The sequence below is a fragment of the Aptenodytes patagonicus genome, chromosome 12 (genome assembly GCF_965638725.1).
Source record: "Aptenodytes patagonicus chromosome 12, bAptPat1.pri.cur, whole genome shotgun sequence".
Lineage (NCBI taxonomy): Eukaryota > Metazoa > Chordata > Aves > Sphenisciformes > Spheniscidae > Aptenodytes > Aptenodytes patagonicus.
In genome coordinates this window covers 7,131,238-7,263,744 of record NC_134960.1, presented here as the reverse complement: position 1 = coordinate 7,263,744, position 132,507 = coordinate 7,131,238, and the positions used below count along the sequence as shown (strand labels likewise).

The window sequence follows — 132,507 nt, the reverse complement described above, 5'->3', positions numbered from 1 at the left end:
GGGGGCTCCTCCGTTGCAGGGGCTGGGCACGAGAGACAACACGCTGATCCGCATCATGGTGTCCCGCAGCGAGATCGACATGCTGGACATCCGGGAGGTGTTCAGGACCAAGTATGAGAAATCTCTCTACAACACGATAAAGGTAAGTGCTGGGGGTCCCCAGTCACCCTCCACGCAGCTGCTAGTGCTGCCTCCCTCGTGATGCCAGCTCCCGTGGGAGGGCTGAGGCCCCTCCCCAGCCACCCTGTGCCGGGTGTCCATCTCTGAGGACAAGTCTCAGGTAGAGCCCTCTCCACGAGCCCATCCCATGGCACTACCTTGACCCTCCCTGCCGCATGGTTCTCCATCTCTGTCTGTCTTTCCAGGAGGACACCTCCGGAGAGTACAAGAAGGCTCTGCTGAAGCTGTGCGGAGGGGACGATGAGTAAGACCACCTGTCAGCCCGTTTGTCCCTCTTCATCCTCTTGGTGCTGGGTACAAACCTCTGGGTCAGAGCCTGGTACAGCACCTGGACCGGCAGCACCCGCAGTGACAGCAGTTCAGTACAGGGGGCCCTGCGGCCCCTCTGCATGGCCAACCGCGATGCCATGGTCCCTTCTTGGCTCGTGGCAGCCCCGCAGGGCAGAGACAAACACCTGGAGGGAGGATGCTCTGGTGGGGGCGGTTGGGATTTACCACCCGCATCCCCCCATTCCCACCCAGCCCCACAGCAAGCACCCGGCTCCTGCCCACCTGCCCCCGTGCCCGGCACCCGGCGGGTACAAAATACCCCTCATGGAGGGGCAGGATGGGGCGTGGGGCTGGGCGGGGGGCGGCTGCTGGTAGGGCACGGGGCCCCCACGGCTCACTGTCCCCTGTCCTTGCCCTCCCATTGCAGTGCTGCAGGTGAGTTCTTCCCCGAGGCGGCGCAGGTGGCCTATCGGATGTGGGAGCTTAGCGCGGTGGCCAAAGTAGAGGTCAGCACCCCCCAGCCCCTCTGTACCCCAACTCTGCTCCCCGCCAGCTTGGGACCCCCGGCTGCTCCTTCTCTGCTGTGGGGCACGGCCAGCCCCGCACCTCCGCTCTGCCTCTCGCTCTGCGGCTTCTCTCAACGCCATTTTCCAGTTTTGGGGCACAATGTTGGCGGGATGTAAACCCAGCAGGGCTGGCCGCCCCCCGCGGGCTCCACTAACCCCCTCCTCTCTCTGAGGCCTCCCTCCCTCGCGGTGGCAGGCCCTGCATGTCTGTGCAATGCATCACGTGCAGCCCTGGCTCCGGTGCCCACCAGAGACCTCCTGCTCCCCGGGGCAGCCCACCCCGACGCCAGGGCTGGCTGGGGCACGGCCGTGCCATGGGGTGCTGGCACCCTGCATGCAGCTGGAAGCACCCACAAAAGGGTGCTTTGGGATGTGCAGAAAAGACACCCTGAGCCCTAGGTGCATAAGGAGGATGGAGATGTGCTGGGAGCTGTAAGGACACAGGAGGATAGAATTACGGGGCAGGAGCGGGCACCCTTTCAGCGACTCCTCTTCTGGCTCTCAGCTGATGTGGCCAGCCCTGGCCAAGGTGTCCCAGCGCTAGGGGAGGCGGGTATAACACCGAGCAGGACACCAAGACTCCAGGGACTGTCTGTTGCTGTCTTCTCCCTGCTCTCTGCTGGCCTGGCTACGGTTTGCCCCTCGATGGAAGGGGCGACAGTGGCGGGGACATCCTCACTGAGCCCCAGGTGCTTGCACTAACACACAACCTGCTTTGGCCTCGGCTTGCCGGGTTGCACCTTCCCTCCCTCTTTCCATCCCTCTCTCTCTGTCCATCCCTCCATCCCACGCAGCTCGGGGATGAACCCAAACCCCTCTGTGCATCCACAGCTGCGAGGAACCGTGCAGCCCACAGGAGGCTTCAACAACGACGGGGATGCGCAGGTGCTGAGGAAGGCGATGAAGGGCCTGGGTAAGCGAGGGCCACGTGCCCAGCCCCTTCCTGCTGCTCAACAGCTCCTGGGGTGGAAAACCCACCCTGGCCCACGCAGGGCTGCGTGAAAGCCCCGGGGGGAATGGAGAGATGGTTTTGGAGCTGTGGGAGCTCTCCCTTCCCCACCTCCCCAGTTTGCGGGGGTGGGGGTGGCGATGTGCCCGCGGTCAGGGGTGACACGGTGTGGCTCTGCTGGCCCCCGCGGCTCTCCCCAGCATCACTGCTGTCATTGCAGGCACGGACGAAGGGGCCATCATCGAGGTGGTGACGCAGAGGAGCAACGCCCAGAGGCAGCAGATCCTAAAGGCTTACAAGGCTCACTATGGCAGGGTACTGCCGGGCCCCCCTCCCACCCTGCTTCTTCCTTCTGCCCGCATCCTGCCCCCTCCCACAGAGGGATCTGCCCCTCGCTGAAAGAAATCCTGCCCAGGGAGCGGTGGGCAGCCAGGGCACCCCGATTTGCCCCAGCATGACTCCCCCGAGGAAGACTGAGTTGTCAAAGCAGCCTCCTGCTCTGGGTGCACCACCAGCCCGAGGGGAGGGCGTCCCTTCCCCTTCGCTTGCCCCGTCCTCGGTCCCGCACAGAGGACTCCAGAGCCAGGATCTCCCCAGAGTCACCCCCCAAAATGTGACCTTAAACCGCCCCAAGGGTCTTCCCAGATGTCTCCCACCGCCACACTCTCCTCCCCTGTTTTCTCCCCGTTGTTGCCTCAGCCGGTCCGTCCCTGCGGAAGGAGCTGGGGACTGAACCCTGAACCGCTTTTACAGGACCTGATGGCAGACCTGAAATCCGAGCTGTCGGGCAGCTTGGCCAAGCTGATCCTCGGGCTCATGCTGACGCCGGCGCAGTACGATGCCAAGCAGCTGAGGAAGGCCGTGGAGGTAACTGCCATGCTGGTGGTATCGGCTTCGGCACATGAGGACGAGGCGGTTTTCGCTGTGGTTGTACCAGCACTGCCAGCGGCCCGGGGCTGTGAGTGCACCCCAGCTTCACACGCCCCCAGGCTCTCATCTCCTATAAGGAAGGAAAGCAGAGCGGAAAGCACCAGGACAAAGACCTGGTTTGCACTCAAGACCTGTTGGGAGCCCAGTTTGGCCTCTGTGCAGCCCAGCACGCTCTAGCCAGCTCATACACAAAGTCTCCCAGGGAGGCCTCCCACTGCTTTACAGAGCATCCCCACTTTGCAGTGGGAGCAGTGCCCTGCCAGGCACAGGCAGCCACAGGAGAGCCAGGGTAGGGGCAAAACAGTGGCGTGCACCACTCTCCACCAGTCACACCAGTTGGGACCCCACTAGCAGCACACTTGGACATTTCCGTGCTGGTTCCTACCAGCCCTTGGGGCCATTCGCTGGACATGGACTTTTGGCAAGTGGCAGCCCTGGGGTTAGAGCAGCCCCTCCTTACCTGGCACTGGCGGGGCGATGCCACCGTGTCCCTGTCCAGTGCTGGCACCCGCAGCACCCTGCCATGCCACTCTCTTCCAGGGGGCTGGCACAGACGAGAGCATCCTCATCGAAATCATGGCCACGCGGAACAACCAGGAGATCGCAGCTATCAATGAGGCGTATCAGGAAGGTACGGCATGGGAGGGACACGGGGAGCACCTGGGTCCTGGGCATGGACTGTGTTTAACACTGTACGAGGCCCTTTTCAGAGCCTGGGGTACAACTGTTGTCTCTGGGTTGGGTCCATGGTTTGGTGCTGTGAATATCTATTAGTCCTTCCAGGCAAGAGCAGCTCTTCTCCAGGTCCAACACCTTATTAAAGAACAGTGGAAACATGGGATGAGGCTGGCGGGAGTCCTCAAATCATCCTGTGATTTCTCACACCTCCAGACCATACACTTCTCTTTCCCTTCCATCCATGCCCCCTTCTCCCTAGGGAACGAGGGCTGCAAGCTCCAGGTTAAATCCCCAGCCTCTTCTCCCCCAGAGAGCCCATGGTTTTAAACAGATGGCTCTGTGGCTGGTCACCCCCAGCAGAGCGGTGGTCCTGGCCTCTCTCCATGTCACGGTGACTTGCCCCAGCTCTGCCACCAATGTCTCCTCCCCTGAGAGCTCTTTCACAATGATCCCTTTCCCTCGGGAGCATCTGGAGCAAGAGGCTGTGCCCGTGCCCAGGGCATTAGAGCTGCTGGGGTGATCCCCTCTTCCCCGGGCCTGAAAATAGCAGATGGAGGCATCTGCCTCAGCCATGCAAAGGCTGGAGGATAGCCACCACCATCCGCAGGCCCCATGGGGATCATGGGCGCAACAGGCACTGGTGGGTGGGAAACAGAGCTGCAGGCAGGGTGCAGGGCTCAGCTGTCCCCCTTCTCCCCAGCCTACCACACGCGCCTGGAAGACGACCTGAGCTCCGACACATCGGGGCATTTGAAGAGGATTCTTGTCTCCCTGGCTCTGGTGAGGGTGGCTCTCTTGCTGGGGATTGTCCCCTCCCTGCCATGGGCAGTGGTGGGGGTATGTGAGGACGGTGGCTATGGAGAAAACAGAGCATCACCGCCTGGCTGGGCAGTGCTGCTGGACCCTGTCTGCCACCCCCTTACTTGGGGCTCTCCTGGGAGATGTCCTCTCCCCAGCTCCATGATTTTTGTATTGAACCACAGGGCAACCGCGACGAAGGACCAGAGAACCTCACACAGGCGCATGAAGATGCCAAGGTAAGAACCGTACTGGCAGTGCTGTTACAGGCTCTGCATAAAAAAAATGAGGATATTTCATCCCCTGGTCTGGAAATGGCATCCTCAGGGAAGCAAATGCTGCTGGGGCAGGGTCTCTGTAAGCTGCAGGGGGAGATGCCAGGTGAAGTGACACCCCTGGAGGTAAAGCTCCCAGGCCTGATTTCTGATGCCCTGGGCTCTGCTGCTCCATGCACGGAGAAGCTGCAAACCATGAGAGCAGCTCCAAGGCCCAGCGCTGGGGAGCTCCCAACTGGGGGCTGCAGCATTTCTTGTGCAGAGCTGCAGCTTTGGGGTCCAGAAACACGCTGATGCTGAAATCCAGCACTTGAGCTTCAAAGGCAGCTTTGGGCTGGTTTGCAGGAGCCACCCGCTTCTTTGTGTTGTACATGAGGCAGCCCTGAAGCCTAAGCTGCTTTTCACCCTGCCAGCGCGCCGGTGTGCCAGCCTCAGCCCCCAAACCATTGCCTCATCTTTACTGGGCTGTGGTGAGCCAGGACTGGAGGGGGAAGGCTGAGCAGCCAGAAACGGTGCAGGGGGGTGCTGGGGCCCCATTGCCTGGCTCAGCTCCCAGTCCCAGGAGAACTGTGACCCTCGGGCTGTGCACCTTGGCCGCCTGCTCCTTCGGGCCAAGTGTTTTCTGAAAGGGGCTGGGAAGCTCGGTGCAGGTCCAAACCCGAGCTGTCGCTTGACTGTCCTGCCCCAGCACCGCTTGCTCCAGCGCATGCCGGCAGCGCACAGACGCGCAGCTCTCCCAGCAGGGCCGCTGCCGGCAGAGGGAGCGGATGCTGCGCTGCCAGCACCCCGCCGCATGCACTGCCGCTCGCCTCCACCTGCTGCAGAGAAAGAGAGAGACAGGGATGACAAACACAGGGACGAGCCAGCCGGGCAGCAGCTGGCCTGGCGCGCCACGCTGTATTTTGTCAGCAAAGCTGCCCTTCCCCTCCTCCCACTGCCTGCGCCTGGCAGAGGCGGGCAGGCTGGTGTGAGCCAGCCTGGGGCCAGGCAAGGATGCTCTCCGAGGAGCAACAGGCTGGTACCCAAGCCCAAGGGGTGGGGGGCTCCCTTTGCTTGGCCAAAGACCACCCCCCCCCGTCCCAGCTAGCGGTTTAGGGGCCAAACTGGAGGAGGGCACAGGTCCTGAGATCAGGCCCACTCACAGGGAAGCAGGGGAGCTGGAGACAGGTCATTTTGGGGGGATTTTGCTAGACTTCCCTCGCTTTGTCAGGGAAGGATAAAGGTTGAGCAGCACCTTCTGATGACCCTTGTTGTCTTCCTATCTCTCTCTTTCTCTCCACCAGGTTGTTGCTGAGACCCTGGTGAGTGCCTGCCCTTTCACTCCTCAGCCTTCTGCATGTTTGAGGGGATGCTGCGGTTCTTGGGTGCAGGGCTGGGGCTGGGGCTAGCAGCCCCACGTGCCGGGCTCCTCTGACCACACGGGCTGTGCTTGCTTGCTTGGGGCTCCAGGGTCCTTGCACCAGGATGGGTGGCAAGGGGACAGATGAGACCTGCATGAGGGCACTTCCCTGCAGCGCTGGGCAGGAGAGAGAGAAAGCCACCTTCCTGCCCTTGGGAGGGCTGGGGACCAATCCTGCCCGCTGCCTGCATGCAGGACCCATGTTCCTGGCAGTGTGGGACTCAGGGCTGGCTTCTCTGCTTCACCGAAAGTGGGAATTGGGGTAGGGGCAACTTTCTATTGCAATAGCCTAATGGGTACAATGAGTACAGCCTCCCTGCTGAGCCTCACAGCAGGGGTTGCAGCCATTTCACCCGTGGGCAGCACTGCTGCGGCCCAGGGTGGAGGGTGGCTCCTGTGTCTGGCAGCTCTGAATTCCCTGTTCAATATTGGTCACCCCCAAAACACACTCCCCAAAAGACAAGAAAAAGTCTTAATCATGAGCATTGCACAGCTTCTTTCACAAAAACTGGAAAACATCTTTTCTCAGAGGCAGTGTGTGAGTGTGCAGATGTGCACCTTCACATCCATGCATAGAAAATGCCTTTTTTGGCCAAAAAAAGCTATTTTCCTGCTCACAAGAGGCTACCCTCTTTGCAAGAGGGTATTCAGGACTGGCTGTCCCAGGAAGAGCTGTTTGACATCTTTGCCCCTCTCCGCTATGCTAGTCCCCCTGTCCCCCTCTTCACTCTCGGTTGCTCTCCCAGAAACTTGCTGACGTCTCCAGCAACGACTCCAGTGACTCCCTGGAGACCCGCTTCCTCAGCATCCTCTGCACCCGCAGCTACCCCCACCTCCGCAGAGGTAGGACCACGTTTCTCCATCGCTGCTGGACCCCCAGCTGTGACACAAGTGCTTTGATTTGGGCTGGATGGGACTCCTGGGCAGCAGGAGGTTGGGGTGGCCCTGTCTCCCCAGTGGTGGGAAGAGATGGCATTTGGGATGGCTGGTTGAGGTCACCCAAGCCTGCTCTGGTCCCATCTGGTCCAGAAGTCTCCATGGTTGAGGCTCGGGTCTCCTGAGCACCCGGGGCTGGGATGGAGCGGCTCGGTGGTGACCCTCTCCTCTCCCCCATCCCCAGTGTTTCAGGAGTTCATCAAAATGACCAACCACGACGTGGAGCACGCCATCAGGAAGCGGATGTCGGGAGACGTGAGGGACGCCTTCTTGGCCATCGGTCAGTGCCTGGCGGGTGCTCCCTCGGGGCAGGGCTCCCCAGAGGTCAGGCGGCCCCTTCGCCTGCCTCTGCCAAGGCAACGTGAGGGCACATTCCTGCTGCCTTTGGGCCATGGAGACTCCCAGCGTGGCGTGGGGTCGGGGTATTTATAGGGCGTCCTATGGGGTCAAGCCTGCACCCTTGTGCCAAGGAGGGTTTGCAGCTGACCCAATGGGTGGCACAGCTCCTTGCTGCGACGTGTCCCCTGGGTGCCGTGAGCCAGGAGCCCACTTTCTCTCCCCTCTGTGTGTTGCAGTCCGGAGCGTGAAGAACAAGCCGGCCTTCTTCGCTGACAAGCTCTACAAGTCCATGAAGGTGCAGACGGGCTGTCCTGGGGCTGGGCTGCAGGAGGGGGCTATGGTGGGCAGACACCCTTTGGGACTCTCTGATTTAATCCCACAGCAGCGATGGGGTTTGGCCCCCGGCCATCCCCAACAGAGCAGGGCAGGGCTGAGCTCAAATACTGCATCAGCTTTCTGGGGTTAGCAGGGGACATGGCAGGCTTGTGTCTTGCCATCGGCAAGCCCAGCACATGTCCAAGGGGAGATCCACAGCTTGGACTGCGCTGAAGATGCTGGGAGGGTCCCTGAGCCCCAGTCCCTCCAGGGTTATTTGTTCAAGCTCCCCTTTGCAGGGTGCCGGCACGGATGAGAGGACCCTCACCCGGATCATGATTTCCCGGAGCGAGATCGACCTGTTGAACATCCGGGGCGAGTTCATAGACCTGTTTGACAAATCGCTGCACTACATGATTGAGGTGAGGCGACACGGGTGTCCCTCTCCGGTTTGTCACCTTGTCTGGCTGAGCCCCAGCCGTGAGCCCTGCAGGGACTCAAGCCGTGAGCGGTGCCATGAGCGGCACAGGGGCTGAGCATCGCCTGGGGAGGGGGAACCTGCTCCAGCCAGCCCCAGTGTTGGCAGGTCTGGCTGTAGAGGGGATGTGCCGACATCTTCCACTGCTGCACGGATGCCTGCGGGGTGGCCAGGGCATGGAGCTATGCCTTCCCCATGCCCAGCACCTTGAACTGGGCTTCCCCGGGGCAGGCATCATTAGGCGGTTCTCTGACACGGGTCTCCCTCTTGCAGAAGGACACCTCCGGCGACTACCGCAAGGCTCTGCTGGCCCTGTGCGGGGGAGAGGACTAGGCAGCCACGGGAGCCCCTTCTTCGTGTCTGAGCCAGCACGCGCGCACCCACCGCCTTGATGTCACTGCAGCTTCGGGGGCTTCGGGGGACACTCAGTTCCCTGCAGAGGACGACTCACTTTGCTCTGGAAAGCGGCACCACATTGCAAGCGAGGGAGTCTCGGGGAGGGGAGCAGAGGGGTCTGTGTAAGGGGATTATTGTCTGGCTTGGTGCAACATAATTCATACCCAAACATGCCACTAACCCAGGAATTTACCCAGATGGAAAAGACAATTTTAAATCTCATAAATAAAACCTTACTGTTGCTGACCCTGGGGCAAGAGCAGTCGATTTATTGGGGCAGGTTTGGGTGGGACTGAGCCCGTGCTGAGGAGTCTCAGTGTCTCCTTGCTCCTGCAGGCAAACGCGGGTAGGAGCTTTGCCCCAGCCCCAGGGAGGGCCTTGGAGACCCCAAAAACCCTCTGAGCAGCACCACAGGGTCCCCCACTGCTGAGAAAGGGGCTGGAAATGCATCTGGGGCTGGCAGCAGCGCAGGGATTTCACTGAGAGCTTCACTTCATGCCTCTGAAAACCCCCGGCAGGGTTCATGCCGTTGTGCGGATGATGCTTTTATAAAACAGAGATACAAATCGGACTTGATGGCATCCACCCGTCCTCGCACGCGGTTTCCTGTGCTTTCAAGCTGCTGAAGAAGCAGTTGAAAGGCACATGCCATAGAGGCTACACCCCCAAACAGTTTATGTTTGCACTTCCCCCCAGTGCCCAGGAGAAAAGAACTGGAATTTCCAAAAGTGGGAAATTCCAGCACTTTCAATTGTTTCCAAGTCAGAACAAAAAGTCTTGAATACCCAAGTCTTCCTCAGAACAGCTGGGTGAGGAAAGCTTCACCTTCAAAATATCAAAGCAGCATTAGGAATAATAACACAATATTATTATAACACTTCAAAACCAGCTGAGGTCGAGAAGCAGCAACATGTAGAGACAAACCAGGGAAGCTGAAACGACTCAGCTGGTTGTTATTCCACCGAAAATTCCCTTGATGCCTTCCTGTAAAACATCCCCTTGTAACAAAATCACCTTTCTCAGGGGAAAACGGCCTGGCTGAAGCTTTTTCATTCTCTCCCATAGAGATTTGGGCTCCTCAGTCTTGCCCCTGTGTGTAATGAGGAATGGGCACCCTAGTCCCGGTGGCACCTGGGTGGGCTGAGCCTGTGCCATGCCCACAGCAGCTCACGGGTCACCTGCTTGGCTGGGAACCGGCTGCGAAGGCTTGAGCAGATGCAGAAGATGTTTTGAAGGGAGGATATAACCCTGATCTTCATCTGCCCGTCTCTTCCTGCGGCTCAGCACTGCAGCTCTCAGCTTCACAGCGGAGGCGTGAGGCTGCCGGAGAGCCGGGCACGGCACAGCAACTGTGGGGAGCAGAGCCAGCCACGTCCCCGCAGCTGGGAACGGTGCTCTCGGGGACCCGGCTGCAATGTCCAAGGGAAGTTTTGGGGCTTGGGAGACAGACCGGCACCCCTGGGAGAGCCAGATTTGGGGCAGTGGAGCTCTGCTCCTCCAGAGCAGGGGGGGAAATCTGCTCGGCGTTAGCACAGGGCCGCAACATGTGAGCTATCATCCTGCGTCCTTCTGGTTGCCAAAACACAGGCTCCTGGGGTGCGTTCCAGGGGTTGTATTCCCTGGGCACAGGCATAAACGCTCCAGTGAAATTTCTGGCTGTACCACGATTGCTATAAGCCTGTGACCGGTGACTCCGTCACCCACAGCCCAGCTGCCTCGGAGCAGCACAGGACCGCGAGTGAGACCAGGCAGCCCCTCAGGGCTGGTCCCCAGCCTGGCTCGGGGCGATGGCGAGGCATCAGGAAGCCCGGCTGACTGCAGCGCACTGGTCCCAAGGCCAGGAATTTCCCTGGCACCCACTGCTGGCTGCCCTTACAATGAGGGCAAGATACCAGAGTTACACAGTGTTTGGGGGCACAGGGAGGGAGAGCGAGATGGGATTTCTTCCTCAGAGCAATTCCCTCTCCTGGAAAGTCCTGCTGCCAAAAAGCCTGCGTCTTGCCCCAGGTCCGTAGTAACCCGTCTCCAGCAGCGGTTGCTACAGCTGGAGCAGAAAACAGCCAGTGGCATTTTAATCGCTGCAAATACTTAAGCACACTCAATATCCTATTTAAGCATAGGATATTTCAGCATCCCGCCCCCATGCTGCTGGGGTTGGCAGCACACCTGGGGCTGCTCACCATGGGCTGCCCTACAAGGGAGAATCGCATACTGGACTGAGCTCAGCCGAGCTGCCCATCCCAAGGGCAATGCCAGGAGGGTGACGGCATCCTGGGAAGCACAAGCATGGCCTCTGGGACTCACTCTGCACCTGGGGCATTTTCTCCCCATTTCTCACCCCGATGTTTTCTTGCAGAGGTTGGTGAATTTGCAGCCAGCTCCTGTTTGGAGACCTGCTCCCGTTTGGTGTCATGCATCACAGTAAATGCACCTCCCACTGCCAACCGAATTAAACTCCTGCTGCCTTCCCGTGCTGGAGAGCCTGAGGACTCCGCACCAGGCCCAGAGAAATGAGACACTCTGGCTAAAAGCAGCCCTGAGGAAGGAGGAGGCACTGGACAGGAGTGTTACTTTAGAAGGACTCCAAGTGAACCAATTTGTGTTAACTGACAATAAATTAAATAAAAATTCCCCAAGTGAGGACTGTTTTGCCCATGAAACCCTCTATATGTGGGCAGGTCATAGACCCTTCAGACAAAGCAGCTTCACCCCTGTAGCGTCCCGCTCTCTAGAGAAAATGCACTTCATAGCACCGCTCTCCAGGAACACCTCCGCTCCATCCGCTGGCTCCAGCCAGCCCAATCCAAGGGCAATCCGTGGCAGATCTCATGCCTCGCCCCTGTGATCAACAAGAAGGCAAGCGGTTCAAGGAAGGCAAGGAAAGGAAAGGGGAGGACAAAACGATGGGCACAAAAAAGGGGAAGAATTAGAAAGGCTGTGAGCAGGGCAAGGGCTGGAGGCAGGTCCACGCTGGCCACCCATGCTTCAGCCTTCAGGGCTGCCACAGAGAAGCTGCTGCCAGGGTCTGGGATTTACACACTAGCACCCGGCCCATGGCTGTTCTGCACATTGACCAGCAATGCTGGGGGCAAGGACTCGCTTCCAGGCAAAGCCAACGCCAGATTTCACAGGTTGCGACATCCAAAAAACCCCGCGAGCCCATGTTTGGTGTGCAGAGGGTCCGACCTCTCCCTCTGAGTCAGCTCCGGGGGCCGCTGCAGATCCTCTTTACTACCAGACCCTGGGAGTAGCTGCGTCTGGTGCAGAGACACACGGGACATCGGTCTCGGTCCTTGGCCCAACGCTGCAATATCAGCGAGCCACTTCCATCCCACCCACAGTCCTCCCCTTCCCCCGGAGGAGGGAAACCCAGCCTTGAGTCTTGGCAGCCAGCAGAGGTTTCTTCTTCTGATCTTCCTCTTCCCAAGCCAAAGGAGGAAGAAGCAGCCTTGCCCCTCACATCCATGTGCTGCTCACTGGGCAGCCTGTTCCCCAGTGAGCTGAGGCTGGGGAAATGGCTCAAGGGCTGCTCTCCCACTGGAGTCAGCTTTCCAGGACACAATGACTGCTGAGGAGCCCTTTTCTCAGGCATTGCAACTGGATGAGACGTGGCCTGGCGAGAGAGGAAGAGGGGAAAATCCCGTTGTTGATCTTACAGATTTGGACTCTGAATAATTCAAAGCTTAAGGCACACAAGGAAATCCTTTGAGCACTCCCAGACCCAGTTCCCACAACTCTTGGCATATCCGCTGTGGGGCTGCACCAGGTCCCACCATAACCCATCCCCTGCTGACTGTGGAGGAGGGAGGGGGAAGATGGCGAGGCTGTGGAGGAAGGCAGGAGGTGGTGATCTCCTCCTGCGAAGCAGGTGACACTGAGCCTTGCCTCACACGCCAGAGGCAGAGGGAGAAGGGACCTCTCGTTCAGCAAGAGGGTAAACCCAGCAAAGCAAAAGCAGCCCGGCATCCCTGGAAAGCCATGGTGCGACTCCAACCCCCTGTGAAGGCAGGGCACTTCGGGAGGTCTGGGGGGAACAAGACCACTCCCCAGCGCCTCCCTTCTCCATCCCTCTGCTGACCCCTCGCCTACCCCAATCCCTTCCACACTCCCTCCTTCCCTCTCCCAGCAGCCCACTCTCCCAGCCTCCCTCCCCTGCCTCTCCCTCGCCCTCCATCCCAGAGCCCTCCCATCCTGCCAGGTTAATTTGAGTTCCTGATTTGCATAGGCAGCAGATCACAATGTTCTGGAAATCCCCTCCTGCGGCCGGAGCTTCCTCCCCGCTCTCACAGCGTCACTGTCGGCCTTCTGCTTCCCTTCCCTTGTCGGAGCACCGGGACGCATCCGATCAGTGCGGCACAAGCAGCAGCCCCCAGCGAAACCCGCTGCTGATGCCAAGAGGCACCCGTCGGCAGCACCCCGCAGCCCCCTGCAGAGCTAAGCCCACGAGCGGCCCCGGGGTGCTGTGCCAAACCAGCTGCACCCACCGCCTGCTCTGCAGCTGCCCCTCTGCTCCCGCCTTGCTCTGGGGCCAGCTCCCCGGCACTGCGCCCCATCACCCCATTAGGATTGAAATGTGCTCTGTTCACCCAGCAGCACTGAGGGCAGGTGGATTTACTGGGCGCCTGGGGCTGCTGAGCCATTTCCACTCAGGATTCGCACCACCAGACACGCACAAAGCCCGCCCTGCTCACCCCTGAGTGGGGTCAACATGGAGGAAGCTAGTCCTGAAGCAAAACAAGCAGGAGCAAAGGACAGGAGAGCTCCGCCACCCCCACCCGCAGTCTGTGCTCCTTCTCACCCCATTTCCTGCAGCAGTGCCGCAAACGTGGAAGCAATATCAGGGTGCCTTCACACAAACAAGCCTCCACTGAAGGTGCTGAACCCAACCCTCTGTGCCAAAAAAACCCTAGTATGTAAAAGTGTCAGCTATGAACACATCTTCACAGCCACGCAGGCATGCTCATGAATCACAGCTGCCGTCAGGTGAGTTTTCTCTCCTGGGAGCACGGCAGGACCGAAGGAATGAGGAAAGACCAACGGGACCAAAAGTCTTTGGTTTTCATAGCGAAATTCGTCCTGGCGCTTGCGCCAGCCCGAGCTGGCAACCTCAGGTAGAAACACAAAGAGCAGCTGGCTAGAGAGGTGAAGAGGCATTGGGTGAGAGCACGCCATCGACCGACCACCTCCATGGGTACCTAGGCTGCAGGCAGGCCCCAGACCCCATGGCTCCTCACCCCTCCTGCCAAGCACCCACGCTCCTACCACCCGAACCAGCCTGACTAAAGCAAGGCGCTTTAGTGTGCAGTTCACACCCAGCAAGTGTAGACTAACACCCTGCCAGGTACAACTTTGTGCCTGCTGGCGAGGAGCTGGGGAGCTGGAATCAGCCTCTGTAAAATAGAAACACTTAAATGTTTGGTGTTTATTCCAGCACCAGCTGGCTCCAGCCTTGGTTCTGACCATCAGTTGTCTTGGTGGATGGTTTCTAGGGACTACCTGCAACCCTGGCACACCATCACCTGTCCAGCTCCACCAGCAGAGCCAGCTCTTCCCTGCTTCCCTGGGAACACGCATCCTGTTCCGACTCCAGAGATGGACGAGAACGGGATGGAAACACGCGTGGGACAATGACAATGCCTCTCGCAAGACACAGCAGTTTCCCTGGGGAGAAGCATGACATGTTTGCAAACCCCGTGAAGTCGCTCAGAAACCAGGCAAGGAGAATGATGTAACCAGGCTCTCCGGTTGTCCAAAAGTGAATCACAGCCTCCACGACAGCCCCCCCCCCCCCCCCCTCCTTTTGCTGACTAATACCTGACATGGCCCCTGGAAGGAACAGCACAGGAGAGCCCTTTAAGTGGTGCCTGGCTCTCTATCAAAACCACACAGAGGCTGTCTGGGACCTCCATCATGGGGAATTCCCCTTCTCCATGCCTAAAAGTAAGCTCAGCTGGGCCGGCCTTCCTGCATTTGGGGATCGCAGCTGGAGAGCGCCTGGCCCAAAGGGCTCTCACCCCCCCGGGACCCGGCCGGGTGAGTAGAGCAATGCTTTTTTTCGGTGCGAGCGTGCCCAAGACAGAGCAAGGGGAAGGCGGGCAGCTTTTCAGCTGTCAGCCCGGAGCGCTGCGAAGCTGAACCATGCCACCCCCCTCCTCTCCTCACAGAAATAGAGCAGGTTTTGGCTATTTTTTGCAGGCTGAGACATTATCTTATAAACAAGATGCTTTCTGGTTCTGTGGGACTGCATTTAGCTTCAAAGCCAGGTTTTCCAAGGGTTTACAGAATAGCACTGGGCCTCTGGGGTGAAACAAGCCCTTTGGGGAACAAAAGGGAAGATGTTGCCTGTGTGTGGGGTCCTGCTGTCTCGTCCCCAGTTGAGACCTCGGACACGAGCACAGCCAAAAGAGCATGTCGGGATCCCAGCACCTGCTGAGCTGTCTCATAACCCAGCCAGGCTGCCAGGGCGATGTCCTGGTTGGAGTGAAGGGCAGTCAGGGAAAGGAGTTTGTTTTTTTTAATTTTTACAACCCAAAAAACCATCAAATCGCCAAGAAGCAGTGGAACTGCCTGAACTGAGTAGGAAGCCAGGACTGGGACAGCTGGAAACAGCACGATTGCCAGTGAAGGACACCTTCGCAAGCCCAGTAGCAGTCACCTACAGAAAGGAGAAAATGTCAGGAGTGCAGAGAGCAAGCAGCATGTCTGTTTACAGCAGGCTTTCTTTGCTTCTGGTTTGTTAGTTTATATATATATATAAAAAAACCCCACCTTCCTTGTAGCAAAACCAACAGGAGAATCAGGTAGCTATGGAACAAGTCCCAAAGAGCTATGTGAAACCAGAAGGCATTCCCTGTGGTTCCTGCTCCTCTGGCTGATTTCTGTTAACAAATGCACAATAATCAAAGTAGCAGCATAGAGGAGAAGGATCCCCGATAATAAACACTCCAGCTGGGGGGTGTAACTTCCTTGTGTAACGTTAACTCAGAGACACAGGCTCAGTGGGGAATTCTCCCTGCCTCAGCCGCCAAGGAGGAAAGATCTGGTAAGCCTCAGCGGGCCAGTGGGAGTACACAAGCCTCCTTCCCAGGGCACCCGGGGCTGAGGGGTGAGCCTGGGACTGCCGCAGCCCACCTGCCAAAGCGGCCGAGGACCCGGCATCTCTTCAGCACAGCCTCCCCTCAGCTATTCCTCCACACCCCAACCCGGCTGCACCCCACAAGCGGCACCGGGGGTGCAAGGGGCTTCCTCCGCCCCCCCCGGCAGGAAGGCGCCGCGGCCGGGCCCTGCCCTCCCCTCGGCCCCGCCATTTTGTCTCTCGATAAACCAGGGGAGCCTCTGCTGGCCTCGGGTCTGCCGCTCCCCAACGAGCGGAACCCCCCCTAAGGCGAAGGCAGGCTCTTTCCACCCCCAGGGCCCCACTATGCCGGGGAGGTCCGCGGGACCCCGCGCAGCCCCAGGGAACCCAGAAGGGACAGCAGCACAAACAGCAGCCGCCCTACCATAACAGGCCGCTCATCGCTTCTCCCCGCCCTCCTTATTTATACCCTCCGCGCCGCGCCGATTGGCTGCGGCGCCTGTCCGTCAGGCTGGGAATTTCCCGAGGGCGGAACCGCTGCCCCCCCCCGCCCCGCTTCCTCCCGTACTGGCGGCGGAGCGGAGCGGTACCGGGAGCGGCACCAGTACCAGTACCAGTACCAGTACCTGCCCCGCCCCGCCCTGCCCCGCCTCGGGGGCGCACTGGCAGGTGAGCTCGGAGCGGTACGGGGGCCCGCCGCCCTTGGGGAGAAGGGTCCTGCCTCGGGCACCGGGGATGGCGCCTGGGCACCGGGTCGCGCCGCCCCAGCGAGGGGTCCCGGCGGTTGGGAGGGGCTGGCGGGGCTCGGGGCTGCGCGTTGGCCGTATCTGGCCGGTTCCCGGGCTGTTGGTTTCCGCGGGCGGCCGAGGTGAAGCCCTGGAGGGGGCCGGGGCCGCGCCGTCCCCCGGGGACCTGCTCTGAGGCCGGCCCGGATGCTGCGGGCTTGTCGCGATAGTCGTGCCGTGCCTCAGTCTCCCCTCTCTCGGGGCAGGACAGGGGCTGCCGGCTCCCCTCGCCGCTCCCGAAAGGGCAGGGTGGTTGCAGGGGAGCCTGGGCTCCCCGGCGGTGGCAGTGCCCGGGGGAGGAGAGGAGAGGAGAGGGGCTCAGACGGGTGCTTTTGGGGGGAGTCCCTCCTGCCCACCGGCCCGGGCGGGCTCTGGGTGCTGCTCCCTTGGGCCGGGCAGCCCCGCACCCGCTGCCGTACCCCGGGCTCGCTCCTCCCCTTGCTCTGCCTTACACAACCCCGGCGTTTCCCCAGGCCCACGCATCTGTCTTCTGACTACTTCTGGGCTTGCGGTCCCCCTCGGGCAGGGTCGGTGCGTGGATCCCACCCCGGGGGCTGCGGGCGGCCGCACTCCAAGGAGCCTCCAGTCGATGGAGGAGTCCGCATCAGATGCGGATCCAGAGGCTGGAATAGCCAGAGTGGGGATGGCAGCCTCCCCTCCTCCTTAGGGGAGGTGGTGCACAGCTTGCCTCCCCATCTCCCCTCCCTCAATTCCAGGCTAAGGCTCCCACTGAGGGCAGAGAAGAGAAAGATGCTGCCTGTCACCCCTGCTTTTGGGTGAAAATAGCTCCGGATGGGACTCGGTGGGGACCTGCAGCCTCTTGGAGATCTGGCTGGCCCGTTCCTCAGTGCCCTTGGGCACAGGTTGCTCCCTGTATCAGGGAGGCAAATGCAACCTTTCCCCTTTAGCTCGTTGTTTCCATCTGCTTGGGTGAGTAAGAGCTGTTCCGCTGCCACAAGCTCTTTTGGAGTGCAAATTTCATTGAGAGCGCTGACAGAGGCAGCCGAAGTGTGCTGGAGCCGGGAGACCGGACTTTGAGCGCTGGGGCGAGTTCTGGAGGCAGGAAGGTTCCAGCCAGGCACGTCCTTGAGAGCTGTCTCTGTGGCGAGGCAAAGTAAGCAATAAGAAAAGAGGAGAGGCTTTTTGCAGCCTTTGGCATCGTTCCTGGCTCTGCAAGAAATCCCACGATGCCCTTTCAGCCTGACCTATGCCAAACAGACCAATTTAGCACAGGGCTGTGGGTCATTGCTTGCCAGCAGCTGGTACAAAACACTCGTGGGTGGAGGAAGCTGAACCTGTGGCAACTCCTGTGGCATTGCAGATTTTGTTTTAAAGCAACAATGCTTACACTTTGGGTGACAGAGGTAGCTTTGCTGGTGTAGCTTTGCAGTGCTACTGTCTTCTGCTGCTTGGTTGTTGCCCAGCCAAAGCGCACCAGGTTGGACAGGAGTAGCCCAGGTTGTGCTGGAGCTGCAACCAAAGGGGTGGCTGTGCCTTGCTCTGCTCTTGAGTGCTGTGACAAGCAGCCATGATGCTACTGAGCTCTGCGGGGGGAAGAAACAGAGCAGGCAGCATGAAGCAAGATGTCTTTGCAGCAGAAAACAGAGTCTCGCGTAAAACACCACCGTGCTGCCCAGGGGAGCACCACCACCAAGTCTGGCTGCCTGTTCTGCCCATGCCAGAGCTTGGACCCGTGGTGAGGAGCTCTGCAGCTGCGTGTGATTACCCATGTTTGTAAACCTGGCTCTGAATGGGGAAATGCTTTATTTTCCTTGTAAGCAACCTCATCGGAAGCAGGTTGTTTTGTGAAGCCTCTGCGGGAGGTGGGTTTCTCAGGCAAGGGTAGGATTTCTGGCTAGAGCACATCTGTAACATCTGCTGTGTTTCGGATGGGGCTCTTGCCTTTCCCACCCTCTCTCTGCAGCTGCCCAGGCTGGGAAGAAAAATGCTTCAAGTGGAGGTTCAGACTTTTCCCTTTGAGACCCGAGTCTTGCAATGCCTGCTTTCCTCTTCTTTTGTTACTCCCGGCCCAGAGAGTCCAGTTTTCTGGATTGCAGTGCCCAGGAACTCTCCTTATTATTGCTTCCTCCTAAAGCCAGCTCTGCTTTTGCTTCCCTGCAAATGAGACTAGCCCAGCAGCCCAGGAATGGTTGTCCCTGGAGCTGGGGAGCTGCTAGAGCTGTGGAGAGGAAAAGACACCAGGCTGGGGACTGTGGCATTTTGTCGAATTCCACTAAAATGATTAAACAAAAAAATCCCTCCATAGTGTCTATCTTGAGTGGCTTTTGCTTTTCCTCTGAGGAGGAGGGATGCCGGGGGCCCGGCAGCCCCAGTCATGGGAAACCGATGCTGGCAGCCTGCAGGAATTTGCTTTCGCCTTGTGGGATCCTGGTGGGGAGGAGACTTCCTGGGAATGTTGCACGCCAGGGTAAGGAAAACCCCATTCTCCTAAGGGCTGGGCCGAGCCCCCACCATTGAATCATGGGATGGGAATTGATGGGCTGGCAAGCCCATGGCTTTGGCAGGCTGGTCTCCACCCTGGGGCTCGCTGCCGAAAGCAAACTGCCAGCGGTGCCAGCCCATTCGCTGCGCGGGATTCGCGTCCTCCACCTTTGTGTCTTCAGCTGTTAATTAATTTTAAAGCAGGAACTGTTTCCTTCTGCATGGCCAGTGCAGCGATGGCTGCAGTGCTGGTGGCCATGGCAGTGATGCATGTCTTCCTGGGTGACAGCGGGGAACAGTCTGGCCACGGCTACACGGTGCCAGCTCGCTCCCAAGCTGCAGCGCAGCTATTTAAATAGCACCCTGCTTTCGTCTTCCCCTGGGAGTCTCCCCTGCCCTCTCACTCTCTCATTCTCTCCTTTTGCTGAGTTGTCATAAAAATTTACTACCTAAAGGTCTCGGTGCCTCGCTTGCAACCAGCAACGCCCACGGGTGACCGCGGTGTCTGGCAGCCTCTGCTGGCGGCTGGGCACAGAGATGGTGAGCTATACCCAGGCAGCCACGGTCCGTGGCCGGCCCTCAACCCCCGGGGCTGTGAAACACCATTAGATTATCTTAGAAACTGTTGATTGGCAAAAAGAGAGGTGTTTTCTGGTGGTTTGGTGGTTTCTTCTGGAGCTTGTGTTAGTCTTGTTTTCTTTGCGTTTCTAACCATTGTTAGGTGCTCATCTATAGTCCTTTCTCTCCTCCCCTGGTGTTTTTATTGAAACATGAGGTTTTCCACTGCAAATCTCACCTTTCAGAACTCTAAGGGGAAAAAACAAACCAGGACTGGGAACAGTGACCTGGTCCAGGGTCCTGTCCTCAGGGTGACAGCTCAGTCCCAGTGGCTCCTTGCAGAAATGGGGCTGTTCCTCCACCTTGGGCAACCCTGCCCTGACCCTGGCGATGGGCTCAGATGTTGCGGAAGCCCTTCCCTCTTGCTGGGTCTTGTTTGCTGGTGAATTCATGGCTGGTCTGTGCTTCTGTCAGCTGGGGATAGTTCAGTTCCTCTCCCTGGCTGCTGTTTGAAAACAGCTCCAGCGACCCCTCTGCTGCCATCTGCCTGGTGGGGTGCAGACCTTGGGTAGAAAAATCCTTGATAAAACCATGAGAACTGGGAACAGCAGAGGCTTTCAGTGGCTCCATCCATCTGGAAGAATATGGGGTTGCTGTGGGTGAGCTCTGCTGGTGGGCAAGGTGGTCAGCGCAGCTTGGGTTTGGGTGTTTGGTGCCGTGTTGCTTTGCGGGCAGAGATGCACAGGGGTAGGGGACCTCCTGCACATGTGCCACAGGGCGAGGTGAAAAACCGACCAGTTTGGGGTCTGGAGTGCAAAGAAAATGGGGGCTGGTATTTCAGGCTGCTGCAAAGCTGCACGGGGGAAGGATGCCATGTGAGAGGCCAGCTTGTCCCCACCTTCCCCGACCCAGACCTGGGTTTGTCCTGGCAGAGGACACGGACGCCCCGTGAGATGCTCGCTGTAAGATCACTTTGCTAACCAGCTCCTCCCAGAGCCCCAGGTTTGGATCTGGAGCAGCGCATGGTGACCAGATGCTGGTGAGAAAGCCTCAGCTCCCCAGCCTGCCTGTGGCATTGTCCCTGTCCTCTACCGGGCTGGCCAGGCAGGTAGCGTGGCCATAGGCGATGGCATTTCCCTGCGATGGAGGTGCCACTGGGTCCCCAGGCCACATGCATGCCACCCTGCCATGCTGGGCTCCGTCCTGCCCACCAGCAGGTCTGCCTGGGGAGTTTTCCTCGTCCCGCGGCGGGGAGCCAGCGGTGATTTTGTACCGGCTGTGGCGATGCTGCCCGGTGCTGGGACCCGCGGCACAGAAACTGCCCTGGTTCTTCTGCAGCTTCCTTTCAGCTGCTATGGGCTCCAGAAATAGCTGCCGCCCAGCCCGCCCTGCAGCTGGGCAGCTCCCGGTGGTCACCACCTCCAGCTGCTTGGGACGGGGCTGCCGGCTCCTTCTTGGGGTTGTGGGCGATGGGGGGCTTGGCAGTACCCGCAAAGCAGGAGGAAGGTGAGACCTACGACAGATGCATCTCCCAAAAGCAGACTGCTGCTGAGGCCGTGCATAATTACCTGCCGCCAAGGCAGGCGTTAATTGCCGCTCCAGTTGCGGGTGCTGCCAGGTGGCAATTGTCATCTGGAAAGTCCCTGCTGCTCCCTGGCAGGCAGGTCACCTAAACCGGTGATCAGCCCGGATCACTCGTGGCATGAGCATTAGTCTGAGGTCGAGACGGTTTCGGGTACAGGCTTCCCCCCTTCCTCTTTCAAAATGGTCCCCCCTTGGCTCCCTCCTGCTCACGAGCGCCCAGCTGCCTTGGCTGGGTGGAAGAGCGCTTGGGCGTGCCCACGGGTGCCTCCCGTGGTGCCCCCCGGCAGCTGGCACTGCAGAGAGCGCCCCAGCTCAGGCTGGCATCACCCCCAGGGCTGTCTCAGCTGCCATGCTGCCCAGCTTTGTAGCGAGCTGGTGGGGCGGGGGGTGGTATTTTTCATAAGTTGGGCCATAATTCACAGCAGCTGCTTTATCACCCCCAGGAGATGGGTGAGAGCTGGGGCTGGGATGCTGCCCGGCCATCCCCAGGCCAGACCTCAGCAGGAGGGAGGCCATGGGCCACCCACGAATGCAAGGAATTAAAAAAGCAAATAGCACGCTGCGAGCGGGTGTTTCTTCTCCTCGTACTTTGCTCCCAGCCTGGCGCATGCCTGGCTGTTCCCCGTGTCCCGATTCGGGAAGCCATGCCGTTGGCAGCCAGTTTCTCTGGCTGAGCCGGAGGGCAGAGCAGGTCTCTGCCTGGCTGCTGGGGCTTGTCTACCCCGCCCTGGTGCTGCCCGTACAGTCCATTGGCTGTGGGTTAAGGCTTTTGCAGCTGCAGACACTGCCCCTCCCCAAACAGCCCCCCGCAACCCTTTCTGCCCCCCAAAAATATCTTGCGGTGAGCGGGGTGCTTCGGTGACGGTGCCCGGGTCCGCGCTGGTGTGGGTGGATGCTCCTGGACTGGGGTCTCCATCCCCACTGGGATGCAGGGGCAAGCGGCTGCAACCTCCTTGGGGATTCCCGCGCCCTGCAGGGGTGAGAACTGGCCTCGGGTGGGGGTGCTGGTGATGCCTCCTCGCGTGACACTTCTCATGGCCGTGAGTCACCCCGGCATGTTCACCCCAAGCAGGGCTGGAGGGGGAAGTGCCTTCACCTGGGACACTTCTCCAGCTGGCAAGCAGCGAGGCAGCCCTGCCTCTGTTGGTGTGGCACCCTGGACCCCTGCACGGTTGGGACCAGGGGACCGCGGCGCCATCCGGGGCCAGAGGAACGTGACGCTGTGCTCCGTTGCCTTGCAGGGATGCCCATCTGGGAGGTAGGCAACTGAATGGCGGGCATGGAAGGGAGAGGACCCTACCGCATCTATGACCCCGGCGGGGGGACAGAGGAGAATGGATCCACAGCCTTTGAGCGGCTGGTGGAGGAGAATACTCGGCTGAAGGAGAAGATGCAGGGGATCAAGTCTATCGGTAACTGCTGCGTGGCTGGAGGATGAGGTTTGCCTTTGGGGCAGCTCAGCCTGTGCCCACCGAGCCTGGGTGTTTCTTGCTCTATTTAGGAAGGGTGCTATAAGAAGCTGGGGGTCTTGGCACTGGGGCAGTAGTAAAGCTCTCCCTGTCCTGGGGGTTGAGCAGGATGTCTGGGCTTTTTCACACAGGGGTGCAGAGGGAGCAAGGCTTTTGCTGAACTCCTGGGGTGCTTTACAGTGGGATAAATGGCTGAAAAAAGGCAAGTGATGGAGCAAGGTCAGCTTCCTGGAGTCCTGCAGTGGCAGGTCGCAGGTGCCAGGATCTGTTCTGCCTTTGATGAAAGCCCTCACCTCCCACAAACCCTGTTGGGTCAGGGGCTTTTCCCGGGTGCTGCTCAAAGACCCTGGCTTTTGATGCTCCCCACGGTGGCAGGGATGTGCTGGCATTGAAATGCCCCAGCTGAGTCGCGCCACCCCCTTTGTCCTCCTTGGCTGCCTTCCCCCACCCACCCCTGGTTTTGTTTTCGGTCTCGTGACCCAGCTTCCACTTTCGAGTCCCGCTTCTGCAGCCGAATTTCCACCTGCCTCGTGATTCCTGTCGTATCACCGTGCCCCTACCTGGGACCGGGACCTACTGATGTGGGAGCAGCTGCCCGGGGTGGGGAGAGGATTGCATTGCTGGTGCCAGACCTCAAAGCGAGCAGGCTGGACCCCTAGGTCCACCACCTAAGCTGAAATTTGGCTCTTCTGGGAAGCGAAGGAGACCTCTGAGAGATGCGGTGCTGCCCTGCTGCCTCCCGTAACCAGTCCCCTGTGTGTCAGCATGGGGGACTGTGCAGCCAGTGTGCCACTGGTATAGCTTTGCCGTTGGATTTGGCCAAGAAAAGTTCTTTCTGGATGAAGAAGGACCACGCTGGGCACTTCTCCACCCAAGCAGGGGACTTGGTGTTGGTGGATGGGGCTGCCACAGGGCAGGCACTTGGGGAAGGAGGGTGAGCATCCTTCTGTTGCCCACAACAGGAGAGCTGCTGGAGGAGTCTCAGGTGGAGGCATCCAAGCTGCGGCAGAAGGCGGAGGACCTTGTGAAGGACAACAAAATGCTGATGGCATCATCTTCCTTGGAGGACCTGGTGGAAACCGGAGGTAGGAGACACGAGGCTCGCTGGGGAGGGATAACCTGATGGCTCAGGATCCTGAGCTCGGGAAGGGAGAGGGTGTGAAGGAGTCTTTCGTGAAGGTTTCTTGCAGCCCTGTCATCTCTGGAGTGTATCAAACCACTGCCGTCCTCCCTTCTCCTGGAGGGAGGTTTCTGTCCCGTCCCCATAGCTGGGGTTGAAACCACCCATCGGTGCCCAACCTCACAGGGTGTCTGCTCTCTGCATCCCCGTGCCAGGTGGGGAGAGGCCCTGTTCTCCAAAAGGCTCATTGCTATGTCCTCTCCCCTTTCCACAGCCGTCGGCCCTGATCCCAGCTCCACACAGGCTGCCCCAGGTAGCACCCAGCCAGACACGGAAGCACGGAAATCTCCTCCAAGTGTGAGTCCGGTGAATGCGAGAGCTGATGCTGGCATGGCTGGAGGGAGAGACTCTCCATCTAGTTAAAGCAAAAGGAGGCAGCCTTTAGCCTCTAGAAACGGGGATAAATCTGAAAGGGAGGGGTCAGCTTCCTTGCTGTGCTCCTCCCGGCAGTCCCCGCCTCTGTGCAGTGGGCATCCTGGGTTGCCATTCTCTGGGGAGACCTGACCTGGCTGCCTCCCCTTGCAGGGATCCTCCTCGGAGTTCGAGATTGTCACTGTTGAAGCACAGGGGTTTCCCCAGGAGAGCGGGAGAGCGGTGAGTGGCCCTGGTGCCTGCAGGATTTGGTGGAGAGTCGAGCCCGTTGGTGCGGCGGTGGTACCGGAGGCATGGGAGGGTGTGGAGACAGGCAGCAGTGTGCCCTAGTGGCGTAGCTGCCGGCAGGCACAGGCAGGGCTGGGGGACCCGTGTCAAGGCAGCCCTTGGGCAAACCACAGAGGAGGGATAAACTGCACCTGGGCGTTCCCAGGGGAGCAGAGCCAGCCCCACGTACAGCCCCCAGGACAGTGCTCGTGCTGCAGTGCCCAGCCTCCGCCGCCAATGAAGGTGAGGGGACCTGGCCGGTCTGCAGGCAGGAGGGAACCACACAGCCCCATGGCTGGTCCTCCCTGTGTCTCTCTGGGGCCGGAGGGCTCGGGAGTGATGGCACGTGTGCCCCAGCATGTACTGCTCCTCTCGCCTGGCCAGGGCAGGGAGAGGGGACAATGTGCAGGCTGCCCTCCAAGGGCAAGGGCTCCCGAGTACAAGTGGCCTGGCCAGGCTGTCTGGGCAACGGGGCCAGCAAAGCAGCCCCAGCCAGACTGGGACAACAGTGTCTCCAGATGCCACGTGACAGACAGGAAGGGCTGTGATGACCCGAGGAGCTGTCAGCGATGCTCTGACACTCACCTCCTGATGCCCACACTGAGTGGGAGGACCAGGTCTCCAAGCCCTGTCATTGCTGACAGGGTCTGCCCCAGCCGAGGCACCTCCGTGTGCTCTGTTTGCTGCCACCCGAATGTCCCCGTGGCTGGCGCTGCCCTGTCCTGTCCTGGTCTGGCTTTTTGTGTGTGCTGGAAGGGAGGGAAGGAGGGATGGGGAGCCCAAGGGGAACGAACATCAGCTTCTACCGCATGGTGCCAGTATGGGGACATGCGCTTGTTGCACATCCCTGTTTGCATTGGCTAGAGAGGCTCCAGGAGGGCTTGAGTCTCATCGGACCCTCCTGGGGTGCAGCCATGGGGTGACGGAGAATGGGGTGGCATCTGCTTGGCGATCGGCTGCCAGCGCCTGAGCCAAGTGCTAGTCCCGTGCTCGTACCCAGGCTCTCCCAGGTGCTCCAGCTTGGCTCAGGTCCTCATTGCCTCCCCTTGCCAGCCAGCGCTGGTGGGAGGAGCTGGCCGTGCCCAGCACACACCCTCCCATGGCAGTTTTGGGGCTGTAAACCCTGGGGCCAGGGAGCCAGGGACACACTGGGCTCCTGGCCCCATGCGGTGCTGCCCAGGGCATTCCCATGAGTGGCAGGCTGAGTCAGTGGGGCTGGGAGCGGAGCAGGCGAAGGTGTGCCAGCACATCCCCACCTCCTCCCCATCAGTGCCGTGTGCGCTGGGCTGGGCTCTGTTGTGCCGGCAGTGTCTCCTAGGCAATGGAGGAGTTAACCAGCCACACCAGGGGAGGACGAGCCTGTTGGGGACACCCCTCCTGCGTGGGTGGGGGTACGCCCTGACACTGGTGGGTGCGCCCTGACCTGGGCTCTCCTGGCCACCGTTTAAATCCCATGCATCACCCTCTTGGCTGCCGCCTGCCAAAGAGCCCGGGTTCCCGGCGCCTGGCATGCCACTGCAGCAGGGGAGCCGCAGAGGGAGGACAGGAGGAAGGAGAAGATGGGGACTGGGGTAAGACCACCCCTCACATGGCAAACCTCAGCACCCGGCACAGACCGGGGTGTATGTGGAAAGGACAGTCTCAGGAGCTGGGATTTCTAGTCTTGGTGCTGATGGGGAGTGTCGGAGTTTCCCGTTGTTCAGTGTCGACAACGGAGCGGGAGTTGCGATTCCGGAGTAATGACAGATCCCAATATGAGTATGGTCATCCGCCTTTATTCATGCATATAACAGGGTTTATATAGTTATCTACTATAGGCACGCGCTTCATAACAACCTATGGTTGGTTAATTACAGCTGTACACGCGCTCAATTATAAGCTATGATTGGGTTAAAGTTACTGTCCACGCGCTTATTGCTTCTACTCGATTGGCGGTTGGCAGCAGGACATGTTAGCCGCTTACTTCACCTCCTTATAGATACAGTTTCGTTACAGTTGTTTGCCCGGCCCATTGTTCTTTGTTCTGTCCGGGGAAGTCCCGGTGGTCATCCTGCTGTGTCAGCATGTCTTAGTTACTTTTTGATACATGGGTTGCTCAGCGATACCAGATCGTGGCCTTGCTGAATCAGCCATTCCTCCACAGGGGAGAGCTCAGGGGAAGAAGGGACCAGGGGTAGAGATGCCTCCATTGCTGTCGGCAAGCCGGGAGCGTGGTCGGCACAGACTGCTGAGGGGCACGGGGAATCAATCAGCTGGGAGAGCTGCTGCCGTAATGTCCCTCTCCACCCGGGGACTTGGTATCCCATGTCCAGTGGCTGGGAATCAAACCTTTACAAAGCTGACACAATTTTTCAGTGTACCGAGCGAGGGCTATTGCAGAGTGTCTCGGTGCTGGCCCAGCTTCCCGCCACAGCCCTGGATGGGAGACAAGGCTGACCTGCCCCAAGAGGGAACTTTGCAATGCTCCTTGGACCGATCTGACTGTGCTTCATCCCCTCCCCATCCCCAGGACTTGGAGCAGCTGCCGAACGAGGATGCCAACCTGCTGCCCCAGCTGCAGCAGCTGGAGAGCACACTGAGCGGCTGTGCCAAGGAGGCCAGCAAGGACCAGGTCTTCGTGCGCATGGGCTACATGGCCTCTGAGCTCAAGCGCCTGGCCTCTAAGGTGCACAAGAACGAGCAGAGAACTTCGTTCCTGCAGGTGAGTGAGGGCTGACCGGGCTCTTCATGGGCATTTCCCCCCCTTTTTTTTTCCTTTTTTTTTTTTTTTCCCACCAAGCCCCTCCTGTCCACCCCGAGGTAGACACCCACCTGCATGCCAGGGCTTGGTGGGAGGTGGGTGGCCAGGCAGGCTCCTGGGGCTGGCCAGCGGTCCTCACGCTGCCGGCGTTCGTCCCCCAGACGCTGTGTGAGACGCTGCACAGTGAGAACAAGGAGCTGCGAACCAAGCTGGAACGGGACCTGGAGCAGAGAAACCAGGCGCTGGAGAAGCTCAGGTGAGGGTGGGTGGGTAGAGAGGGGGACAGAGCTGCCCTGGGTACTTCTTCACGCTGACCCGGCCCTCCCTGGCTGCAGGTGCGAGAACCAGGAGCTCCGGAGGATGGTGACACTGAGCAGCCAGGACAGTGGGAAGAGGGAAGCTGCCGAGCAGCAGCAGGTGAGGGAGCAGCATCACCCTCGGAGAGGGTTGGGAAGGAGGCGGGGAACCCGCTGACACATCAGCAAATGTGGCCTCATTTTAATCGGGTCCCCAGTATGACCAACAGGACTTCTCAGGGTCTTGAGGGGATGGGGGAGGCCATGGGAGGGGAACCGGCTCGTGTTTAGCCAGCCTCAGGCACAGCCTCTGCAAAAGCCCTGAGGGGTCCCCCCCGTGCGCGTCCAGCAGAGCGGGGCCGTGGTGGAGAAGGCGCCAGGCAGAGGAGAGCTGGAGGCCAAGGAGAAGAAGGTGAAGATCCTGGAGCACCAGCGCAGGGAGGTGAGGATGGGGCTGGGAAGGAGGCACTGCCAGGAGCAGGGTGGGAGCAGACAGTGGGGGCGCGTGGCTGAGATGGCACAGGGAGACTGGGGCAAGGCTGCAGAGCCGCAGGGAAGCACTGCTGGAGCTGGGATCTCTATCCAGCTGGTCCCCAAGGTGCTTTCACGATGGGAGGCTGCTGGGGACTGCCATGGCTGGCTTGGGGCAGGGGTTGGGCTCCTGTTCAACTCTCCCTCTCTCCCTGCAGCTGCTGGAGGTGAATAAGCAATGGGATCAGCACTTCCGAGCCACAAAGCAGAAGTATGAGCAGAAGGTAAGGTTGGGTGCTCAGGGGGCACGTCTCTGCTCGCTGCCAGCTGGGAGACTTGGAGGAGACTGGCTGTGGGGGAAGGTTTTCAGGCTGCCTGTGCCACCTCCTTCCCTCCCACTGTGGGTCCCTCCAGGCAGGCCAATGTCCCCACTCCCTCCCGGCAGGTCACGGACTTGCACCAGGAGCTGGCTGAAGCCCGCAGGGCACTGACCGAGCTGGAGTCAGAGCGGGAGCAAAAGCAACGGGATTTCGACCGCAAGCTGCTCCTGGCCAAGTCCCGGATTGAAACAGAGGAGGTGAGTCTCTCGGGAAGGGCAGCAGGGAGCTGCTGGCCCCATCGCCCTGCCCGGGCTGATCTCCATCCCCTGGGTCCCGCAGGCAGAGAAGGAGAGGCTGGCCATGGAGCTGAGAGACCTGCAGCAGAGGATGCGGTTCCTGCAGGAACAGCTGGCTCCGGTCACCAGGCAGCGGGAGTACCAGGAGAAGGAGATCCAGAGGCTGAACAAGGTGGGGGCCAGGGCACAACCCCTCCTCCTGCCTAGCTCCTTGTCCAGGCGGGAGCTTGTGTCAGACGATGCCCACTACATCTCCTTAGGCTCCCAGGAAAGGGGGATGGGGGGGTCTGTAGTCCCTCTTGCTCTTGCCCAGTTATATCTGCTTCCCACGCTGGGCGTGTGCCCATGGCCTTCTGGAGATGTCATGGGCACAGCACCTTGCTCTGACCCCCCCCCCCCTGCTGCTCCTCTTCCTCTCCAGGCGCTAGAGGAGGCCCTGAACGTCCAGGCCTCCCCGCCACCCATCTTTGCCAGCACCATGGAGCCAGCAGGGAAGGTGCCACAGCAGGAGCTACTGACCCAGAATGAGCTCCTCAAGCAGCAGGTAGGGCAGGACACAGCTGCTGGAGGCAGGGAGGGAGCTATGTGCCCTGGACCTCCCTGGCAAAGAGCCTGCTGCGGCTGGGAGCAGCCCAGCAGTCCTAGCGGGTATCTGTGCCACGGTGGTGGGGACTGAACTCAGCATGCTCCACGCCTTCAGCTGGAGGGACCACAGCCATGGGCCACCATGCCAACCCACATGCCTGGGGCTTGGCATAGCTGGTGTGGTCAGGGATGGCAACGCAGTGACAGGAGGTGCTTGGGGGAGCTGTCCACCCTTGGCCAGGTACACCCACACCCCTCCCTCCTGCCAGGTGAAAATTTTCGAGGAGGACTTCCAGCGGGAGCGGAGTGACAGGGAGAGGATGAATGAGGAGAAGGAAGAGCTGAAGCAGCAGCTGGAGAAGCTGCAGAAGCAGCTGGTCCTCTCCAACAACCAGGTGAGCAGCACTGGGTGTCACCAGCAGGACCCTGGGAGCCCCATGTCCCCTCCGTGTGTGACAGAGGTGTGCTCATCCCCAGCATCACAGCCCCCATACCCATCATGGAGCAGGGGCTGAGCGGAGACAGAAGGGCTGGAGCGGTGGTTTTGCTGCTGCTTGTCCCTGCCAGAGCATCTCCTTTCACTCGTCTCTTCCTCTTGCCCCTCTCCTGGGGGATCAGCGCAGGCATTCCCACAGGGCATGGCAGCATCCACTGCCCCATAGACACAGGGGGGGTAGCAGGGTGGGCTCTGCACTAACCCCCCCTTGCTCCCAGCTGCGAGCCTCCAAGGACGACTGCCAGCGGGAGAAGGAAGAGAAGGAGAAGCTGAAGAAGCTGCTGAAACAGCACAAACAGGTGGGGGCGGGGAAAAAACCCTTCCCAGGTGGAGGGGCTGGGGGCTGTGGGCCTGGCCCTCGTCTCCTGTTGGAGGGGGCAGCTCTGAGCTGGGCAATGGGTGGTGGCGGTGGGCTGCCCTCAGGGCTCTCCCCAGCATCTCCCCCGGCTCCTTGCAGGCTTCGGGAGAGAGGCTGCACCCTGAGCCACTGCCAGGGCCACTGGGCCCTGCCTGCCCCATGTACCAGTACCAGTACAGTTCCCCCGTGGCTCACCCCATGTACCACGGCTTCGACGAGTGGCAGCAGAGCCGATACCCACCAGCAATGCCAGGCGAGCACACGCCAGGACAAAACTTTCACCATTTTCCCCCGGTGAGTGTCTACCCCTGCCGGCACGAGGGGAAGCAGAGGGTCCCATGCGAGTGGGTCTGGGGCTTGCTGCCAAGCAAGCGGCTCTTCCAGGGTCACCGAGCAGGGAGCTGAGCGCATGTCCTGTTGGCACGTGAACACTCAGCCCTCATCCTCCTCCTCCTCACACCCTGGCAATTGAATATGGAGAGCCAGCCTTGTGATTCATATCTCTGATAATTCACTGTTTCTGTTCCATCTCCTCCTGCAGCCCGAGTACCCCTGGCGCCCGCCCTGCGCCATGGCTCGCAGCCAGAACGCTCAGGCAGTGGCCGGGGTGAAACCGGTCCCCAAGGACTTGGGTAAGGCTTGGACCCTCGGCGAGGAGAGTGCCACTGTCTTTTACCCCGAGACCCTGGGCAGTTGGCTGACCACTTGGGGGAGGGATGGGGGAACAGCTTGCCCAGGCAGTGGCCATTTCCCTTCAGCCCCCACCTCTGATCAGCCGAGGGGATGATTTTGCTGTGGGATTGGTCCCTGCTGCATCCCCTCCACCATCCCCCCAGCATCTGAAGGCAGGCGTGAGCCTGAGCCCCAGCAGCCTGCAGCGTTATGGCAATTGGTGCTCGGGGGATAATGACCATCCCGTGGCTGGCATCCCTTCCGTGGGGCTTGTCTGGGTACAAAGAGCTGCGCTTACACCGTGCCACCCCTCTCTTGTGTCTCAGAACAGGCAGGTCCCCGATTGCCCTAACGCCAAGGACCGGCTGCGCTGCAATACTGGCAGAAGAGGAGTAGGGTGTGTGTGTGTGCCCGTGTGTATATATCTAGGAGCTTCCTCTGGCTGCCATCCCCATGCGTGGACATGCAGTGGACGTGGCCGCACCCGTGGCCTGGAGTGGCTCAGCAGTGCATCCCCTCGAGGAAAGTGTGAAGGAGGGACCGAAGGTGCCGTCATGGTGGTGGCCAACGCAGGGTCAGTCCCCTACGGCCATCCCCTTCCCCACGAGGCGTCAGGCCTGGCATCGCTGTAGACCCGAGCCAGGACTTCAGGGAAGAGGAGCTGGTGTTTCCCAGGAGCGTGCCAGGAGCTGCCCCGGTCCAGGGGCTTCGGTTCAGCCCCTGGAGGAGCAGGTGACAGCAGGGACTCTCCTGGTGGTGGGAGATCCCGTGCTCGCAGGCAGGTGCCTGCTGCAGCCACGGCCCGGGCTGAGGGTGGTTGGTGTCTTTGTATTTATTTAAGGACTGAAGCATAGCTGAGTCTCTCTGGTTTTATCCTGAAAGCTGCTTTCCCTAGGGGAGCCTCTGCGCAGGACTGGGAGCGATGCCAGGGCTGCTGGTCCCTATGTGCTCGGTGTAGCCACGGGGCCAGAGCAAGGACAAGGGGAACCCAACCCCTGCATGGGTCTGTTGCCCCAAGTGCATGCCCCCCACCTCCCTTCGGGTGCTGGGCTCAGCCCCTTGCCCTCCCCTCTCCTGCCCCCTACCTCTGCCAGGGCAGGGAACCCCCTGCTCCCCCCTCTGCCTTTCCGTGCAGCAATGGCCTTGGGGCCAGCCTCAAATTGCACAGATCAAATCTTGCTCCTGGAAATCAAGTCTGGAGGGGAAAAAAAAAAAAGAACAACCAACCCTATTTCTGTAAGCATGGTTGTCACGTGCATCACAGCAGGAGCCACGGTGCCCCAGCATGCTCCTCACAGGGGGCTGGTCCCCCCTCCCAGCCACTTTTGCCCCCCTGTGCTCTGCACCCCATCCTCTCCCCAAGTGCTGGCCTGTGATGATAAATCCATGTTTGCAGTTGACCTGAAAAAAAATTGAGTTTCTCCAGCTGGGAGCCATCCCTCCCTGCTGGTACCTCCAAGCTGGCCACTGTGCCCCCAACTCTTTCCCCCCGCCCCTGGCCAAGAAGCGGGGCTGTGTGTTTGCAGAGCCTTTATTTGGCGTTCCTGTGGCAGGGGCGAGGGGCTGGCCATCCCCAGCCAGGAGAGGAGCACGTCTCTGCGCTGGGACCACGGGCAGCTTGAATGCACTGAAGAGCTGTTCCGTGCCCACCAGGATCAGGCCAAGCCCGCCCCACGCCGGGGGCTTTCGGGCTAAGCCTTCATGGAGACGTGGTCTTCCACTCTGGGGGCAGCTGGCCCCTGCACCCCCCGCTGTCCAGCAAGGCGGGATGGCAGAGCTGGGGGGGGGCAAGCTGGGGGCCAGAAGGAGATGTCACTGCCAGGGGTGGAGGTGGGACACGGGGTTATTGGGAAATATCCCCCGCCCATCGCTGAGGTCTCTGCCACTGGGTTGCCCAGCCCAGCATCCCAGTCACAGGGTGGCAGAGACGGGAGCGATGGAGGGGGCAGCGTGCTGGCTCAGCATTTGGTTCCTGCTGCTGGGGAGCATCCTGGGAGGGGACGGACGAGGAGCAGCCCTGCAACAGCAAGGGGGGTGCCAGCGGCAGGGGGGAAGCCACCCTCTAGGCTGGCATCCCCCACCTCTACTGGCCCTGCTGCTGCTGCCTCATGTAGGCGATGATGTCGTTCTTCACGACAGCGATGTTGGCGCGGTGGTACCAGCGCATGACAGGCACGCCGTCGGGGCCCACCAGGAACTTCTCAAAGTTCCACTTGATGTCGTGGTTCCGCAGGGGCTCCCAGAAGAGGTTCTTGGGGTTCCCGAACTCTTCCGCCACCGGGGGACAGGCATTCTGCAATGGGGGCCAGTGCATCACTGCCTTGCCCCCCAAAACAACCAAGCTGGATGCTGCCTCCCCACCCCCCACCACCATGGCACCCACCTTCAGGAAGGTGTAGACCTTCTGCTCCTTGGCCCCATTCACGTCCCCTTTCTGGAAGAGCTGGAAGTTGGGGGTGAAGCCGCCCCCCGGCCGGACATACCTGCAAGGGGAGGGTGGGCAGAGTGTCATGCAACAGGCAGCTCTTGGTGCTGCACAGGGGTAATGGGGGAACCCCAAGCCCTGTGCTTTTGGTGGCCACAGCCCCAGGCTGGGAGGGGGTCACAGCCAGCAGGAGCTGCAGCCTGTGCACCCACCGCCTGGCTGGGGACCGCAGCCTAGCCGGGGGGTGGGGGGGGGCGGGCAGGTGCCCCGCAGCCCCTGCCGCAGTACTCACTTCAGCGCAGGGAGGATCTCCGAGTTCTGGCCGGGTTCCTGCTTCCCGAATTGGTTGGAGGGGAAGCCCAGGACAACGAGCCCATAGGGCCCCAGCTCATTTTGTAGTGCATTCAGTTCTGCGTGCAAGCAGAGTCAGGGGTGGGTTAGGAGGGGACCAGGCTTACCCCCACACCTGCACCAACCCCCTTGGAGCATCCCCGGCCATGCCGGGTCCTGGGGAGCAGGCGTTACCCCTTCCCCCAGCTCCCTGGGGCAGGATGGACCATGGGGACCTGCCAAGGGCTGCACGCTTGGGTTGACGCCGCCTGCTCCTCGGCTGCCTGCCCTGTCCCCCGGGGTGCCCGTGCCCTGCGGGACCCTTACCAAGGTACTGCAGGGTGAGGCCTCAGTACGTGGCCACGTTGACGAAGAGTACCATCTTCCCCGCGTACTTCCTAAAGGGGATGTACTCGTCCCCGTCGATGGTCAGGGCCCCATAGTCGTAGATGGTGCCCTGCACCGAGCCGTAGCATTTCACCTGTGGGGCGAGGAGCATCCAGTGGGACCAGGCTGGGGGCTGCCGGCCACCCCGCTTGCCCACCCAGCGGCCACCCACACCCACCAGAGCAGCGGGTTCAGCCCTGGCACTGGCTGAGACGGCAGCTGCCAGTGTTGTGTCTCCTGCCCCAAATGGCGCTGGCGGCAGCCAGGCTCCGACACGCCAAGGTCAGGGTGGCGGGACAGGCTGGCGTGTGCATGCACATGCACACATGTGTGCACAGATGTGCACGCCTGGCCAGCGGGGCTGGCTGCAGCTGGAGGCCAGGGTCAAGCAGGAAGGCAAGGGGCTGGAAAACAGCCTGAGTTGGCGTGGAGAGCCCGGCCCCAGCCTCCCCGGGGCTGCGGGTGGGCAGGACCCCACCACCCCTGCACGCACCCTTCTGGGGAAGGGGCAGCCAGAGCACCCTGGAGCAGCACTGGCTGCTGTGCCGTGGCCAAGCCAGGCCCAGGCAAAGGAGGGATCAGGGCTGGATCAGACCCGTGCAGGGAAGTGCCGGGGTGGAGCAGCCTCTGCCTGCGGTGCTGCAGGGGTTAACCCAGGGGAGTCCATCTCCTGTTCCCATCAGGTGACCCAGGCTCACCCAAGTGCCACCGAGGGGGCTATTTTGGGAGCTGGCAGGAGATAAAGTCCCAGGGGCTCTGCCCGGGGAGCTCAGCCTCCATGGGGCCGGCCGGATCCTGGCGGCAGGGCTCTGCTTCGCCCGCCCGGGGTGGGGAGGCTGGCCGGGGGTGATGGTCACCCCTGCTCTCTGCCCGCCGGGGCGCGGGGGCACAGCGGTCCCCGCACCCTCCAAACATGGGTGCGCCCTCCTGGACACAGTGCATGGAACAAAAGCCCTGTGCTCTGCCCCTATGGGGGGGTCACTGGGCGGGACGACGAGGCTCTGTCCCCAACCCCAGGACAACGATTACCCCTTCGCAATACCGGCTCAGAAAAATCCCCCCATGATCCAAGCATCGGGACAGGGAGGGGAGAGGGTCACCGTGCCCCACTCCTGCCCCTGGGAGCTCTGCAGCAAGCCTTGGGGACAGGCGGGTCCCCAGGGTGCCACATTCCCCCCCCCCTTCCCCCCAGCCCCCGTGGGGAGTCGTCGCCGCCGCCGCCCCCCCCCCCCTTACCTTCTCCCTCTCCTGGCTCTGCCCCGGCTGGACGAGCCCAGCCAAGAAAAGGGGCAAAATCCAGGCGCTGCGGGACCAGCCCCCCATGGCCGGGGCGGGCGTGGAGTGCGGGCACCCTCCTCACACCCCCGGGGGAGAGCGGTGGGGACACACACCCACACCCCTCTCCCTGTCGCCTTCTGCCACCTCCGCGCCCGACAGCCGAGAAATAGCTGCTGGGCTGAGCGGGGGGAGCCAATCGCCGGGAGGAAGGACGGGCCGAGGGCTGCGTTAACCGTGTGGGCCCTGGGCCGGACACGGCGCCGGCCGGGGGGGGGGGGGATGCGGGGAGGAGGGGGGTGGCAGTGCCGTGCCGGCACCTCGGGGGGGGCAGGGGCGTGGGACACCCGCGAACACACGGGGCAGCCGCATGTGCCGGGGGTTGATGCAACGCGTTCTGTGAGCCGAGGACCCGGGGATTAAAACCCGCACGGCGGAAGAGGTGCCAGGCGGTGTCCCCAACCTGCGCAGGGCACCCAGCCGAGGTGACATCCACCCCCCGAGCGGGGTGCTGGGACCCGAGGAGCAGGGACCAAACCGCCCCAGAAGCATCCCCGGGGAGGCTGGGCTGGGGTCCCGGTGCCCTCCCCCTCCCGTGGCTGTGCTGCTCAGGGGTGGGGAAGGGTTAATCAAGCTGCTTTCCTTTGCAGCCCAGCAAATTAGGGTGCTCCTAGAAGCAACCCGGGAGTAGGGTCCCTCCCGGGGCGGGGGAGGGGGGGAAGGCTGTGCCGGGGCTGGGGGGCCGTAGCCCCATGGTGACCCCGTTGTGGCCAAGGGCAAGGCACTGCTGTCCCTTAGCCCTTGGTGTCCCCAGGGGCAGGAGTTTCCAGGGCACTGTTTCCATACCCGGGGAATGCAAACATTTACCCTGGGCTGGCTCCAAGGAAAATATCCGTGGTGAGGTGTAAATTCCCTGAAATCCCACAAAAAAGTTATCTGATGGGTGAATTAACTGGCCGGAGGGGAGCTGCGGGGTGAGTGGTTTGGGGTGGGGGCTGGCCTGGGACAGAGGGCAGGACAGGGTGGCAGCGGGTGGGCCCTGGGGAGACCATGGGTGCCAGCACGAGGTTTGGCTTTACTAGAAAGCAGGGCCTGCTCTGCCAGGGCACTGTCACCGAGCCGGCTGCCGGAGATGCCGCCAGGGAAGGGGAGCGGGGCCGTGGGCTTGGGGGAGGCTGGGAACAATCTCCCATCCCATGTCTTTCGCCAGCAGGAACGCCGTGTCCTGGGAAAGGCTGACATTGTCAGGCTCTGAGTGCAGCCTCAGCTGGCGCAGGAGGGCTGGGGGTCGGGTACGTCCCCCAGGAACCCGGCGAACCCATGGAGCAGGGGAGCTGCGGGTACCTCCATCACGGGCAGTGTTCCCCAAAGCTTTAAACCTGCACTGCTACTGGAGAAGTGGCTTAGCCCTGCCCTGGCATGGATCCCCAAGTGGTGTGGGGTGCTCCCCAAGGTCCAGGCAAACCCCCAAGATGCTCAGCCACTGCCTGGGGACTGCCTAGAGTCCAACACCATGCGCCAATGACCGGGCTGGCCGCAGGGGTGCTCCGGTCACCCCTCACAGATGTGGCTGTGGGCAGCACGAGGCGGCTCCTTGCCAAAACCCGGGAGCCTGTGGGAGCCAAAACCAGGGGCTTGACCCTCTCCACCCACTTCCCAGGCTCTGGGGAGATTTGGGGCCACGGGGCCATGGGGCTGCAGCTCCTGGCTGACACGCTCCTGGCACCTTGCTGCATCCTGCAGCCGACAGGGACTGGTCCGTGCCAGGCACGGTGCCATGCTCCCCAGCACAGTGCCGTGCTCCCCAGCCAGCTCACGCTGCTGACCCCCGCCAGGGCTTGAGCCATCTCCCGGGACAGAGCTGGGGAGCTGCTCGGGGCTGTGCTCCCTGCCTCGCTAGTTCCCACCATGGGAACAGCCACCTACTTCTAATTATAGCCCCCAATTGCCTGCGTTTGTTTGCTTTCCTGTGGTTAACGGGGACTTGGGGGCCAGGAGGAGCGGTGAGGCACGCACGGTGGTGGCACAGCGTGGTTGTGTCCCTTCTATGTGTCCCTGATTCCCGCCACACGCAGGGAAAGGCTGAGCCACTCCTGAACTGTGTTTTCCTAAAACCAAAATAAAAATAAGGGACCCGTTTCCTCACATCCCCTCTCCTTGGGTCCTGGTGCTGAATTGGCCTTGGTGGAGGTAGGGAACGGGGGAGGATTTAATGAGCCACAGTTGATAGACCCCATCTCTGCCACTGAGCTTCCGTGGGATCCTGGGCATGTCACCCAGTGTCCCCACCATGCCGTGCCATGCCAGAGGCAGCATGGGAGAGCCGAGGGTGCTGGGGGCTCCAGCAAGACAGTCCAAGGGCAGCATGCCGCTCCACCCTGCCCGGATGGGGGTCCCCCACCCCAAATGGCAGACGCGCTGGGCGGGCTGACCCTCGCACGAACCTCCCTCCTCGGTTGTTTTTCCACCAGAGCTGGGCTGGAGCCAGCCCCCGCCTGCTGCAGATGTTTGGCAGGAGTCCGGGGGCAGGAGGCCAGGCGCTTCCAGTCCCCTGGCCGCCATGCTGCCGCTGCCACCAGCCTCCCCAGCTGTCCCCGAGCCACAGGCCGGGGGCTGCAGAGACCTTGCACCAGGCTGCAGGGCCATGGTGAGCACAGGGAACGTGAAACCAGCAGTGGAGACCACGTACTGCTGCTGGCTAGGCTTGTCCCAGAGCCGAGCGAGGAGCTGCTTCACTGCAGAGTGACGGGGACAGTGCCAGCAGCATGCCGGGGATGGCAGCGAGGGGCTCGGGCAGTGGCAGGCAGGATCGTCCCAGCTGGCAGCAGCGCTGCTTTCCCTCTGGCAGCCTGGCATGGCATCAATCCTGGGGCAACCTCTGAACTTTTGTTCTAGGTGTGCAACAGGAGGCGAAAGCAAAACAAGTTCTGCCGGGCGAGAGGCCCCAGCTCCCCCAGCGCCAGGCTTCCCCCACGCTGCCGCCTCTGCAGCTCGCCCAGCTCTCGCCGCCGTACCCTAGCCTGTGTGCTCCCGCAGGCGCTGCCCTGGTTCGATGGCAGCCTCCCCGCTGGGCATGGTGCCCAGCACCCTTTAGAGTGGGGATCTCCCCTCCCCAAGTGCCCCCGCACTCCCCGGGGTATGGCTGCGGGTGCTGCCCCCTCCCCATTCCTCTCCCAGGCAAAGATTTGCCCCCTGCAGAAATGCCCCTGGCCCATTGCCCCCCACCCAAAGGGGACAGGGGCACACAGTGACTCGCTGCTGCTGAGCAGGGGAGGGGAGACGGGTGGCCACTGAGTGCTGCTGCTCTCCCCTCCAGCATGAGGAAACCCCCCCCCCCCCCCCCCCCCCGAGCGCTCCAACCCTGCAGGGATTTGCTCCTCCCTGAGGCTGGGGAAGGACGAGCCCACCAGCCGTGATGTTTGCGATGAGCTCCTGGAGACCCCACTGCAGCCTGGAGTGCAGAGGGCGGTTTGGGACCCTGTAAACTCCCCTTTGGGGCGACGGGGCTTGTGTTTGGGTCCTGTATCAGCAGTTCCTCCAGGCGATGCTTCCCCCGCAGTGCCCAAGATGTTCAGGGTCGGCTCCTGCTGCACAATTGCCGCTGGGGCTCCCCACAACCTTCCTGACAGGCCACAGGGTCCACGATGCTCCGGCCGGCCGGGATAAGGCAGCCGAGCCTGGTGCTTGCATCCCCGGCACGGCTCTCATCGCTGCCCAGAGGCGAGGCAAGAGCCAGCATCCTGCATCACCTCCTTCCCACCGGGGCTGCCAGCATCCGCCTCCCCCAGCAGCAGCCCCCCGGGCCGGCAGCCGGCTCCCGCCGGTGCTGGCAGGGAAGCACCCCGGCGGATGCTGAATCACCTCGGCTTCCGCATCGCGCCTGCCTGTCGCAGCGTCACCGCTGCAGGACCCGCTCCCCATCGGGCAGGAAAAGGCACTTCTCCTCGGCGAAACGCCACGCTAACACTGCCTCTGAGCTCCAGCACTGTTCAGGCACCGAAGCCAGGGCCGCAGGGGGATTTGCTCATCTTGCTCAGTCCTGGAGGAGGAATTTCCAACTCGACAGTGCACGTCAGTCTAAATCCATCCCCCCCCATTTTCATGCTTTAAAAATGTCCCAGCTTCTCCCTGCTCTCCCCCCACTGCCGTTTTGCTCCGTGCAGTTTGTTGTTGTCACGAGCAAACCTGTTTCCAAGGGTTTGCAATGCCTTTCCTAGAAATGTTTGCCACGGGCTTGAAACTTCCCAGAAAACTCCTGCCATGAAAGGAAACCACTCGCGCCCCCCGGCTCCTCATGACGAGGGGCACAGGGAAGTGGGAACAGCCACCGGGCATGGCTGCAGGGACGGGGGGGGCGGTTTGCATGCTTTTCCTCCAGTGTTTTGCTCCAAACCAGGCTTCCTTCTCAAACCACTCCAATATTTGTGGCTTCTTCCTATTCCTCTTATAGCAAAGCTGCTCAGCTCCAGTTCCTGGTGACACATACCGCTGGCTGTCCCCACACCCGATGGTGTCCCCAGGGAAGGGTGGAGCGCAGGGGGGGGAGGCAGAGCCAGGGCTGCTCCCACCCAGCACAGCTGTAATCTCCTCCAGCTGCTGCCGCCATGCGGTACCAGCGGGGGAGGGAGAGAGGGGGAACAACAGGAAAATAACACTGGTTATTTGCCTCAAATTCTGCAGCTCAAGAGGTGGGAGAGAGGTGACAGCTTGAAACACAAATTTGTTTCTGGGCCGGGCAAGGAATATGCGTCTGCTCCCTTCCCTGCACAACCGCAGCCCGCAGCTCTAGCGTAGGTGTTTCCACTCCCCGGGGGCTACGTCCCCGTGCTGGGCTCCCTCCCCAGGGAGGAGGCGTTTGCCCAAGGTCCTGCTTCCCTGGGACTCGCCTGCCCCACCGGCCCCAATGCCAAAAGCAAACCCGATGCCAGCTGTCGCGGATCAAGCCGCATGGGGATGGGACGCAGGGTGTCCAACACCGCAGGGCTGATTGCTCTTTCCAGCAGAGAAAATGGGATTCAAACAATTCCCACCAGCATCACTGTAGCATTTCCCCACATGCCAGCCTGATTCACTTCATTATTCATGACCTTTCTTGCCGTGAGTCACTGGGACGCCGTTTCAGCCCCAGGACTCCTGCCACACGCCAGAGCCCGACATGAGGCTGGCGAGGAGGCGGGGGGGGGGGGGAGCAGTGCCGGTTGCCCAAGCGGGAGAAAAGCAGCCATTGCCGCTGTCAGAAAGCCCCTGGGGATCCTTCCTTGCTGTCTGACGGTCGCTGCCGCTATCGCAGCCAGATTTGGGTTTTCAACCCCAGAGCGAGGTGCCGGGCTGGCAGCGTCCCTCCCGTGGAGCTGCAGCCACCGGGCTCACAAGGCTGGGCAAGAATGCCGGGGACCTTGAGCCAAGGTGGTACAGGAGGTCAGTGCGGGGAGGGTTTCTGGAGAAGCCGCAAAGTATCTCAGATCCTACACACGGGCACCCAGACGCCATCCGTAGTGTGGACAGAGCCGCACGACACGCTCATGTGTAGAATAAAGTCAATTTATTTCGTAGCAAGGGGCAATGTAAGAGCTTACATGGTCCCTTGCCACTGCCTGGGCACGAACCGCTCTGCTCTTCCCGCTTTGCCTGCCCAGGCGAGGGGCACACAGACCCCCACAACGGGGCCGGCGTGCCAGGTGAGCAGTGAGGGCCCTCGCCATTGGCAGGAGCACCAAGCGCAGCCGGTGTGCGGGCAGGCAGGCTGGCAGGAGCTGCCTGCGCTCCTCTGCCCCGCGAAACTCAGAGGAACTGGCTGTCCCATAGGGTTTTCCAATTTCAGCAGATATCTGATAGAGGAGAAGCCAGTGCAGCTGCACATCTGCTGTGCAGCCAGGACAGGCTCTGTCACCGATGCTTTTAGCCAAGTCTCCGAATGCACAACCAGAAGCCACATCCAGCCTGCTTTGACCCTTCTTTCCCAACCACCCCGACAGCTGGGACTCCAAAGAAGAAATAACTTTGCTGGGCATTTCCACTCCTTGCCGCTTGCCTGGGAGGAGACGGGGTCGCCAGCGAAGGCGAGACCAGCCTGCCTGCCTCACGGGAGCGAGTCGTTTCTAGCTGGACACGTCCGCAAAGTCAGACATCTTCCTGCTGGTACCCAGGCCACCATCTCCCCGACGGTCCCCGTGAACTCAGTGGGTAAATAGGAGGCAGTGGGTTCACCCGGCAAGAGCCACGTACAGGGACAGGCGTCCGGGTGCTGACCCACCCAGGCTCCTGCCCGTCTCTCCCCACCTCTCAGGGTGCCCCATCAGGCTCTGCGGGGTCCCCGGCACAGGGTCCCACGGCTGTGGCCCCCTGCCCGGCAAGCTGGCCGTCCCTTGTCGCCTCTGCCTCACACAATGCCATTGCGCGTGGGGTGAGTCCGTACCCGGTAGATGATGACGGCAGTGGCTGGGCAGAGCACCAGGGCCGTCATGACGAGGATGGTGGCCAGGATGATCAAGACGATGACCCAGATGTCCAGGATGTGCTTGGGGAGGTCGGCGGGACCTGCGGGGTCAGGGAGGTCCATCCTGCAAGGGAGAGGCAGAGGGGTGATGGGGCAGCCCCCTCCAACCCTCCCATAGCCAGAACCCCCCCCATCTCTCTGAGCACCCCGCTGCTCTATCCAGGGAGACCGCTGCGGCCACGTCCAGCCTTGGCCTCGGGCTCCTTCGAGAGCAAAGGGCTTCGGTAAAGGCTCCTTCGAGAAGCCCCAGGATTTATAGCGTGCTTTGATGCAGCTGGATAAAAGCCCAGGGAAAAACTTCCCTGTTAATTGCTACCGTTGTTGAAGGAGCTGATAAAGCAAAGCTACAACCAGGCATCCCGCTGGTCACTCACGAGTGGTCATCGGGTCTGGAAACGGTGGGATGAGGGCAGCTGAAGCCCCCCTCGCTTCGGGGGAGCCCCGCACCTCCCGCCCCCCCGGTGCCTCCTGCTGAGTCACGGAGTTAATGGTTTAATTAGCAGCAGGGCTCGGGGCCGGGGAGCGACCACCCCTCCGCGGGTCCCGCAGCTGCCCTCCGCCGGGCCGGTGGTCCAGCGGCCGGTCAGCCGAGTGTCACGACCGAGAGCCCCGGGCTGAGCCCCCCCGTCCCGCCCGCAGCCGCCCCAGGCTCCGGCAGCCCGGGGCGAGGGGGGGGGACGGCCCCCCGCCGCGGGGGAGAGGAGGCGGCGGCGGCAACCTACCTGCCCGCCCTGCCTGCCTGCCCTGCCAGCCTGCCTGCCTGCCCGCCCTGCCTGCCTCCCTACCTGCGGCGCTGCCCGACTCCGACTCCGGCTCCGGCGAGAAGCGGCGGCAGCGGCAAGATCCCCGCCGGGGGAGGGAGCCTCCGCCTGGCCCCGCCCGGCCCGCGGGGGGCGGCAGAGGAGGGGGGACGGGAGGGAGGGGAGGACGAGGGAGAGAGGGGAGGGGAGGGGAGGGGAGGGGAGGGCAGGCAGGACCTTTTTTCTGCACCAGGATAAAGCAAGAGCGCAATCCAGCTCTCCCCCCCCCCCCCCCCCCCCCAGGACGGCGTCCCACCGGGGGAGACCATCTGGAGCCAAACCCGAAGGTCTCAGGTGCCAGGGAGGCGCCGTGGGGACATTTCACAGCATAGCAGCTTAATAAAGGGCTGTTCCCCTGCCCCGTTCCCCTCCTGCCTCGCCAACAGCAGGGCTCACATGCACCCACTTGCCCCCGGGGCAAGAGGGAAAAGCAAAACCACAGAGACCCTCCATAAAACCCCAGCAGCGAGGCGCCAGCCAGCACTCCCCCGGGGTTCGGGGCAGAGAGCACCTCCAGGGAGGCAGCAGACCTCGGCCCACCGGCCAGGAATGGCGTTTCCACTGCCCAGTGGAATATTCCACTCCATTGGCCATGCTGAAGGGCAAAGCCAGCAGCAGCTATTCCCAGCCGGCCCCGGGAGACAAGGTGGGATGCTCTCCTTTTCCTGCTGGGACACAAGCCACAGTGGGACCCACACACTGCACCCTTCACCCCCACCTTTCCCGGGGAAACCTGCCGGATTCCCAGTGGCGGAAACCACTACCGTCTGCTCTCAGACACCCCTGGCCTCCAGGCACCTCCCGGGCACGCAGCTCCCCGCTCTCCCAGGAGCGGTGCATGGGCAGCCTCCTCCCTGCCTTCCCAACAGCGCGTCCCCCTCCAGCTGCTGCTGTCGGATAAAAAGCACGTGGGTTTTTTTATCACGAGCGGCGGCCGATCCTCGCGGGCAGGGGTTTCGTCTGGAGCCACACAGGCAGAGGCCAGGGGCTGACACCAGGCGCTGCACGGGGAGAGGCGTATCAGGGAACGACGCTGCAGGCCAGGCCGCGAGGGCCGCTTGGGCGGCGTGCCTGGGAGCAAACCAGAGGCGGTTCGCTGATGCAAACTCTGCCCTCCGGACATAGAATCATAGAATCATTGAGGTTGGAAAAGACCTCTAAGATCATCGAGTCCAACCGTCGACCCAACACCACCATGTCCACTAAACCATGTCCCTAAGCGCCTCATCTACACGTCTTTTAAATACCTCCAGGGATGGGGACTCAACCACTTCCCTGGGCAGCCTGTTCCAATGTTTCACCACTCTTTCAGTAAAGAAATTTTTCCTCACGTCCAATCTAAACCTCCCCTGGCACAACTTGAGGCCATTTCCTCTCGTCCTATCGCTTGTTACTTGGGAGAAGAGACCGACCCCCACCTTGCTACAACCTCCTGTCAGGTAGTTGTAGAGAGCGATGAGGTCTCCCCTCAGCCTCCTTTTCTGCAGGCTGAACAACCCCAGTTCCCTCAGCCGCTCCTCATCAGACTTGTTCTCCAGACCCCTCACCAGCCTCGTTGCCCTTCTCTGGACACGCTCCAGCACCTCAACGTCCTTCTTGTAGTGAGGGGCTCAAAACTGAACACAGTATTCGAGGTGCGGCCTCACCAGTGCCGAGTACAGGGGCACGATCACTTCCCTGCTCCTGCTGGCCACACTATTGCTGATACAGGCCAGGATGCCATTGGCCTTCTTGGCCGCCTGGGCACACTGCCGGCTCATGTTCAGCCGGCTGTCGACCAACACCCCCAGGTCCTTTTCCACCAGGCAGCTTTCCAGCCACTCTTCCCCAAGCCTGTAGCGCTGCATGGGGTTGTTGTGGCCGAAGTGCAGGACCCGGCACTTGGCCTTGTTGAACCTCATACAATTGGTCTGGGCCCACCGATCCAGCCTGTCCAGGTCCCTCTGCAGAGCCTTCCTACCCTCGAGCAGATCAACGCTCCCGCCCAACTTGGTGTCGTCTGCAAACTCACTGAGGGTGCACTCGATCCCCTCATGCGGCGCAGCATCCAGAGACCTCGTGCTTTTCCGCAGATCCCACGACAGGGGGATGTTTGTTTTTGTCGGGATCCCCTCCCGGCGACCGTGAGACTTAACAGTGAAACCCCCTTTGGGGTACGAAGGAGTCTGGCACCTTCTGGGTTCAGAGGGGAACGTGGGCAGCGAAGCAAGCGTGAACGAAGGCTCCGGGGAAGGAGATAAGGAAGAGCACAGGAGAACGCGTTACGGCACCTCCGGGACATGCGAAGCGGCCGGGCCGCCCTCAGCCCCCCGGTGGCTCCCCCCGCCCAGCCCAGAGGAACGGCGGAGCAGACGGGTGCCCCGTGACCGAGCGTACGGCCTCGCACGGGGACACGGGGCTGAGCCGGGGCCCCGCCGCGGGCTGAGCCGGGGCACGGCTGCTCTTCCTCCCCGCCGCGGGCCAACGCGCGGTCCTGCCGCGGCCCGGGGGGGGGGGGGGCCCGCAGAGCGGGCGAGGCACGGGCACCGGCACCGCTCGAGCGCCGACACGCTCCGGGCGGCGCCGAGAGCCCAGCCGCACGCACCGGCCGCAGCCCTCCCCTGCGCTGCCCGGGGCCCGCAGGCGACAGCCGGCCGCCGCACGACGGCGGGGGGGGACGGGACGGGACGGGGGAGGGACGCGCCGCCGCCGCCGGCCCATCCCGCAGGGCTCACGTGGGCGGGGCGGCGCGGTGACGTCTGGCGGTGACGTAGGGCGGCGGCGGCGCGGCGGCGCGGCGGCGGCCGCCCCCCTCCCAAGATGGCGTCGCTGCTGCAGTCGGAGCGGGTGCTGTACCTGGTGCGCGGCGAGAAGGAGATGCGGGCGCCGCTGTCGCAGCTGTACTTCTGCCGGTACTGCAGCGAGCTCCGCTCCCTGGAGTGCGTCTCGCACGAGGTAACGGCGGCCCGGCCGCGCCGCGCCCGCAGCCCGGGTGGGACGGAGCGGGACGTTGCCCTCTCAGCGCGCACCGATTGGGCGGCCGTCGTGCCGCTCACTCGCCGCCTGCTATGCCATTGGTTGGTGGCGCGGCTAAGGGGTGGGCACAGCGGTGCCTTCATGGAGCGGGGTGATTGGCAGCGGATGAAGGAAGGGGCGGCGCCTTGCGCTGGACTGGCTCTGCGCGCCTGTCCGTTGGCGGAGTTCGGGCTGTGATTGGCTGAGGCGCGCGTAGCAGGGGTGGGGGCTGCCGCGAGAGGCGGCTTCCCCTCGTAGGGGACGCGCCCCCCCCCCCCCCCCCCCCCCCCCCCCCCCCCCATAGGGCCCGGCCGGCTGGGAGCGGCCCCTCCACGGGGCCCGGCCGGGGCAGCAGGGACCCCCCCCACCCCTCCATGGGGCCCGGGGGGGGGACACACGACAAGGACCCCCTCCCACGCACGCATCCCCCACAGGGCCCGGCCGGGGAGGGGCAGGGACACCCACCGCCCCACACCCTTCCGTGGGGCCCGGCCTGGGGCGAAGGCCGAGCAGGGAGCCGGGAGCTCCCGCACCGTTCCCGGGCGTGGGCTGGTGCCGTCTCACAGGGGGAGCGCTGCTCTCGGACGGCCCCCGGGGCTCGCCGAGGTTTGCTGGATGTGGCGGCGTTGGCAGCTGCCGAAGTAACAAACCCCACGCCCTCCGCGTGCTGAGGGCCCAGAGCATCGTGCTCGTTTTGAGAATGAAGTCGGGGTTGAGAGTATTTGGTGTGAATTTATTTCCACCTGGACGAGCTTTTTCCCCACGTTATACAGTGGGATTTCTGCTGTGGAGGGTTTGTTCTTTGTCCAGGAATGGCTGGAGCCTTAAGCTGTCGGTTGTCATCAGGCTGGGGCCGTAGTCTGCTGGTGCGTGGGGGCCTGCCAGGAGCACAGCTTTTGTGCAGAGCGGAACACAGGCGAGCCTTGGCCCTGGGGCTGCTCATGTGACTTCTCAGGTCGTCATAAAAAAAATTGGTAAAATTGACTTTGCGGAAGTCTGGGTGAATTAAGAAACTACGGTAGATTTGAAAAGCCTTAAAAGAATGACTGTGCAGCCCAAATCTCAGAAGAGGTATCTCTCCGCAAATGTCAGAGCCTCTGAAGAGTAGAAAATAGATTTGTCGCCAGGCTGCATCTGTCATGAATTCTCCATAGCGTGACGAGCGCAGTCATTGTGCATTTCCATGTTTAACGATAGGTTTGTTTTCCCCTTCAGGAAGGGGACCCCCTTCTTGCTGCTGTTGTTTTAATTAGCAAAATTAGTTCGTGACAGCAGGCAGATACAAAACGTTTTCTGAAATGCATGGATTTCAGACCAGTGTAAGTACAAGGGCAGAATAAGTGTGGATATAAATGGAAAAGGGCATACTAAAACCCGCTGTTAAAGCTGAAAAATTAAATTCTGGTAACTGCAAAATGCCCAGTTGTCCTTTTCCCATTTACTAGGCGGAGTAGTTTAATCTATCCTGACCTAAGAAACCTTCTGACTTACATTATTAAAGATCAAAATTTGGCTGAGATGGGCTAAGACTTCAGATACCGAAAAATGTCTCGAGTCTTCACTGACTTCACCTGCCCGCTGCCAGACCCCGAGCCTTGTTAAATCGCGCGGCAGAGTTTCAGGCTGCTGCCAGCATGCTGTCTAGACAAACGTGTGCCAGGAAGTGTGATGTGACCGTCTTGTTCATCAGGTGGACTCTCACTACTGCCCCAGCTGCCTGGAAAACATGCCTTCAGCCGAAGCCAAGCTGAAAAAGAATAGGTAAGGTCGTTTTGGCTTTTTTCATCAAGACTCACTGTTTTAAACGGCTCCTTCCTTAATCAACACCTGATCACGTGTATCTGAAACTCTCTTCAAAAATTACATCGCTTCTTGTTACCTTTTAGTCTGTTTTGGGGAATAAGTGTCTTTCCATGATGTATCATGTGCTCTTCATGTTCTAGTTTTTTAGTTTTAGTTTAGTTTTTCTCTCATAGCACAAAGGGGGTTTTAGTATCTCCCAGTGTTTCTCACTGTCGCCATTCTTATGTTGACTCTGAACCCCTCCTGTTTCCGTTGATGGCTCTGTTGCCCTTCTTCCCTAATGTTTTTGCATAAGGTGAAAAGGTCTGTTGGTTTAAGCTTGGTTTGCTTGTTGAGAGCATTTTCCTCGGCCTGGGATCCTTGTCAGAGCAACTGTCTTACAGGCCTTCCTCTTTACAGGTGTGCTAACTGCTTTGACTGCCCCTGCTGCATGCACACCCTTTCCACCCGGGCCACGAGCATTCCTGCTCCGCTCCCTGACGACCCGGCCAAGACTACCATGAAGAAAGCGTATTACTTGGCCTGTGGATTTTGCCGCTGGACTTCCCGGGATGTTGGCATGGCAGACAAGTCTGTCGGTAAGTGGCAGTCAAAGACAGAAAACTGAGTAACAGCAGGAGCCCAGTATGTGTTTTGAAGGTGACCGATAATCAAATTAGTTTCTGGCCGTACAATATACGTAATATCTGTCTAGGTTTTTAGTCATAGTTGGAAATTCACAGGAAAATGGTTTGTTGCTGAAGTCTCATCTGAAGAGCTGAGCTGAGTTAGTGCAACATGTGACCCGCTTTCATGCTCGTGTTACCTGACTAGCGAGAAAGCTGTCAAATGAGGGGCTTTTTTAGTTGGTGTGCTCTCCCCACAGTTGAGATCTTATTTGTGTGCCTTCAGAGACTTTGAAGCCGCTCAGTCTGACAGCATAAACATCTAATTTATTTTCTGTCACTTTTGTTCACTTAGGCTTATTCCAGAGTTGCTAGTTAGTGTTTGTACTTGGTTTTTCTCTTCACGACAGCACTGGAACAAAGCTTTCATCTATTTTTTGGTGCATAAGACATGCAGAAAATACTCTCGGGCTCCAGAAATGGGGCTGAGTAGACCAAGCAGATCCTCTTTGACTTCCAGTGTTGATGTGACTGAAGACTGGGAGCTGAAGATGCAGGGACATGGGCAGCCAGTAATAAGAGAATGTTCTTGTAAACTCATGTACCTGCTGCTAAAGTGACTCCTAGGTGCTGTCCTGAGTATCTCTCAAAGAGCAGTTGTGTAAAAACACAGTATAAAAGCTGGTGAAGCACCTTCAGCCCAAACCTCCCTCTGAAAAGCTTTCAGAGGTGTATATTTGTGCAGGCGTGAACTCGAAGAATTGCAATGGTAAGTGTAGCGAAAATAGGGAATGTCATATTTCACGAGTAAGACCGAGATAGTTGGGTGTTAGATGTGATTTCTGTGTGGAGTCTGGAAATCTTCTCCTGAGGACTTTGTTTTTTCTCTTTCTCGTGCAGCTAGTGGTGGCTGGCAGGAGCCGGAGAATCCTCACACTCAGAGGGTGAGTGAGGGGGAAGGCCATGCTTAGGCTGAGACGCATCAGCTAGAAAGAGCTGTTAGAGACACCAGGCCCTCTCAATCACTTTTTATGCATCTACATGATCCCTCAGATACCAGTTCCAGTTCCTAACCTCCACCTTGACTGAATTCGGTGGAAGGAAGGCCTCTTAGAGGCTCTCCTGTGGAAATCGCAGTATAAAAAGAAGAAACTCAGTTGAAAACATCATATCTAATAGTGCTGTTAAAATGACACCAAAGAATATGCTGCGTATGTATGTGAAAAAAGCTGTTTTCTGATCAAGAGTGTGTCTAGGATCTGGAAAACAGAGCTGCACCTTTACTACCCTTCCCTGTCACCAGTTAGGGCTCTACACTAAATGTGATCAGCCTCGGAGGCGGGGGAAAGATGCTGTTTGCTCCACTAATCCAAATTGCTCGGTTTTGGCCACAGGACATTACTCTGTCCAGTCATGGAAAATGCGTGAACAAAGTCTCAGTTGCCTAACTGCAAAGTGAGAATTGGACACTGCTCTCCGATGAACGACATTCCCAAAGGAGGGTCAGTTTGTCACCCGCAGTGGGGGTTAAGACATGTTAAGACACACAGGCTTCTTTAATGTGTATCCTTCAAAATACAGCTAGTACAAGGAACGGAGTGAAACAAGTAGCAGGAACCCCAGCTTGTTCACAAGCAAATAGCAGCTGATCTGGCGTTTGTTCCCCTTTCACGGGTATCTGTTCCTTTTCATCCCTCCAGATTAACAAACTGGTTGAGTACTACCAGCAGTTGGCTCAGAAAGAGAAGATCGAGCGGGACCGGAAGAAGCTGGTGCGGCGCCGAAACTACATGCCTCTGGCCTTTTCGGTGAGCTGGGAGTACACTGCTCTCAGAGCAGGAAAAGTGATACGCAACCACCTCAGCTTGGAAAATTAGATAGTTGGTAGCGAGATAGGGCTACTCAGCTTTTTTTTTATTGAGAACAACGTGAAGAAAATGTGCTAGGGCACGTGGGTTTCTTTGGGGACAAGTAGTTTTACACCCATTATTGTGTATTACATTGCCTCTCTCTCTAACAGTCCTCTCTGATAATGCCAGAAGGGTTTATACTTGCCACGCAAAGGAATATGTTATCCAGCAGTGAAATGCAGTGCAACCGCAGTCACGATACCGGTGGTAGCTCTTTCTCAGGACAGTTGCATGCCACAGCTCAGTAACAGTTAGATCAGGATAGTCTGGCACTTTTCTGCATGAAGTCTCAACTGAAATTAACCTTAAGACTTGGTTGTGGCTTGAATGACTTGTTTATCGTAACTGGCAGGTAAATGCTTACTTTGTTTAGCTGGGTGACTCTGCGTAAGCTTGCTACTTCTCAATTAACTGTGCTTGCTCTGTGCCCTTGCTTGTGTCTTATGGCTGCATTTTTTGTCTCCGTTGCTACCTGCTGCTATTTTGGGGGCTCTCCACAGCAACACACTATACACGTAGTGGTAAGTCTTTTCACGGTTTCTGCTGGTGTTAAAGCTCTCATGGTACCAACTGAAGGGCAGTAACAGATCCTACTCTTCACCTTGCCTCAGGGCCTCCGACTTGGATGTGCCTAGAACAAACGCACCTGAAGGCTAACTAGTTAGAGGGTAACATTTGTTACAAAAAAAAGTTTGTTTGTTAGCTTACAAACAGGGCAGTGTCTTTGGGTAAGTAATGCACGCTCGGAAAGCAGTCCTTCACAAAGCTTGGCTGAGACGCAGCTCTCTGTCTGCCTGAGGCAAATGGCACTGGCATTAATCTTCTGATCCTTGAAAAATCACCAGGGTAGGCCGATGCTCAGGTTTCTCGTTTGGTGAGAATTCAGGTTTTCAGTCCTGCCCAGAAGGAAGATTTCTGCCTCCAAGCACCCTGTGTTCAGTTCAGCGGTAGAAAGCTGAGGAGTAGCTCAGCTGTTCCTTCCAACTGGTGGTGCCTGGCAAGAGAGACCTGTAGGTAGCAAGGCTTGTTGTAGGTTGAACCTTCCAGCTGCTTCTAGCAGCGCTACAGAGCACTTCAGATGGATGCATACCCATGTTGACCCAGTTTTTTGGCAGTTGAGCTCTCATTCTCCACTACTTGACATGCAGTTGCTCTGAAGAGAAGATCAAGGGGAAAATGTGTCAGTAGCGCAGGCTGGTGATTTAAGGAAAGAGCAAAAGCTTTATAAGCAGTAGCTGCACCTGTCTCTCCCTGTCTGCAGTCTAGTGGTAATTGTTTTCTCCTTACCAACAGTTTGAGCAGAAAAAAAAAATCTTGGGAAGCATTGAATACCTTTCCCTTTTTGCTTTTCTTTGCTTGTCTCCCTATGCTTGTCATGCAGCTCAAAGGATGAGTTTGCAGTAGGTCTTTTTGTCCTGGCAGGAAGCAGACCTGAAGCTGACGGTTCCTTTTTTCCTTGCAGGACAAATATGGCTTGGGAACCCGGCTTCAACGCCAGAGGCCCGGAGCACCGATCAGTGCCCTCGCTGGACTCTCGTGAGTCTCAGGGTTGGGGTTAACCTTTGTGGGAAGGATAGGAGGTGTAGGCAACCTCCTACAGAACAGTAAAGCAACTTCAGAAAGATGATGAACGTATTAGCAGATAGCAGTGAAAGGAGCTTTCTTCTTCAGAGCGTTAGAGAGATGTCAAATCCTCGGGCATCTCTGTGCAGCAGCTCCAGATGTTTTGCTTTCTCCTAATAGAAAGAAGTGACTGCTCACGTCCTTGTGCAGTTACTATTGTCTTGCAATTCCAGCTCTCGCTGCCTTCTGTCTTATAATGCAGTTACTGCTGCTGCTGTCTGTCGGAGCACGTGTGCCGTATTTTATGACCAAGTTGTCCCTCGCTTTGCTTCAGGCTGAAAGAAGGAGAGGACCAGAAGGAGATCAAAATTGAGCCAGCTGATGCAGTGGAAGAAGTGGAACCTCTTCCTGAGGATTACTACACAAGACCAATCAATCTGACAGAAGGTAGCACCCTAATATTCTGTCACTTTTTGCCCTTACATTTTATAACATGGGCAGTGCCTGGAAACCCGTCCGTAGGGTTCCTAATGGCCCGAGGTTTTAGTAATTTTTATGCTGGGATTGAAATGGCGGGAAATTTGTGACTTTTTAAATGGTAACTTTGAATGGAGCCTCAGCTTCATGTTGTACGTGGAAAGCTCAGAGCCAAACACTTCAAGCCTCTTAACGGTTGTTTCATTTTCTTGCTGACCTTAATTTCTCTGCATGTGAAGTGTCAACTTTCGGATGGAGAAAAGAGCTGACGTCCTTTTTCAAATAATAGCAGGAAATAAGGAAGTAGCTGAGCTGCTGGGGAGTTGGAACCTTAACTGACCTGTTAAGTAACAATTGCGCATTACTTTGACATCAGCTTGGAGCAGCTTGTGTACACTTGCCAGTTATTTAGCTGGCTCACGATTTAATCAGCAAATACTGTAAATTGGTCGACGAAACTTGGGAGCGAATGGGATAAACCAGCAGATACAGGAAGCGATGTGGACTTCATGCTGAGGCGGCTCTGCGTAGGACAGATGTTCTCGGTAGTCCTGCAGGCCTACGGAGGCCGCCAATAATAATTAATTCATGAAAGGTTTATGGAAAGGGGTAGATCATCTTGATCTCCTTTTCTCATGAGACTGTCAGCATTGTGAGAGTATGATGCTGGTAAAGAAGATGACTTTCGTGGTTCCCCGCAGTGCGGGAAAGGCTGCCAGGTGGCTCACTGCCTGTTAGACACTGGGAACAGTGAGGAGCCTGTTTTTTGGGAGAAACCCATGGGAAGTTTGGCTGCTGGAGTTCCTTGCCTTGGGAACTATGTAGTCACTAATTCTATGTGTGAGTCTGAGTTATGCAAACTCCTTGCTGAGAAGCTGTGTATTGTACTCCTGCAGCACCCAGCTGTGAGGATAACAAAGCTATGGAAACTGATTTGCCCGTGGTGGGGGAAAGAACTTATTTTCTAGATGATTACAAAATTCTGTTTCCACCCCAGCTGAGCTTTGAATAGAGATCGCGGTCCCTTGTTTCTCCTGGGCTGGACTGATGCTGCTCTAGTGTTACCGTGTCCAGTCAGGGCAGCCCTTTCTACAGCTCTTACCTTCCATTCATTCATTGCTAGAAACAGTGATACTTGCCAGTGGCTTCTGAATTATTGGGTGCAGGTGAAATTAAGTTTCTTGGAGACTGTAGCACATCCGCACGCAGTGCGCGGCATGCTTGCTCTTAGGCCAGCTCATGTGTACAATCTAGCTCGAGATTCGGTGCCTGAGTGAGACATTAATTTGGTCTTGCTTTCTGTTGTGCACCCAGTGACGACTCTGCGTCAGCGTCTGCTGCAGCCTGACTTCCAGCCGATCTGTGCTTCCCAGCTCTACCCACGTCATAAGCACCTCCTGATCAAACGTTCGCTGCGCTGTCGGGTAGGTAATTAAATACAAAAAGGCGCTTTTTCTAGGCTCACAGAACTTGCATTGTGGGAAATGGGCTGTGTATTTCTTCTTAAAAGAAGCTGCTCAAATGCTTCTGGTTGTTGAAAGTTCTCAACCAAATTACTGGTAACAGCACTAGGAGACGAGGGAGGCTGTTGCATCTCTGACGTGATGAAGATTGTGAAAGGGAGACAACGTTGTCAAAGATGCATAAAGATACAAAGGTGGGTTTGCGTAAGGGCCTGTGTGCTCTGCCTAGCCAAGGAATCATAGAAGGCTGCCAGTACAGTCGGAATTAAAAAAATTCTGCTATTGCTAAAGACAAAAATCACGTCAGCAAACATTAGTGAGAGGCAGTGCAGCATACTGAAGATGCCCTTAGAGTGAAGGCAGAAAGAGGACACTTCTGAGAAAAAGAAATCTTCTTCTCTGAGAGAAGAAAAGCAGAGAGCTGGGAAGTGAAGATTGGCAAGAATTAAATCCAAGTTCTGCTGTTGGCTTACTACATGGTCTTTAAAAGGCTGCTTGCTTTCTCAGTGAAACGGGGATATTTATCTAGTTCCCAGAGTAACAGAGCAATATTCTTGTAAATATTTAAGATGCAGAATGCTTTGCAAATGCAGAATATTTTCTCAGAAATAAGTAATGTCAGGCTGAGCCTGTATGAGTAGCTTATGAGGAGATCGGTCTCGAGTTCCAGCTGTTTAGTTTTTTAATGGATTCTGAAGCGTAAGTCAAAGGGCTTGTGGGTATTTGTGCCTTCTTCCTGCTGCAGTCAGGGAGTGTCCAAGTGTTTTTAAGCCTGGTTCCAAATCTCGTGTTTCTGAGATCGCACTGATAGTGCTGGATACGCCATTTTTGGAATATCAATAACTTGACACAGCTATGGCTACACGCATCCCAGGGTAGTTTTTATGTGTGCTGTGCTAGAGGCCGGTAATGTCATGGCTAGTGGCACTGTGCTTGCAGCTCTGATTCTTTGGTGTGTGACTGGACACTGTCTTTCGGTGCTGACTAAAATATCTTTGTGTCTAGAAATGTGAACATAACCTGAGCAAACCAGAATTCAATCCAACATCTATCAAATTCAAGATCCAGCTGGTTGCTGTGTAAGTAAGATACGGGGATTGGGGAGAACAATGCCTATCAATACTTAGTTAATGCCTTCTATTTTCGTTTCTTTTGTACTCTTGATTTGACCTATTGTATGGTTGTGTCATCTCTTAGATTGGTGTAATCACCTTTTTAAATATATTTAGCTTATCTGTAATAGGTTTGCTTCCCGATCTACTAAAAAGTTTGCTGAAGATTTTAGCAGTTTGAAAAAGGCACTGCATGCTGTGCCAGCCCCACACGGTAGCAGGAGTTCATAGGATTAGGCTTATATAGCAGAAGGGCGCTTCATTTTTCTTTTTAATGTAAGCTAAGCTCTAATAGCATTGAATGAGTTAGATGGATGTCTGTGAATACAACCCTCTGCTTCAAGAGGTAGGTTATAAACAGCAAGACAGTCCATCATGGTCATTTGCTTTGTTCTTGTTGTAGTAACTATATCCCTGAAGTGAGAATCATGTCTATTCCCAACCTGCGCTACATGAAGGTCAGTAGTTTTTTCCAGAAACGTCTTAGGGTGAGACACAGCCGGGAGGTGTGGATGTGGGATCTTTTTGGAAGATGACGTGATGCAATGATTGTTCCCTGAGGGCTTCGCTCGCTCCGTTTGGAGAGGGTGCAGGGTTTAAGGGAGTGGTCAGAATAATGCTGCATGTACTTGTCACTCTGCAGGAGTAGATTAACCGTGCAGTGTGACGTCTGGCATCACAAGCACACGCCGATATCTGAAGAATAAAAGGTGTGGAGTTGAGATCTTGGCTAGATTCCAAGGCCATGTATTTCCTACATTAAGAAAGAGTGCTGCATGGCATTGACACCTTTCTTATGGGCTGGGGGTGTTTGTTAGCCATCTCTCGGTGGGATGGATATGTGATGCAATTTTTGAAGGTGCTGATCGGTCACAGAAGATGGAGGTGCTAACAGTAACGGTGAATTTTAAAGTAACTGCTTCTTGAACTGTGATTCCTGAATATCCCCAGGAGAGCCAAGTCCTTCTGACTCTGACCAATCCAGTGGAGAACATCACACATGTCACGCTGCTGGAGTGCGAGGAGGGAGACCCTGACAACATCAACAGCACTGCCAAGGTATTGTACCCTCCTGCTGTGCGAGCCCAAGCCTCTTCCAAGGCTTTCCACTCCCATTTATCCTTCCACAGGTCACACTTTTCATACGTCTTTCAGTCTCTGCTGACTGTGTTGCATTTTCCTCCTTGGAGCTTAAATGACTGTCACTAACGTAAACACCAGATCATAAAGTATTTTGAAATTGTGTCTGTTCATTGAGATCCAGAACCCAAGGGAGAAATACATGATTTCACTGGTAGCGTGGTAACTGGGTGGTACCGGAGCGGAGGAAGGCCGAGGATGAATCACTTTTCTGTTACACCGTAGTAAAGCAGCCCTCGGAAGGGGAGGGCTCTCTCCTGCTCGCAGTGTAGGTGCTGATCAGTCCTGAAAGGCTTCTTCTCTTCGTGTTCTGTTTCAGGTGGCAGTTCCTCCCAAGGAGCTTATTCTGGCTGGAAAAGATGCTGCTGCGGAATATGATGAGCTGGCAGAGCCTCAAGACTTCCAGGATGACCCTGAGTGAGTGTTGTCTGTCCTGTAGGGATCCTGTCCCTTAAAGACTTGGCACTTCAACCAAGTAACTCGCTCTCCTCTCTGTCTTCAGCACGTTTTGGGTTTTTTTTCAGGTTTTCTTGGGGGGGGGGGGGGGTGGCTTTTGGGGGGGAGTCCGAGATCAGCAATGCAAATCTTTCTGCTTGTGGTTTGGACCGTTCAGGAGGCGTTTGTTCCCTTTGAGGCAAGGTGTGCTGCTACAGCAGTGGAGTTATAGGTGGCGGTACTAATTCTCTCCGGGAATGCTCTCTGTAATCCTTTCCTTTGCAAGCAGGGGGTTCACGGTAGCGGTGAGAACTACACGGTAGGGTGTGCGACAGAGTTGCCTCCAGCCTTCAGAATGGAATACGTTCTGCAGCCTCTTGCAGGGCAACTTGAGCTGTATGCTGCGGCCTTTCCCTGTTGCACGGCTGGGTATGCACCTCCCATGGCCAGAGCAGGCACGTTCTGTTTGACGGATGTGCCAGCAGCTGTCAGCATAAAGCAGGGTACCCACGTTCTGATCGTGAGGGGCTGTGGGCCCCCTGCAAAAAGAGCAGCGGGGAGAAAGCTACAAACCAGGGCGGCTGTTCTAGCAGGGCACATTCAGCCCACGGGCCGTAAACGGAGCATCTCTCTTGCGTGGTGTCAGAATAAATCTCTCAGAACAATTGTTTGAGAACTTGGCTGACCCAGCGCTCTTTTGTTTTCTGCCTTGCAGCGTTATTGCCTTCAGAAAAGCCAATAAGGTAGGAGTTTTCATCAAGGTCACCCCACAGAAAGAAGAGGGCGAAGTGACCGTGAGTTTCAAGATGAAGCATGAGTTTAAAAACCTCGCTGCTCCAATCCGGCCCAGCGAGGAAGGCGATCATACCTCTGAGGTCATCTGGCTCACCCATCACGTGGAGCTCAGCCTCGGTCCAGTGCTCCCATAAACGCTCCCAACGCTTGCGCCCCGACGGCTGGCCGCAGGACGGACCGTCACAGTGAAGAAAGCACCTGGTGAAACGTTCTGCGAGAGCTCCTGTGTGATGTGTGGGTGTGTGCCACGGGCCCCAGCCGGGCCGCGAGGAGGTGGCTGAGGGTGCCGTGGTTTGGGATGGTTTGTTCTCTCTCCTCTTGTCGTAGTGCCCACTAACTACCGCTCTGCTTCCCCACGCCGCCACAGGCTAGTTCAACTTGCAGCATGTGTTTCAGCACAGAAAGATCTCGCTTCCTCCAGGTTTGCACTACACCTGGCTGAATTTGGTTTTATCAACCGAAAGGAACCCATATTGTTTTTTCTTCATGTCAGCCCGCAAACTTGATGTTACTCAACGGTGAACAAATCCTTTTTCACACAGAGCTATGCCCTTCCTGAACAAACGTTTTAGGAGGTGGCCATGTCTGCTGCGTTATTGGCAAGTTACTGGCAGCAGCACGGTGCTTTCTTTTCTTGGTTTTCTGCTTCCTCGTAGGATACCTCAGCCGTGGGGGACTGGGACATACAGCCTTACCACTCTGGCATGTGTAGCTTGCTTAGCCAAGGTGGTAGATCTGTTTTCACAAAGGAAATGATCGGTTTTCAAACTCAAAATGTAGTGTACTGTAGTGTTTGTGGATTTGACGGGCAGCCGAGCCCGCTGTCAGCCCGCTGCGTTGCAGGTGGATGTGGTAGCGTGATGCGCTGCGAGCTGGGAATTCAGGTTCTGGTACAGGTCTTGACTGAGGCAGGGGTGCTCCAGAGAGGCTGCCTGGCCGTCTTCGGATCAATTAACGTGTGTTGATAGGGGTAGCGAGCAGAGTATGAAACGGGGAGAGCTAAGATTAGGTCTGGTGTACATAGAACTACAGAGGCTGTTTGAGTCCATACTCTGTCTTTTTCCAGTGTGGGTGGGTGGGTGGGAGGGCGGTATAAAGGTGGAAAGGCAGTTATACGTTAACTAGCATACACTGTACCATAAGGTAGTTTACCCGGGGTGTAATTTGGCTGTAGTCCAAGCTAAAGCCAGTAATTAAGAGCAGCGTATCCAGGACACTGAGTTACCGGTAACTGCAGTAGCCTCGTGCAGGTGGGCGAGATCGCTCTTGAGTTCCGTTGCGTTCCCCGTTCAGACACGGACCTTCGTTCCACAGACGTTCCTGATGGGCTTCGCTGCGCTGGGAAGGGCTTGAATACCAGCCAGCTATGGCCGCGTCGCTGGAGACGCTTGTGCCATGGTTCTGCCGGCCTGGAGCTGCAGATCCTCTGCGCGGGAGGGTGGGATGAGGCTGCCTGCCCTCCGAGGGAGGTGGTGGTGCAGCACCCGAAAACGCCTCCCTCGGCACGAGGAGCCTGTCTTGGTGTGCCCGGGGGGACGCGCGTCTTACGGCCTCGGTCCTGCCGCGGGTCTCAAAGCGGCGAGGCATCACGTTTACAGCTCCGCGTAGGTTACACGCAGGTGTACGGCATGAGTTTAAGACTTGTAGTTGGTAGTCGTCTCTAGCGCTAGGGCCTGCTGCAGCTTTACCTGTCCAGATAACAAAGCACTTAACCTTTGGCCGTGACTTCTCTTCAGTAGCCGAAATAGCTGCTACGCTTGCAACACTAACGTGGAAAAGAGCCTTCCAGGGACGAGCTGGCGGCTGACCGAGGCCTCGAGCTGCTGCCCGGGGTCCCGCTGGGGCTGGTGGCCGCCATCCCCCCCCCTCCCCGGCACCGGGCTGGCGTTCGCACGACCTGCTCGCCAACGCTCGGTTTCTCACTGAAAACGGAAAGGTGCATTGATTTATGATATTCTGAGCCCTCTAATTAGCTCGGTGAGTTTTTTCCCTCCCCGTAGGTGCTTGTAGGCGATAGGAAAGGTGTCGGCGTGTCCCCGCGTCAGTCCCTGCTCCCCGGAGCACTGGCCCCTCCGTCTCGCCCCTTCCCGACAGGCGACTGTTGCCTCACTGCTTGACGTCGTGTAGTGACTTTCAATAAAGCAAACGTGGCTCTCGGATTCTTTGCGCTGGTTCTTACGCTGCGGTTCGTTAGATGATGATGATGATGATAATAATAAAAAAGCCGAGCACCCCCCCCCTCCCGCTCCCAGTGGTCTCGTCCCCGCGGCCCCCGCCCCATCCCCTTGTTCCCGGTGGTTCCGCCCGCCCCTTTAGCTGAGCTCTATGGTTCGCCGTGCCTAGAGCGCCCCCCGTCCCCGCGACGCGCTGCTGACCTCACCGCCCCGCCTCGCTCTTCCCCTCCCCGGCACGCCGCTAGCGGAAGTGGCGTCACTTCCGGCTCCCGCCGCCTGCCGGGATCGAGGCGGAGCGGCGCGGGGGCTTCCGGCGGCTGAGGGGAGCGGAGCGGAGCGGAGCGGAGCGGGGGCCCCGCCGCCATGTCGACATCGCTGGGCTCCAACACCTACAACCGGCAGAACTGGGAGGACGCGGTGAGCCCGGGGGGCGACGGGGGAGAGGCGGGCCGGGCCTCGGCCGGCGGGGCCCTCCGCCGCCGTGAGGGGGGCGGGTGGGGGGCGCGCGGTGAGGCGGCCCTCGGGGCTGGGCGGCGGGCGGGTAGGGCGGGCGAGCGCGGGGACCCGCCCGGGGGACCTGCGGGTCCGGGAAGGGGCCGCCGCGGTTACCCAGGCCCTCCCTGCAGGCCGGAAAAGGGAGCGTGCGGCGCTGGGCCGTCCCCCCGCTCCCCGTCCCCCGCGCCGGGGTTTGGGGCGTCTGGTCGCTGGGGAGGTCTCACGGCAGCTGGGGGAGGGGGGGGGGGCTGAGCTGGGCCCCTCGTGTGCCCGTGGCCGCCTTCTGCAGAGCCGAGGCCTTTCCCGGGTGGGCACGCTGGGAACAATAGATGCTGAGGGATGCTGGTGGGGGGGTGGGGTGGGGTGTCGTCTGCAGCCGTCAGGTCGCTGGATAGCTACGGTCTCAAGAATGTGCTTTTGTTTGCTTGTTCTAAGTTTCACTTCACGCTGGAATAGCTAGCAGGTCGCGGTTCTTTCATGATTCGGGCCTCGGGTCGTGGCTTGCAGCTCCCCCAGTGAGTCTCTTTGAACGCGTCTTTTTGCATCTTCCGAAGGGTCTGGTTAGTTTAACTCGGTAGCGTTAGTTCAGAGTGCGATTTGAATGCTGTTGCGACGGGAGGGTTTGTTGCAAATTCCTGATTTCCTTTCTTCTTGCTCGATTCAGGACTTCCCTATTCTGTGCCAGACATGTCTTGGAGAAAACCCGTACATCCGAATGGTATGTGCCTGTTTGACCGTGCAGTCCTTTCCTCTGTGTTGGCCCTAGGACTGCTGGGTTTCGGGGGCTAAAATAAGCCTGGCTACAGGAGGAGATGCTGAGGTGCACGCGCACTCCTAACTAGTTGGTTCTGCACAACAGGATTTGGTTCCGGCCGTCGTTGGTATGTGATGTCATGGCATTAGGTATGCGATTTAAGAATAAATCAGTCAAAAAGGAGAGCGAGATAATACAGTCCAATGTCTGGAGTGCAGGAAATACTAGAAAACAAAGCTTGGTACCGGTAAATCGTGGGACATGGAGAACGGTGAAACAACTGCTGAAATATTAAATAGCTTAGCACGATTTCTAAAATGTGCGGGATGTGCGCCCGAGAACATAAGTTAAAGCTGTCTCATGCAGGCTGCCTGACGGTGGTTTAAATCCTTGTTTGTTTACCTTGGTTTCCTCTGTGCAGGATGAGTCAGTCCGTTTATGCTGCTTTTCTCTGTGCTCAGTCCGGTTGCGCGTGACCCACATTTAGGTTATCGTTCCTTCACGTTTCCATTCCACCACGTTTGCTGAGAGAGGTTGTGATATTTTTGTGAAGCGTAACCACGCTGCCGGTGTAGGTGATATTTCAAAACCTGCTTATTCTCATGTACTTATCTCATGTAACGGTATCATCTTTGCTTAAAAATAGCTATTAATGTTCCATTCCATTCCCCCCTTTCATCAGTACATGAGGTGGGGCTTATAATACTGTGTTTTAATGACTGTTTCTAAAACAAAAATGGATTGAGAGGTTTTTGGGGTTTTTTTTTTTTGTCCTGCCAAGGTGTAAGCCCAAAACATAGGGGTGGGTGAGTCTAAATGCAGCTCAATTAGGAAAAAAACACTGTGCTATAACATCAATTATATGTTTTATGTTGAATTAATGACATTTCATATTTTCTTTTATTGTTTTTTAATCTATTTCAGACCAAAGAAAAATATGGAAAAGAATGCAAGGTATGTTTCTTTCCTTTTGAAGAACAAACATTAAATTGGCGCACATCTAGGAATATTAAATTTTAATGTTAAAAAAATCCTGTCGGCTTCAGAAAATTGCTTATCTGGGTTAACAACTTAAAATGTTTATGTAACTGCATACGTTTTTAGGTCAGTCTACTGAGCGCTTTGTTAGATAAAGTCAGTCTTAAAGTAGTAGAATCATTGAAGACTGTTCAGACAGACAGGATTTGCTCATGTTTTTCAGAATTAGGTTTTACTAATATTGTTGTACTACATTTGAAGGTATCTCATAATTTTAAACGATTTCATATTTTCTCTTGCAAGTTTGTTTTTACTCGTAAGTGGTGCATAAATAACCGGAGTTCAGGTTTTGCTATGAATATGTTCTTCGTGGCTCGGTGGTGATTTGTGTTAGCTGTCTAAGAAATAAGCCATGTTTATTTCTGAGAGAGCAAGAAATATTTAGTGTTGTCTTCACTGAGGGAAATCAAAGAGGTTTTTTGCCCCTTTTATCAATTGTCATCTGAGGTAGGGTGAAGGTATGTGTTGAAATCTTGCTTCCCTTCCTCAAACTGTACATGCAGCAGAAGCAGATGGGTCATTCCGCGGGGTAAGACAGAGAGCAGTAGTCGTCTTCTGGACCAAAAGTCTTATAACCTCTCACTGGGCTTGCTGCTGTGCTGGTGACTGATTTACAAAGAATTGGCGATTTCTCTCTCTCATAGCTCTATACTGACATCTCCTGGAATGAAGGAGAATTTCTGTTTCCTTTGAGCAGATCTGCTTTCAGCATGCGGGTTATTGTAATAAATCAAAAAAACCGACAAGAAAAAAACCTTCCTGAAACTTTCTCCTGTCAAAGTAAGGCACCAAACAGAAACAAACGCTTCCCGAGGTCTGAATCTTAGCACTAAGGTGAAGAAGTTGTATTTATGCTTTGAAGAGAGTAGATGTGTTTGGACTTTAAGTTTCCGTGCAAGAACCAGAACGGTAACTTCATTGCTGTGTGACAGGGATACAAGCGTCGCCTTTCTGTCTTTCAGATTTGTGCCAGGCCTTTCACAGTATTCCGCTGGTGCCCTGGTGTTCGTATGCGTTTCAAGAAAACAGAAGTATGCCAGACATGCAGCAAGCTGAAGAACGTCTGTCAAACCTGTCTGCTTGACCTGGAATATGGTGTGTACCAAAAAATGTAAACTAAGAGAAGAGGCTGGTCTGCTTGCCTCTGAAACGAAAGTTGGTGAAATGTCTTTAAATGTGCGCGCGTAATTGGCACGGTTGTCTCTGGACAGTCTTTGAGAAGAACAAGTCTTGATGATCACACCTCTTCTGCGGTTCAGGGGCAGCGTGGTGTACCTGAGCAGTAGATGAGTTATTTCTGGCTAATGCAGGTTGCAATAACTATTTCTGTTCTTTCAGCTTGTGCTTCATACGGATTTGTTGGGTGGGGTTTTTTTTTTTTTGTTTTGTTTCATTGTAGGTTTGCCTATTCAAGTCCGGGATGCAGGACTCTCCCTTAAGGATGAAATGCCGAAGTCTGACGTCAATAAAGAGTACTACACCCAGAACATGGAACGAGAGGTAAGAGAGTGTCGTTACGATCGTGCTGTCCGTGTGTGGATGTGCATAGGGGAGGAAAGGGGAGGAATGACCTAGCTTATCTTAAAATCGTTTGCTTGCTCTGATTCTGTGCGTTAGTTTTCAATGGTGATATATACATAATTCTTTGTGTTTTAACTACTGTTTAGATATCCAATTCTGATGGCACTAGACCAGTTGGTGCACTAGGAAAAGCTACTTCTACCAGTGACATGCTGCTGAAGCTGGCTCGGACCACTCCTTACTACAAACGTAATCGTCCTCACATCTGTTCCTTCTGGGTAAAAGGAGAATGCAAGAGAGGAGAAGAGTGTCCCTACAGGTACAAATATAGCTTAAACAGTTAATCCGTTCACCACGGTCAGATACAGCTCCCCTTGGGGTTCGAAGAACAGGAAATGCTGCAGTGGACAGGAGACGCAACGCTGTGATTGGGGTCAGCGTGAAACTTGCGTTCTGCTGGCATGCAGCGCCAGTGAATTAACCTTTGTTGTGGCAAGTTCGTCTGCGAGGAATTAGCTGCGTGGTCTGGTAGTGTTTTGCCGAAGCAGTGACTGCAGCTCTTCTCTTGCCTAGTTCATTTTTTCCCTTTGTGGCGTCAGTCCCCTCAATCGGAGATCTTTGTATTTGAACAAGAGGCCGTTTGAAATCCAGCTCTTGTATTTTGTAGTGTTGAATGCTGAGCTGTCAGAAGTGCCGTTCATTCAGAACTCGAGGCAGTCCTGGCTGCAATTTAAGTTCTCAGGGCTTTTTGTTCCATTTTGGCATGTTTATGTGAACAGGGATAAGCATATAAGTGACCAGAGGCCTTTAGAAGGGAAGGTAGCAGTTTTAGTCATTTTAATCTGATGCAGCGCTGACTGGTGTTATGAAATGCTTTGTTTTCTGAACCTTAGACATGAGAAGCCTACAGATCCAGACGATCCTCTGGCTGATCAGAACATCAAGGATCGTTACTATGGAATTAATGATCCTGTGGCCGATAAACTTCTGAAACGAGCATCAACCATGCCTCGTCTAGACCCCCCTGATGACAAGACTATTACTACACTGTATGTTGGAGGGCTTGGAGATACTATCACTGAATCAGATCTCAGGTGTGTTGGTGAATTTGTATTGCCCTTGCCTTTTTACTTGATGCTTTGATTACTGCTGATCTTGAAGTGAGGAAATCTCTCTTGCAAGGGAAAAAATAAATCTGGTTTTCGGTTTTCCTTAATGGGGAACTGGTTGGTGGGCAAGTGCAGAGGAGCGCCAGCTTGTTGGAGAGCAGTGCCAGCTTGTTGGAGAACAGATAAACAGGCACATTTCAAACGCTTTGATTAAAATTTCTCTCTTTAAAGATGAGTCATCCTTCTGAGCTGTTGGGGATACTGTGTTACACTTTTCACAAGGAAGTCCGTAGCCTCTCTCTAGCTAGCTGCTGAGAAAAGCTGCTGTAGAGTTTTTATTGCTCCATACTTGCACAGCGGCGCAAGAGACTTTGATTTCTAATGGTTAGTCTGAACTGGTGATGGCAAAAAGAAAGGATCTGAGCATATCTGTTTCAGCACGTGAGATCCTACGTACCCTGCGGCTAGGAGGAGTGGGGTTTCATAATAATTTTTTTCCCCCCCAGAAATCACTTCTACCAGTTTGGGGAGATTCGGACGATAACTGTAGTGCAGAGGCAACAGTGTGCTTTCATCCAGTTTGCCACCCGGCAAGCTGCGGAAGTGGCTGCTGAGAAATCCTTCAACAAGCTCATTGTCAACGGTCGCAGGCTCAATGTCAAATGGGGAAGGTGAGTGTGGGAGGAGGGAGCCTTGTGGATACCGCCACAAGATTCTTCACTCAGTTAATCCTGCTCATCGAGACCGCATCGGACATTAAGTTGGAGTAGATACCGATTTGGTAAATACTTGGGGTCCTCTTACAGTTTGGGTTTCTTTCAGCAGTGGGATCTGGGTTGGAGATTACACAACTTGCACAAATTGTGTAAGGGATTTCCTGGTTGAGGGTTACAGATGAGTTTCTGTAGTTTTGCTTCTAATCCATCTCCTGTAAGCATTGTTTGTGCACTTTGTACTAGCTGTCTCTGATCTGCGAATTTTTCATCTTTGGCCTGAAGCAATGGATCTGGATTAGATAATGTGAAACTACTGCGGTGTGAATATCTGCTTATCCTGCTTTTTCTCATCCTTGTTCTCAAACTTTTGTCTGGTTTTTAGGTCCCAGGCAGCAAGAGGAAAAGAAAAGGACAAGGAAGGTACTACAGAGTCCGGGATAAAGCTGGAGCCAGTTCCAGGACTTCCTGGAGGTAAGGGAGTTGTTTTCACCTCTGAAACACTTAATGCTGACCTGCTTCCATGAGAGAGGCTGGTGTTAAACCTCTGAGAGCAGTAACGGAGGTCAGGGCGGTAGAGGCACTGGTGAGCCCAGAGCAGGCAGTTACAGTAGGTTTGCAGCGGACCCGACTAGGATGGGAGGGGAGCTTTGCCTAGAAGTGAATTCTTGGTGAAAAGAGAGTTCTTTATGTGATGAGTGAAAAGTTAAAGCTGAATTAAAGTTACTTAGGTCCGAGGTACTGGCAACACACGCTTTTCAAGGCTTGGTTAATGTTTTCCTAATCCACTGAGTGTTGTATGATGGAAAAAGCAAAGCTGGTTTCGGGTGAAGAAAAATGGTGACTGTTCCGGAGTTTCAGTGCGGTCCTGCCTCTCGCTCCAGTTCAGATGTGCAATAGTAGCAGCAGTTTGCCCTGGTGGAAGAACTGATTGCGCCTCCTCTCTGAAGGCAGATGCCTCTGCATATCTTGACTGAGAGATTTTTCCATAACCACCGTGTACTTTTTCTGCAGCTCTCCCCCCTCCTCCAGCTGCAGAAGAGGAGGCTTCTGCAAATTACTTCAACCTACCTCCAAGTGGCCCTCCAGCCGTGGTTAACATTGCCTTGCCACCTCCTCCTGGCATTGCTCCGCCACCACCTCCAGGTACTTGTGTTTCCCCTTCAAGTGGGGGTGTCTAACTTGGTGTTAGATGATCGAATCCTCCTTGCTCGGCTGTGCTGTAGCACTGATGCGTGCCCTGAGTTGATTTTCCTCATCCCTGATCATACAATGTAAACCGATGGTCTAAAATGAGCTGTCAGCACAGTTTAATTAAACTGAGCTGCCTGTTGTGGTATGTATTCACTTGCAAATTCTCAGGCATGTCAGAGATCCCTGTTACTGGTACTGAGACCTACACAGTGCTTTTGCTGGCTGTGTAAATGCCACGTTAACCTGAACTTCAAAGGGTAATTCTGCAGCTGGTTGAACACCAGCCTGTGTTTGACTGCGTGTGTATATATATCTGTCTGGGGACCCTCTTTCTATGGGTTGTCAGACTCTTGTGGATGTGTTTTGCTTTGCTCCACGGTTGAGTAGAAAGCATTTAGATGGGCATTAGACACCTGTCCAGTCCCCCACCAGCTTTTATCTGTGAGTAAGGGGGTGTGTTGGGTCAGGATTGTCCCCAGCTGTACTGGACAGAGGGGAAGGAGTTTGGGGATTTGAAGAATCATGGGAGGTGCGTACCTTTCTAAGGCACGGCTGTAAGCCAGCTGTTTTCTGGCGGTGGTTTCAAGCAGTAGTACGTCTGCATCGGTTGCTCTGTCGCTTTGTCTGAAGCTGCCGACTTTGTTTCTGCAGGTTTCGGACCACACATGTTCCACGCCATGGGGCCCCCGCCTCCCTTCATGAGGGCCCCGGGACCCATTCACTACCCATCTCAAGATCCCCAGAGGATGGGTGCCCATGCGGGAAAGCACAGCAGTCCCTAGCACATCGTGCCACCCTCATCGTTGAAGTAAATGCTATTTTCTAGTTACCATGGTAGCGCTATATGTTGAGCTGTGGGTGAGCTAGAGAAGCCTTATTTCCCTGCTTGCAGACACTGGGCAAGCTGAGCTCCGTGTCTCCGCTAGCTAGTCGGATCGTTGATACATCCCAGATCTTTCATGTAGTGTTGGTGGGGGGGGCGGGGGGGCAGACAGAAGGGCTGTCGGGGGGGGTCTGTGAATCAGGTGTACCAGAATTACAGTGCTATCCATGTATCCCGTTTGCACACTTTTGAAATAAACTTCTGGAAAAACAAAACCAAACCCTTTTCAAGGCCATTCGATATCCTCCATCTGAACACTATGGACTACTTAAGCGTAAGCAGAGACTCTTCCCTGTCAGGTAACTAATGACTTACTATTCTAAGGAGGTATTAAACCAGGACCGAATAAGAGCTGAAAAACAAGCTTATCAGACGTGCCAAACCCATGGCTTTGCCTTACTATTGCCACAGAATTTTCCTCCCTCCTTTTTCCTGACTTCTTGCTTAAAAAAACAAAAACAAAAACAAAAACAAAACCTTTTTTGGTGCTTCACTTCTAATCCTGCACGTCCTGAGCAAGGTAAGTGTTAGGTCATGCAAGCAGCCGGCGGGTAGCGCGGGCCTGAGGCGGAGTGACAGGTTAGCAGTTGCCTGTTTTAGCCTGGTGAAGGCCCCCTCAGTGGCCCCCAGGGGCTGGGCTTGTGTTGCTGACAGCTGCGGGGGGGGACACACGCTGCAAGCTTGTCCTGGGTATATTGGGAGCGTGATTAGGGCTTTCGAGGCCTGCGGATACAGTCTCCTCTTAAACTGTGAGATGGATCCCACTTCGTCCTGCTTTGCTAAGACAGGAAACTTTTCTTTCTGTGCTCCAACTAGAGTGTCTGTCCAGGACCAACCGTGTCCTGCGTGGAGCCTGCCGTTGAATAAGATGTATGTACACGTGGCTGGAGGATTTTAAGTTTATCTGTACGTCAGCTGCTTTCATGTAATGGATCTGTGGACATCTTTCTGTAAAGCAAAACATGATGGGACCTGTTCTGAAGCCTCATTTGCTTGTTTTAAAAAAAATACATTAAAATACTTGAATTTTTCAAGACTTTGCTTAGACTGCTTCCTGGAGCACAGTGTCTGAGGACTTTGATTTTTATTTGGCTGCTGCCGAAGCCAAGAAGCAGAGCGGGCAGTGACAGCGGGTCCACTTCTAGTTCTATGTGCTGTCCTGTACCACGCCACAGGGTCCCACCGATGCTGCCACCGAAGGGCTGGCAGCATCACACGTGCCTGCCAGGCTGTTGGAGGTGGCATAGCACACGTGGCACCAGGGGCACGGCTGGCAGGCAGGTTGGCTTTCCCTGGAGAAAGAGCTGGGCTTTGCAGGTGATTAGTTTAGTTTTCGTCAGGTAAGAGCCATCCCAGGGCGGCGTTGGAGGACGGGCACAGGCCTGCTGGCGGATCGGGGAGGGCTGCGGCGTTTGCCGCTGCTCTGGCTCCGAGTCTCTGCAGTCGGGGCCCGTGAGCGCTGTGCAGAGGGGTCTCGAATGCAAGCAGGCTTTACGTTACTGCAATTTATTTATTATTTCCAGCCAGGTCCCTAGGGGTACACGGCTTCTTCAGCTGATGGACAGAGAGGAGAGACATGGGTTTGGAACAGGACAGCAGCTGGGCATCATAAATTTTTAATGGTTAAGGAACAGCCCTTTTCTTTCCGTTTGCTTGTCCCCTCCTGCTTCTGTGGGAAGAACAGAGCAATAAAAGTTTCCTGCCTGGATGGTGTGTTGTGGCAGCAGAATCCCTGTGTGGGATTTCCTCTGCGCATCTGTCTGCACAGCCTTACAAATACACTTCACAAGCGAGGCAGCTGTTAACTGCATTTTTACCGCAAAATTTACTTGCCCAGTTTAACCACAGTGGTGGAAAAAGAAACTTTTATCCTGATGCTCCTGCTTTTTGCAAGATTAAATAAGGGTAACATTAAGAACCTGACAAAAGCAATTGTAGAAAGCCTGTATTAAGTTAGAGATTTTTGTTAGCGGTTAGCAGTGTTTTCCAGATGTTCTGATGACTGTCCTATAGACTGTTGTTAGCTGCGTGTCCCACTGAGTGTCACTGCTGAAAACGTTTGCGTAGTCGAATCCTCACTGCTGATTTTCGCGTTCACGGAGAAGCCTGTGCTTGCTCTGGAGTCACGGCTGCGCTGCTTTTCCTTCCCTCTGATGCTGAAGTTGCCAGAATACCCTGGCAGTATCTTTCAGACCGGTGCAGTTTTGCAGTGCAGCTGGTCCAGGCAGGGCCTGATCCTTATTGACTAACTATACGAAGCAAATTTGGCGTAAGTCGATCCAAGGGCTTGGACATTTAAGCAAGGCATGCGAATAGCAGTAGGAAGGGGAGAATAACAGCTGCCGAGTGCTAGCCAGTAGCTTGTGGAAAACAGGCACCAGTTTCCAACTCCCAGTGTTCCCCTCCCATCTATCCCGGCTGTGCTGTACATGTGTTGATAAACAGGCAGATGCCCGGTTCCTCATTTGTTTTTGTTGTCCAGCCAAGCCCAAGGTAATTGCTCTTAACACGCCAGTGCCTCCAGTAACTTGTTTCGCTGGTGTTCTTCAATTATCACCTCCTCCCGCTGTCCTGACCAGAACGACAGATGTAGAGTTGTCCCAAAGATGGAATTTCTCTGCAAAGGCACCAGCTGTCAGAGCAGGTCTTGTGTGTTGGTGAAGAAGCAGCGAGACAGCTTGGTGTGTTGCAGCTGGCGGTCCTGCCGTTTTCCATGAGGCGGGGAGGAGGACAGGCTGTCTGGGATGTTTTGTACAGGAGCTTACGGGGATCTGCTTGCATTAACTATGAGCACTTGGCTGATTAGCTTAGCACTAAACACCCTTGTGACAATGGCTGGTACGAGGGGAATTCAAAATGGTCCCAGACTTGAGCTTGTTCAAATCCCCTTGAAGTAGATGACAACCTGAGACCACTAGCTTAGCTTTCACGAAGAATACTCGCTCCCCTCTCCCCTACCGTGCGAAGTATGTTTGAGTCTAGCAATGAAAGCATCCGTGGCGATGGGGAAGGGAGCGCGCGTACTACAGCTCATCGCTTTCTGGTAGAATCCGCACCCAACCTTGCGGCACCCTGTTGAAGTTGGGTCTGTGGGCGATCGCCTCCAGAGCGCTCAGGTTATCCAGCTCCGCGGCAGGCACAGACAACAGGTTGCTGACCAGTGCTCTGTCAAATGGGGTGGGAGCCCTGCGGCATGAGAAAAAGCAGACTTAGCACGTCGCGAGGAGAGGTTGTGCATGCGGTAAAGCTGATGGAAAAAACAGGTCTGGATTTACTAACTCTGAGCCCAGCAGCAACCTAGCAATGCCCGTAGCAAATGACAACCCTCCTCTTCCTCCCCAGGGTGCCCTTAGAGTCTCTGCTAGCCCAGCGAGGTGCTTCTCTTGTACAGAGCCAACCTCAAGCTTTGGTGGGCCTGGAGAGCGGGGTTTGGCGCCTGAGCGCCAGTGGCTGTGCAGGGGAGGGAGGAAGCGCGTTCCTACCTTTACCATAGTCTCTCTTGATGGCCTCTGCCAACAGCAGTAGAGATGTTTTGCCTGTGAAGGGGGTTAGATTAAGAGCAGGTGATGGTGACAAACCCCCTGGTCTTTAGAAAATGACTTGTCTGCAGCTAATGTGTTCTGCAGAGGGCCGAGGCTGATAGTGCTGCCTCCTGATTGCTCTAGCACATGTGCAGGCAAATGTCTTTCTCTTGGCCCTGGCTCCAGTCTGCCTTTTGGGACAGCTTCTCTTGAACTATGACTAACGGGAGGAGCAGTGCAGGGGCAAGAGCTGTCATCCCTTTCTGGAGAAATGTGGAAAGGGACCGGGGAAGAGAGTGCCAGCCCCCAAAAAGCCAAGAATGTTGGTTTTGGAGCAGCACATGGAGGCTGAGCTATCAATGAGGCATAGCTGGGAATGTTTGCTTTGGGAAGCGCTGCTCGAACGTAACGTGGCACTGTTTTGCAACAGTGTCCTAGGGAGAAATAAGGAGGGGAAGGTAAATGAGAGAGGTTTGTTCCGGAAACTTTCTCCCTTTTGGGAAAAGACAGTTCTTTTCAAAGCTTGGTTTTCGCTGTCTCTTAAGGCAGCACACCTTAGCAAGGTGGCCAAAGGTGTTTGCCTCACAGCTTGAACATTTAAAGTTGGGAATAAATCAGCCTGCTTTAACGCAGTTGCTGTTGAGGTGGTGAACGTGCCCTTGCCCTGTGACCCATGTGAGCTGTGCTGGGATTCACCTAGCTTTAAGCAAGACCACTGGCTTCTCGCTAGCTGATTTGTTCCAAAAAGCTTGTTTTTCTGCAGTTTGGTATCTGATGAACTGAAAAGTGATTTAAAAGCCAACAGCTTGGAAGATCGTGAAAAGCCCAGTTAAAAGCAGGTTGGCTGAATCTTCATGCCTCAGTGAAGAATTAGAGGAGGTGGCGAGAGGCTTGGTGTTAAATTAGCATCCATCTGTATTAAATAACAGTTCAAGACTTTAAATAGAAAGGCAGCATGTGAGAGGGGAGAAATGGTACGGGGTAAAGCATTATTCAGAAACATGCCCTTGCTTCAGTCCCCGTCCCTAAATAAATACTGAGGCAGGAACATGGCTAAACGTTGAAAGAAAAGAGCCAAGTGTCTGCAGCAGCTCCGTGTTCTCCCCCTGTGGCACCTCCTCGGAGGTTACTGCCCCAGGAAAGCTCAAGATGGCTGAGTAACTGGGAAGGAGACCCTGAGGGAATAGCTAAGGCAGCCCCTTCGCTTCTCCACACTTGCCCATGGCTGCCCATGGGTTCTTGTCCCTTCTGTTAACCTCGTCTCCCTCAGCTCCACTCCAGTGCAAACCGGTGTGCTGCCACGCTATCACTGGCGTGGAAGGGGAAACACGGGGGGGGGGGGCTGAGTGTGGGGCAGCCTTGTGCTGTGCACCTCGCCAGGCCCCACGGCAAAGCCCCAGGGCTGAGGGAGAGGAGAGCAGCAAAGGGACGGTGGCAGCGCCATCTCAGCTCCACCGGCGGTCGGGCTGATCTCTGCCCTTTGGGACGTGGTTTCCATGCAGAGGGACTGTAGTTCCCTGCAGCCCCTTCTGCCAAGCGTCCAAAGCGCAGCGGTCATCTCCCCCGTGACTCAAATCCAACCCTGGTGCGGGCTCAGGAAAGCTGCCATCTGCAGAGGCCCAGCACCATGGTTGATGCCATGTCTGATGGGGAGCAGTGCTGTGTCCTGGTAGGGAGCTCCAGTGGGAGCTTGCCTACTGGAAGGTGACTTTGGCAAGGCCACCGAGGCTAATGTACTTTCATCCTCATGAAAGAGGCTTCCAGTGAGGAGGAGAGCCAGGACCTCCCTTTGCAGAATCCCTGGGATGATGTTCAGCTTAAAAGTTCCCATTATTCTATCTTGGGCTGCTGGTGCTTTGCTGTCACCACATCTCCATCTCCTGAATGCCCACCAAACACCTCTCCAGAGTGGAGATTTTCCTTGGCCATCTCTGCTCCCAACCTCGACCCCAGTGTAATTTGGAGGTGCACAGGAGGCGCAGGGCATGGAGCTTGCCAGGCTGAACCACCATAAATGGACCTGGAGACTTCAATCTCAAGCAGGTGTTTGGAAGGAATATGGTGACCTTTTAGCACCTTGTGGGAAGATTAACCTTATACCCCCACCGCTTCCAGCAGCTGCTTGGATACCTTAAGGAAATTAGGAGAGAGACTTGGCAGTGTCTGTGCTGTTCCTCCACCCAGCCCAGAGCTAAGCCCAGCTGGGAACAGCAGTGATTCCTTCTCCAGGACTGTGTGCATGAGAATTTCTCCCAAATTTCAGCCATCATCCCTGAGGTTACCCCGTGAGACCAAGCTGCTTAAGGCTGCACAAGCCCAGTGGTGGAGCTGAGACGAGATCTGGGGAGCTGCTGGAGGCAGGGACAGATGAGCAGTGGAGGCACGGAGGAGCTCCTGAGCAGGAAAAGAGCAACATGAGCCCTTGCTGCTCTGCTGTGGTGTATAAAGAGGGCATGGACCATTGCATTCCCCTGGCAGTGTGGTAGGTGCTTCTTGGGGCTGAAGGGCCAAGGGATGGACAGGCTGGTGGTGCCTGCACCTCGGCCAGCATTACCTGTTGAAGCTCCTGAAGGCCCATGGAGAGGGTCTCACGGGTGGCTGGTTCTCACCATGCACAGTGTTGTCCTTGTCACCGAGGAGCTCCTGCCATGGGGAGCGGTAGCCCTTGGGGATGGCGGTGACGTTGAACTTCTCCGGGGGGATCTCTTTGAGGGGCCCTGAGTATCCTGCGTGGGGGGAGAGACAGCGTGGGCTGCTGTGGCTGCAGCCGGGCTGGGGCAACGTCCCGGGCAGGGGAGAGGGGGCTGGGAACAGCCCTGCCTTCGCACAGCCATGGAGGATCTGCTGTTGGGGGCAGGGTTCCGTATGTATGACATAAATATATGTTATATATTTTTATATATATAAATTCTGGGGAAGGGTTTTGGGGAGGACCCCTCAGCAGGCAGCAGCTTGCTGCCTCCAGCCCCGCATTACTGAGGCTACAAGGGTGTTGGCTTTGGGGTGTAGGTGGCATTTACCCGGGGCCAGAGCATCAGGGTTGAGGACTTTGCTCATCTGCAAGACTTTCTCTGTCTTCTTGGGCACTTCGGGGGGGCCACCCTGGGGCAACGCTGCCACGTGGAGCTCGGAGTGATAACTCTGCTGGCCCCCGGCGTCCTCCTCTGCCTGCGGAGGGGACAGTCAGTGGGGCGCAGGGAGCTCTCCCTGCCCCGGTCGGGACTCAGGAGGCACCTTGGAGCTTCCTCCACCTACTCACCATCCACTCGTTTGCCGTTCCCTCTGGGTCGCCTTTCTCGGTGCGGTGTGAGCCACCTGCCCCCAGCCCTGGGAGCTGCAGGAGGCAAAGAGAGAGGTTTAGTGGGTGCAGAGAGGGACCGGCACCCTTGCTCTTCAGTGGATGCTGACCCTGATGCTTGCCCATCTCCATGCCCAGCCCACCAAGCCATGTCTGCTCTCCCTTTGTCTCGGCGTAGCGGGCAGCTGAGCATGGCTGCCCTGCTGAGGCAGGGCATGACCCCCAGCCCCACGAGGAATTGCTTCCCTGCAAAGGCTGCGAGAGCTGGGGAAGGGCTGTCCTGCTTGGAGCCGGGAGATGAGCCGCAGACCCACCTCCCTGTAGCCGCTGGGATGCTCAAAGACAAAGCGCTGCATCCGCCTCTGGCGCTGCTGGAAGAGCTGGGAGCCGCGGTTGTTCCGCAGGGAGAGCTCCTCGATCATCAGGTCCTGCGGCGTGCTCACCTTCTTGCCCAGGTCCAGCCGGGGCACTGGGGAGGCTGGGGGAGAGCACAGCTACAGCTGAGGCTGCTGCAGCGCTGGGGACCCCCGTGCCCCAGCGCAAGGACAGCGTGTCCCCTCACCGGGGTCCCTGTCATGCGGCTCAGCCATGTGCCCACGCCAGGAGCTGCCCCAGGGACTGGTGCTTCTTTGGTGGGGGGAATTGTCAGGGAGTTATCTCAGCTCCAGAGGCTCAAACAGCCTCTCCTGCTCCCTTCTGGACCCCTCCAGCCTTCAACACACAATTGCCACCCCTTGGGGCTGTAGTGCAAGAGGGGACCAAGAAAGCAGGCACAGAGGCCCTGGGGAGCGGGGCCAGTGGCTTCAACCAGAGCTGGGTCTGGCCCCTAGGCAGAGGGGGCAGCACTGCCCTGCGACCGGTGGCCCCCCAAGCCTCCCCCTTACCGTCTTCAGGGCCTGGTCTCATGATGGCCATCACTTGCTGCCGCGCTCCCAGGGCAGCTTTGTGGGAGGGGGACGGATCCTGCCCGGCTGGAAGAGAGAGGCAGCCCTGGGGTGACACCAAGCATGGGGATGCATCAGCCCCCGGCATGCAATGGGGAGAGGCCAGGCTTCGGCTGAGCATCTCCCCCAGACAGCATTATCCCTGAACACTTCCCCTGGCCAGCATCTTCCCCACACGACCCTCCACTCCCTTCAATAGATGTAGGGAAATGTCCAAAGCATGCCACCCCTCAGCCCCTCCTTCTTGTCTTCCCTCTCTGCCTTTCTTTAGGGCAGAAAATGGCCCCGGTTCTGTCCTTGCCTCATGCCCTGAGCCCCCTCGGAGCAGCACCCGCTGCCCACAGCCTGCCGGGTGAGCGGGAGCCCTGGCAGCCCCCCCCAACAACACCTCTGCCTCAGCAGAGCTATTTTCAGCTGTTGGCCCCGAGGCTGTGGGAGCCACAACCCTGACCCCGCCGGGGAGCTGGCCAGCCTGGCCAGCGGCAAGATGGGGCGCGAGGCCGCTGGGCTGGGTCGCTTCTTTGCGGGGAGGCAGCTGGAGACCAGCCCTGGTCTGAGCCCCCCGGGATGCACACCCGCAGCAGCACCCTCCCGCGCAGCCGGGGCATTCAGCTCAGCGAGTGCGAGGAGCGGGGCAGTGGCTCGGCCCTGTTTGGTGCATCTGGCGTCCCTCAGCTCGGGCTGATGCTGTGCAGCTTCCCCTAAGAGTCCTGGAGAGCAGGGGGTCCCCGCAGGGCCACAGCTGTGGCTGCCTGGCACGCAGCTCCCTGCCAGCTCCGAGTTCAACATTAACCATCCGCACAGCAAGCGTGGGACCCGTGCCCCATCCTTCCCTCGACCCCCCCCTCTGGGGAGACCATACCCTGACCCCCACGGTGGCGATGTCCCCGCCGCCAAGGCTGGGATGTCCCCAAGCCCCGTGCACCCACCTGCTGACCCCAGCGTGGGACCTCACCTCCCCTACCAGGCCAGGAGACACCCCAGATGCCGGGGACCGAAGATGCTCTCCTGCTGCGCTGGGGACGAGACCAAAGCCAAGCTGCGGCCACCAGCGCTCGGTGGCCCCGGCTGGCCCTCTGCGGCAGCCCCAGGCTCCCTGCTGCTCACCCCGACCCGTGCTGGGCTCCAGCCCAGATGCCAAGGTCCAGCCGCGGGACAGCAGTTATTTCTGGCTGAGAAAGGGGGCGGAGCAGGGCTGACCCCTGGGGACCGGGATGCCATCATCCCGGCACGGCGCAGGGCTGACCCTTGGGGACCGGGATGCCATCATCCCGGCACGGCGCAGGGCTGACCCTTGGGGACCAGGATGCCGTCATCCCGGCACGGCGCAGGGCTGACCCTTGGGGACCGGGATGCCATCATCCCGGCACGGCGCAGGGCTGACCCTTGGGGACCGGGATGCCGTCATCCCGGCACGGTGCAGGGCTGACCCTTGGGGACCGGGATGGTGGCCATGCAAGCAGCGGTAGGAGGTGACCATGTGCCACATGTGCCCAGGCCACCTCGGGGACGGATCAGAGCCAGGCAGGCCAGGCCGGGTGGGATTATGGCAGTTTATTTCTGAGCTGGGTATACAACTGTGTGACGAAGGCGGGTTGTGGTGGCTGGTGGAGCGGGGGGAAGAGGGGGGGGCTGTGTCCTGGGAAGGGCAGGCTGCAGGGTGGGGGGACCCCGGGGGACAGGGATGGGCTGGCTCCGACAGCGTGTCCCGGGGAAAGGGAAGGGGTGACAGGGGCTCTCTGAACGGGGAACGTGCCAGAACCCCGACAGCCCAAAGGCATCCTCCTTTCTCGGTGCTGGTCCTACCAGCACCAAGGCCGCATCCCCTGGGCGGGCGGCTGCGGTCACCGCCGTAGCATCTCCTGACACCCCAGCCAGCTCCTGCTCACCCCTGGGTGGGGACAAGTGCTTTGGGGACCCATCGCCCTCCCGGCCACCCACTGCTCTCCCCAGGCTCTGCCACATAACTGTGTCCACCCTGACGCCCTCCTCTCCCTATCACCCCCCGGCCCCGAGCCTCCCTCTGACACTGCTGCCCTTGGGAGACCTCTGCCCCACCCCCAGCCCCTTGCAGGGCTCCTCCTGGGGACACCGGCTCGTCCCCGAGACACTCTCAGCATCACCTCCTGCACTGACATCCTCCAAACCCTCTGCAACCTGTACCGCTTCCTTTGCCCTCCCCCCCCCCCAGCCCCCTCCCCAGCCCCCCAACTCCTCTCACCCGCCCTGGCTGCCACAGAGCCCGCTGGTCCCCCTGCGTCCCTCCATCCCGCAGGGTTGTGGACAGGGATGGGATGAGCCCGGGGATGGGGACAGTGACAGGGTACAGGATGGGGCTGTCCCTCTTTGCCTGGGCAGGGCAGGAGGGCACCTGTAAATGGTCCCCTTGACGTGGCAATAAATAACTTTGGCTCTCTTTTTGGTCACCGGGGAAGGATTTGGGGGAATTTCTTTGAGAAGGGGTCAAAAGTAAGAAAAGACGCCAATGAAGAACTGGGGGGCTGGCGGCTGGAGTAAAAAAATTAACTTTTCCTCTCCCAAATCTGGTTTCAATTGAAACCAGCCAGATCTGGAGGGTGGGAGAGGGTGCCCTGGCCACGGCACCTGCTCGGCACTGCCGGGTACGCCATGACCCCACAGGCAGCGGCACCGGCCATGCCAGCAGGGAAAGCAGAGCTGCAGGGTGCCAGGGTCCGTAACACCCCAGCGCTGGGGACGGGGGGCTTGCAGGGGACCACTGAGCCCGTCCCCATCCCTGCTGCGTGGTGCAGGGCTGTGGAGGGAGGGGGCTGTGCTGGGGGCTGGCTCCCCCCTGCTGCCTGCTCTGCCTGCTCTGCCTGCTGACCACGCAGTCCTGCCCTGAAAGGTTAGGGTGGTAAAAATAGAGTGGGGCCGTGCGATGGCAGGCAGGCGGGAGGCACCTGACCCCGCCGGCACGCCGAGGGGCTGCGGCAGCTCCGCTGGGGAGTGGGGACGCCGGTTTTTGGGGACCTCAGCCCTGAGGGTGGGGTGTTCCCGTTGCAGGGGTCAGTGGGTGGCATCGCCCAGGCTGGCGGGACTGGGGAGAGGGTGGCCTGGCCGGGACTGGCTCATCTAGGAGGTGCAGGGGGCCCCCGAGGGCAGCCCCCCTGGCTTCAGCCGCAGGCTGCCGGTCCAGCCCCGGGGGCAGAGGTTGAAGCTGTGGATGCCCGGGCTCTTGGCCCCCGAGTCTTCGGAGTCAAGGGAGATGTCCGAGTCCGTCGGGGACCGGGAGGTGCAGCGCTTGGCCGGGGACCGCCCGCCCACCACGGGGGATGGCAGGGGGCTCTTGGGGTTGGGAGACAGCCCGGGGACGGGGCAGGAGGACACACCGGCTGGCAGCAGGAGCTGGCGACCCTCTGCCCAGGCGGCTCGGGGCATCCCAGGGGAAGCAGTAAATTGGGGGCCATCCGCCCGGGGCGATCGCAGGGGGCTTTTGTGGGAGGGTGAGGGGCTGCCCAGACTCCCCAGCACGCTGCTGGCAGCCTGCGGTGCTGGGCCTCTGGAGCTCTCCGGCCGCACCGGCCTGGGGGACTGGGGCAGGCTGGGGGGGCCGGCAGGGATGGGGGTGAAGGGCCGGGAGCCCTCCGGCCCCACAGCTTTGGGAGAGGAGCTCTTTCTCCGGGCAGCGTTGATGATGTTCCTGGCGAGCCGCGCTTGCATCTGCCGGCTGGCCCGGGCGTCAGCGTCCTGCCGCAGCGGGGACAGGGACCTCTCGCTCCATGGAGGGGACGTGGGGGGTCCCTCGTCCAGCTCGGGCACTGAGGCCGGGCTGGCCCAGCCGTCCAGGCTGCCCGGGCACCGCGCCAGCCGGGGCGTCCAGGTGGGTGAGGCGGGGAGGGACGGCCGCCTTTCCTGGAGGGGGACAGAGAGCGGGTTAGTGCCAGCACCGTTCGGGGGGATGAAGGGGGCAGAGCAGAGGGACAGGGGCAGGATTGGTGCTGGGGCAAGCTCCGTGCTGGCTCAGCCCTGCACGAACTGGGGATGCATCTTCGTGCATTGCACCCCCTGCGAGGGCTCCCCAAAAATGCATTTGCCTCTGCACCCCCTCACCAGCCAAGGAGGTCGGGGCAGGCTGAGCCTGCAGTTAATCAACCTTGCCCAAAATATGACCCAGGACCTCTCACTACCTGCCGCTTCCTAAAGGCTCCCTCCAGGTGACGCACGGAGAACCCCCTGTGCCGCCCCGGGTGTCCGTCGCCCGGCAGCTGCTCCCCAGCCAGCAGGAAAGAGAAGAGCCAGGTCTGACAGCGCAGAGAGTGTATTCAGAAAGAGGGGAAAAAAAAAGAAAAACGCAGGAAGAAATAAAAGCACAGTCAAAAGGCAACTCGTTACCACGGGGAGAGCGGCGGGAGCAAGGGACAGGCAGAGGCATGGCTGGACCACGAGCATCAGGCTGAGCATCGCTGAGCTGGCCCTGCCCTCGCCTGCCTCCTCTGCCTGGCACATCCCTGGCTCCCGGCCGTGCCAAGCAGCGCTGCCCGTCCCCAGCTCCAGCACCGAGCGTGGGGAGGGACAGGGACCCCGCGGTGTCCCCAGCACCGTGGGGCTCTGCCATTCCCCCAGGGATGTGGCTCTCCTCCGTGGCATGGAAGCAAACAAGGACAGATCCTGAAGGAGCAGCAGAAGAGACAGGAGCAGGCACAGTGAGGCGGAAAGGTGGTGTGTCCCCTCTGCATTTGCTTTGGTAGGAGGCCGATAGGAGCCGGCAGGACAGAGGGGCTGCGGGTGAGCAGGCAGAGCTGGCAGCTGCCGGCTGCGAGAGCTAGAAAGGCAGGAGGCGAGAAAAGGACAGAGCCAGAGGTGCGATGCTCCATACAGTGTCCAGGTGAGAGAAGAAAGTGCTAGCAGTCCTGCGGGACGGGCAGGCTCCCGACGGCTCTTTGGGATCCCACGGGCTCTATGGCCCCGACTCCTGCCGCCTCCCCGGGACCCCTTGGCTCCCATTACACTGGGGGCTCAGCAGCGCCTGTCTCACCCACGGTCCCGGCACTGCAGCCTCCCAGCTACTTCTTTTTTCTATTTCCTTTTCTTTTTCCCCCCTTTTTTGTGGTTGGTTCGGCTTTTGGCACACCCGTGAGCAGTTAGGGAGGATTCGGCTGGCGGAGGGAAGCCTAAAACCCCCGAGTTTTTCTCTCCGCCACCGCTACTTGTAGTAAAAAGAAGGTTTCCACACCTGCGGCTCGATGCCGGCATTCCTGGTGGAGTAGGAGGGCCGGGGTGCCTGGAAGCCCCCCTTCACTCGGGGCGGCAGCAGGCGGCACGGGGAGGCCAGCAGCACCTCGGTCGGGGCTCCGGGACTGGCACGGCTGCCGTGAGTCAGGGGCAGACCCCCAGTGGCACCGGGGAAGGGGCTGGAGGTTGTCTGGCCGGCGCCGGGCACAGCAGGAGCATGCCAAATGGGGGAAGGAGGCAATGGAGAGGTCGGGCAGGAGGTTTGCTGGGGGTAAGGGTAGGCGTCAGGAAGAGAGGGTCTGGGTGGAGGCATCTCCCGGGGTATGGACCTCGCTGGCCCCTTGGATGGGGAGAGGATGAAGAGCGAAGACTGGAGCTGGTAGGGCTGGTGCTTGGAAATCTCTAGCTCCTTCTGGGAGACCTCGTTCTCCATCAGGTTGCTGCCGTACAGAGATGCTGGAGGGGTTTTGGAGGGCCTGGAGGGACTCTTGGAGGGGTGTCTGGAGACCATGGGCGACAGGCAGGCGCTGGCATCGTACTTCCAGGAGGGAGGCAGGGACATGGTGGGCGACGGGGACCGCAGCAGCTTGGGCTGGGAGGGAGCCTCGATGATGAACTTCTCCATCCTGGACTGCCGGCGGGCAAAGAGCTCGGCCCCCTTCCCTCTCGCTTCGCTGAGGTTGTGGCTGGGCTGTGGCTTCGGCTTGGGCTGGATGGTGGGGGACTTGAGGCAGGAGGACCACGCGGGAGCATCATCGGCTGGCGGAAGGTTCTGCCCATCCCTGGCCGCGCTGTTGGGGACAAAGTTGGCGGCTTCAGCCCCGAGGGCGAAGGGCTCGTCCTCAGCACCGGGCTCCCCCTGCTCCTTCTGCTTCTTCCTGCTGTCTGCGCTCTGGACCAGGTCCAGCAGGTCGGGGTTGGGGCCCAGCTTTGGCTTCTCAACGAAGGTGAACATGGACTTTTTGCCAGCTCTCCGGGCGGCCGACTCCTCCAGGATCCCCGTTTTGGGCAGGGGGTTCGGTCTGCTCACCCCGCAGCCCTGGGGGGGACCTGGCAGCATCTTCTGCTCTGGGGGTGGGTACAGGGCCGAGTAGGAGGGGGGTGAGCGGACACGGGTGAGTGGCGGGGGGCTGCTCAGGGTCTCCGCATAGGTGGGTGGTGGGGGCAGCTCGGCAGCGGGGGGTCCCTCTGCGGGCTGGCCGCTGGCAGGGGACGCCTGGGTGCCGAAGGGTCTGGCCGTCCGGTTCTTCACCGGCTTGGGCTTGGCCAGGGTGAGATGGACCTCATAGTACTGCCGGCCCTGCACCCCATTCTGCTGCCGGCCGGCCGGGGATGCTGTCCCCGTGGCCGTCCCCGCTGGTGCACTGGGCACCTCACCGGGCACCTCGCCGTTCTTCCCCTCCTCGGGGCTCTGCGGCAGGGCAAGAGCCACTGTGCTCAGCCCCGCAGGGGCTCCCGCATCCCTGAGCCCCCCCGTCCCGCTCTCCATCCCACCAGCAGCCCGCTGCTGCACGCCGTTGGTGGCGGCCGATGCCATGTTCTCCTTCAGGTATACGCTAAGCGGGACCTGCTGGGCTTCAGCAAGCGGCTCCTGGCATGGGGAGGCGTTCGCCCGCAGCTCCTCTCCCGGGGTGCCGGGCTGGCTGGGCTCTGGCTTCATCCCCTGCCCCTCGCCCTCTTCCATGGCTGCTTGCCGAGGCCGGGGTGCAGGGCTCAGCGGCAGCCCCCCGCCATGCCCAGCCCCGGCGAGCCCGTCAACGCGCTGCTTGCGGCGGTTGAAGAGCAGGACGCCCTTGGAGCTGGGGCCAGGCACCGTGGTGAGCTGCGCTGCAATCCGCCGGCTCCGCGCCTTCGCCTCCTTCAGCTCCTTCTCAGAGAGGCTGGCGCTGCGGGAGAGACCTGGGCAGAGAGGAGAGGAGGGGTTAGGGGGGCTCAGCGGGGACATGGGATCCCAGCCTGCCCCGTCCAGGACCGGCAGCCCTTCCTCCAGGTATCCCTCAGCATCCCAACCCCTTCTCCAGCAGCTGGGGGAAGGCTGGAGGGATGCTCCGGGGCTGGAGTACACGGGGGGGATGTCATAGTGCAGGGGTGATGGGGACCTAGCACGGCCCCTGCCGAGACGCTGAACTGCACCTCTGCACGCCAGGTGGACAGATGGCAAAGCCCAGGGGATGCCCAGGGGCACTCAGGACCTTTCCTCCTGTCCCGCCACAGTGATCATACGGGAAAGGAATTTCTCCAAGGGCTTTGGCAGGTCTCAGGTTGCAGCTCACATGGTTTTGGCCCCTGGCTCGAAGAGGCAGCGGGCAGTGAAGGGGCCAGCGCATGTCCCCCGGCCCCTCACCCCAAATGCCGGCACGCTCAGCTCCGAGCGGGCAGGAAAGCAAATCCAGCATCAGCGGGGACATGCCAGCCCACCATAACCTCATGGCAAGTCCAGTGGCCAGGCCCCATCTGGGGACTGATTTATGGAGCAACACGAGATGGCAGCAGCCGACAGAAGCTGTGCAGATCCCGACCCGCCGGACACAACCACAGCCTGCAGCAAGGCACCAACCTCACGCCTTGGGAGCCTACACAAATGCTAAAAGCGAAGTGCTAAAAGACTGGCGAAAGCCCCGCGGCGAGTGGCCGGAGTGCCGCTGCACTTCTCGTGTGCTGGCCAAAAGGTCAGGGCGCCAGCCCTTCCCAAAGGCCAAAAGGATGTGGAGCTGCCGGGAACGCATTTTCTCGGGGTGAGCAATTTCCTACGAGCGCGCCCTGAAGTGCCTGCGGGAAGGGCAGCGTCCCCAGCCCCGCCAAGGCCACTGCTCGGGGACAGACACCGGTGCGGAGCATCAGCATCACCCCAGCACCCACCAAGGGTGCAGCCCCCTCCCCAAAGGCGCTGCCGGGATGGCTGTGATGGGGTGTCCCTGCTCTGGCCCCGACAGGGAGGCGGGCAGCCAGGGCCACCCACCCCAAGCCCCACTCTGGACGCCGAGAGCACCCGCTCCCCTTCCCTTCCTTTCCCATCCCTTCCTTCATGTGTTTCTCATTTTCTTGCCTTCTGTGCCGCTTGGGAGCCTTCCAGGATATTTTCAGCAGTGGCTCAGCCTACCAGCAAGGGAAGGGATGAATGACTAAGCCAAATCCTTCCAGCGAGCCCACGGTGAAGCAGGAGGGCTGCTGCAAGCTGGGCATCTCCTCTTCCTTACCCTTCATCCCTCCCGCCTCCCTCAGCACCCAGCGAGTCCCTGCCCTGGCCCCAGCACTCCCAAGGCGTGCAGGATGGCCCTGCCTCCCCGGAGGGGCTGGATAGGAGGAGGAGAAAGGTGGATGAAGCCTTCGGGCTGCCCAACAGGAGGGTTTTGGCTGGGCACGGGGGAGAGGAGGCAGAGATGCCAGTGGAAACTCTCCTGGAGACGAGGAGCCCATCCGCAGCAGCAACGTCGGCGGCCAACATCTCCCCCAGTTAGCGCCCGGCATTGTTTAACGCCCCATTTCTATTTGCTTTGGCGGCGGCACAGAGCGGGGCCGCGGTTTCCTCCGGCCGGGCTGGCTGGAGGGTGGCCAGCACCGCGGCTCCCGCTCCACGGGGTCGCCCTCACCGCCTTTATCTCCGAAACGGAGGAGAAATACGGCCAAGGAACCATTGAGAAATAAGCCACAGGCTCCAGATGTCTGCGAAATTCGTGCTCCGAGACGAACATCCCTGCTTCCTCGGAGGCCGAGGCCGCCTAAGAAGCCGAGCTCTCGGTGGAGCCATTTCGCAGCCTCTCGCTCTTGCTACTGCCTTTTAACAGCAACTGAGGGGCCTTGGGGGATCTCCTCCGTGCTGGAGGGATGACTCAGCTCTTGGCCAGCCTGTTCCTGCTTGGACTAGCCACCGGATACACTCCCGCGTAGCCGGGACCAGCGCCTGGAGTTGTCCCCCGGGATTTTGCCCCCAGGTATCCCCATCCCTTGCCACCGCCCCGGACACAGACATCCCTCCGGGCCATGGGGTGCTGCCGGGTGGGAGCCCCCCACCTGAAATCCCCCGCCTGGCATCTGCTCCCATGATCACCTTGCAGCCCCCCATCCCCTACGTGCTTCCAGCGGCCCCTCTGCCCCTGCCCACCTCATACCTGCCATTCCCGGGCTGCTCCACCCGAGCCCACTGGAAATGAATCCCTCAGGATACTCATGGGGATGGGGGGGGGGTAATAATTGCTCTTCACATCCAATTTTTATCGCATGGATGGAGAGCACCGAAGCCTCCGGTAGGCCAGAGAAAATTGCAGAGAACAACCCTGTACACCGCCCTGCTTGCACAGCCGCACACAGCCCAGAGGACGGATGGACGGACAGACGGACCCTGCAGCTCTGCAACCCAGCTCTGCAGGCACCGCTGCAAATGTGGCTCATCATCGCTCAACCCAGGGTGACAGCCCATCCCCAGCTGAAGGGCAGGGACCCCCTCCCTCCCTCCTCCCCTCCAGTCTGAGCCGTAGGATGAGGTTATTTGACCGGGTGCGAGAGCCTTTAGCCATCTGCCGTGGTGGCCAGAGGGACCCCCATCACCCGGGTGGGTCCTGCACCCCTTGCTCCCCTCCCGGCCGCAGGGAACATCCCTTCATCCTTCCCCGTCCATCCCCTGCCAGCTGGGGAGCCTCGGGCAGGATCTGGCTGGGTGCTTCCCCCCGGCCCCAGGCAGGCGGGGGGGAGCTCAATGTGCTGAAAATGTCCAGGTGCTGGGGAGGAGGAGGAGGGGTGCAGGGCTGAAGGCAGCCCGAGCAGCGCGGGGAGGAGGTGAAAGCAAAACTATGCGCAGCCGAGGGCGCCCAGGGCTCGCACGGCACTGGAAACCGGCTTCCGCCCATTAACGGGAGTCCAGTCCAAAATCCGAAGGGTGACAGGCTCTTCTCGCGCTCTTCCACTCTTCCTTCCTTCCTTCCTTCCCACGCCACGCACTGGCTCGCCACCACGCTGCCCTTCGGGAAGGAAACGTCTCCCCTCTCCAAAAGTTCCAGCTTCTTCCAAGAACAATGACTCCAGCCCTGCCAGCCCTCCCCGCTGCCACGTCCCCGTGTTGGGGGGGTCCCCTGGCAGCCCCCAGCCCTGCGGTCCCGGGATGCCGGGGAAGGAGATGCTCCCTGTGCCCCACAGGATCGCTGGACTCCCGGCGCACGCGAGCAGCCGGCCAACAGCCCCCAAGTGCTATTTCGGTGAAATGCACTTCAGCTCCAGCCAGAGGAGCCTATAGATCTCTATCTATATATTTATATAGGCACTTGCTCCGTAGGTTTCCCGTTGCTCCAGGGGTTACTTCCAGCAACGTCCCCCAAGTGCAGGGCTTAACAGCTTCTTACCGAGCTGTCAGTCATTCTTCCCGCAGCACGTACTGTGCTCTCTCCTCCAGAGCGAGGATGACAAGGGTGATGAAAGGCATTTTTGTTGCTATCCCCTCCTGGCCAGATGGGAAAGAAAAAATTTCCTTCCAGCTCAGCTTTCCATGCAAAGGATGGGTCCCCCCGCACAGCGCTACTGCAGAGCATCTGAAGTCCAGCCAGCAAAGGCTGGAGTCACCATCTGACCCCAAATGATGGTGAAGGATGTATCAGACCCTGCTTGTGGCCTGCCCTGCCCTGCCACCGGCTCCAAAAGCTGGAAGGAGATGAGGATTTGGCCCCAAATTGCAGGGAGGCGAGATACCCCAGGGCTCTCTGAGCCAACAGATTCAGTGGAAGTCGCTGGTCTTGATGTGGCCGGGATGTCACATGAAGAAAACCAGCGACTTGGAAGCTGCCACCTTGCAGGTCTGGGTGGCTGCGAGCACCGGGCGTGCCGGTGAGAAGTCCTTGTACGGAGAAGCCAAGCGGTATCAGAGTCCCAGTGGGGCCGGTGGGATGCAACAGGCCATGTGAAATCTTGGACTCAAGGCCGGCAGGTGACTCCAAAATCTCTCCCGAGCCTGCTCCTGGTTTGGATGCTTGGCCATCCCAACGCTGCAGCCCACCGTGGCCAGCTCGCAGGAGGATGCTCAGCATGTCCCACCAGACCACCCACCGGCCCCAGGGCTCTCCAGGGCCAGGCAGAGCACGGACCAGAAACCCCAAATCCACCTTTGCACAGCGCAGCAGCCGCCATCCATAGCCAGCAGGCGCTCTTCCCCCTCTCCGAACACTTCTTGGGCTGCTGTGGGTCAACCCAAATGGTGCCTTTTGCTGGCAAAATCCCACCGGCAAAACCAAATATTAAACCGAGACAAACCCCATCTCCAGAGGGACACACGACAACACCGTACCACCTCCCTGCCACGAACCCGACGCACATCTACAGCCGGGCGGTGCTGGGGAGGGGGAATCCAGTGTTTTCACCCAAACATTGAGGGCTTTGGACACCGAGGTAATGTAAGCAGGTTTTTTGGCAGAGAAGCCAACTGGCCTTTTGCCCCAACTACAGCTGTGCAGGATTTTTTACAATGCACACTAACTCACACACATTTAAGTCTGCGCTTCCCTCCAGCTCCCAGAGTTATCCCAAATAATCTGCCGCTACGAAAAAATGGAGGGTAGCACAGGCAGGCAGTCGAGCTAGCTAGAAACAGATATGATTCAAACAGGGATAAAAATATGACAATTTTCTGCCTCGTTCCCAGCTTCCAACCCTCCTATACCCCAGATATAAAACCTCCATGAAGTTTTTAACCATGCTGGCCCTGCAGACCCGAAAAGCCCCGGCTCAAGCGGTGGGTGCTGTGGTGGGAGCAACCTCGCCTGCCTGGCAGGGCACACCGTGCTGGGCCTCCCCTCTCGGATGCCTTTGCCAGTGACAAAATCTGGCACAGTGAGAAAATTCGATGCGCTTGCAAGTTTTCCCTGCGCTCTGTTCACAAGGGCTTTGCTGGATTTGGAGCTGTTTGCCTCCCAACGCTCCTCCCGGCTCGCAACCGTGCCCCAGCCTTGCCTGGCGCTCAGCATCCAAATCCTGCGGAAAATGGCCCGGCAGTCTCCAAGCACCAAGCCCTGGGGCGCCCATCTGCCACCCGGGGGGAGGAGGAAAAGGGGCAGGGGGGATTTTGCTCATTAATTAGGGACTGGCTGCCCCTGCCCCAGCCCGGCTTTCCCGGGGCACGCCAAGACGAGGGGATGCAGTGAGCAGCCCCAGCTCCTGCGTGCATCCACGCCGGGGAAGAAGAGGCTGCTGCTACCGCAAAAGTGGAGGCAGCGCCTTCCCCCAGTCAGGCAAAATTAAGCTTTTAGCTTTGCAAAAGGAGGCTGGAGCTGGGCAGACCTCCTCCGAGCTGCACTGACATCCATCCGCCTGGCATGCAGCAGAGCCAGCCCATCCCATGGCCGGGTACCACGGGGACCCCATCCCGCCTGGCAGGTGAGTCCCAGCCCCCCTACGCCCGCCAGTGCTCGGACTCGTCAGGACACATCCCAGGCTGCTGGGGCCCCGGTGACAGCCCTGCCAGGCTGGTGCCATGAGCCGGAGGCGCTGGCCTGGCGAGAGAAGGTCACCTGGCTCGGCTCGGCCCTGTTGGATGGACAGAGCGGGGAGGGGAGAGGGATGAAACGGGGCCTTTGCCTGTCCCTTGCACAACCCGTAAGGGATCCATCCCGCCGGCTGCCAAGCCGGAGGGACAGACCTCGTGTCTCCAGCACGGGGTGGCACGGCCAGGGGAGGGGACACGTCCCGGCCGGGGAGGGACAGGGGACATTGCCATTCTGCAGAGCTGGGAGGTGCGACCCTGCCGAACCCCGGGGGGGCCCCCACGTCCCCCCGCTGTGCCTCCCACGCCCCGTGCCGGAGCCTCGGGTGTGGGCAGAGGGAACCGACACCCGCCCGGCTAATTTACCGAGAGAGAAACCCCGCTTAGCCCCCGTCTCCCCCCCGGACCGCCTGCGGCTCCACTCGCCTGGCCTTCGCCCACCATCAGCACCCCACGGGGGGTTCTCGGCGTGCACCCCCGGACCCCCATGCACCCCCGCACCCCCCCTCCCCCCCCCCGTGCACTGCCAGCCCCCAGCACCCCTGGACATCCCCAGATCCCAGCACCTCCCTTGCAACCCCGGTCACCTCCCTCTGCGCTCCCACCCATCCCCCTCGCTTCTGCACTGGCACCCCCCGACCCCCCGGACCCTGCCCCGGCCCCCCCGGCCGGCTGCCCCCCCCGGCACCCGCAGCCCCGCCCGGGGGCAGCCGCCGCCTCCCCAGCCCCGGCCCTACCCGCGGTGCCGGTGCCGGTGCCGGTGCCGGTGCCGCCGCCGCCCCTCGCAGCCCGACTGCACCGGGGAGGAGGCGGCGGGCAGGAAAGTTGCGGCAGCTCCGCCCTCGGAGCGGGCCCGGGGGGGGCGGCGGGCGGGGGCCGGGGCCGGGGGGTGGCGGGTCCCGCCGGCCCTGCCCCTGCCCCTGCCCCTGCCCCTGCCCGCGCTGCCCGACCGACCGACCGGACGGGACGGGACGGGTCCCGTCCCCCTCCCCGGCGGCACCGGCAGCCGCCCCGCCGCCCCGGCTGCCCCCGGCGGCCCTGCCCTGCCGCTTCCCGTCCCGGCTGGGTCTGCCCTGAGCCCGCTGCCGGGGTGAGAGCAGCCGGGGCATCCCCTTACCCAGCCCGGGGCATCCCCCCTTACCCAGCTCTGCGCATCCCTGTACCCCCGCCCTGAGCATCCCCCCTACCTCACCCCTCACCCCTCACCCCCTTTCCCTCCTCCCAGCACTGCTGGGGACCTGCAGCACCTCACCTGGTGGGGAAGCAGGGCCTCCCCTTGCTGCCGGTTCCCCCCCTGCCTAAAGAGTTGGGGCACTTGGAGCTGGGCAAAAATCCAGCACTGGCGTCACCGCCCTGGGGACCCCCTGGGAAGAGCACCGACAGCCCTCTGCCAGGGGTGGTCTGCTCCCAGTGACAGGGGGACTACAGCCCTGGGCGAGATGATTCCCAGGGAGCCAGCATCACCGCCCACCTCCACCACCCCGCTCCCGCTGGGGCTGCAGAGCTCCCGGGCACGGCTGCGGGTGGGACCAGCCTCACCCCCTTCCCGTGCCTGTCCACACCGCAGGATGAGCTTTTGGTCTTATTTCTTGCCTTTCTAATTTCCTTTCTTCCTACCCCTCTCTGCTTTTTTGTGCTTTTCTGGTTTTTGAGAGAGACTGGTGCTGGCTCAGCAGCCCCCAGGGAGCAAAACCTTCTGTTTATTTGCACACCAGACAGAGAAACCAGTCCTGCCTCCTGCCATCTCCCAGCCGCTGCCTCTACCCGGGGCTCCTGTGCTCCCCAACCTGCCCCGAGAGGTGCCAACCAGATTGGGCCGCTGTGCCGGATATTTGCAAGCAGCCAGCCTGGCCTCGGGCTGCTGGACGGGGACCAAAGGGGCACCCGCGACCTGCCTGGGTGGGTCTGCACCGCTCAGGGCGGCACCTGCTTGGCTCCCAGCTCACGGGACCACCACTGCACGATTTTGGGTGCAGATGGATGCACCCCTTTCTCTTGCAGGAGCTGCACGGGTGTGTGTATTTTACCCCCAGCCAGCTAAGGAGAAGAGGAGCAAATTCCCCGACACCTCCCAGGGATGCGCCTGCAAACACCCTGCCGCAGAGGCAGCTCCGTTGCCACCAGTGCAGGGACCTGCCCTTCCCTCCCTCCTCTGCCGCCATCCCTGCTCTGAACCAAACCTCTCCTTCGCAGACCTGCAGGTTTTTTACAAGGTCCCGGTGCTCAGGACCCTCAGTGACATCCTGCCCGGAGGCTCTGGAAAGTCTGACGGGTCCCACAGGCAGCGGCTGGTGGTGATCTCACTTGGAGGGGGAGGAAACGGGACCGACAAACTCTTTCCAACAAACCTGCTGAGTTACTTTAAAATTCCAGGCTGGCAGCAAAAGTGCTGGATGGCGGTGCGGGTTAGGAAAATGCTGAGCCTGGACAGAGTCAGGCCTGACCTTTCCCTGCCACAGATCTGCCATCCCAGAGCAGAGTGAGAAACGGGAAGACTATTTGGGTCCGTCTGGTTTGTGCCCTGAAACACGACGCCCGTACGGCCGGGGGAGCTGCTGGGGCAGCAGCGAGCCAAAGGGCTTGGCTGAGCTTCCCAGCCCTTGTTCCATCCAGGGAGCTGCTGGTTTTGAGGACGTCTGACACCCCAAAAAGGCAGGGGACAGATTCTGGACACCAGGTTCATGTCGAGCATCCCCAGCCGGTCCCGTCCCTCCCCATCCCGGGGGCTGCTTTGGGAAAACCGGGCTCAGCAGAGCAGCAGCATCCGATAACGCCATCCCATGGGGACAGTGACACACCTGCCCTGGCGCCGCGTGGCAGCTGAGATAACAGCTGGGCAGGAGCAAAATAGAAAGAAGGGTGGAAGTGGGGTTTAAAAATGGGTCTGATGCCTGTAAGAGGCTGGGTCTAATCCTGTGGGAGCATCTCCCCCGGGTGGGGAGGTCCGGGTGTGGGAGTGGCTGTGGTAACCCTAGATATGCGCCTGTATTTGTGTCACTGTGGCCGAAGGGACAGTCACAGAGAGGAATGGCTGTGAAACAGGGCTGTGAAGCGAGGCGATGGCAGAGAGCATTGTAGGAACCAACCAGCCTGAAATAAAGCGCTTAATTTTTAAACCAGGGGCTGAAAGAGAGATGGCCCCAAGCCACGTAATGAATGCTTGGCCATCCCCACCCCGACCGACCAGGGAGAGGTGTCCCTGTCCCAGGCAGCGCCCCAGGAGCTGGTCCTGATCACCCCCCTTTTGGCAGGGTCCCGTCAAGCCCCAAGGCCGGGGTGAGGGCCAGGAAGCCCACCCCGCTTGTGCCGCACTCGGGGTTCAGTTGAGCTCTCGGAGACCGCAGGAACCCACCCGCTGCCTTCCCACCCCCCTCCCGAGAAAAGCCTCGGATTCCTCCTTATTTTTAAGGCCAGAGAGATCATCTCAAGCTAAAAAAGTCCCAGCGGCTCGCTGGGAGCCTGGGACCTCTAACCCAGCGGAGGTCCTGCCCTGGGAAGAGCCAAGCATTCCCAGCGCTGTGCTGGGCAGCGGCAGCCCCGGCCCCAGGAGCACAGCAGCGCTTTTCGGGGGGCGGGATGGTGGCCAAAGGGGGTTTCTCTTACCTGCTTTCTTCGTCTCGTTGGCGGGGTTGATGAGGACCCGTTGGATCTTCACCACTTTCCACTCCTGGCTGGGGTTGGCCGCAGGGCTGGCTGCTGTGGGAGGCAGCTCTGGGGCAGAGCTGGAGCATTTTGGGGGGGCTGTGGGCTCAGCCACCGAAGCCAAGCTGCCACCATCCAATGCAGGACGTGGCATGTCCCCGTTGAGCCCCCTGGGCTCCTGCCGGCAGCTTCCGCTTGCCTTCCCTCCCAGTGGCCCCGTCCATCCCTCCTGCTCGACCAGCTCGGAGGCAGGAGCATCCCGGAGCTGACGGCACCTCTGCCCCCCTCTACTCCCCCTCTCCTGCCAACAGCCAGTGTCCCCCTCGGCCGTCCCGCAGACACACGGGTTTTGCACGGCCTCGCTGGGTGTGGGGCAGCCGGGCTGGGTTTGCAGGCAGGGCTGCCGGAGCGTTGCCTTCAGCATCTTCGCCGCTTTCCTTCGCTGGCACTCTACAGCCTTTCAAACCCGCTCAGCATGGCCAGGGGGCTGGCTCCTCCCCGGCAGCGTCCCGTGGAGCATGGGCAGTGTCCGAGAGGGAAGATGGCCACGTGCCGGGCACGAGCCCAGCTTTACTCCTCTTGCAGGCAGGAGGACCAGGCACGGTGCCACGGGAGTGGGCAGCTTTCGGAGACCCAGCTGCAGGGATTTGCCTGGAGGACACAGATCACCAAGGAGGGTTTTGCAGGAATTTCTCTTGTCCAGGCGGGCAGAGGAGCAGTGTCTAAAGACCTGTGCAAAGGGAAGGGGGAGTGTTGAAGATGCTTGTGTATACATTGATTTCCTTTGGCCGCAGCCAGCAGAGCAGTTCCCAGCAGCCCCAGCCTGGGCTCCAGCCCCAGCACCGCTCCCCACGAGGAAGGGGCCCCTGAGATGCAAACACTCCTCACCAGCTCGTTTAGAAATGCCCCCCACCTCAGCAGCTCCCCCAATGCCACCCTCACCACCCCAGCACCCTTGCCCATCCGTCCTCACCCTGGGGGCAGCGCCCAGGGCCGGAGCACAGTGCCCGGCTCCTTTGCTTTAGCAGCCCAGACGTGGCCGCAGAGACCCCCATTTGTGGCCAGCGCTGGGGGAGGGTTGCTGCTCAGGAGGTGGGAGCGTTCAGGGAAGAAGCCCCTTCCCTGCAGATGGGGGTTTGCCTAAGGTCAGTAGGAGCCCTGGCTCCTCCATCCCGCTGAAAATCGAAATTCCCAGCATCCAGCTAACAAAGCTGTGTTTAACCATTGAGTGACTCACGCGGCACCAGGACAAGCGCAGACAGACCCGCTTCCCTTCTGCCGAGCATAAATCCTGCTGAACAACGAACACATGCACTGACACAGCCGAGAGACGAGGTATCAGCTGGGAGAGGGGGATGTCATCGCTCCGGGAGCAGGATACGGGTTACAGCGTACAGGGGAAATTCCTGTGCCGTGAGTCCTCCGCAGCCGCTCAGCGCAGCATTGCCCAGCCGCGCTCGCTGCAAGGCTGGGTCCCAGGGAAGCACCCGCCGGACATGGCTGCTGCTGGGAGACCCGCAGAGCCCACGGCACATGGACCGTGATGGATTTCCCGGCCTAACAGCCGGCCGAGGAGGAAAAGAGGTTTCTGCTCAACCCAAAACCCTCCCTTGAGTTATTGCAAGATTTTTCAGTGAAATAAGAAAACGCACTAGGTCAATGCCGTGGGTTGAGCTCAGGCAGGAATACACCCTGCAGCTTCATCTGGGGCTCACACAGCTTGTCTGCAAAACTTTTCCCATCCCTAGCAAGGTTATTTTGGAAACGAAGGCAGATTTGAAAACAGCCAGTGAAAGCTTTGCTAACGAACAGGCGCTCCGGGCATTTCCCAAATGCGAGGCTGCATTTTTTTGAGAATGCCCAAAGGAAATCTTCTGCCCTTTCTGAAATCCTTCCTCCTGCCTTCCTCTGCTGCAATTATTCAACACGGATTTGCAAAGAGATCCTGGGGGGGAAATTTCAATGTTTCTCTCTGAAAAAGGAATCTCACCCTGCTCTTTACGTAATTCAAGGCCCCAGTAGTTGCGGAAAGCCACCCACATCTTTCCTTAGAAACATGGCAAGTTGTGGGAGCTGGAGGGTGCTGGCTTATCTCAAACGAGGACAAAGAGAAAGTTGCCAAAAATAGCCCCAGCCCAGCCCGGGTCATCAGAGATCCTCTCGGAGCGGCTCTGCCACCTCCCCGCTCCCACGCCCTCACCCCATCCACAGGGAGAAGGTTTCTTGGGCGGCACGATTCCTGCCCATCCTACACCGGAGCTGCCTTGACAGTTTGCTGGGTGAGCCCGTACCACCCTGAAAACCATCTTCCAAAGCCACCCCCTTCCATTTCGGGAGCGCTTTCTGCAGATGGGCATATCCTGGGGACAGGCGCCCACGATCCTGGCGTTCCCTGGGCAAACCCCTCCTTGGCGAGACCCGAGCGGCGGCGTTCCCTGAGGACACGCTGCAGGGATGGGGCCACCCACGCCTCCGAAATACTGAATCACGCGTCTGCTGCCTCGCCGGGGGCCAGGCACCACGGCGGGGGAACGGCGGTGGAGCTGCTGGCAGAGTAGCCTCCTTCCCCCCGGGACACGGCTCTTGGGCTCTGCAAGCAGTACAGGAAGGGAATATTTATGGGTAACTTGCATCTCTAGCAAGTGCTGTGGGGCTGATCCTGTCTGCTCAAAGACCGGCCAGGTAGGATGGGTATGTGTGCCCCGGGTGCGTCATTGCACCAGCAGAGAGGAGCAGCGTCGCCAGCCATGTCCACAAAACCAGGCTGAGATAACAACCGCCCGCCTGTGCACACCCCCGCCTGCAGAATGAGGCTGTAAAGGGGCGTGAGGGTCATTTCGGGGACCATTTCAAGGGCACAGCACCAAACCAGGGAGCAAGGGATGCTCGAGTCGGGCACTAGTGCCCAGCTCACAGCCCCAACAAGCCGCTGCCCGGCCGTGCCCCCCCGGGGATGCACCTCATGCTCCCCGGCAGCAGCAGGTCCCTACGAGAAGCTGCAAAATGGTGCCAGGGGAGGGAAGAATTAAAAAAAAAAAAAAAATCCTTCCGTTCACAGTGCTGAAATCTGGTGGCAGGGAGACCATTTGCTCGGCTATCTTTCCCTGCCCACTCGCTGGCGGGTGATGCACAGCCCCCCCGCCTGCCTTTCTCACACCCTGCCACCCCCCACCCCCCGCCATTGAAAAAAGGAAAACTAAAGTTAACTTTCCACCTCCCACACAAATATTTTTGGCAGGCGTTGCTGGCATTCAGGCTGCCGAGCCCGAGGGAGACGGGGCCTGCAGAAAGTCTTCGTCTCCGTCTGCTCCCGGCACCCGCCCGGGGGACCTGGGGGACCACGGTGGCCTGGGCTGGTCCTGTCCCAGCCACAGTGCAGGGCCAGAAGGTGGCACAGCTGTAAAAAAATGGGGTGCACTTCCAGGACAGCCCTGGGGACTGCTGTGGCCCGGTCACAGGGATGCCTTAGAGTGGGGGTCGGATTTGCACCCAAGCCTGGGGTCTGTCCCCGGTTTCCCGTGTTGTCCCCAGCCACATCACTGCCCAGTGCTTGGTTTTCATCATCATTAAACAAGCCGGGACAGGGGCAGGAAGGGGTGCGAAAGCTGTCCCCAGCACAGCGGGGGCTCTCGGGTTTCCCTGAGGTCAGGCAGCAGGTCACTGTCACTCAGGCAGGACCTTGCTGTCCAGACTTGCAGTCCCCAGCTCCGGTCACAAGACCGGCTCCGTCCCTTTCCAAAATAGCCCAGCCGCAACACATACATCTGGGGATCTTCACACCTTTCCTGTGCCAGCAGCTGAATGTTCCCTCAGGGGAGCTGGGCACCTTCCCCCCCTCGGCACCTTCCCCCCCGTGGCACCTTCCCCCCCGTGGCACCGCACGGGGCAAGGAGCCTGGGTTGGCTGCATCCCCGAAGGGCAACTGCACGTCCCTGGGGGGCCCCGTGTTTCTTTATGGGAGCGCTGCCTCCGCAGCGGATACAGGAGACGTCTTTGCGGTGTAGCTGTCACCCAGCGGCATTTGGAGCCGTGCCTGGGCCACCCTGTGCCCAGACACTCTCCCATCTGCTGCAATCCAATATCCCCCCCGGGCTCCCCGGGGTACCTGGCCGGGATGTGCTGCCGAGCTGCGTGCTGGGGGGAGGCACGGCCGAGCTGCCTGCGGGGCGACCCCCCCTGCACGAGGACCCCACCGCTAAACCACAGAGCCGTGCAGGGCTGGGGTCAGCTCGGTGTCACTCCGTGCCACCCCGACATCCTTCCATGAGAGACCGGGACCACTCCCAGCAGGGAGGGGATGGCAACGGGAGGGACGCGGCCGGGCTGTGCAGGGTGGATGGAGAAAAGCCTTCTCCGCGGGGGCCAAGGTGTCTCTGCGGGGGTCCAGCACCCAGGGAAGGGGTGCAAGGGAACTGGGATGTGATGTGATTGCTTCCCTGGAAATCCCTGCCAGGACGAGAGAGGAGATGCCAGGTCACCTCCATTGGCATGAGAGGTCCCCAGCCTCACCAGGCCGGGACAGACCCCGTCCCTGGAGCAAGCCCTGGGAGTGTGGGCAAGGATGGCCACATCCCGGCTCCTGCAGGCGAGGCAGGGGCTGGCAGGCACAGCAGCCGGCAGCGTGCTGAGGAAAACAAAAGCCTTTTGCAGTGCTGATTTACTACCTTGACGGAAATCGGGATGGAAAAAACAACATTCCTGAGTGCCTGTCCCCATGCAACCCCCGACGTCCCCAACGCCCCAGCCTGCTTGTGGGGGACATGGGGCTGCCGGTCCCGGCACGCGGGTGCCCACGCCGAGCTGCGCCGTCATCCCTTGCGCACAGCTGGCAGGGAGAAGCAGCAGGAGAAACGCCCAGGGACGGCACGGGGGCTGCGGGGCACCAGAGGAATTGTCCTTATTAAGCGGTGAGCAGAGCAAGGGAAGAGGAGGACAGCAGCATCCTGGACAGCTGGACTATGTCCCCTCCCTCCTCCACCCCACGCTGGAAGCAAGGGCTGGACGTGGCTGTTCTGCATCCCTTTGGACCGCTGCATGATTCCTCACACAGGCCCTGGGCTTGTCCCTCCGCCATTCGGGAGGACAGGAGTCACCCTGGGCAGCTCAACCTCTCTGCTCCCAGGCACCGAGGAGGCTGAGAGCAGGCTGGGGTGGAAGATGGCGGGCAGGAGGGGGGATGCTGCTCCCTTGGAGGGCAGCATGGTGCAGGCTGGGCTGGACTTGGGGTGAAATGCATTTTGTATCCCAGCACAAACATCCCATACCAAGCCCCGGTGGGTGTTTGCACCCGCTCCACCGCCCCAGCTCCCAGAGGTGCTTTTTGTTGGGTTACAGCACTCGGCAAACCTGCTCCCTTCCTCCCGCCGTTCAAACCACCTCCCAGCCCCAGGCTGGTGGGGGGCTTCAGCAAAGCCTGATGCTCCATGGGGATTTACATCCATTGAACATCAGCCTCTGCACTCCAGCGGAGTGATGCTGACCTTGCTCAGCCCTCCTGGCTGGGTCCAGAAGTCAATCTACCCCCCCCCCCATCATCCCTAACGGGGCCCGTCTGGCCTGGGGGTCCCATCCGGACCATGCCGGGAGCTGCCTGCGCCTCGGCTGCACAGCACAGCCCTGCATGGGGCAGGTCCCAGCCTGTCCTGCCCTTTGCTTATCTTGGAGCCTGACTTCAGCTTCAGCTGCTGCGTCCCTGGGGATGAGGACAGCCCCAACCCGGCTGCCACAGCTGCCCTGGGCCCTTCTCGGAGCAGTTTTGGGGAGCAAAGCACCAGGTTTGCCGAGTGCTGCAGACCCCAGGTCCCACTGGCTGCAGCCCAGTACAAGCCCAAGGTGCCACCGAGGTGGGTGGCCATCCCCAGGGAGCCCTGGCCACCGCTGCTCGGGGTCATAGGGCTGTCAGCTGGAGCCCCAGCAGATCGCTGTGGGAAGCCAGGGATGAAACTGCAGCCCGGCCTTTTCAAGGCTCAAACGAAACGCAAAAACCAGGGAGGTCCGAGAGAGATGACCTTAAAGACCAAGCTCTGGGCTGGTGGCAGCTGGGGTGGGGATGCGCATGCCCACTGCTATAAACCCGCTTGGGGCTGCGCGATGAACCGGGGGCTCCTTCCAGCCCTGGGACACGCAGAGCTGAGGCAGCCGTCTGGGAGGAGGCAGGGCAGGGAGGGTCACACCGGTTGGGGTCCAGCAGTCTGGCTGGCAGCACGGCACGGCTCTCCCCGTGGCTGGCACCGCTGCAGCTGCAAAGCAGACCCAAGCCACGCCGGAGTGAGCCGGCTCGGCGAGCCAGGTACGGGCAGCTCTCAGTCACCCCTCCCTGCACATCCCTGCCTGCCCGGGGCAGCTTGCCTTCGTTATCCATCACACGGGAATGGCCCCGGCTGTACAGCCACCGGCTCGCCGACACAGCAGGTCCCACACCCAATTTTTCCCGCAGAGCTCCAGCAGCAGATGCCGGAGGGAGGGCTGGCGTGACTGCGCCTTCACGCCTTTCCCAAGCAATACCGCTGAACATTTGCTGGGGGTGATGACGAATGCTCACTAATTGAACAAAATCCCACTCCTGGAGGCGAGCACAGTGGGGATGGGGTCACCCCCAGCTGTCGGGGCACTTGTTGTCGGTTGTGCCAAAAACCTGCCCGGGTGGGGAGGGCAGGGCAGCCTCCTGCAGCAGGGTTGGGGCTCACCCTGCAGTGGGGTTAGGGCTCATCCCCCAGCCATGTTGGGTCCAGGAGCTCAGCCTCAGCAGACATAAAACACAACCCATTAACTAAGCAGAAAAACCCACAGGGGCTCGAAAAGCCAGTTTAAGCAACCTCTGCGCATTCAGAGCTGCCCGAGCTGGGATGACTGACAGCCAGAGCATCTCAGCCCCCCGGGGTCCAGGGGCTGCTGAGCTTCCCGGGCCATCCCGGGGGCCGGCGCAGCGTGAGCCACTGCCTGATTTCACAGCCGCATCTGCCACTGTCACAGCCCCCCCAGCTCCTCCTGAGCAGACAAACCAGGGGCCACGACCCGGGGCTGCCGGGATCACGGCACGCGACCTGCCCACGCGCAGATGCAAGGTCAATGGCAGAGCCGGCAGCTCGGCCGAGGTTTGACGAGCCCCGGCAGCCCCATCCTCCCTGCTGTGACACCCCCCCCGGCAGGCATCCCTGAAGCCCTAAAGCCTGGAGGAGGCAGACGGGGAACAGGACCGTGCTGCTAAAAGAGAGGGAGCAGCTCCCCGCCGGCTCCCGCAGCCGCAGCCCTGGCCAGTCCGTTGGTCCCCAGCTCTGATCCCAGAGAGGCAGGATGGGACCTGAGAGGAGAGAGGGATGCACACAGCCTGGGGACCGCCAGGACCAGGATCAAGGACATTTTAGCAGCGCAGTGAGAAGACAGGGACTGAGTACACCCGAGCGCAGGATCTGGCCCCTCCGAGCCCCACGGGCAGCGCTCAGGGACGGTCCATGGGAAACAAAGAGCATCCCGGGGAAGGGGGTGTTTTCTTTCCAGCCCAGGAAAGCAGCCAAACCCCAGCACATGCCCATTCCCAGGCCTTGGCCCCAGCGGCACAGCAGGCTGGTGGCCTTGGGACACGAGGTTTGCTCCCATCCGGCTCGCCCAAGGCTGCAAGCCCAGCCGGGACAGGCAGGGTGGGGACAGGCGAGGCAGGAGAGCAGCCCTGCGGCTCGGCTGAGCTCCAGGAGTCCCTGAGGCCAGGGCACGGCCACCAGCCATCGCTACTCGGAGGGGTCCCTGTGCGATTCGTAATGCGGGGGGAAATGGGCAGGAGGTGGAAGAGGAAGGGTGCGACTGGGAAGCATTTTAGGATGGGGCTGTGTATGCGTGAGCGACAGAAGCAGCGTGTGTGTGTGTGTGTGTGTGTGTGCAGTGTGCTCAGCAGTCTGGCTCTTGTTCTGGCAAAAGTGCTTGTGCAGTAGGAATAAACACGCCGAGGACACATCCAAGCCAGTGCAAACAGCCCCTGACCGAGCCACTCTCTCCCAACCCTCTGTTTTCTTTCTCCGCTTTCCCTCTCCTCTCTTAACCCCTTCGGGAGCCCGGGGGACCAGCGCCAGCAGCCCTGGGAGCTGCTGGAGTCAAACCCCGTGGACACCCGGGGGTCCGGCCACAAGGAAGGGCTGTCCCTGCGAGGGGACACCGATGGGGTGCCTGGGTCCCCCCAGGGCACAGGGCTGCCTTCCTGGGCTGGCTCTGCTGCCACCAAGCCCCCTGCCCAGCACTGCTCTCCCTCTTCTTCCCCCGCCTCATCTCTCCCCTCCAGAGCAGTCCCACGGCAGCTCATCCTCTCCCCAGTGGCTCCAGGGGGCCCTGGGGAAAAGGGCTGCTCCCCCCTCCAAATCCCCAGCCCACCCCGGCTAAGGGCAGGCTGGATGCTGGCAGGGAGGCACCCCATCCCAGGCAGGACTGGGGAGCCAAGAGAGCCCTCATCATGGGGAAAACATGCCAGGGGTCTTGGGGAAGTCCACCTCCACCCTCCGCTCTGCCGGGAGGCCCCTCCGTCCTGGAGTTTGCCGATGCTCGTGCCGGAGGAGCATGTCCTGCAACACCGCTCTGCCCTTGCAGGCACCGAGAGCCATCCCCGGCCAGCACCCTGCTGGGACGGCCACGGAGCCCAGGGCGACTCCGCTAAGCCCAGGGATGCTCGTACTCGCCATGCTCACCTCTTTCCCCTTCCCTTTTCTCCCGTGGGGAATCAAAGCTCTCTGCTCTCCATGTGCTCCAGCTGAGTCTGGGGGGGTCAAGCCCACGCTCCCCCTGCCGTGCCCAGACCCCGGGGTCCCGGACGGGAGCTGGGGGCCGGCAGCGCCCGGGTCTCCTCGCCTGCTCTCCTCCAGCCGCGCCGCGCAGGGCAGGGTGAACAGGGGGGAGAGGGGCGGGAGGAGGGGAGTGGGGAAATGAAACTTTAATAGCACAGAGCCCCTTTTGTTTCCCAGCATATGGGATATTTCATACATGCTGAAGGCATTAACCACCTATATTCTTCAAGCGCTCGCAGCGGCTGGGAGCACGGCCCCGCGCTCGGCTCCGGGGCACGGTGTCTGTCCCGGGGGGCTGGAGGCAGCAGCAAGTGGCCCCTCTGCCCCGGCACCCCTCCCTGCAGGGGGGGAACCCTTAATTACAGCCTGGAAAACTGCTTGGCTTCACCAGGATCACCCCCCTCCCCGCATGATTTTGTCCCTCCAAAAGAGCAGCCAACCCCCTGAACTCGAGGCCAGGAAAGGGGTGTCCCTGTTTTCAGGACATGCTGCGTGTCCCTGCTGTGCAGCGGGGGGGAACCGGCCCTGCCATCCCTGGGGGCCTGAGACCCCAAACAGTCATCCCGTCCCGGGGACACGGCAGAGCCCCATGGTCCCGCGGAGCAGTGACTAACGGTGGCAGAGAGGGTCTGGGGAGGGCTGGCGGCGTGTCCTCTCCCTGCCCGCACCCCGAGGACACGAGAGCATCCCCAGCAGCAGTGAGCTGGCAAAGTGCCGGCAGGGGAGGGCTGGAAAATATCCGCACTGGATATCCTCACGCTGTTCACCCGTTTCCCCCCTCCGTCTCCCTTCGTGGCGCCTGGGGACAGACCACGGTGCCTGTAAAATAGGGTGACACCACTTTTGTAAGCAGGGAACAGACACCTCCAGGGTCCCTAGCACAGAGGGTGGCTGGTACTGCTCCCTGCACATCCCAGCAGCCACCCCAACGTGGGATGGGGACATCTGGGGTCCCTGGCATTACATCCCTCCCTTATGCCCATAGAAGAGATGTTGGCTTCAACCTTCTGGGCAGGAGAGGACATCAGTTGGTGGCAAACCTCCAAGTGGGGTTTGAGACGGACGGGACCACTGATGTGCTCTGTTTTCCCCAAACTGGGTGGACCCTTCAGCACTGGGGCCCTTCGGTGGAGCCCACCCCCTGCCCTGGCACCCATGGGGGCTCCTGAAGCAGGTTCCCCTTCCCCAGCCCTGGTGCTTTCGGCCGGCCGGGGCAGGGAAGGCATCAGCCCAGCTCGGCCAGGGTGAAGGGACGCGTTGTCCATCCCGCGGGGCTGCAGCTCAGCCTGTCCCCAAGCCCCCAGCCCCGTGCTACGCGGGGTGCCAGGTAAATTGGTACTTTGTCCGGTGTTTATCCAGTCACACTCTAATTTGAAATAAAAAACGCAGCCAGTAAAAGGCCTTTATAGCTCTTCAGAGCTCATAAACCTGCAGCGCTGGCGGACGGGGGCCAGCTGATTGGGGGCCGCTAGGAAAATTTATTGCAGATTTTGGTAAGTTAAACATTACAGCTCTGTGAGCCCCGGGACTGGTTTGCTGAGCAGCTCCCAACGGCAGGGATGGAACAAGGGATGCTTTATTGGGGGAGGGAAGGGGAGGGCTTGCAGGTCTCACCCAGACCCACGATTAACATTAACCCAGTTTTAGACAGGCTCATTTTTAAGGCAAGGCAGGCTTAGCACAGCCTGGATCCAGAAGCCCTGGCATGAGGATGGATCCAGGCTGTATATCCTCTAGACACGGGGCTGCATCACCCTGGGATGAGGGCAGTCCTCACGAGCATCCCCGGGGCAATGGCGAGCGGGACTGTGCCGGCACCTCCTCGTGCCACGGTCTCCGGCTCGGTGGGCGACCTCGGGGCGAGCTCTGCCGTGGGGCAGGAAGAGCCGGGACGGGGCAGCCGAGCTTGTCGTGGGAGTCAGGAGAATTTGGAGAGAATGAGAGGAAGCGGCTGGGGTGGGGAGCATGCGAGGGAAGGCGGGTAGCGGGAGGGAAGGCATTTTTTCATTGCCAGTGTCTTGGCTGCTTCGGTGTGAACTGCTATAAATTTGCTCCTTATCTCTCAGGCCATTTAATGTTTTCATGAAAAGAAAATAGTCTGCAGGAAAAAAAACCTGCTGATAAAATATCCCTTTGGCGTTGGGAGGAATGTTAAACGTCTCTAATCAGTGGGGTCTGGGGCTCGGGGCACTCCTGGGGCTGGCGGGGAGCTGGGAAGTTGTGGAGACGGGGCAATGCCTGGAGCAGGCTGGCCTAGCACCCTCCGGGGGGGGGGGGGGGGGTGTGTGTCCACATCTGCACCCCTGGGTGCCCCTTGCACCGTGAGAGGGGACGGGGAGAGCTGCAGGGGGGACGCAGTGGCCGGTGTGGGATAGCAGCGGCTATAGCTGGGACGGCTCCAGCCACGCCGCCCCGCAGGCTCCGACACCTCACCGGGGACAAATTAAACCAAATACTGCCAGAAAGAGTAAAAAGTGGGAATCCAGGGGGTAAATTTCATGGAAATAGGGATATGGATCCAAATCCTTCTTGGCTGCTGCCCAGGGACAGGCAGGGCAGGCAGGGGCACGGGCTGTGCCAGGCACCCACAGGTGGCTTAGCACCTCCAGCACCCGCAGCCCTTGCCTGTGCCCGTACCCGCGGAGAGGCCAGGGTGGAGCCCCAAAAGCCCCGTGCAGCTGGAAGCATCCTTCCCCGGGAGAGCTGGCCCGCGGACAAGTTGCTCTTTTGATTTACAGCTGCAAAAGCGAATCCTGCAGGAGTTTCCCATCGCACAACCGTGTTGTCATGCCAGGTCGGGCGTGATGGCACGAATCACCCTTGGAGCATCCCCCCTGGCCCTGTGCTAACCATCCCCTTGCTCCCTCTGAGGACTGGGATGCAGGGCTGAGGGCACCGGCTCACGGTCCCTGGGCACGAGCATCCCTCACTGCAGGATCAGGCACTGTTTGGTTGCACTCCTGTAACATTCGGGCACTGAGCTGTGTCCATGAGATTTCTTCCTTCCTCCAAACACCGGGCGGTACGACTGCCATCGTCCCACATGCTGGTGCATCTCCAGACGGGAGCATCCCCACAGCGCAGCTCCCCGAAGGCCATCCCCGCCTGGCAGCCTGGGGCCGGCAGAGCCACGCACGGGAACATGTGAGCCTCTGAAGCACAGCTTCGCGCTCAGGCTGAAAAACAAACAAGCAAGCAAGAAATGTGACGGCAAAGGGGATTTATCAGGGTTGGAAGGAATGGTTAGTGCTGATTTTCCCCCTCCTTTTTCTTTTCCCTTTGGTAACGTTTCGTTTTATATTCCAAGAGATCAGAAAAGCCATTTCAAATGAAAAAATCAAACCCTTCTGTTTCAACACACTCCCTGGCCCAACGTCCTCATGCACCAACACACCCACATACCAGCTTTCCTCCCAAACACAGCCCCGGTCCGGCTGAGCCCATTTCCAGGTGGCGTTTCTCCTTGGCCAGCCCCGTATCCGAGCATCCCACCTCCCCTGCCAGCCCTGCTCCCGACCCCATCCCACCATCCACATCCCCTCTCTGCAGGCGAACACATTTTCTTGCACATCCATCACGTGGAAATAGGATGTGCATTTCGGTGCCAAAACATGCACGGACGGCCGCGCCAGCAACGCCTGTACGGCTCCACAGAGCTGCTTGTGTTTTGGTGGGTCGCACAGTTTGCTTTTGTGGGCAGGTTTTGGCTGTACCTGGCATGGTGGGGAGGAGCCGGCAGCTGGCACTTGCCATCGACATCGACCTGCCGAAATCGGTGTTGTGCCAGGTCTCTCGCTCTTTGCTTGAATATCTGCCTGTGCGCCCACTCTCGCCTTTCCATGGGGCATTTTTGTGCCTTTCAGAGCCAAAAATAATACATTTTGCAAAGTTGGGGGTTGCTGGGCTTGTGGGGTGGACTGGCAGCACTGCTGGCATCGTGGTGGCATCATGGGATGAGGACGGTGGCCGTGCATTGGCCCCAGGCACCCAGCATCCTCCTGCCACCGGGTGGGCAACCTGGGGCTGGGGGCACGAGGGTCCCGAGGTCTCGCCCCTGCAAAGCTCCCGCTGGCAGCTCCCTGGGGGCTCCGGCGCAGCCCTGCCGCCACCGCCGCTTTTCCTACCCTCTGGAAGAACCCCCCATCCCCATCCTGCCGCCGTCTGCCTCTGACGCAGGCGGCTTCATTTCCAGACGGGCTGCACTCCCCCTGAGCCTGCGCCGAAAGAAAGCCCCTTTGTTCGGCTCAGCAAACGGGGCCCACGCTGCTGGCTGACCCCACCGCCCCGTACCGACCTCCACCACCCGAAAACACAGTCCCTGCTGTCCCATGGGACAGGGCGTGCACGGGGACGGGGACAGGGGCAGCCCCCGACACTGCCTCTTGGGTCAGGATCAGTGCCCGGGGATGCCGGTGTGGGTTGCAGAGGGTGCACGGGTATGGAGCAGCTCTGTCCTGCCGGGAGGGATAGACAGACAGATGGAGGGATGCTCTACAACTAGATCTCTCATCTCACGGTTGTTTGAGACGGGCAAACCATCACCGGAAAGTATCAGAGCCGCCAAGTTTGCCAGGGTGGGACGGGAGAGCAGGGACAGCGCTGAACTAGCTGCTGCTAATGAGAAGCAGGCAGAGAGCCCAGCGTCGCCCCCCTGGTCCCCTCTCACCTCTCGGGGTCAGCTTGTATTTTCTTAAGTCCTGATTGCCGAGAAATTGGAGGCTTGTGTGCCGGTGAGGTCTGGTTAGCTAACGGCTGGCCCAGGGCAGAGAGCCCCCATGCCACAGAGCTGGGTGAAGCGCTCCAAAGCGAAGGGAGCCCATCGGGAGCTGGGTTTAAGGTTTGGAAAGGGTTAGGGGGGGACCCTGGCACCTCGCACCCAGGCTGAGCGGGGCACAGGACCCACAGGATGCTGCCCGCCCCGATCCTGCTCCGGCAGGAGCATCCCGGGTGCAAGCAGGTCGGGAATGGCAGCAGCCCGTCCGACCGCGCTCGGCTTGGTCCTGGTTTGCACACGGGAGAAGAGGAACGGTGAGCCGCTGAGCCGGCGAGGAAACGAGAGCAGAAAAATGCGATAAACAGCTGTAAAGCCCGGCCCTGGCTCTGCGCTGCTCCCGCCGTCGCGGGTCGGCCCCTCAGACTGTTTATGGAAAGCCCAGTTTGCCGAGAAATCCGTCTCCCGTTTCCTGTTGATCACTGGAAGCCAAGGTCCGCGCTCAGCCAAGGGCTGCCGCTGCCCGCTCACGTCTCTCAGTAACAGGGGAAGGGCTGAGCCCAGGTCAGCTCGCCCGAGCGTCCCAGGGGATGGGGGGTAACGGTCCCAAGGGGCTGGGAGCCGTATCCCCCCGGGAGCAGATCAAAGCTCTCGGGTGAGATGGGGCATCCCCAGCCCCTCTCGGACTCCCGGGCAGGGAGGGGTTGGGTACTCTCCCCAATGCTGCTGGGCACCGAGAGCTGCTGCAAGGGGGTGCGGGCGGGATGCTCACACCCACCTGCAAGAGATCCGGGGCCGGTAACATCCACCCGCTTCCAGCAATGACCCCTTCAGTCCTCGGTGCGTGCAGGTGTTCACCAAATGCTCCTGAGCCCCCCAGCTGGGGACAAGAGATGGGCTCCCCCCCTTCGCTCCCTCCCTGCTTCTCCATCCCTGTTCTGATCCCGCTTTCTGCCTAAATCAAGCCCCGGCGGGTGCGGAGGGAGCCCGCCGCTCTGCGTAAGCTCGCTCAAGGCCAACACCATTGTTGCTGAAGCCGCGCAGGGCGGGAGCGGAGCCAAGCGGGGCCGGAGCCGCGGATGCCGCCGTCGACTGTCTGAGTCATCAGCCCGGAGGAGCCAAGCGAGGGAGAGCCGGGTGCCGACCTGAAATCCAGCCGATTTTTTTCTCTGAATCAGGGCAAGGAGGAAAGGAAAAAAGCTGGGGGAAGGGGGAAGCACTGAGTGGGGTCAGGCTGCTCAAATCCCCCCTCCTTCCAATTGCTCTGGAGGGAGATGAGGATAAGGCAGCAGCCAGGGTGACGGCGAGGGGCTGCGGAGAGCCGTGATGGGGGTGGTCGCACCAGGGCCTGCAAGGACAGGGAAGGGGCTGAAAGGTGCCAGGGGGGTGTGTGCCCGCGCTGTCGCTGCGGTCATCTGAATTAATGCGTGGAGGAGGAGAAAGGAAGAAAAGAAACGGTGAGAATTTCCCACACCCTCTGCCGGGTCCCCTCCCTGGGCTGCGGGCCCCATCCGAGGCGGAGACGGGGATGCTCGCCCGGCACGCGCCTCATCCAGCCCCGAGCACATGGCCAGACCCAAGATGTCCCCCCGGGACGGTCCCGTCCCAGCTGCCCTGGGGATGGGCAGAGCTGGGGGAGGGCAGATCTGGTTCCTGCTGGACGAGGAGGGGTGGCTGCACCCCAAAAGTCACCTCTGAGCAATCGAGTAAAACGATCCCACCCCATAGCCAGCCAGGGCCGGCCCTCCTCCTCTCTCCTTCACCCTCCCCCAGCCTCTCCCCCCGTTGCAATGCTGTCTTCCCTGAGTCCCTCAGCGATAACCCCAAGGGCTCCCAGGGTGGGGCTGTGTGGGTGGGAAGCCGAGACCCCCCCGCGTGCTGCCCCCTCCCCAAGCCCACAGCAGCAATCACCGTTTTGGGAAATCCTGTCTCTAGCCCTTCCATGGGACTTCACAGACCCCCCCAGCAACCCCGGCAGTGGAGCCAGGGGAGGACACCCACCCCCAGACCCCCCCCCAGTCCCTGCCCCCCAGCTGCTCCCCACGAGCGGGGAGGGTCCGTCAGCCGGGCCAGGGAGCGGGGGGGAGACCATCACCCATGTGGTCACCAGCTGCTTGGAAATCTTCCCCTGGCTCTGGGTCATAAGTACAGATTTTTATAATTATTAGCCTTGGTAATTTACCGTAAAATATTTATTCTGGCTCATTTCGAGGCATTTGATTCATGTTGGGTCCGTATGGCTTTTGGGGGGGGTGTGCACGGGGAGGCACACGGCTGCGTGGGGCTGGATGCTCTGCTCCCATCCTATATAAATATCCCTGTGGCTGTGTGTGGCCCAGGGAAGAGGCCCCAGCGGCAGCCCGGAGCAGGGGTCCAGCTCGCTGTGCCGCTCCCCGCCCCCTCCCCACTGCAACACACCCCCCCCAAAGGCCTCCATGCACCCATGGGCTGCACCCACCTTCACACCGCAGAGCTCCCTCCCAGCCCACCCTGACCGATGGGACCCTGTGCCAGCGCCGGAGCGGTCCCTGAGGACAGCCTGCTTACCTGCATGGGGGTGCACAGCTGGGACCCCCCCCACCCCGGGGGACATCTGCAAGAGCTGGCAGATCTCGGCTCCAGTGGTGGTGGCACTGCCGGCGGCTGTGAATTCATGTCAAAGAGGAGCCCAGCAACTGCTTGCCCGGCGCTGCCAAAATAAGGTGGCAGATGCTGTCCCCCCCTGCCCCTGCCAGGCTGGGAGCGGCATGGCGGCGGGGGCAGGAGGTGCACTCCTATTTGCTAGGGCTGAGGGGGGAGCCGGAGGTTTTTGGGAGGTTTTTGCGAGATGGGTGCCCGGGCCTCGCCCCGGCACAACATCTGGAGTGGGGCAGGGAGCCAGCCCAGCTCTCACGGCTGCCGGCAGCATCATCCTCCCACTCGGCTCGTCGGTCCCGCCATGAGCCCTGATGGGCAGGACAGGCAGTCGGAGCATCTTCCCGGTGGCCCTGGGGACAGCGTGCTGCAGGGGAGTGTGTGTATGCGTGACAGCGGCATTGCATGTGGACAGGACCAGCCCGTTCCCTCTCTGCCGCAGGGCCTGGCTGTGGCACTGCCGTCTGGCTGCACGGCACCCACGTGGCCACCAGCCCTGCAGGACACAGGGCAGGGGAGGGCGGAGGTGATGCCCTGCATGGAAGGGACAGTGGGGAGAAAGCATCCCAGCAAACCCGGGTGAGGGCGGGTGGATGGAGGTGGTGGGGAAGGACGAGGAGGCAGAGGGTCCCGGGGGTGGCTGTGGCGAGCCCAGCTCGCCTGGGTGGTCGGCAGGGCTGGGCTGCTCGCGCCTGGCTGCGGAGGAAGGGCTGGGAAGATGGGGGCTGAGGTGGGCTCTCTGCCACGCTGAGCCCCCTGTGCAAGGGGGGGGGGAGACGTCCCCGAGCACCCTTCCCCGCCTGCCTCGGTGCTGGGACCCACGTCACGGCTCTCCAAGTCCCAGTGGCTCCAGCGGCAGCAGCCCCCACGGTGCACGGGGAGGGACCGGCGGTGAAACTCAACCCAGATGTGCGACAGCAGGAAACCCTTTAACATTCGCTCCTCTGTACCTAGAGCTGGAAAGCCCCTCTAGCAGCCCTGACTCCTGAGTTTCTCCTCTCTCGCTGCCCAAGTGCCCTGCAAAGGAGCCACAGATGTTGTCCCGGGGAGGGACGAGGACAGGGACTTGCTGGGGATGCTCCAGCAGCTCTGGGCAGCACCGCGGTCTCTGGGGAAGGCAGCATCCCTGCCTGGGGCCAGCAGGCAGGGGAGAGGCGAGCAGCCCACGGCGAGCAGCATCCCGAAAGCAAGATTTGCACCAGCAAACAAACAGCGCCAAGTCCCCGCAGGCCTTAAAAAGAGGAGGAAAATTATTAAAATGGTTGAAACCTGTATATTATATGGGTTGAGTTACACCTCCACAGCAGTGCCAGCCCCTCAGCAGTGGGAATGTGCTGGTACCAGCACGATTTTTGTCACTCCCTGAGCCCAGAGAAGCGATATCTGCATTTTCGTGGCTAGAAGCTGGATTTGCTGAATGAAAAGCTGCCAGGACAGCTAGAGCCATCCGCATCTTGTCACCCTTTGCACACCCTCAGCGCCTGGAGCCTCGTTTAGTGTCTGCCTTTGCTTTTCTCCAGGGTTCAGCATCACCTCACAGCCCTTCCTCATCCTAAAGCTGCCCTGAGCCTCCCAACTTGGCCTCGCTCCGCCTGCCTCCCAGCTGTCCCCTGCATTATTAAACCAGAACCACCTTATCAGCCCCTATCTTTTTCCACTCGTGCAAAACCCGCCTAGTTCTAGCTTTGCCAGCCGGCAGCACTTGCGTTAGGAGCCAGAAGACATTGGGACACCCCTTCCGTGCTGACCCCGCCGGCCCCAGCTGCGAGAAACCCACCGAGCGCCCTGTCCCTGGGGAGTCCCGTTCCTTGGGGAGCTGGAGCTGCCCCCCAGTTCATCCCCCCGCACCCCTGCGGCCCCTCTGCGGGGGGACAACTGGCTGCTTCCCTGCCCCGAGACCCCCGGGAAGCGGCCCCGGCTCCCCCCGGGCTCGGAGCCGCTCCGACACCTGGTTTTAATAATAAACGGCGCGGGAAGGGACAAAGGCGCCTTGCAGGAGGCCGGCGGGATGCAGGATGGGGGGCGGGGGGGGGGCTAGCAGGTGGGGAGGGAGGGGGGATGTGGGGCTGAGATGAGGGGGATGCTAAGGGGGGGCATCAGCCCAGGAGCTTCGTGGGGCTGGAGGGGTCCGGCTCCCAGTGGAGCCCCGCGGGGTTACAGCCCCGAGCTGCCCATCACCACGTCTCCTCTTTAAAACAAATACCACTCACAGAACTGGGTTAACTACAGCCACCGGAAAGCCGGGATTAATGGAAATGGGTTATAAGAAAATTTTCCCGGATGGAAGAAACATCTTTTCGTCATCTGCCTTTTGACATTTCAAGTCTATTTTACATCTCCAGCGTTTTCTGATTTAGGCTGTGATATTTAAATGGGCGATTCGTATTTACAGTCTTAGGTGTTGCAAATATCTTATATATAAATGTCTTCTAATGTATAGAAGACATTCTATACATTTGTATCTTCAAAACGAGACCTATAAACCTTTACAGGAAAATGTACAACTTTTACAAAAAGATTTCTATCATCGGCTTTGTAATCCGGGGGTAGATAAACATAGATATTATAAAAATACATTGACATTTTTCGGACACCAGAATTTAGCATTATTTTATTGCAAATTGTAAATACGTCACTTCAAAATCACGAGAGGCATTAGAAGAAATATTTTGCATGGCTCTTATTCAAGGACTTGGTGACTTGCACTGTTCCCCCCTGCCTAGGCATCGTCCTCCCTCTGGTCACACGTCCCACGACAAGGATGCAGTGAGTGCCAGGGCTGGAGAGCCAAGGTCACGTCCCAGCAGCTGCAGGGGTCATGCAAAGGGACATGGCCCTCCAGCGGGGCTGGCACGGCCGCTGTCCCCTCCCAGCACACAGCACTGCTGGGTGGCACTGCATGGGGTCTCAGGAGGCTTTCGGCTGCCCCAAATCTGACCGTCCATGAGGGTCCCATCATCCCAGCAGGAGCCTGACCGCAGCCAGAGCCCCACCGGCAGCACCTCTGCCACCTCCCCGTCCACGCAAGTCCCTGTCTGTCACACCCGCACCCCACCTCCATGACAAAATCCCCGGGGAGGAGGTCCCCAGCCTGGAGGAAAGGGCTGTGGAAGATGCGAAGCCATCGCCGCTTTCGCAATCCTGCCGTGGTGTGAAATATTTGCGTCATCTGGTTTTAACCTCCAGCCATCTGGTCTAGGGATGCCTTTCTCAGGGGAGCAAGAGGCTCCCACTGTTGGTGATCTCTGTTATTTATAGGATGCAAACCCACCCTTGTTTCTCCCTGCGAAAGAGCAGTTTCCATGTCCCTTCCCGACTCCCTTGCTAGGTTTTCAGAGCCGAGGTCTTGGACAGGTTCGTGCTTGCCGGACTGGGCCCCTTTCATGTACCTCCTTGGAGGAGCAGAAATAGGAGGTTGTTAGCTTGGTGGGGAGGGTCACAGCGAGATTTTTCCAACATAAAACCATGGTATAGACATTTTTTGATTGAAATAATTCTGATTTCTACTAAGTCTCATTGTAAAGCTTGATTTAAATGTCGAGCTTCAGCAGGCTGTAAAGGCTGGACACAGCACGGAGCGCTTGGAGTCTGCATCCCACCCAAAAACTGCCGAGCACCCCCACCTCTGCCCGCTTCGGGAAGCCATCACAGGAGATGGCTTTCAAGACATCCAAGAGGTTTCTTTCCTTGTCCCGCCACCCACTGCGCCCACCAGACGATGGAAGGCAAGAGGTCCCCCCGCAGGGGTTTGCATCCCACATGCCCGCAGCACCCGTGTGGAGCCGGGGCACTGCCGGCAGCGGGGCAGGAGGAGCCGGCCGCAGCGTACGTGCACCCCGACTGCCGGCACTGCCACCTCATTCCCCAGCTGGACACGCTGCGAAACCCCTCTCCATCCCCTCCTTCCCAGGGCTGGGCAAGCAATGGGGGTTTTAAATCAAGCGAGGCTGCGAAACTGGGAACTTGACTCCAGTCCCCCCTTTCCAGAGTGGGCTGTTAATGCCCACCCTGCCCAGGGCTGTGCCGTACATGGCTGAGCCGCGCTCTCTAGTAGCAGATGGGGGGAGCGGGGGTCTGTAAATCATCTGCCTTTCCAGGCTTATAAACCCCCCAAGTGATCCTGGCAGGAACCCGGGAATCTCTCAGCTTTTCCCTCTTCCTGCAGCTCCCACCTCCCCGACCCATCCGATGGAGCTCTGGGAGCACAGCGCTGCGCCTCCAGCCCTCCTGCCAAAATCCCTGTTCCAGTGAGACCCATGCGGCAGGCAGCACGGCCGCCGGCATGGCAGCTTGGACCTCAGCAGGAGCCGGCCCTCACGGCCCCTGGGGAGGTCAGGGGCTGTGTCAATGCCGGTGCGGGTGGCTCTGCGTGGCTGTGGGGTGACAGGGGATCACGCACCAGCTGCATGGGGGGGCAGGACTGCAGCCACCCTGCTGCCCTGGGAGGCAACCGGGAGGAGGATCTGACCCCTGTCCTGTGCAGCTGTGCTGGGGACAGGGAGGGGGACCGCAGGCCACCTGCATCTACCCAGCCCCATGCCCGGCCAGACAAGCCATGCATCTTGCTTCTGACATCCCTCCCTGCCGGCCTGGCGGGCTGCGGCACCACCGGCATTGCCTGGCCCCATGCAAACCGCAGCCTGGGCGCTGCCGGGCTCCACGTCCCTCCTGCAGCCGTCTGCAGTGGGGGTTCACCGGCACATCCCCAAGCAGCCAGGGAGGACGTGGGACACGTTGGGGCACAGACACGGGATGTGTCAGGACGTGGATACGGGATGTGTCAAGGCACGGCTGCAGGATGAATCGAGGTGCAGAGAGCAGCCCCCAGGGCTGGACCCGACCCCACAGCGGCTCGTCACGGGCAGGAAAGCCAGCCCTCACCACCATGGCCCTGCTCTCCCCTCCTGCCTGTGGGCTGGGGCTGCGGAGGGCCTAGAGCAGCCTCGGGCTCAGCAATGAGACCTCCGGGACCCCCAGGAGGCTGGGGGTCCCACCCACTTCCCCACGCAGCCCCCCCAGGGGCGCAGAGCCGGGCAGGGGCTGCCTTGGGGTCTCCAGCGAGCATTTGTGGGATGAGGCCACAGCAGGGATGGCCCCGGGCAGCCCCCAGCTGGGGAGGGGGAGCAGCCTGGGGGCACGGCGGGGTTTGAGCCCCGAGCGGGGATGCTGGCGAGGGCTCCCGCTCCCCCTGGGGCCCTGCCAGCCGCAGGCGCCCAGCCCCTGGCCCTTGCCCAGCTCGGCACTGATTTCGCCGAGTTTGCACATTTTCGGCAGACACAGAAGCTAGAAAACATCACCCGTGCCAAGGCGGGCCATGGGCGAGGGGGACAGAGCCTTCCTCCCCAAGGCTCTCCTGCGGCCGTGGGAGGGCAGAGCCCTCCTCATCCTCCTGGGGCACCCTGGGGCCATGACATAGGGCCGGGCTGTGCTCCTGGCCCCGTTAATTAACAAGCAATTAACTCGGGGCCAAGCTGGGCAGCAGCTGGTCCCACCTGGGGCAGCCCGGCTGAGCCGGGGCGGGTTGCCCGTCACCTGGGGCTGGCATGGGGATGATGGGGGCTGGGGGCCAGCCCTGGGCACAGCCCCACCGCTCCCCCCCGGGTTCGGGGACACCGGGAAGCGAACCACGGGGTAACGGCGTAGGGTGCAGGGCCTGGCTTTGCTCCAGCATGGCCAAAAATTAAAAGCTTCCTTGTCCAGGCAGGCAGCCCCGGGGGTGTGGGCAGGCAGGCAGGCAGCCCACGGCTCTCCTCTCGCAGTCCCCTCTCCTTCGTCCGGCAGTTCCAGCGGCACTGCACATCGTTTGTCACTCCGACAGGTTCAAACAAACCCGGCTGGGATTAATTAGGCTCCGTCTTCGTTTCCTCCAGTGCTTCGTAGGGGCCGGGCTGCAGAAGGCGGCGGGGAGGCAGCAGACGGGCGGGCAGGCTCTGGCAGGCAGGGACTGGCTAATCAGGCAGGGGGGAGAAGGCAAGCAGGGATCCCCCCGGCCCCCCCAACATGCCTGCCTCAGTGCTAACACAGTCGGTGCTGGATGCTGTCCCGTCTGGCTGCGGGCCCCATCCCGGGAACAGGAGGCCGCGGGCAGCTGCGCAGCGTGGCCGGATCCAGGACTAGACGGCTGCTGCCACCTCGTGCACGGAGGGCTGCTCCCACGCGCACCCCTGTCCTCCCCGAATCCTCACAAAAGATGGGCCCAAAAGTCCCTGGAGGCAGATGGGACGCCCCGGGGGGAGGGCTGGATCCTGCCAGCGAGGAGAGAAACAACCAGCGAGTAAAACCAGAGCCCCCCGATTTATTAGCAGTTGGTTCAACAGGACCTTACACCAGCGCCCGGGAGCCTCTCCCAACACAACCCCACGGAGGAGCAGAGGGGAGGTGCAGCTCCCCCATGGCCCCCACGCACGGCTACAGGGGCTCCCGCAAAAATAACTGGGTGGGAACCCCGGCTGCCAGCGGGGCCCCTCCGTCACCTGGGGTAAAACGCCACGTGTCGTCCCCCCCCCGCTGCCCTGGCCCCTGCTCTGGAGGCGAGGGCAGCATCCCGGGTACCGCGTCCACCTCCAGCAGCAACCGCTGGCATCCCGCACCCTGCGGAGCAGCTCCATCCCAGGGGGAATTTGGGCCCTTATCCCGGTAAACCCGTGATGGCTCAGTCTCATTTGCCAGCCCCGGCAGCAAAACCCAGGGGACAGGACGGGGCGCAGGAGAGGCAGAGCCGGGGCTGCAGCTCTGTACGGCACCACCGGTATAAAGACACGTCTCCGGCTGGGAAACTGTCCCCCGTTTCCCCACTGACCTTCGTCCACGTCACATGTAACAACCAAAGAGACCACGTAAAACCCTCAGGGTTTAGGTACAAATTCTGGCACCAAAGAAAAACAACCCCCTGCAAAATGGGAACCAAACGAACCCTCCCCACCCCACCCCCCGCACCCCAACATTATTAAAATACTTTCGCTTTTAATATTCAAGAGGTTTGAAGTTCTCAGAATCCTTCTGATTGCCGTTATCCCAATGTCCGCCCTGTCCCCGAGGGCCAGCTCTCCTCCGTGCCGGGGGACACCGTGTGCCACTCGGCTTTACCACAGGAAACACCACACATGTACAAGATCGCAAGGGGGGGCTGGGGGGGGACAGGAGCGTGCCGGGGAGCGTGCCAGGGCCAGCACGCTGGGGCCAGCACACCGGACCCTTCTCCTGCTCGGCCGCAGTCCCACCGCGCTGCCCACGGAGGGGGAGGAACAGGTTGAGGAGCTTGAAAATGAATGGAGATGACAAAAGAAATCGTGCCTGAGTCTTTGAAAGAAAAATTCGCCTTCTTTGCAGCTTTTCCAAGTAGGTGTCGGCGGAATCCGGCAAACTCTCCCGCTTCCCGCCGCGGGGCCGATGGCAGGAGCGGGTCTGGGTCCCTCTGTGCTTTGGGTCTCCACCAGCTCCATTCCTCTGCTCCAGCTCAGCAAAGTCACCTCCAGCGTGCCCAGAGCGGCTCCTCCACCCTCGCACCAGGAGGTGAGGGACGGCTCTGCCACCGCCCTCAGGCCCAGGGGAGTCAGGGCCCGTTTTGGGCAGAGAAAGGGGGAATTTGTGCCACTTCCCCATGTTGAAGCGGGGCGGGAAGGGACCTCACCGACAGGCCCAGGAATTAAAAAGGAAAAATAAAATGAAAGAGAAACAGGTGTGGGGTAGGCTGCTCGGGCAGCCTCCGGCGCAGCCGTCCACTCCTGGGGGTCCCCTCCACGGCGGCGGCCGGGTATTGCTGAGGAAGGTCCCGCCGGGCGCAGGGGTCGGCCCCGCTCGGGTATTGCTGGGCGGGCAGCAGGCGGCAGCTACCTGGTGCTCTGCAGCTCCTCCCGCAGCCAGGTGGGCAGCGTCTGCCCCATTTTGTACAGGAGCTTGGAGAGCTCTATGTTATGGTCCCTGTAATAGTCCCGCAGGAAGGCGCGCGACTGCAACGGGAGAACAGAGAGGAGGGTCAGGGGGGCCAGCCCTGAGCCCGCCACGGCCCCCCCAGCCCTGCTCGGGACCGTCCCGGGAGGCTTTCTGCATACTCACATCCGAATCCATCTCGGGGTACTTCCTCCCTTTGCTCTTTCCCAAGCATTTCGTTTTCCCTCCATCCAGAAGCTGACACCAGAATCCTTTCTTTGGGTCAAACCTGCGAAACGAGAGCTCTGCCTCACCCCTCTCGCCCCCCCACGCCTTCCGCAGACAAGCACGCTGCCCGACAAGCCCCGCTGCTGCCCAGCCCTGCACAGGGGCACTTCTCCACCTCTTTTTAATCCGCAGCCCAGCTAACATCTCGTTATTGACCCCCTCGTACAACAGGTTCCCTGTGCAGCCTCACAGCAAGCAGCCCACCAAGGTTCATTCATCACTGCATTGCCCTGCTGAGGGAGCACGGGGGTCTACGTGGGTTTAATTATTATTTTCTGCGGCACCTTTGGCCCTGGGTGCCCTCAAGAGCCCCAAAGCACCTGGGTGCAGGCTCAGAGCAGCCACATACAGGCAAGCCCTGCGCAGAGGTAAATTATTATTTTTCTAGGAGCTCTGGGGGCTCCTGCTTCCCACGGTGGGCTTTAATGTCTGGAAGGCTCAGAGCAAGGTGACACCCACAGTGGTGCCACACGGCCAGCAGCAAGAGCTGCTCTCTGCAGTGCGTGCACGAGGAGCCAGGGTGCTGGGGCTCAACACCGTCACATGCAACACGAATGCACCCCTGAACTCTGCTCCAGGAGCCCAGAGCTGCTCCTGGGCTGCCCGGAATGACACCACCATCCCCCCCGCGGTGTCTGGGTAAGCACAGCAAAGAGGGGTGCTTGTTGAACATTATTTCTGATTGCAGCTACCCCAGTGTAGGTCACAGCAATGAGGAGCTGCTGTTCCAGCCTCAAGTGAAACCCTGGTCTCATCAAAACCAGCAGCAGCTCCACAGTGAGCCCAAGCACTGGGTGCTGCCCCGGGACAGCACTGGGTGTCCCCAGGGGCAACCCGCTGCACTGGGAGCAACGGCAGGTTGGAGGAAGGAGAAGCTCGGGGAAGGACTCACGCCAGGGTCTTGTGATAATCTATGAAGTTGGTCAAACCGAGGAATTTCTGGACTGTCTCCATCACTTTGGCGGGTTCTGTTCGGAGCAGCTTGCCGTCCAGGACCAGGATCTGCAAGGAGCAAGGCAGGGCGGTGAGGTGCTGCTGGCTCCCAGCCCTGCTCTCCTGGGGTACAACGACGCCTTCGCTGCACCTTTTGCCATCTTGGAGCCAAATTTGCCACCAGCCCACGCAGGGTCCCCTTTTGAATGCTAACGTGCCCTGGTGTTCACTTACACTGAGGGCTGGAAAATTAAATGCAAATAAAAGCCAGGGCCAGGCTCCATCCAGGACAACATCAGAGCTTCGGCTCAGGGCCGCTCGACCCACAGCCAGCCAGGATTGCATTACAGCAATTACGCCAGAAGCAGACAACTAATAGACTTTATAAGGGTAAATGACAGTGGAAAAATCATCCAGGGACTGAGCCCGTACACTGCCAGCAGCGCTCCACTGTGCGGGTCACAGCAGGGCTGGCATCCAGCTCCCATTTCCCCTGCAGGCAGCTCGAACCATGGGCGGCTTCACCCGCTATTTTTGTCCTGCTTCGATGCTGCGGTGACACCAGATAAGGCAGCCCCGTGGGGGTCTGTGGCCGAGAGTGGTGGGTGAGCGGTGGGTGCCCCTGCGGAGCCACCCACAGTCCTACACCCCACGGCCCCCTTTCAACCCTGCTTGCCAGAGGACCAACAGAAGGACCTGCCTGCCCAGGACCAACACAAGGACATCTTTGTGCATCATCCATCGCCAACCTCACACTACAAGGGTTTCCTTCTTGCACAATATCTGCCCTCTGCACCTTCCCCAAGTACTTTCACTCTTCTCCCCATGGTTATTAAGGTATAATAAAAGCAGCTCCCACGGGAGCACCCTCGCAACTGACTTGGGACCCAAGCTCTCCTCCCTGCTCATCCTTGCTTGGGCGAGGGGGGCTCCCCAGGGTGCTGCCACTGTAGGAGTGGGGTGCTCCCATACCTACCTGGTTGGCATGGTAGCTGTTCAGCCAGCGCTCGATGTGGGTGGCGTACCAACCCGGCACCAGGCAGCGGTTCTGCAGGGTCCGGAGCTTCGGAGCAGCCTCGGGTCCCGCCGTGATCACCTCGTGGAAGGTGTATTTCAGGGCAACCGGGTCGTCGTGAGCTCGCTGGTGCTGTCAGGCATGAGAAAGGCAGGTTTGTTCCTGGGGCAACCGAAGTCCTGGGCTGCCCACGAGGCACCGCGGCTCCCAGGCCACCACGCCATGTCCTCACACGTCTTGTTCAGCCAAGAAGCGCGGCATCCGCAGCCACCCCACCTCCCAAACCAAGCTGATGGAGGGAAGCCCCTTGCCCACCACCCCACGGGGCTGCCCAAGCCGGGGGAGAGACAGAGGCGGGCAGCTCACCTGATACCAGGAGTAGGCTCGATCTGCAGGGTTGATGAGGATGGTGATGACTTTGGCCTTGGAGAGCAGGGCCGCGGCTCGCCGGGGAGCCACTTCTGAGTCAAAGTAGTTGGCACTTTTCTCGAAGTAGAAGTCAGAGGTGGTGTTGGAGGGAATGGGGAAGAACTCCATGTACCTGGGGGATGCACAGCGTGAGGCAGGCAGACGGGCACCACGAGATGTCCCCAGCACCTCCCCTTCCAGGTGACATCTCAGACACTCTGTACTATGTGCTAATCCTGCAGGGTCCCTCCAGGTCTGACGCACAGCCTGGGGCTCCACAATCCCCTCCAGCCATTTTGGAGGGCCAGGCCTCACCAGATTCCCCAGGCAGACCCCAAAACCAGGAGGTAGCAGATGAACACACACACACATGGCTTCTGCCGAGGGCACTTCTGAGTCTTGGAGAGTGGCCTTTGCCTTCAGGACATCTCAGGGATAAACCATGGCAGTGTGATGGCCTGAAGGCAGTGCATGAGCATGCCCTTGCAAAGGGCAGAGCCTGCACAGGATTCATCCCACCTTGCAGCACCCAGGGACCCTCCGCCAAGAGCCTGATGGCTGCGAGGCCGATGGGAAACCCCGCGGCACCGCTGCTCCTGTTTCTGAAGGAACCGGCGCTCCCAGCTCAGCCCCCGCAGCCGGGAGACCTACCAGTCGATGCCCTTGTGATAGTTGTGTCCGTTGAAGAACTGTATCTCCTCGAAGGTCTCTGAGCTGGGGTAGTTGCTGCTCAGATCCGGGTGCATCCCCAAGAAGAGATAAAGGGCAGTCGTTCCTTCGGATAGAGAGAAAGTGAGAGCTGACTTGGGCCAAATCTCCCTCCGAGCTCTGCTTCAGGGCAGGAGGGCCGAGAGAGGCTATTTGGGGGTGCACGGGGGACCCGGAAAGCCTCCCAGCATGCTCATAGCACCGAGGGTGAAGGGAAGCACCTGTTTTTTGAGGCCCGATGATGAGAAGCTTTGGGAATCGGTCACAGGTCTTTTCTTTGGACCAAATGTCTTTGTGACGCTTGTCTTCACAGGGATCCTGAAACGCAGCGAGGGAGGATTAGAGACAGGGCAGCCTGGACGGGACCGCGCACCACTGCTCAGCCCCCTCCAGCCCGAGCAGACGCACGGGGAGGCCACGCTGCTCAGCAGGCAGGGCAAAGACTGGGGTTGTTTCCAGCTCTACGGAGCAAACTCCTTCCTGGCACCGCCTGCAGAACCACAAAGAGGCGAAACGCCTCCTATTCCCTCCATTCCAGGCACGAGGGGTACCTGCCACAGTGGGTCCTTCTCCTCGGAGAAGATCTGGAAGTATTTCTGTGCCAGCTGCACAGGCGGCAGCGTCTGCAGCTTCAAGTTGGTCCAGGAGTTGAGGAAGCGGACCAGGTGCTTGAAGGTGTACAAGCCCAGGCGGTCGTTGCCGTAATTGGACAGATGGGTCATGAAGATGCTGATCTGAAGCGGAGAGGACGGAGCAGGGGTTAGCAGAGCCTCACCCAGCAGCCGTCCCACGCAAACAGCTCCCACCCTGGCCGAGGACGTTGGGGACGTTGCCCACAGTGGCACTGGGGGACGGCTCTGCAAGAGACACCTGTCCGTCTGTCCCCGGGCAGCCGGACGGCAGTACTCACAGGGTTGAGGAGCACGGTCAGGAACAGTTCACCCCCGTTGATGATTTTGTCCAGCTCACTGGAGCCACCGGGGTACTCGTTGTAGAAGATGGTGTGTGTGAAGAGGCCGCAGGTTTGCCGGGGGAGTACCTGGGGCAGGAGAAAGACATGGATGGAGCATCCAGGGCTGGGTCCCCTTCCTCCTCCCAAACAAAAAGGGGTCCTCAACCCCTCAGAGGTCAGGATTGGCTCCACTGCCCCTCACCACCTTTGACTTGAATCCTGATGCGCACAAGGGAGGGAGGTGGACAGATGCAGAAGCCAAAAATTGTCCTCACACGAGCTTCCCCCATGCAGGACGAGGAGAGGGCACAGCCCCCTCAAACAGAAGCATCTGAGCTGCCCAGAAACCACCCGCCGAGGTTCTGGGTTTTGGTGGGGGAGGCAGAGGAGAGAAGCACCAGAGATAAAGCCTGGGCACCTACCATGATGCCATTGTGGATGAAGCCACGGCGATAGCGAGCAGGTTTCAGGTGGGGGTACTCCTCTGTGCTCGTCACTTTGATCGACCAAACCTGCTTCCAAGCTTCATACAACTGCACGTGGACGGGGTACACACCCGAGTGGTGGGGGGCCACGGCGTACCCCATGTCAGTGGGGATGCCGTGCTCCTGCAAAGAGGATAGCAGGGAGTGGGTGACCATGGAGACCCCAAATCCACAACGTCCCAAACCAACCTCTCCCCAAGGGACTGCCCATTCCCAACTACAAATAGCCAATTCGTGCCTCTCGAGAGCAACCAGGGCAGGGCTGTGCCTGCACATCCTCTCCTAACCAGGGCTGTCTCCGTGAAAGGGAGCCCAGCAGCAGACACGCTGGGTGGACATTCGCTCCTCTGCTTCACGTGGACCATCCTCATCCCTGCCATTTCTGCTGTCACCAACAAAACAACAGCAGCAAAGCTTTTCTGTGGAGAATGAGGAGATAAATCTACACAGGACTGTAAATTGGTTTATATCAGTAGATACTAAACAGCCTGGAAATTCTGAGCTGGACAACTGCCCATCCCAAGTAGGGATGGTCCGGTCTCTTTCTAATTAAGCACCTCTAATTATCAGACAATTAATTCAAGTTAGCCCGAAGATCCCTCTCTTAGGCCATAGGACCAAATTATTATTACTGGGTCTGGCTTTACTGGGTTTGGATTCAAGACAGCTGTGAGCAAACCAATCGATCACAGCATGATCTGGCCTCAGTGCCGGCTTTATCCAGGGCAGATAAAGGACAGTCCAAGAGGATGGACAACCCCTTACCAAGCTGAAGGTCAGAGCCTGCCTTTATAAACCAAACATGTCCCCGACAGCTTGGCCTGCAGAGGGAGTTTCCATCAGCAGGAGCCTCCCGGCACATGGCCACCGCTCCAGGATCCTGCATCATTGCCCAGCACAGCATCAAACTGTGCCGGGCTGAGCACCCAACCCTAGGCTCAGTTAAAGCCCAGCACACGCCAACCCAAGCAGAACGCTTCCTCCTGCAGAGCCATGGGTCAGACCGCCGCATCCCCCCTGGGTTGGACCCCCGCATCCCCCCGGTGCCGGGCTAGGCAGGCACAGCTGCAACGCACAGATGACATCTCCCCTTGAACGGGCAACCCAGGCAGCTCACTGCGTCTTTGCCCCCATTCTCCCATCCTCCCCCCACCACAAGCACCCCTGCCGGCAGCATCTTACTCACGACAGCGAATTTCTTGTTTAATGTCATCTGCTCGGCGAGAACCGACTGGTTGTGGAAGAGGTGAGGCTGCATGTGGCTCCACATGTGGGGGAACCACCAGAACTCCCTCACGTAGGACAGCAGCAGGTCGTCGCCTTCATCCTCGGCATCAGTACCTGCGGGCACGATGCTCGCTGTCAGTGCCGGGCACGCGGAGCCATGCGCCAGCAGCCGGGGCAGAGGGAGGGGGAGCCCCTTTCAGTGACTGGGTGATGGGGGGCAGTGGGGTGGGATGTCCGAGGACCCTCCTGCAGCCCCAAATTTGGCCTCTTTGAGCACCGGTTTGTGCCTCAACACCAGCCGTATGGCACCAACAGGCAAAGCGACGCCCTTGCCCTCCTCACCCGTGTGGAAGAATTTCCCTGAGTATCCCAGGTTGAAGGTGAAGTTCGGGATGTGGGTGCGCAGCTCGTTCTGCGTGTCGAATAGTGCCTGGGAGGGGGGGAGAGAAAGCAAGATGTCCTCAGCGCACGGTCGCGGGGATGGCTGCCATGCCAGGGCGAGGACCCATGTCCCCGAGAGCTTCGCAGAGGGGCTCCCACAGGGCCAGGGGTTGCTCTGGGGGCAGGAAACCTCATCCCTGGAGCATCCCAGAGCAGGCACAAGCACCCAGCCCCACGCATCCCCCCCGCACCCAGTCAGGACATCACAGCCGCACCTTGACATCTTCCACCTTCATGCGCGTGCCCTCCTTGCCCACAAAGATGTCGTCGATGTCCACCAGGATGTAGCGGTTGAGGGGCAGGGAAAGCCTCTTGCCCGTCAGGAAGGAGACAGAGTCCACGAAGACGAGCTTGTGCAGCCAGAAGTTGAGGTTGTTGCCAAAAAGCACCCTCTGGATGCCATCGTGGAGGCCCAGGTCCTGCATCACGGTGGTGTGCAGCGCCGCGTCCACGCTCATGTGCGGGATGGACTCAGCCGACTTGGTCTTGGCCAGGAGGACCGGCTCGTAGGTGGAGTGGTTGGACTGGAAGACGGTCCAGTCCTCCCCGGGGAGCACGCCCTTCTCCACCTCGCTGGGGCGCGTGATGTACAGCAGGGGCGACTTGGGGTTGATGCTGCAGTCCTTCAGTGCCAGGTTGGAGTGCAGAAAGAGGGGGAAGCCCTTCAGCTGGGCGCTCAGCAGGCTGTTCTCGTTAGCCTGCATGGGGAGAGACAGGAGCTGGAGGAGACGACGCTGGAGACGAGGGCATTGAAAGGCACGCCAAGTGCCCAGCCTGGCTGTGCAGGCAGGGGCTCACCAGGGTCACCAATGGCCATGGCGAGGGGTTAGGTGGCTCACCACCCCCAGAGATCCGGGTGCTGGGACCCCCCCCTTCCTCTCCTGAGCCCGGGGCACCCTTGTCCCTCTTGCACACCCAATCCTGCTCACGTTCAACGTCAAAGCCCCCCGGGGCTGCGAGCCCTGGGCAGGAGAAGGGCAGAGGGCTGCCAAGCAAAATACCTGCTCATGCTTTTGGCAGACACCAGCAAGGGTCACTGCTGGGAAATGGGATGCTAAAAGCAACCAGGCTGATCCCAAAGGTGTGTTTTTACCCCCAAAACACCCAGGAGCCACACAACCCTTCCACGGGGAGAGGGCTAAGACAGTGCCCTCCGCGAGAAGCCTGCACCCCATGCCAGGCTGCGGGCTGGCTCCACACCAACTCGGGCTGCTTGCAGAAAGCCAGGGGAGGGAGCAGTCCCTGCAGGGCACTGGGACCCCAGAGCCCCCTGCTCACACCCGGCCTGGCCACGGGGTCTCGGTTCGCCCCACACACACCTTGAAGAAGCCGACGATGCCCACACCATACTCCACACAGTACTTGTCCAGCAGCTCCCGGTTCCAGGCGTCCAGGTTGACGTACTTGAGGATGTTCTCGTAGATGATGAGGGCAAAGCGTCCCCGGTCCTTGTCGGTCAGCGTGGGCATGTCCCCCTTCCCTGGGGCGATCTCCGTCCTGTATTTGAAGCGACTCGACTCCAAAATGGCCACGATCTCCTGGCCCAGCTGGGAGTAGAGGCTCTCCACGAAGACCAGCACCAAGGGGTCTGTGCGGGAGGAGTCAGCCACCTTGAGGGTCTTCAGTGGCAGCAAGCGGGAAGGGGCGACCTTGGGCTCGTCGCAGTCCGGCCCCGCCACGTCCCCGGAGGGCTCCAAGCCCCTTTTCCACCCATATAAATAATACGCAGAGATGAAAACACTGAGCAGGCAAAAGGCGAAGAGCAGGAGCAACACCACCTGCGGAGAGAGCTGCCGGATACCCCGCCGGGCCCTGGCCAGCACAGTCATCCTTGCATCCGCGGGGTGAGGTGGGGCCCCTCTCCCCTGCCTGCCCCCTCCCCTCGCGAGCCCCGGGGAGGGGAAGAAGCAACCAACCAACAAAAAAAAAATAGGTAAAATAAAATTGAATACTACTAATAAATTAAAATACTAGCAGGCCGCCTGTGCAGGCTCTCTCCCTTCCAGCAGTCCGGCGTCCCTTGCTGTCCACTTCATGTCACCATGGCAGAGGCACCGAGAGTCCCTTTGCCGAGCTGAAATCCCCGCAGTGGTGGCAGCGGCAGCCCCATGGCCTCAGCAGGGCGAGGGGGCGGCGGGCGGCCTCGGCGTGGCTTGCGGCGGGCACGCGGGCATGGCGGCTCCCCGGGGCGCCCCGGTCCCCCGGCTCCACGCGGTGCCCTGTGAGACAGAGACGGGATGAGCAGGCAGGGCCGATGTTGGTACCAACGCCGACGCTTTCATTTACGCCAGCACAGCGGCCCTGGCAGATCCCTCGGTGAGCTTGCCAGTGTGCCGGGGCTTGCTGCGAGAGCGCCACGAGCTCCCAGCAGCGACGGGGATGGGGCGGGAGTGCAGCACACACGCGTGCCGTGGGACCCTGGCTGCGGTGCGTGCCCGGGGCATGGCAGCACCAACAGGGTGCAAGGGGGGGAGCCCCCGGCCCCCCACGAGTCCCCATCGCACCAAGGAGCTGGACAAGCAGCCCCGCTCCTCCTGTTTGCCAGGCACCCAGCGGTAGCCAGGCTGTGGCGAAGAGAATGGGGGGACAGGGAGGGGGCGGGGGGTCTGAGCCCCCCACTGCGCAGCCCGTCTGGCAGGGAGGGAAGCGGGCAGCCGGCCAGCCGGGCGGCACGAGGCCGAGCCGGGAGGCACCAGCCAAGGTCACTGAGACGGGCACGCAGGAGCACCCATGTGGAGCCGAAAGGACCTTGGGAATATTTTTCCCTTCCTTGTGAAAGGCTCATTTATAAAAAGAAAAGAAAGAAAAAAAAAAGGCTGGGTACTGCTTGCTGGGAGGTGAAGCCGTCCCGGGGGGGTGACACTGATGCTGCCAATGTGTTTAAGGAAAAAATAAAAGTGGTGGCATGGTGGCTTGCAGTACCATCCCCAAACCCACCGCCGGTGCAAGGGACAAGGGCAGAGGTCCCTGCTCCTCCCCAGGGGAGAGCTCCCTGCGACCTGCTGGCATCGCAGCCGAGCGTCTGCCCTACAGACACCAGCCGGGCACGTAGCGGGATTAAACGTGGCCGGCTGAACGGTACTGTGGATTACAGGCTGGGGCTTGGCAGGGTAATCCTGTCATCCCTGCCCTTCCCTGCAGCGAGCCCCGCTCCAGGCTCCGCTTCCCAACCCCACCGGCACGATGCTGCTCCACCCGGACCCCGCACACGCCGCCGGCAGCCAGCCTCCATCACCCACCAGCAACCTCCTCCGCCAGCTGTGCTGGGCACAGCAGAGCACCTGGTTTTCTTGATTTGTAATTTATCTTCGCGCACGTGGATGATCTCCAGGCAGAACCAGGAGAGGATGTTCCTTGGGCCCCTGGGGTGTGCCCTGCCCCAACTAACTCCTTCCTCCCCTCCAGCGGGGCTAGACCTTCAGCATCCCCAGGAGAACACCCGGCCGGGGTTTCGGGGCAGGGCGCTTCTCCAGGTCCAAAAGGAGAAGCACACAGGGATGTTGCTTTTAGGGATGTGCCCATGGAGAGGGAGGCTCCCTTTCCCGGGTACCATCCCTAGGGATGCAGAGAGCCAGGACTCCGTTATCAAGTATCCCAGTCATGCCATCCCATTCCCCCTCCGTTTCTCTCATCTTTTAGGAGCAGTGGGTGCTGGCAGCCGCATTCCCATGGCGACGGTGGGGAAGTGACAATGAGCAGGTTTGATGCCAAGTGCCAGAGCCGGTGGCTGATGGGCAGGACGGCGCATCCATCCTCGCGCCGCCTGCCATGAGACAGCAGGCGGGAATGGGGCCCCGCACCCACATCACCTGCTGTTTCCAAGGGGGCTTCGTTAGTCCATCCTCTTCTAAGAGCTTTTAATTACGGTATTTAATGGCCAGGCTTTGGAGACAGCACCTCCAGGCAGACGCCGGCTGACTCTCCCCAGGAAGGGAGGCTGCCATGTCAAAGCGCAAAGTCAATGCCTGCCCGGGCAGGGGGCCAGCGCCGGACCCCTGGCGCAGCCAGGTGTGAGCCAGGACCAGGGCAGGCAGCGTCCTGCCCCACGAACCCGCCGCCAAGGCAGAGAGCGGGCAGGAATCCTGCTCTGCCGGTTCACTGCCGGGGCAAACCCTCCGCAGGGAAGATGCTGAGGGGTTTGGGGCGATGCTGGGGGCCGGGGATGCTCCTGCTCAGGGCTTTCCCCGCACAAGTGGGTGCTGGCTGCATGCTGCCCAGCAAACCCCTGCGCATCCCCGGCAGTGGTGGGAAAGCCGACAGCTCCACCCCGGAGAACGAAGCAGGTTTAGGTCCAAGAGCACAGAAAATGCTGTTTTCTGGTGGGTTTCTGAGCAAAGCCCTGGCCCAGGCTCTGCTGGAGAGGAGGCTCGGCGAGGAGGCTTAGCCACAGCAGTCTTAATCCGGCTGCCCTGACAAACACAATCAGCATCTGAGCAGCTTCCCCGGCGCCGCCGGGAGCCCGGAGCACCCTGCGGGGCCGGATCCGACCCCGGGGCAGGCAGGGAGCGCAACCAGTGGCCGCAACCGGTGGCCAGGGAAGCCCTTTACTATCATCACTTCAAATCTAAGACAGCTGCAGGAGGAAGGGGAAAATGGTTGAAAAGCTTTTCTAAATCCACCCCTCGGTGCGGTTTGGGGGCTGCGGTTTCCCCCTGGCCAGAGTTATTGGCCACAAATGCTCCCTGGGGAACCACCGCACCCCAGAAAGCCAGAGGGGCACCAGAGGGGACAAGAGGGGATGAAAACATCTCCGTCAGCAGCTCGCAGTGCTCTTCCTTTAACCTCCGGTGGGATTTTACAGGGATGCAATGGGAGGATTAAATATAAGCAAGGAAGTGCAAGCAGATCCAGAGGAGAGGGAAGGGTCGGTGGTCCAAGCAGACAACCGCAGCAGGGTTTGATTTATTGGGGGGTGCAATAGGTCTGGCTGCAGGTGCAAGCAGTGAAGTTCAGGCAGTTCACAAGTCCCGGCTGTCGAATAAATCAACTGTCCCAACACCACAGCGCAGGGATGGGAGGTGAGCTCAAAACCACAGGTGTGACACAGCAAGAAACTGCTCACGCATCTCCCTCGCACCATTTTGGAAAGGGCTGCAAGGGAGGAAGCAAGCATCCACCTTCATGGAGAAGAGACCCCAAGACCTTGCATGCACAAGGACCCCGACCCCTGACTCTAGTAGCTCACAGACTCCCAACATTCAACCCACTGAGATGGGGCCACATCCTAAACACCACGGCCAGATGGGTCATCCCGCTCCTCTCCTGCGGGCACCCTTCGGGTGGGCACCCCCGCTCCTCACTCCTCATCGCCACAGGGAGAGCCCCACCATGCCGGCACCACTGGGTAATCATCACCTCGTCACTGCCATGCCAGCTCTGCTGCTCCACGTAAGCCAGCCCTGGGGGTTAAGCCTGGACGGAGGAGGATTTAGAGGCAGGATGCTAAATTGCATCGCCTAGCTCAGCGATTTGCAATTGCTTCTGCTCGCTCCAACGCTTCCCTTCCCGTATCCCACCACCGCAGGGGATGCGGCCGGCTCGGCCCCACCAACGCATCTGCTTCGTCTCCCACTCGGACATGTGATGGCAAAAGGCTACTGGAAGGTCTGAATTCGGCCAGGCTGGGACCCAGGTCCCCAGCGGGGCGACAGTGCTCAGCCCACCATGCCTGCTTTCTCTCCCATGCCTCACACATCCTCACCAGCATCCTCAGCAATCGCTAACCGGTGCCCTGCAGCCCCGGGAATCGCAGACTACCTGTAAAAGATGCATGAAAGGCAGACGAATTATTATTAATAGGTTTAAGTTCCCTCTAGAGGGAATCCCCTTCACTCCGCTGGTAATATTTAGAGGGCTGCAGATCTAAAACCACCGAGCTAAGCATATCTTTAGAGAGGAGATTAATGCCACCATATTATTCAAGAGACAACTGCGAGCTTAAGACAGGGGAGCTTGCTTTGAAAATCAAAAAGTAACTGGCGTGAAAAACCTGCTTTTAAACACCTACCTTTGCACCGCTGCCTTTATCAACTCTGAATGGCAGCGATCCCAACTGCAACTGGAAATACCTGCAAAGAGTTGGGAGTACTGGCATGCGGGAAGAGTCATCACAAGGTGCAAAGGCCCACTGCCTGTCCCTGTCCCTGTCCCCTCCCTCCCTCCCTCCCTCCCCAGCCAGAGCCGGATCCACTGGCCAAAAGAAGGCACAATCAGAAGGAGATGAATTTCTTTGCTTCGGTGCACGGTGGTGTGGCAACGCGCACGAGTATCAAAGCACGGGAGGCACAGGGTCACAGCTCCCTGCGCATCCCACCTCCGAGGTGCTCCTCCAGCAGGGACCGAAGCCACAACCCGGCATAAAAGCTTCAACTGCTGCAAAACGGGATTTTCCTGGCGACCCCCACTTATTCACAGCCTGGGCAAGCCTTTAGGATGGCCCCAAAGAGACACGGATGGAAGGATGAACTGTATGGATGTCCAGCTGCCTCCTGCCAGGCCGCAAACCCAGGGTGTCCAGGCAGAGGAGAGGGACGCTGTCGTGGTTTAACCCCAGCCGGCAACACAGCCCCATACTAGCTACTATGAAAAAAATTAACTCTATCCCAGCCAAAACCAGCACAGATGTGGAGCAAAGAGAGGGGAAAACGAGCAGAAGGACAGAAATGAGCAGAAACAAGCTCGTCCCGGCCAACCACTCTCACCGAGGCCACCCGTGTGCCACCGGGACGGTTTTATAATGCCACATAACGAGCATCTTAGCGGTAGATTACACGGCCTGCTTAAGCACTTTGCAAACAGTAGTTACAACACGCCAGGGAGAAAAACACCCTGCTGCTGGCAGGGGGACAGCCCCAGCACCGCTTTCCTAAGGACACCAGCGTTTCCCCGGTGCCCAAAAGGTGCAAAATTAAAGAAGGACAATGGCAGCCCCGGCAGCTGCCCTTGGGACAGGCAGGAGCAGGCAGGGTCACCGGTGCTGTTCCCACCCCAAACCCACCCCGCTCGGCTTCTCCCCGCCATGCACAGGCTGGACAGGAGCAAACACAAGGGAATATCAGGAAAATTTATCCCTGATTTATTCAAGGTCTGGAGCATTTGCACCCCAGGGGGACTTCAGCAGGAAAATCCTCCCCTTTTCTCAGCACTTTGTTTAAAATCTGATTTATAAAGCCTGGCCAGAAACGAGCAGTCGGAGCATCCACCTGAATTGCTGCTGCCGAACCAAGCTTACCCTCTGGAAATAAAAATCCGGCTCCAGCTGCCCATCATCTGCCCGCTCCTGCGGGAAAGAAACCAAGATGAGTGATTTGCCCAGCAAAAGAGGTCAAAGATTTTCACAGAAAACCAGTTATTTTTGGCCAAAGCGCCTAGCTCTGGAAGAGAGGTTTTTCAGCCAGAAAGCCCTGTTAGCACTTCAGTTTTACCGGAAAAGATAAAAGTAATGTTTTCCTCGGGTTTTCTTCAAAAAAACAATCGTGAAAATTGTTCTTTCCCTGCAGAGGGATGGAAAGGCAAGGTTCGGTGTGCGGCGAATTGCTGCAAACATTTGCTGAATTTTTAGGGGAGAAAAAACCCAAACAAATGAAAAAAACACCCGAAACCCCAAAGAACTGGGTGAGGTTTCTGAAAGCCCGTGATTAAAACTTTTTCCATGGCAGAGCAGCTGGCAAGCCCGACCGGTAGGGCTTTTAAGACCAGTTCTAGCAAACCCCACGTCTTAACCCCACTCCTCAGGTCCTGCCCCTGCTAACCCCCATCTCCCAACCCCTTCCCCAGCCCCGAGGTGCCGCGGCCCCTCGCCAGCAAGGCTGTACAGAGGAACCCCCCCAGGGGCGGTCACCCCGTTTCTGAGCCTTGAGCAGCAATGACTGGAAGGTGGCACCGGTGGCTGGAAGGTGACACCAGTGGCTGCCATCCCCCTTGTCCCCAGCACCCCGATCTGGAAGAGCACCCCTCCACGCTCCCCGCCATCTCCCAGCACCCGCATGAAATCAGCCTCCTCCATAAACTAGGGCAGCAATTAGCAGCAGTCATTAGCTTTCCTACGCCCCAGGGATGCCAGGCTGGGCAGCCGACCCCCTGGCACTGATGCTCCCCGACACCGTCCCGACCAAAGACCCCGACACCCCGCAGCCAGGTTACGGTTCGGGCTGTGCCGCTGCCTCCCTCAGAAAAAGCCAGAGCCCTTCGCAGGTTGATGCACCTCACGGGTATTTTTTGCCCTCGAGTCCTCAGGAACAGCCTCGCTCAGGAGGAAGCAGAGCCGGGGGAATTCTCCCAAACCTTAATTGAAAGAGGCGCTTAACAAGGAGAGTTTCTTTTGTCTGTTAATTGAAACAGGTTCTTACTGACAAAACTCTCCATGAATTTTAAGTGGGTTCGCAGGGGGGGAAAAAATCCACTCAATGAATCGGGTTTTCCTGCTTTGAAATGTGCCGTGTCGGTTCCTGTGGCCCTCCAAGCACGAAAGAGCCTTTCTGAATAAGCAGGGCCTGAATCCCAAGTATTTAAAAAGAAAAAGGATGAGGGGAAAATAATCTTGTGTGAATTTTTATATTTCACTGGAGCGGCAGCCTGCGCACTCACCACAGGTTGCACAGAACTCCTACCCAAAAAAACCACCGACTGAACCACCTTCTGCTGCCTCTGACACTTTGCTTGGCCAGATCTTCCCCGCAGAGATGCTGGTCCTGCCACGAGCGCAAAAGAGATGCTCGATCATGGAGAGCTGCGGGGCAGCAGCAATTCCCCCCTCCTCGGCCACAGCAGCGCTGCGAGCCCCAGGGGATGGGCCAGCTGCTTCATTTTCTTGACAGCTTCCCATTACGGGGAATTTGAAGTTGGTAGGAGAGCAGCTCTGTCTTGCCACAGAAGAACCGCCAGCTGTTCTGGGGAGCGCAGGCTGCCCTGCCGAGCACTACCCTGGCCCCAAAACGGCACTTTTGCAAAGCAGCATCCATAAAACCACAGCGTGAACCAGCTCACGGAGAGCAACTGGCCCTCCGGCACCCGCATTCAGGAGAAATCCCTGCAAGGATGGAGCGTTGCACAAGCTGCTGCCTTCTCCCAGGGGCTCCCAAGGATGCTCCCGCTGGACCGCATCCATCCTGCCCAATGCCTTGATGCTTTGCTGAGCTGCAGCCAACCTCTGCTTCCCTGCAGTCTGCAAGGGCAGACCCCACTGGGAGCCTGAAGCACCCATGGGGCTCGGTGCTTGCAGCCGGCATTGAATTAGGAGGCAGGTAAGCGCCTGCTGCAAGCACAGGCGTGCTCCGGCGACGGCTCCCGGGCTGGCAGGTCCTCTGGGGAAGGGCCAGGCAGTAACTGACGCACGGGCAGGATGTTCCCGGGGCCGGCAAGCTCCAAGGTTGCGGCCAGGCCAGGCGGAGGTCAGATCTTTTATTAGACCAACAGACACAGTTGGAAAAACCGACACGTTTTGGACGCGCAGGCATTCCTCGGGCCCAAGAGCACATCGGTTTTTTCCTAAAGGTATTAGTTAGGCTAATAAAAGACATTACCTCTCCACGCAAACTTTGCCACCCTTAAAAAGTACCAGAGGCTGCAATGCTCACCGGCCCAGGGGAAATGCAGAGAGCAGGAACAGGCGCAGCGTACAGGAGACACTTGCAAGATCCGTTTTGTTTTCACCCTCTAAGACACCGCCGGTAAGGCCCACGTTTGCCCCCCACAAGCGCAGCATCGGGGCTGCTGGCACCTGAGCTGCCTCTTGCCTCCCCGATTTCCAGACCCACATCTGAGGTTGCACAAACTGAGCAGCATTTCCCCGGGAAGCCTGTTGCTTTAGTTTACCTGCTCCCAGGCTACGGCATCAGCCCTGTCCTCTCCTTCTCCTCTGCAGGGGCTCAAGGCAAAGCAAACGCTCGAGGAACCAACCTCCATTGCCCACCTGCCCCCCCATCCCGGCACCGCACTGCCTGCCCTGCCCAACGCACACCAGCTCTTGGTTTCAGCCGGCGAGAGCTAATAAACCACCGGTAACACGTGCTGCTTCACATCCCACTGGCCAGCTGGGCCAGGGGACCGCACCACTCCTGGCCTCTCTACCGGGGGACATTCCCCACTCAGGTGGGCTCCCATGTCCCCACCCAGCCACTAGGCAAAGCATTCCCATCCCGTGTCAGGTACCATGCATGGCCTCCCTCCCTCCCTCCCTGCCGGCCTCGATTCCCCTCTCCGACGTAAATCCACGAGGCCAGCGGTGCACCAGCGCAGCCAAGGGATGAATTGAAGCTGCTGGAGGAGATATAAAACAGCCTGAGCCGTACGTTTAGACTTCAGGCATCGATAGCATTTTGCGGGCGTATTTCAGGACTGAGCCATTAACCCTTTTTAACGCAGCCCTTTTTTCTAAGCCGGTACCACCGCTTCAGGCTCCAAGCCCTGGGGTTGCAGGGCTGTATAAGGCTGTGAAGAAGCAGACGGTGGTCGCGAAGGAAGGGGGATACTCAGCGAGATGCTGACAAGTAGCCAGAAGGCATTTGGGTTTTGCCGAGGCCAAGGCACGGGAGGCAGAGCCAAGAGAGCAGCAAGCGTGCGGAGCCAGCACACTGCCCTGAGGAGCGGGGACACCCTGGGGGCTCTCATACTTCCAGACCATACGCAGAGCCGTTGGGTGAGACACACATCTCCCTGCACGGCAGAGGGAGCTGAGAGGGACGCCCCTCGCTGTACATCCAACCCTCAACATGCCTAAGCCAAGAGAGACAGAAAACACTACTTCTTCCCTGCTTTACGTCAGTGATGAGATTTCCAAGACATTTTGGGTTCCCTGGCAACAAGAGGGCAGAGCCCCTGGGAGACAGACTCGGTCTCTCCAAGACAACCTGCATCTCCAAGGCTTTGGACCAGACCAGCAGCAGGACTGAACTCCGGGCATGCCCAAATCTTAAATACCAGGGCAGCTCCTCCCGGGATGCCCCACATTCAGGAATCTTTTGACCTTCCTAAACCCCTCCAGGAAGGCTCAGACCACCTGAAGGTAGCACTGAGCATCTCAGCCCCTTCCCCAGGCAGAGGGCTGCAGCAAGGTCTTGCTGCTTTTAGGGAGGACATGGCAACCGAGGCACTCCCAATGCCAGCCCCCTCGCCGCCCGGCCGGCAGTCACGTGCGGGATTTACGGCTCAATATTGATTCGTCTTCTGCAAGCTCTGCCATTACAGCTGGTGGCTTTTGCAGGAAAACAACATGAATCATAAGCTACAGGCCATCCTCTCCCCGCGTCCGCGCTGCGTGACTCACCGAGCTCTTCCAGGGGTCCCGGCGCGAGGCCTGCCCTGCTCCTCCACTCCTGGGGATGGGCGCAGAGGCGGGGTGCAGGGGGCACTTTCTCCCGTAGGCACTTGGGGAGTGAGTCGTGACAGCCCCCGAGGTTTATGAGGTGGTCTCCAAGAAAGCAGCATCATGCTTTCCCTCCACCCGGGTCCTCCTTCCCCCGTCTCAGGCTCCAAAGCCACCGGCACACGCGTGACGATGGCACATTGTAAAACTGCACAAAGCAACGCCACCACCTCGGCCAAAAACACACAAGGAAGCCAAGGGCATTCCTGAGGTCCTAAAGTGCCTTCAAGAGCAGGGCTGGAAACATCGGCGACATGGACTGGGAACCCCAGCTCTCCGTGGCCAT

At 59.3% G+C, this 132,507-nt stretch overlaps 9 protein-coding genes and 1 long non-coding RNA gene across 26 annotated transcripts in view; 4 read left to right on the top strand and 6 right to left on the bottom strand.

Annotated features, from left to right (window-relative positions):
- ANXA6 (annexin A6) overlaps positions 1-8,755 on the top strand; it is a 16,741-nt gene extending 7,986 nt beyond the window's left edge. Inside the window, exons 12-26 of one of the 4 annotated variants that reach the window (XM_076349792.1) lie at positions 20-142; positions 366-424; positions 1,669-1,705; positions 1,848-1,929; positions 2,186-2,280; positions 2,719-2,832; positions 3,436-3,526; positions 4,274-4,353; positions 4,557-4,610; positions 5,930-5,947; positions 6,792-6,888; positions 7,166-7,261; positions 7,557-7,615; positions 7,935-8,057; positions 8,387-8,755. In XM_076349792.1, coding sequence (XP_076205907.1) covers positions 20-142; positions 366-424; positions 1,669-1,705; positions 1,848-1,929; positions 2,186-2,280; positions 2,719-2,832; positions 3,436-3,526; positions 4,274-4,353; positions 4,557-4,610; positions 5,930-5,947; positions 6,792-6,888; positions 7,166-7,261; positions 7,557-7,615; positions 7,935-8,057; positions 8,387-8,446 — 1,188 coding nt within the window. In that variant the 3' untranslated portion in view covers positions 8,447-8,755. Of the gene's footprint in view, positions 1-19; positions 143-365; positions 425-877; positions 957-1,668; positions 1,706-1,847; positions 1,930-2,185; positions 2,281-2,718; positions 2,833-3,435; positions 3,527-4,273; positions 4,354-4,556; positions 4,611-5,929; positions 5,948-6,791; positions 6,889-7,165; positions 7,262-7,556; positions 7,616-7,934; positions 8,058-8,386 lie in introns of those variants that run through there. The other 3 variants (XM_076349790.1, XM_076349791.1, XM_076349793.1) reach the window with 3 other exon arrangements.
- Positions 8,756-14,471: 5,716 nt separating this feature from the next.
- TNIP1 (TNFAIP3 interacting protein 1) lies at positions 14,472-31,328 on the top strand. Of its 6 annotated transcripts, none has more exons than XM_076350324.1 (18): positions 14,472-14,542; positions 22,195-22,365; positions 23,385-23,507; positions 23,817-23,899; positions 24,128-24,196; positions 26,751-26,942; positions 27,143-27,237; positions 27,317-27,398; positions 27,627-27,719; positions 27,967-28,032; positions 28,194-28,325; positions 28,408-28,536; positions 28,786-28,908; positions 29,219-29,344; positions 29,664-29,744; positions 29,903-30,097; positions 30,345-30,435; positions 30,807-31,328. In XM_076350324.1, exons 2-18 carry the CDS (start codon positions 22,224-22,226, stop codon positions 30,869-30,871), a joined length of 1,887 nt encoding a protein of 628 aa, XP_076206439.1. In that variant the 5' UTR covers positions 14,472-14,542; positions 22,195-22,223; the 3' UTR covers positions 30,872-31,328. The 6 variants fall into 6 exon arrangements, with proteins under 6 accessions (XP_076206439.1, XP_076206440.1, XP_076206442.1 ...); XM_076350325.1 differs by lacking the exon at positions 14,472-14,542 and adding an exon at positions 16,173-16,253 and having other exon boundaries at positions 27,630-27,719; XM_076350327.1 differs by lacking the exon at positions 14,472-14,542 and adding an exon at positions 16,173-16,253 and having other exon boundaries at positions 27,630-27,719; positions 30,802-31,328.
- Positions 15,009-15,382, bottom strand: LOC143166175 (uncharacterized). The gene is made up of 2 exons (XR_012996375.1): positions 15,278-15,382; positions 15,009-15,164 (listed from the first exon to the last, which is right to left on the bottom strand). It is a non-coding gene; the product is annotated as an uncharacterized LOC143166175 (long non-coding RNA).
- Positions 31,329-31,992: 664 nt separating the features above from the next.
- On the bottom strand, positions 31,993-35,050 carry GPX3 (glutathione peroxidase 3). The gene is made up of 5 exons (XM_076350330.1): positions 34,854-35,050; positions 33,558-33,711; positions 33,193-33,310; positions 32,859-32,958; positions 31,993-32,768 (listed from the first exon to the last, which is right to left on the bottom strand). Exons 1-5 carry the CDS (start codon positions 34,938-34,940, stop codon positions 32,559-32,561), a joined length of 669 nt encoding a protein of 222 aa, XP_076206445.1. The 5' UTR covers positions 34,941-35,050; the 3' UTR covers positions 31,993-32,558.
- A 5,367-nt stretch (positions 35,051-40,417) lies between these two features.
- SMIM3 (small integral membrane protein 3) lies at positions 40,418-45,086 on the bottom strand. Of its 3 annotated transcripts, none has more exons than XM_076349687.1 (3): positions 45,024-45,086; positions 41,308-41,452; positions 40,418-40,720 (listed from the first exon to the last, which is right to left on the bottom strand). In XM_076349687.1, the coding sequence occupies exons 2-3, from the start codon at positions 41,449-41,451 to the stop codon at positions 40,430-40,432; spliced, it is 435 nt and encodes a 144-aa protein (XP_076205802.1). In that variant the 5' UTR covers position 41,452; positions 45,024-45,086; the 3' UTR covers positions 40,418-40,429. The 3 variants fall into 3 exon arrangements, with proteins under 3 accessions (XP_076205802.1, XP_076205801.1, XP_076205803.1); XM_076349686.1 differs by lacking the exon at positions 45,024-45,086 and adding an exon at positions 42,174-42,260; XM_076349688.1 differs by lacking the exon at positions 45,024-45,086 and adding an exon at positions 42,174-42,263 and having other exon boundaries at positions 40,418-41,452.
- DCTN4 (dynactin subunit 4) lies at positions 44,960-56,704 on the top strand. 3 transcript variants are annotated; one of them, XM_076349682.1, is made up of 14 exons: positions 44,960-45,122; positions 46,873-46,943; positions 47,385-47,563; positions 48,491-48,534; positions 49,291-49,398; positions 50,001-50,021; positions 50,963-51,036; positions 51,398-51,510; positions 52,855-52,964; positions 54,009-54,082; positions 54,519-54,573; positions 55,067-55,174; positions 55,575-55,672; positions 56,406-56,704. In XM_076349682.1, exons 1-14 carry the CDS (start codon positions 44,988-44,990, stop codon positions 56,617-56,619), a joined length of 1,404 nt encoding a protein of 467 aa, XP_076205797.1. In that variant the 5' UTR covers positions 44,960-44,987; the 3' UTR covers positions 56,620-56,704. The 3 variants fall into 3 exon arrangements, with proteins under 3 accessions (XP_076205797.1, XP_076205798.1, XP_076205799.1); XM_076349684.1 differs by lacking the exon at positions 44,960-45,122 and adding an exon at positions 45,521-46,048; XM_076349683.1 differs by lacking the exon at positions 50,001-50,021.
- A 2,248-nt stretch (positions 56,705-58,952) lies between these two features.
- Positions 58,953-67,400, top strand: RBM22 (RNA binding motif protein 22). Of its 2 annotated transcripts, XM_076350508.1 has the most exons (12): positions 58,953-59,076; positions 59,819-59,872; positions 60,833-60,862; positions 61,909-62,041; positions 62,346-62,446; positions 62,614-62,786; positions 63,361-63,561; positions 64,083-64,247; positions 64,675-64,763; positions 65,304-65,435; positions 66,135-66,291; positions 67,183-67,400. In XM_076350508.1, the coding sequence occupies exons 1-11, from the start codon at positions 59,023-59,025 to the stop codon at positions 66,263-66,265; spliced, it is 1,263 nt and encodes a 420-aa protein (XP_076206623.1). In that variant the 5' UTR covers positions 58,953-59,022; the 3' UTR covers positions 66,266-66,291; positions 67,183-67,400. The 2 variants fall into 2 exon arrangements, with proteins under 2 accessions (XP_076206623.1, XP_076206621.1); XM_076350506.1 differs by lacking the exon at positions 67,183-67,400 and having other exon boundaries at positions 66,135-66,565.
- A 566-nt stretch (positions 67,401-67,966) lies between these two features.
- On the bottom strand, positions 67,967-75,231 carry MYOZ3 (myozenin 3). 4 transcript variants are annotated; one of them, XM_076350511.1, is made up of 7 exons: positions 75,059-75,231; positions 74,070-74,175; positions 73,500-73,663; positions 73,147-73,221; positions 72,908-73,055; positions 72,442-72,613; positions 67,967-69,552 (listed from the first exon to the last, which is right to left on the bottom strand). In XM_076350511.1, exons 2-7 carry the CDS (start codon positions 74,098-74,100, stop codon positions 69,390-69,392), a joined length of 753 nt encoding a protein of 250 aa, XP_076206626.1. In that variant the 5' UTR covers positions 74,101-74,175; positions 75,059-75,231; the 3' UTR covers positions 67,967-69,389. The 4 variants fall into 4 exon arrangements, with proteins under 4 accessions (XP_076206626.1, XP_076206627.1, XP_076206625.1 ...); XM_076350512.1 differs by having other exon boundaries at positions 74,070-74,156; positions 75,085-75,231; XM_076350510.1 differs by having other exon boundaries at positions 74,070-74,156; positions 75,059-75,127.
- Positions 75,232-76,365: 1,134 nt separating this feature from the next.
- On the bottom strand, positions 76,366-90,577 carry SYNPO (synaptopodin). Its single transcript, XM_076350424.1, has 5 exons — positions 90,385-90,577; positions 89,580-89,613; positions 87,519-87,574; positions 79,324-81,221; positions 76,366-78,002 (listed from the first exon to the last, which is right to left on the bottom strand). The coding sequence occupies exons 1-5, from the start codon at positions 90,575-90,577 to the stop codon at positions 77,223-77,225; spliced, it is 2,961 nt and encodes a 986-aa protein (XP_076206539.1). The 3' UTR covers positions 76,366-77,222.
- A 22,793-nt stretch (positions 90,578-113,370) lies between these two features.
- NDST1 (N-deacetylase and N-sulfotransferase 1) lies at positions 113,371-123,034 on the bottom strand. Its single transcript, XM_076349937.1, has 14 exons — positions 122,179-123,034; positions 121,075-121,557; positions 120,761-120,848; positions 120,378-120,532; positions 119,129-119,314; positions 118,665-118,793; positions 118,306-118,488; positions 117,976-118,072; positions 117,698-117,821; positions 117,005-117,179; positions 116,600-116,770; positions 115,583-115,692; positions 114,589-114,691; positions 113,371-114,482 (listed from the first exon to the last, which is right to left on the bottom strand). The coding sequence occupies exons 1-14, from the start codon at positions 122,686-122,688 to the stop codon at positions 114,363-114,365; spliced, it is 2,634 nt and encodes an 877-aa protein (XP_076206052.1). The 5' UTR covers positions 122,689-123,034; the 3' UTR covers positions 113,371-114,362.
- Between the last annotated feature and the right edge of the window lie 9,473 nt (positions 123,035-132,507).

What these genes read in the sequence shown, in the direction of transcription:
- NDST1 (XM_076349937.1), bottom strand. Translation starts at nt 122,688, where the DNA reads ATGACTGTGCTGGCCAGGGCCCGGCGGGGTATCCGGCAGCTCTCTCCG. An exon ending in GCATCGTCGGCTTCTTCAAG is followed by an intron (nt 121,558 to 122,178) that starts GTGTGTGTGGGG and finishes CTCCCCATGCAG; the next exon opens with GCTAACGAGAACAGCCTGCT. An exon ending in ACCCCGAGATGGATTCGGAT is followed by an intron (nt 114,483 to 114,588) that starts GTGAGTATGCAG and finishes CTCCCGTTGCAG; the next exon opens with TCGCGCGCCTTCCTGCGGGA.
- SYNPO (XM_076350424.1), bottom strand. Translation starts at nt 90,577, where the DNA reads ATGCCACGTCCTGCATTGGATGGTGGCAGCTTGGCTTCGGTGGCTGAG. An exon ending in GCCACGCGGCGCCAGGGCAG is followed by an intron (nt 87,575 to 89,579) that starts GTGTGTCACTGT and finishes TCCCCGGTGCAG; the next exon opens with TCGGGCTGCGAGGGGCGGCG. An exon ending in CACCGGCACCGGCACCGCGG is followed by an intron (nt 81,222 to 87,518) that starts GTAGGGCCGGGG and finishes CTCTCTGCCCAG; the next exon opens with GTCTCTCCCGCAGCGCCAGC.
- TNIP1 (XM_076350324.1), top strand. Translation starts at nt 22,224, where the DNA reads ATGGCGGGCATGGAAGGGAGAGGACCCTACCGCATCTATGACCCCGGC. An exon ending in AGAGAACTTCGTTCCTGCAG is followed by an intron (nt 26,943 to 27,142) that starts GTGAGTGAGGGC and finishes TTCGTCCCCCAG; the next exon opens with ACGCTGTGTGAGACGCTGCA. An exon ending in ATGAGCTCCTCAAGCAGCAG is followed by an intron (nt 28,909 to 29,218) that starts GTAGGGCAGGAC and finishes CCCTCCTGCCAG; the next exon opens with GTGAAAATTTTCGAGGAGGA.
- MYOZ3 (XM_076350509.1), bottom strand. Translation starts at nt 74,250, where the DNA reads ATGCTCAGCCGAAGCCTGGCCTCTCCCCATTGCATGCCGGGGGCTGAT. An exon ending in GAGACCAGGCCCTGAAGACG is followed by an intron (nt 73,664 to 74,069) that starts GTAAGGGGGAGG and finishes GCTCTCCCCCAG; the next exon opens with CCTCCCCAGTGCCCCGGCTG. An exon ending in GAACGGCAAACGAGTGGATG is followed by an intron (nt 73,056 to 73,146) that starts GTGAGTAGGTGG and finishes TCCCCTCCGCAG; the next exon opens with GCAGAGGAGGACGCCGGGGG.
- SMIM3 (XM_076349687.1), bottom strand. Translation starts at nt 41,451, where the DNA reads ATGGACCTCCCTGACCCCGCAGGTCCCGCCGACCTCCCCAAGCACATC. An exon ending in CTGCCGTCATCATCTACCGG is followed by an intron (nt 40,721 to 41,307) that starts GTACGGACTCAC and finishes CTCCTCTATCAG; the next exon opens with ATATCTGCTGAAATTGGAAA.
- DCTN4 (XM_076349682.1), top strand. Translation starts at nt 44,988, where the DNA reads ATGGCGTCGCTGCTGCAGTCGGAGCGGGTGCTGTACCTGGTGCGCGGC. An exon ending in TGGAGTGCGTCTCGCACGAG is followed by an intron (nt 45,123 to 46,872) that starts GTAACGGCGGCC and finishes CTTGTTCATCAG; the next exon opens with GTGGACTCTCACTACTGCCC. An exon ending in GACTTCCAGGATGACCCTGA is followed by an intron (nt 55,673 to 56,405) that starts GTGAGTGTTGTC and finishes TCTGCCTTGCAG; the next exon opens with CGTTATTGCCTTCAGAAAAG.
- RBM22 (XM_076350508.1), top strand. Translation starts at nt 59,023, where the DNA reads ATGTCGACATCGCTGGGCTCCAACACCTACAACCGGCAGAACTGGGAG. An exon ending in TCTGCTTGACCTGGAATATG is followed by an intron (nt 62,042 to 62,345) that starts GTGTGTACCAAA and finishes GTTTCATTGTAG; the next exon opens with GTTTGCCTATTCAAGTCCGG. An exon ending in CTCAATGTCAAATGGGGAAG is followed by an intron (nt 64,248 to 64,674) that starts GTGAGTGTGGGA and finishes TCTGGTTTTTAG; the next exon opens with GTCCCAGGCAGCAAGAGGAA.